Below are 144,179 nucleotides of genomic sequence, written 5' to 3'. Positions count from 1 at the left end.
GTCTCTGAAAATGATCACCACTGCTACAGTGGAGTGACGTGTGATGAAAATAAAAGGCAGAAACTACACCTGCTGGACTACAAATCCCACAAAGAAGAAAGAATGGATTTCTCAGTGTATCAGCAAAATCAAACAGGTGAGATTATAAAGTTAGCATTTACAGATAACACACTGCTTCATAAAGATGTGACAAAAATGAAATTAGTAATACAAAGTTATTATATCAAAGTTGTGATTTTGAACCTTTGAAAGAAGGTTTAGGTAATGGCTATTCAAAGACAGATCCAGGAAAAGTACAAAGGTACCGTAAGTAAAATGCTGTTTCCATGGACAATAAGAAAATTAATACATTTGTAACCCAGCAAAGTATTTTAATAGATATTTGAGCGTGAGAGTATAGTAGTAGTAACTGTTCTGAAACTTATAGATGTAAAAATCATGGCCAAATAATACAAACACTATTGGGTTATAATTTAAAAAAAAGTTGTAATGCACCATTCTGATTCTCCAGTTGTATAAATAAAAATCAATAATTTCTGGGAAACTTATTAGTTATTAATCCAGCTGAACAGCGTGATTTATAAGGTTTTCTTACAGGTTGTGAAAGATTGAGACATTACCTATTATGAAAAACAAGTGATCTTATTTTTAATAACCTAAATAGTTTGGGGTGTCTCTATACTACCGATTGGTGCCTGATTAACTCATTAATATGAGGACCCTACACAAATTATAGGCATTATCCTGCAACTGTCAAGTCTCTTAATAGCACAGTACAACCAACATAACATCACATAAGTTACACAACTAACCAAAAAATGTCCAGTTAGGTGTATATATATCATATAACCCAACATACAAAAACATAAATTCAAAAACAAAAATTCTAAGATTTTCTTTGAGGTATTAAAACTTAAATGAAAGGGGGGAGTTTGTGTCTATCCAACTCAGATAAATTCACCTGCAGAAATTAAATGGAATTTAACTCAGAATATTTGCGAATATAATAAATGTAAGATGGTTAGCTAAATCAGTGTTATTTTTAAAAACCTTAATCTTGTGCAATCTGCTTTTTTCTTACAATATGCAGCAGTAGAAGAGATGGATACGAGTGCAGCTGAAATCCAGGTGAAGGTAAGATCCTTAGTTATCATCATTATAGACATCATGTGTTCAGTAAAACTGCCTATAATTAGCTGAAGTTTGGAAATGGGCATATTGTTTTACATTTCTTATTTATTTGTATTATTTTAGTGGATTGGTGCACCACTTTGTTATTGATCCCACAGTTTGTTTATAGGTCTGTCCAGTATGTTAGTCTTAGTCTGCACACTGACTCGTCTCACTGTACCACTGGAATCTGGTAATGTCTTTATCACTCGACCCATACTCCAGGAGTTGCGAGGGGCAGATTCATCCATTATCAGTACAATATCTCCTGGTGCGAAGTTCCTCTGTGGTGTGAGACACTTTTGTCTCTCCTGAAGGAATGGCAAATATTCTCTTGTCCATCTAGTCCAAAAGAGATTAGCTATATATTGTATCTGTCTCCATCGACGCCGTGCATGCTGATCGTCTTTGTCAAAGACTCCTGGTGGGATATTGGGTCGTGTTCTCATAAGCAACAGGTGATTAGGTGTTAAGGCTTCGACATTATTAGCGTCATCTGATGAGTGGGTTATCGGCCTGCTATTGATGATGGCCTCAACTTCGCACATGACGGTTTGGAGTCCTTCATCATCTAGAGTCTGTTGCTGTAACACAGAGTTCAATACTTTCCTTACAGTGCGGATTTGCCTTTCCCATACGCCACCTTGATGTGAGGCTGCCGGGGTGTTGAAAATACACTTGATACCCTTTTCTGTCATGGTGTTCTGTATTTTTGTCTGATCCAGGTTTTCCAATGCTTTACGCAGTTCCTTTTCCGCTGCGACAAAGTTCGTTCCATTGTCTGAGCGTATCATTTTTACTTGTCCTCTTCTGCATATAAACCTGCGTATGGCGTTGATGCAGGAGTCTATATCCAGGCTGTGAGCAATCTCAATGTGCACAGCTCTTACAACAACAAGGCTCCTTCCACGTTTAATGTCAAATGGCCCGAAGAAGTCAACCCCCACGTTGGTAAAGGGTGGCTGATCAGGTAGTAGCCTGTCTTCAGGCAGGTCGGCCATCTTTTGTCTTCCAAACTTAGCATTGAGCCTTCTGCACACGATGCACTTTGAAATAATCCTCCTTACAGCTGAATTAGCTTGAGGGATCCAATATTTCTCTCGCAGTACTGCCAACATATAGTTGCGACCACAATGTCAAACTTCTTGGTGGATGTGTTGCAGTATGAGGTTGGCTATGGGCAGTGGTGTAGTGGTCCCTGGAGAAGTGGGTATACTCTCAGTTTTCACCTTTTAAAGTAGTCCAGAAAAAAGCCCTGTTTTAGAAACAGTGACATGTAAGACTATGATTTAGTTTACCCAAAAATCTGTCATTTCTACTTGCTCACTATTATAAAATGATCATGACTTGATTAGGAGCAGTTTGTAGTTACTACTGGTCACACAAGCAGCCTGGATGAATGTAAAATGTATTTATCATGAGGCAAACATGGTGTTATCTCTTCTCCTCTAAATGTGCAGTCAATTTGCCAGTAGTTTAAAATAATGACTCATTTGGAAACCACCTTAAAACTTACCTCAGAATTATGTCTTCCATCAACCGGGATCGGCACACCGCCGCTTGTGTTATTTCTTCAGCTGTTGTTTGGTCTGCTGCCGTTATCGTAGTCAAGTGGCACCGGCACCTGAGTTTTTTTTTGTTTTTTTTCACTGGCACCTGAGGTATTAGCGATATTTTCCTTGGCATGACCCGCCCTACTCTGCCTCTGATTGGCTCATCAGTCCTCATGCCTAAAGTTAACCAATCTAATCAGTAAAAGCAGCGAGTACCAGCCAATTAGAGGCAGAGGAGGGTGGGTCATGGCTTCACTATCCTTGAGGAAAAAATGGGCAATCTGGCTCACAGATATTACTGAATGGTGCGCATCAGGGGGGATTTAGAAGTGGGTATACGCAATGCTGACTAAAAAATAAGTAGGTATACGCCGTATACCAGCGTATACCCTGGACTACACCACTGGCTATGGGTGAACTTTTAGAGAGGATGGCTGGATGTTTAGCCTCTTGTGGCATTGCAGCTTTATTAAGGCGGCCTCCAACTCTCAGTTTACCATCTTGCAACATTGGGTTAAGTTTGTAGATCTGGATCTTTTTCTTGATTGGAGCATGTTTACTTAGAGCACAGATTTCTTCCGTGTAGTCTTGTTTCTGACTTATCCGTACTAACTCAAGTGACAACGGATGCTGCTGAAATGTTGATTTGAACTTCTTCATGTTCTGTGCAATGAGCTTGTTCTGGTTTTCAAGACTGTTATCAGACTGACTGACTGTTGTTTCAAGCTCCTTTCTCTTGTTTTTCAGTCGCATTAGTGTCCCTTTTAGTCTGAGAAACCATGCAACAGCCCTTTTTAGTCGTTGCCATGTCGAGTAGTAAGCAGAAAGCTTGTTGATTGTGTCATAGTTCTCTTGTGTGTCGGTCATGATCACTCGAGCACATGTTTTGATTTCTGGGTCTTCTCCTGTGGTCAAACATTTTTTATCCAGTTGTTTTGTCCACTCACTTTCAGGTTCCAGCAAGAAATCTGGACCATGTATCCAGACTTTGTTCTGCAGGAACTTCCTCACTTTGACTCCTCGAGAGCCCTGATCCGCTGGATTTAGCTCTGAGTTCACATAGCGCCACTGGGTAGGATGAGAATGATCCCTTATTGTAGTGACTCTGTTTGCTACAAAGGTTTTGAAGCCGGTGCTTTCATTTGAAAGATATCTGAGCACCGTATCAGTCCAGAAGACGGATTCCTGCAATGTCTTTATGGAAGTCTGGGTTTCTCTTTAGCTTCTTCTTGAGATTGTCAGCCCGCTGCTGAGCCATGCAGCGATTATTTGGCATCTTGGTGTTCTCATTTCTCATGGGTAACCTCAGACTATAATGTCCATCAACTAACTTCGTCGAACTTGAAACCAAGTGCATAAACTTGTGATCATCCTGGGACATTTCTTCCTTCTCTTCACAGCTTTGTTCTGGGAAATCTGTGTTGTACTGTTTCACTAACAGTTCTTCTGTTTCACTCACTTGAATGCGATTAGCTGTGTAGCTGTGCAGCTTACCACTGTCTGTGTTTGGGCCGTCGTCTCTTCTGAGAGGTCCATTGATCACCCGTCCCAGGGCGGTCTTAACTGCGTATGGCCCCTTTCCATCACTATTTATGACTTGCCATGGCTCAATGGCGTTTGGAACGTTGGCACCGATAAGCATTCCCACTTCTGCTTTAATGTGTGGCAGGCGTACTTCTTTCAGATACTGCCATTGTGCAATATCTTCCTGTTGCGGTATGTTGTCTTTTTTCACTGGGATGTGGCTGTGTGTAAACACCCTTGGGAGTTCAATGTACGTGTTTTCTTCAAGACCACACACCTCAAGATCTGAGAGGACAACACTCTTCATTAACTTGTGATTATCAGAGTTGTCTTGAGCCATTGTGTCAAGAAGGAACTGGGTGCTCTTTCCTTTGAGATTTAGTTTCCTCTGAATGTCTTCAGTGAAAAATGTTGCTGTACTACCAGGATCTATAAAAGCGTATGTTTCCACATATCTCTCACTCTTCCCAGACTTGAGCTTAACTGGTACAACAGCGAGCAAACATTCCACTTCTCCAGCCCCAGTGTTTCCACATGACTCTTGACCCAACGACACATAGGCACTAGAAACTATGTCGTTCTCAGTGTTGCTTTCTTCCGTCTTTTCTGAACCACTGTTATCCTCTGTCTTGACATGAAGTATGTCTGGATGAGACTGGGAACAATCTGACACTTGAGTCTCCTTTTGCAAGTTTTACTAAGGTGCCCAAAGGTAAGGCATCCAAAACACAGGCCTCTAGATTTCAGGAAGTCTATCCATTCCATGTTTGTCAGCTCTTTAATTTTATTGCAGACCGAAAGAGCATGATTCTTCTGGCAAAATAGGCAGGGTTTGTGAAAGGCTGTTACAACACCTTTTACAGGGCTGTTTTTCCTTGCTGTTGCCTCCATGGTTGTGTCCTGTACACCTGTAGTAAATGTGCTTTCTCTTCGTCCGGTCTTCCTTAGATTTTTCTCTTTTGTCTCCTTTTCTTTACCTTTGGTGGTTTGCGAACCTTCTATAACATCTCCAAAAAGAGGATCCAAAGCTACTTTGGCTTGCCGATCAATGAAGTCGACTAGGTGAGAAAACCTTGCTCGTCCTCTTCCTACCTCACGGACCTCAAATGCAGGTGTTCTCCACCTCTCTCTTCTCCTATAGGGAAGCTTTGAAATAACAACTTGTATATTAGTAGGGTTATCCATTTCTTCCATGAATTCAATGTCATTCATCGTATTCCTACAACCAATCAGGAAAAGAGCATATGTGCTCATTGCTTTACCATCTTCTGGTTTAATCTGAGGCCATTTCGAAGCTTTATCCATGTAAGCATTTGCTATCTTCAACTCATCACCATATTGCCTCTGGAGTAACTTTCTGGCCTCACGGTAGCCTCTGTCAGGTGACATATGCTCACAGCTACGAACAAGCTCCTGCGGCTCCCCACTGGTATACTGCTCCAAGTAGTACAACTTGTCCTGATAACTGTCAGTTTTAGTTTTAGTTCTGTGGGCCGCACGGACATGTTTTGTAGTGACACCACCTGTGTAACCGGACCGAGCAGAATGTACCGTACACGCCAAAGTTTATTAAAGTTTATAACCCAGTGGGGTGAAACAGTAAAAAGAGTGTACCCTTCTTGTGGTTAAGTAACCAACCTTAACACGAAGGAGACAGGATATGATTCCTTGCTTTTAAAAAGTATAGTGTTATGTTTGGCAATGATATTCAATACAGGAAACATGATGCACAACATTTTTATTTATTCTTCAGGTGTTCGTTTCTCTTTTGAGGTTTTAATGGCCACAAGTGAACGATTTATTTCTGCCATTGACCGAGTTATTTCGGCTTGTTTTTCCAGCCCCTCTGCTGTCAGGAGACAGGGTCGGGGTGGTGGTCCAGCACAGAGGGCGGAGGACACGCACTCTCCCTCACAGCTGTTGCCTGGCTCTGACTCATGAAAAAAACACGAGAAAAATAAAAGACACTGCATAAACTCCGCTACTCTGTGTTTACTTAAATATAGGTACACCATGTAGGCTTAAGAGATTGCAATATAAGCCTGTTTATTACTATTAGGACTATAGCATACATATGTCAAGGATGTACATTAAATAAACTTCAGCTGGAGTCCGATTTACTACAGCAACACTGTTGACCGCATCAGTGATCTCTTTCTATTCCGCATTCTTTCTCCAGCCTTTAATAACAGTTTTCAGGCTGCCAAATAGTACACACGTTAGTGCCAATAAACCTGAGATATCAGGGTTTCAATCTCCACCTCTGAAAAGTGCCGCTTCTCAGCCGGATTACGTCTCACCATGTCGTAAATTGTAGGGGCGAGGCCTCAAAACCCAGAATATATAGGGGCGTGATATTTAAATTACGATCGTTTCCAGCCGCTGCATTTATCAATGTACGACCATTCTTACGCTCTGATTGGTGTGATATGAACGTTTCATGAATCACACGTGAAGCCTGTCGTAAGATGATTTCTGCGCTCATATCTGCGCTGGTTTCAATGTTAGGTTGATAAATGAGGGCCATTGAGTGCAGCCACAATCTAAAGGTCAACTGGCAGCACTAGTGTCAGTGTTCAGGTTTTTAGCTGTGAAAAGTACAGTATACTGTATGTTACTTTATTCAGATGACAGATACCGTTACATAAATAATTACATCACATTCCCCACAATAGAATATTAATCTATTTGAAAATGATGTTACAATACTGAACAAATGGTAGCCCCATTTATATGAGCAGTTGATTGTTCCATGTGGATAACACTGAGAAATGTGAGAATGCAATGAATAATTTATTTATTTGATATTGTTTAGTGAATTGGTGTGTCACTGTGTCTTGTTGATCTTCATTTGTGTTTATCTTGATGCTTATTGGCCCGGTCACAACTAAAATAGACTAGAATTTTAATTGCAATTGGTGAACTAAAGATTATATGAAAATCACCTGTTTTCCTAGTATGATCCAGTGAAAGAACATAGTGAGGCTGAACACTCGAAGATTGATGAAAGTACAACAGTAGAAGAGTCTGAAATCAACTGTTCTGCGACCAATGAAAAAGGTTTACTTACAATGATAATGAAGTAAATTATTTTTTGTGATTAACAAATAAAGTAAATTCTGATTCTGATCGTGTTCTATTTTCTGAGGTTAGTCAGATCAGATTTGAAGTCTCACACCTGAAAAAACAGTTATTCACAGGTGAAGATTAAAACTGTGCATATAATTTTAACTTTTCATTTTTTTCACTGTGTGATATTGATTTAAGTGTTGTTGCTGTTTTCTTGTCTCACTTACTAATGAAGACATTCTTAATCTCAGATGCTCTAACCAGGTGAACTAAAGGTTAAATGAAATGATGTGTTTTCTTAGTGTGATCCAGTGAATGAACCTGGTGAAGGTGAAGACTCAGAGAAGAATGATGACAACACAGGAGGAGAGTCTGAAATCACATCTGTATCATCTGCAAACAATGAGAGAGGTACATTTAAAATAATAATAATAATAATAATAATTTTACAGTAACAGATTTTAACAGTACCACCCTATTTAAATTCGAACAGTGTCAATAAAATAGGGAACTAACTAATTAAGCTAATGTGATATTTGCTGGCTTTGACCCTTCAACAGGAGAGGCTGATGAAGTTAAAGATGTCAGCAATGAAAGCAGCAGTAAGATGACTGAGGGGTCGATGGAGGAGAGTGACGCAGTGAAGGACACAAGTCCAACCTCTCAGACTGTTGGGAAAAAAGGAATCTGGGATATTTGTTGCAGCAAAATTTGTTTAAAACTAACTCTATGTTGTAAGGTTAGTCAGATTATATTTGAAGTCCCACACCTGACTAAACAGTTCTTCACAGACGAAGATTGAAACGGTACATTTAATTTTACCTTTAATTTTATTCTTGGTTTTGTTGTAGTCTAAATTTGTATACCAGTGTGTATTTTTGATCTTCATGTTCTTAATCTAAATGGTTCTAAACTGGTTAACTAATGTTAAATGAAATTATTTATTTTCTTAGCAGGATCCAGTGAATAAACCTGGTGATGTTAAACAATCAAAGAATTTCAACACAACAGTAGGAGGAGAATCTGAAATCAAGGCTGTAATATATGCAACAACTGATGAAGGTAACATTTTAATAAATACTTTAATAGTACAATAACATGAGAAAGTAAAAAACAGAAGTAGTAAGGCTTATAAAATAAAAAAATTGTTCACAGTTAACATTATTATAAAAAATTTGCTCTGACCCCTTTATAATGCAGTTTATCATTTTTCTGCAGGTACCTCAGATATAGATACAAGTGGAAACAAGGAGGTAAGGATATGTAATTCACAAGATTTTAAGGACTTTTGACTTCATATCCAACTGTATTGTATATTAATGTTTTTGCATACAGTACATGTTGATGTACTTATTTTCAGCAGTGGGTGCACCACTTTGTTATTGATATTTTGCGTTATTATTATTGAAAACGTTGTTAATCTCAAATGATCTAACCAGATGAGCTACTATTTCCAAAATGCTCGTCACCCTACTCACTCAAGAAATTCGGGGGGTACAGTCCACAGTATGCCTTAAAGGCACAATTTTGACGGTTACGACATGTTTATTTGCTTATTTACAGAAGTCAGTGAAGATGTCTGAAGAGATCGACAGAAAGAAACAATATCAAACACTGCTTAGCAGACTTCACCTTCAAGACAAATATCAACAGAAGTTGACACCAGCAGATTTTCTTAAAATAGGTCCACCTGTAAAACAGGACCATGACACATCTGAGAAAGATCTAGCTCATACTTTTCTTCAGAGGTTGATGATGTTAGACTACAGAGCCAGATATATTCCTGTAAGACAAGACAGTCCTGAGGTGATCCATTTAAAGCCTGATCGAGAGTTTGAGACTGTTGAGACAGACGATGATGTCTTAGATGCTCTCTATAGCACAAATGTATACTCTAATCAATCAAAACAGACTAATGTACATCCAATGGATGTTCAAATGGCAGTATTTCACTGCTCAGACAGCTTTTTTAAGCAGAACATGATTACAAAGCTATCACAATGTCAGTATGCCTTACCGTTGCTTGTTCCTGACCCAGTCACAATGGATATTGACTGTCCTCTGTGGACATTCAGACAAATAAGAAAAAGCTGGAAGATAACTGAATTCAAAGATAATTCAAACATTGTCACCATGAAGAGTTTGCCCATCTGCAAAGCTGAGACAGCCATGGTGTCATTTCTCCGCCTGGGTTCACTATCTCTGTCTAAATCTCAGCTGATGAACACTTTGATCAACGACCGTCACAACACCTTCTTCAACAGAAACTGTCCAGGTAGCACCAAGTCTCGTCATCTGATGGATGGTGTGGCAGAGATTGCCTGGTACTGCCCTGCTGGAAAACCCAATGATACCTTCACTGACTGCATTGCCTTCTGTAATCTTCATGGTGATGCTCTGTCATTTGAAAAACAGCGTGACATACTGACGGAAAAATCTTCAGTCAATGTCGTTCTTGTACCAACTCTGGAAAAAGGTGACACAAGTTCTGCAGTTATCTCAGACCTTTACAGGTCTCCGAAGCCTCTCATTATTCTTATTGCTGATAATAATTGTGGTGCAGTTCAGATGAAAGGTGGAAACTACAAAATTGGACTAAAGGACAGAAGCCAGTCAGATGTTTCTGAAGAGCTGAAACAAGTCATTGGAAGAATCTTGTCTGGACCACATTCATCCTTCCAGCTTGAAACCATGACTGAGGTCTCTGGAATCAGAGTGGATGAAGATGACAAAGTCTGCCAAAAAGGGAAATCTGATGCAATGAAAATTGTGAAGTTGCTTCAGGTGATGGAATTTTCAAAGATCAAAGATGCATTTCTCCCTTGTCAAGGCCAACTGTGGCATAAGTGGAGCAGAACAAACAAAGAACGGTATCACCTCAAAGGACACATTGAGAAGGAGAAATGTCAAAAGCAACAGGAAATGATGCAAATACGACAGGATCAATGCACTGCTTCCTGCAGTGAACTGATAAAGTTGTTCATTGAAAGCCTCTCATCTTTGCCATCAACAGACAAGAAGTATTTTCTGAAGTGGACTCAGATCTTAATAGATGCCCTCCCCACAAATGATCTCACTTCAATTCTCCAAAGCTATGATGAAAAGTGGTCTGAGGTCTTGGCTTTGAAGAAGAAATATGACAAATCTGATCTGTTAAGAAGAAAGCAAACTGAGCTTGATCAAATATCAACAAAACTACAGTCAGCAACTTTTGGCTTGGAGCACATCTTTAGAGAAATGGGACAGATCTATGAAGCACATGCATCTCTGCAGAAACAAACAAAGAGGGGACAGCCTGACTGGTCTAAATACCCTGAGCTGGCTGCAGAGCTGATGATATCAGGACACCCAATGGAGCTGATGGATGGTGATGCAGGTCATGTGCCTTTGACTTGGATCTCTAGTCTTTTAGATGAAGTCATCAAGAAACTGGGCGACAAGAGAGTTTTTGTTTTGTCTGTTCTAGGCGTACAAAGCAGTGGAAAATCAACAATGATGAATGCCATGTTTGGGTTACAGTTTGCAGTGAGTGCTGGCAGGTGCACCAAGGGTGCCTTCATGCAGCTGGTCAAAGTGTCAGAGGAGATGAAGAAAGACTTTCAGTTTGACTATGTTCTAGTGGTGGACACTGAAGGACTGCGTGCTCTTGAGTTGGAAGGTAACGCCACTCTTCACCACGACAATGAACTGGCAACATTTGTTGTTGGTCTGGGAAACATGACACTGATCAACATCTTTGGAGAGAATCCAGCTGAGATGCAAGATGTTCTGCAGATTGTTGTTCAGGCGTTCATGAGGATGAAGAAAGTTAAACTTTCTCCAAGTTGTGTGTTTGTTCACCAGAATGTTACAGATATTGCAGCTGCAGAGAAAAACATGGATGGAAAGAGACGGCTGCAAGAAAAACTGGACCAGATGGCCAAACTAGCAGCCAAAGAAGAGGTCTGTGATGCTGAGTGCTTCAGTGACGTCATTGCTTTTGATGTGCAGAAAGATGTGAAATACTTTGCCCAGCTATGGGAGGGAAGTCCACCTATGGCTCCTCCAAATCCAGGTTACAGTGAGAGCATCCAAGAGCTGAAGACCTTCATCCTCTCTAAAGCTTCACAGTCTGATGGGATTACGCTTTCACAATTCAAAAGCAAAATTCATGACCTGTGGAACGCCCTGATGAACGAAAACTTTGTTTTCAGTTTCAAAAACACACTTGAAATTGCAGTGTACAGAAAACTTGAGGTCCAGTATGGGAACTGGACCTGGACCCTGAGGAGCAACATGTTGACCATTGAAAACCAGCTTCATACCACAATTGAAAATGGAAGACTTGACAAGGTGGAGCTCAATTTTCTTCATAATAAAATGAGCAAAAGCTATGGAGAAATCAAAAAAGCAATGACAACATACTTTGATGATGAGAGAGACAAAGAAATGTTGGTTCAGTGGCGAGGACGATTTGAAAACAAAATCAAGGAGTTTCATGATGAACAAGTGAGAGGAGTTAAAAGAATGCTCGTAAAAAGCTGGATGATAAGAAGACAGAGTTTGAGAACAAGCTGCTACAGAAGAGCAAAGAGCTCGCTCATCAGTTAAAGGACAAGGCAAAAGATGAAGAGGAACTTAAGAAGCACTTCAACTCTGTCTGGAGTGAATTGGTCAGTGAACTAATTGCAGATACAAAACCTAATGAGGACATCAACTATGAAGAAGATCAGTCAACTATTCTTCGGGAGCTTGGTTTTGAAGCCTCTCTGATAGATAAATCCAAAAGAAATGGCAAATACATAAAAATATCAGAGGTTGGTGATTATGAGCATTATGTAACCATCACAAAGCACAGAGAGCTCTGTGATACAAGCCACCAATCACAAGATGATAAGACGGAAAACAAGAACAAAAAAAGTCAAGGTTTTTTTTCTTTTTTTAAAAAAAGGGTTGAATTAGGGTCGACACAAAAAGTTGAAAAAAATACATCAAAGAGTTTATTATCATATGAGGAACAGGAACAGATCAGATTACTCATTGATGATGTTGAACAACAGACCATAGACATAATTAAGAGCAAACCTGTCGCTACAAGAGGCTACAGTCTAACTTACTTGCAAGAAGTGGCCAAAAATGTAAAAGAAAAAGTGACAGAATTTGAATCAAAGAGGAACTATGCTCTAAAGAAGGAGTTTACAGTTGATCTCTTACTGTATGTGTTTCACAGAGCAGAGAGTTGGCTTTCAGAGTCTCACAAGAAATTTAAAGGAAATAATGATGCACTCAGTTACATAGAAAGCAAGAAAATACAATATTACAACATTTTCAGAAGCTTTTGCAAAGGAAACTCATCTTCTGTTGTGCTTGGAGAACTGATGTGTGAAAAACTGAAGGTTTCCACTGTTGAGGCTGTCTGTAACAAGACTGCCATTGATCTCGCTGGAGAGATGAAGTGCACTTTCCCAGCATTCAGTGGGAACAGGCTGAACTTGGAGAAACATTTGTTGAAGTCACTGGCTGAGAAAGAAGACTTTGATGGTTTTATCACCTACATCAGACACCCAAGGAACCAAGCAGAGGCCTTTATAAAAGAGGAAGTACAGAAATACATCTTCACAGACAACAAAGATAAAGCACGGAATATACTCAAGAAAAATGTTGAAGACATCAAAAACCTTCTGAGTCGAGCTTTATTTACTGCTACAGAGAAAGTCAAAACACAAAGAGGAGACCCAGACATGTGGGTGAAGGAATTTTCCAGTTTGTTAAAAGATCAGCTAACATTCAACACCTTCTGTTGTCAAAACTTCAGTGACATAAACAATTTTGACTTTCTTAAAGAAGAGACAGAGAAAGGCCTTGTATCTGTCATAGAGGAAGTGAGCAGCCTCTCACTGGATAAGATGGAGGAATTCAGGATGAAGCCTGATCAAATCCTCATTGATCAGCTGTGTAACTGTTGCTGGGTAACGTGTCCATTCTGTGCAGCTGTTTGTACCAACACATTGGAAGATCACAGTCCTGACAAACTCAATGTCCCTTTCCATCGCCCCTCTGGGATTGAAGGATGGCACAAGACAGGCACGGTGGAACTGGTCACCGATTTCTGCACAACATTAGTTGCAAGTGATAAAAGTTTCCGTCCACATCATGATTCAGATGAGTATATTCCTTTTAAAGAGTATCAAAAGGCTGGGGAGAAGTATGCTACATGTCAGATTACTCCTGATGAGTCTAAGCTGACATACTGGAAATGGTTTGTCTGTCGATTTCAAAAACAACTGGAAGACCACTATAAATTAAAATTCCAGGGAAGAGGAGAAATTCCCAGTGAGTGGAGATACCACAGTAAACAAGAAGCTATTGAAAGTCTGGATGACATGTACAATCTGTGACTGAGCCAGAAACAACCACAGCCCTACTCAAAGTAACAGAAAGCCCTAAGTTTATTTAATCGAAATAGGAGTTTTTGATTTGATTGGAGTGCAACAATAGCAATAATGATAATGTGATTCAAAATGACTGAAAGAGAAACTGTATATCATTTAATCACTGTTTTTTTATTTTATTTTTCAAGTAGAGATGGAGTTGCAGTATAACATTCAGTAGTAAGGATTCCAGAAAATGTCCTTAATCAAAGGAGAACACCATGTGCATGTATAATTACAAATGGCAGAGTCATTAAAGTATCAGACAGATCAAATTTAGATCAGATGTTTATGTATTTTAATTAATTCAATGACAGTCATAATGGGTTGTCATTTTTATGCTTTTTATTTTTTTTCACAGAGCAATAGGAATCTCATTAAAGGCTTCTTGAGAAAAACAAAAAAAAGTTTTGATCAAAGTTGTATACAAATATTCTGTAATTGCATTTTTTTGGCAAACTGTTTTGAGGGGTTTTGTTGATTATAAACTTGTATTAAACTTGTATTTGAGAGTTGTTGAGTTCAACGTTAAAGGGAAAGAGTTGTGAGAAGTTGACGTAGATTGTAAAAATGAAATGAAATCCTTTTAATGTTTGTCACTTTTAGCTATCTGTTGTCCAACTTAAGAAATGTTTACACAATCATTTATATAATTTTTATTTTGTTACCTACCTACTTTGTTTTTCTCAAAGATTTCAATATGATGCTTAATAATTACTTGGTGTATTCAACAATTTTTTACTTTATCTAATTTTAAATGATCTTATTACTGTTACTTATTACAAATTATTACTACTAGCATATTGGAATTGGTTTGCTTAATTAGACTCCTGTTATTGCTATTTGATATCCATAATTACTAACAGAAATATCAATCTTTGTGAAAAAAGGGAGATTTTCTTTTCCAGTAATAAACAGACCCTTCATAAAGTCATTGCAGTTGAACTCTTTTCTGTTAGTATTGAGCATTATGAGAAGACCAGATCGCTTTTTACATTATTCTGTCAGTTTAGTTCATTTCATGTGTTATATTCAGAGCTGCATTTGTAAATCAGGGAGTCTGGAACACAGAGAGGGGTCTGAACACATAAACACTTCACGGAAGGCTTTCATCATGTGGACGCGCTGACAGTTTTGTCATTACTTAGAATTCCTCATGGGGGAGACAGAAACTACGTGCTACAGCTTTAAAGAGTGAAGAAAGGTGGAGGATGTTGAGCTGAGACAAGTTGAAAGATGTGTAATTAAATTCGTTCAAAACAGGATATCTCATTAAAAGGCATTATAACACACAACAAGTTGTGTATTGATACTAATTATATATATAAATGTCTCTTATCTCTCTTTATTTGTTGTAAACTGTTTTTGAGGGGTTTTAAAAGAATTTAACATAACTAATATAAAGAATGAGTTATAAGGTGGACTTTCTGAGATTGTTTTGATGAAGTGTTATTGATTATAAAAAATACATGAAACTTATAAGTGAGACTTAAGTGAGAAACAATATTATAACAAAAAATTCCAGGACTATGGGGAAATTCCCAGTGAGTGGAAAACACACTCTAAAGAAGAAGCTATTAAAAGTCTGGATGAAATGTTCAACCTGTGAGTGAGCTTAAACAACCAAGACCCTACTAAAAATCATGATAGTTATTTACAAATCAAAGAATAACAAATCAGAGTTTACAGATAAATGCTTATTTTAGTAAAGGAACAAAACAATATGTAAGTTTAGGATATGTGTTTCTAAGTAATAATAGGTTAACAGGGAAATTAGACAAGACAAAACCAAATGGGCCAAATGGGTCTCTGTTTGATTGAAAGTGACTCCTATTGCATTATTATTTTACAGGATGCACAAAAACTATATGTGACAGTTCAATTACATAAAACTTTATTCCAGGAAAACATTGTCAGATATTATATAAAAATTACTGTTTACATATTTTGACTGTTTTAGATGTAGTTTTATGTTTAATAATTGGGGTGGGGAACTGATTGGATATAAAAAAATGTTATTCTATTTTCATTAGATTTTTTTATGTTGAACTCACTAGAAAGTTATACTATAACAACATACGCATGTTATCACTTCTGTGTATCAATTTACAAGATATATATTTTAATTGTTTTTTAGAGAGGGAGAGAATATTAATCAAACTGTTATGTTAAATCAAAAAACATTAAATTTGAAGTTCTGAAGTTCAACAATATGGAAAGACGTGATTTTAGAAATGCTGAAATGTTTATCCAATAAGGAATGGATGCCATGTGTTTTCTAAAAATCTCATCTGAAACCATAGCAAACTAATATTGTTTTGTATTTTGTATGCTGGAACTTTCTACTTTTGAATTTGAATGTTCATGTTAAGGAATATATCAGCAATAATTGTTAAAGGATGCTTTATGTTTCTGAAGTATTTGAAGTGTTCATCTATGTCACACTAATCTCATTTTAACCAATCTCTTATTATATCTACATTAATATTAATTTTGTTATTTTGTTTAGTTACACTTCTGCTCTACCTAAACTCTTCTAATATCCAGAATTATAAATCATGTATTTGTGCAAAAAAAACTGTTGTTTAATTGTATGTTATCAATGTGCATGATGGGTCATAATGAAAATAAAATACTTTACTATACATATTTACAAAAATACTGGATTACTGATTAGGGTTTTAAACTGCATAAGATCCAATGCCATTTTGTTTTACAAATAGGTACTTTTTCATAGTTTCATTAGATCTACCTCAGCTCATATGAGGTATTCACTTTGACTGTCTGAATATAATATAATCAGTGGTCAAATATAGAAAATGTGACAGAATACCGTGGGCAGGTGTGTGAGATAGGAAGCCAGATTCTTCCTCTTCTCCTTTCTCTGTTTGACTCTCCAGACTAATCACCAGCATTGCTAAACTACAAATAAAACTGGAAAAGAAATACAACAACTTGTAATTGCAAAAATAGTAATTAGAAGTTACTATGACTACAGTAAGAAACATCAATTATTAGCTTGGAAAAATATGAGATTTTTCCACCAACATGTGATTCATTACAAATTAATAAAGTTATGTAACTCGTGCTCTTCAGAAAATGAAGGGAAACCAATCTGACCTTTACACTGTAGAGTCTGATACATACTGTATGTATGATGCATTTGTCTGCAAAAGCAGAAATGAAATAAAACATGCAAAGAAGAAAACAAGTAGTCTGTACCTGCTCTGAGTAGTATTTAGTAGTAGTAGTAGTATTTAGGAGTGGTTGGTATTTAACTGTCACAACGTGTACATTCCTTTGTAAGTATAATTTAAGAAGTCATTCTTTCAGTCATCTGTTCTGTGGTCTGATGCAAACAATGAGGAACTTATTTCTTTACCATTTATTTACCAATTTCTGTCTCCACCACTCATATCTAAATTAATGACTAACATTACAGTATCTTACTTTATTACATTGTTGTATTTGCTCAAAATGTCTTCAATACAAAAACAAAATATCATAGTTTAGGATAATGGGCTGGCCAATCAGATTTCAGGGGTGGCCCATGCCACAGCAGGCCACTCCCTAGACACAATTTTTAAGGAATTTGTCCAAACTGAGTGATGTGGAGCTGGTATAGAGTCAGTGAACTGAAGAATGATGGGAGCTATTTGTCATCAGTAGGTTTTACATCTTTATTTACATGAAGATAGTCCTGATGTCCACTATAATTGACATTCATAAAATGGCAAATTTTGCAAAAGATACATAATTTAATTGATATCAGAACTAAATATATGATTCCTAACACCTTCATGAACAAGAAAATATATGATTATCATAGTAACAAAACCATAGACAAACAATATTTGACTCACCTCATCTTTCCATAAAATGTGCTTGTTCCTATGCTGTCCATTTTGAAATGAAAGATAGAGGCGGTTCCCGGCCTCCCAGCCAATCAAATGACATATCACTGAAAAGCCCAGGATGTCCTCTGTACAGTACATCAGGAATTAAGAGACTTGCACAAAAGATTCCAAGAAGAGGGATGAAACTCAAATGTCCACTACAGTGGACATAAGTTAATGGGCTGGGTCTCAGGAGGAGGAAAACTATTTTTTTTTGATTTTGGGGTAAACTGTCCATTTAAGTTGATCTAAGTCAGTCCAGGAGACAGAAAACTCAGTCCTTGTCTGCAGGGAAGTTTCAGCAGTGAGTTACTTGATTGTTAGATACTGCCAGTGTTGTAGTCCAGGGTATACGCTGGTATACGGTGTATACTTATTTTTCAGTCAGCATTGCGTATACCCACTTCTAAATCCCCCCTGATGCGCACCATTCAGTAATATCTGTGAGCCAGATTGCCCATTTTTTCCTCAAGGATAGTGAAGCCATGACCCACCCTCCTCTGCCTCTAATTGGCTGGTACTCGCTGCTTTCACTGATTAGATTGGTTAACTTTAGGCATGAGGACTGATGAGCCAATCAGAGGCAGAGTAGGGCGGGTCATGCCAAGGAAAATATCGCTAATACCTCAGGTGCCAGTGAACCTCAGGTGCCGGTGCCACTTGACTACGATAACGGCAGCAGACCAAACAACAGATGAAGAAATAACACAAGCGGCGGTGTGCCACCCCAGTTGATGGAAGACATAATTCTGAGGTAAGTTTTAAGGTGGTTTCCAAATTAATCATTATTTTAAACTACTGGCAAATTGCCAGTGGCAATATGACTGCACATTTAGAGGAGAAGAGATAACACCATGTTTGCCTCATGATAAATACATTTTACATTAATCCAGGCTGCTTGTGTGACCAGTAGTAGAGCTTAGATCGGCCCAAATAATCAAGCCCGAACCTGCCCGAGCACGTTACGTCCGAGCCCGGCCCGGCCCGAAACATTAACTGTAATTATGAGCCCGAGCCCGATTTAAACCCGACAATTTTTTTAATACGTGGGCCGTTATAACTGACGTTCTCAACTACAATTCAGAGTTGTTTGAACTACAGAAATCTGTTTAGAATAATACAACAAGGACGAAGCTGTAAACTGCTGTTTGTTTAGAATGGAACGGATCGAAAGTGGATCTGAATGAAGAAACGTAAAAAAAAAAAGAAAAGAAACAATGATGAACAACATATTGTTGTCACTGCCCACGACTTGTTTAAACTTCTTCCATACCTCCGACTTTCCTCCACACGTGCTCAAAGTTAATTCTCCTGTTTTTCTTTTTTTCTTTACATCTTCAAGCTCCCGGTGTGATGCGTGCGAGAGGAGGAGACTCCGCGCATGAAGTGCTGCATTTTATAACTGCAGCCTAACTTTTGTAGGCTACACATTTGTTACTTTTATATAGCCTATATATATATTTATAATATTTCTGATTATGGCATAGCTTTCTCCCCACCCAAATAGGATAATAAGGTAATGGATAAAAAACAAAAAAAAATTGCTTGATCAAGGGTCCGGCCCGGGCCCGGCCCGGCCCGAGGATGTGGCGGAAAATAACGGCCTCGGCTCGGCCGAGAATCTAAACTCTAACCAGTAGTAACTACAAACTGCTCCTAATCAAGTCATGATCATTTTATAATAGTGAGCAAGTAGAAATGACAGATTTTTGGGTAAACTAAATCATAGTCTTACATGTCAGTGTTTCTAAAACAGGGCTTTTTTCTGGACTAGGCTACTTTAAAAAAAAAAAAAAAAAAAAGGTGAAAACTGAGAGTATACCCACTTCTCCAGGGACCACTACACCACTGAAGAAGGGGGTCAGTATGTCTAGTCACAGATATTAATGAAGTAATTATTATGTAATGATTCATTATCTCCCAGTTTGTTCTCATCATTATTAATTTGGCCACAATTTAGAACATTGACCTGCATAGGTTTTAACCTACCGGTAGTCTTTTTTAATAAGTTTTTCTTATGCCAAATATTAACAGTAGTGAAGGAATAATTTTGTTGTGTACTGGCTTTGGAAAACTATTGCTCCGCCTTGTGTACTCAATGACACAGATCACCACTTATTTGCATGATATTATATCCATTTGTTCACATTGTCATTAGTCATCTAGAGGGTGGCAGTTTTTCATGTCCTTAGTTGGGAAAAAAAGTGTAAAGGCACTCAAGTGAATGAAAAGGTGTATTGCTGTAAATTAAAGAAAATGTACAAGGTTATTGTGTAAATAACTAAAAGACAATAAGACAGAAAAAGAGAAAATGGCTACGATCCGACTACGTGGACAAGCAAGACACTACATGTGCAGGCGTGACTTCAACCAAGTGATGTAACAGAAATACAAACAATGGCGACAGTGGAGGAGTCTAACTTCTGGAGTGATGAAGAAACAGAGTTTAACGTTGTGAAGTAGGAGTAAATGTAAGGAGTTTAATATTCTGTCACTGTTTTGGTAAACAACACAGCGCCTGTATAATAAAATGCAGTTACCAGTAAACCAGGTTATTAGTATTTATCATGTAACCTAACGTTACAGGTATATGAATAAATGGATTTCTCTGTGCTCATGTAAACACCATATCACAAATATGATCATAACCGAGATAAACCTCATAATCGGGTTATACATGTCCATAAATTTACAAGGTTTTGGAGGAAAAGAGCTCTCTTACTTTTTCTTTGTCACTAATTTAAAACTAACATGCATGCAGAATATCACTAGATAGAGCTGTCTTCTGTAAATAAACATGCTTTAATAGAGTCTATTATGTTTGGTTACAAGTGTTCAGTGTTGACAGTGGTTTGTGCTGGACTGTTGTTGGATAAATCCAGAAACACCCTCAGCCCGCCTAAACCTATAAATAGTTTTCCTTGAAGTCACATGGTTTCAGGTAAATCATGAGTTACAGTAGTCCTACTTTCAGTTTTGACATTTGTTGTTAATGATTTACAAGTCATGTACATGCAGAGGTTCTCTGCTCCTTATACCTATCTCAGATTTGATCAGAGCAGGGGCCTGTTTCACAAAAGCAGAATATATAAATCCAGGATAACTGTGTGGTGTCTTAAATAGTAATGCTGTGATGCTGTATGAAGAGGAATCCGCCGACACTGATCTTGATTATAAAAAGGTTTATTACAAGCAAAGATTCAGCATCAATTTAACAAACTCCTGCAGAAAGCTTGGAGAACGACCAACTCAAATTCTTCCAAAAGTCGTTCTGCCTTTCCTTTGTGTGAGCAACGTATATATCCTATGCATTGTATGACCTAAAGTGGGAGGGTGTATGTGTGAGTATATGAACTGGCCAATCGAAGCCTGTTATCTGGCACAACTCCAAAAAAGGTATCTTCTGTCTTGGGGGAACCTCTGCTCATGTTAACAGTTTCCAGATGTTCTCAGTAAGTGTAAAGTAAAGTTCATAGGACTCCCTTATAACAAACCTTTAAGCAAAGTTTATAGAAAGTTATTGAATAGTCATATACTACAACTGATAAAGCGAGGCTTGACCTAGTCTAATCTGTGCATCCTGGCTTGGTGCGTTTCACGAAGGCCAAGCCAGGCTGAAGAGGAGCGACTAGGTTGAGCCAGGCTGAAGTAATTCAGATAGATGCGCGTCCACGGCTTTCCTCAAAAGACCGTGAGGTCGATCACAGATTTACTGATGCCAAAATGGAGAATACGCATTGTACATACTTTATACAGAGTGAGTAGCAGCTTCTTGTGGAAGTATGATAACGTGAAACACATTTTTTTCTATAAAAAGAAAAGAAACATGGCCGCTGTGATGAAACAGTGAGAGAAAGCGTAGCAGACGATCACGGACCGACTGAATGTGTAAGTAGCCTAAAAATATGCATTAACTGACCACTGCTCTGAACTGAAACCGTCATAATCATACCATTCAAGGATTAGGTTACTAATCATTTGCACAAATTAACAGTTGTACTCTTTGCCTTAAAAGTAAGCAGAAGATAATGTTACTCAGGAAATTTACCATGAAGATCAATTTTCTACAATGCTTTCTACAATGTTGACCCCTTACTCCTCTTTCCGCGCGCTTCGTTCCTCAGGTCAAAATCTCCTGATGGTCCCAAAAACCCGCCTTAAAACTCGGGGAGACCGCTCCTTTCAGGCAGTTGCTCCCAAATTGTGTAACGCCCTGCCCCTGTCGCTGCGTGTGACCGATTCTATCGTTTGTTTTACAAAACAGCTGAAGACACTCCTATTCAGACAAGCTTTCACTTGACTGAGCTATCATTGTTTTTATGTTTGTATGATGTTTTTTAAATTGTTAAACTTGCTGCATGTAAAGCACTTTGTGACTCTGTCTGTGATAGGTGCTATATAAATAAAGTTTACTTACTTACTTACTTAGAATATGATGCGTAAATATCTCTTTCACTCTGTTCCTCCCTCCCTCTCTCTCATGGGCTAAAATATAAATTTCCTAAGTCATACTAACTTCCACTGCTCGCTTTTAATGCAAAGTGTACAACTGTTTGCTTTTGCAAATGACAGTGACTCATTGAATGGTTTCAGTTAAGAGCAGTAGTTCATCAATGTATATTTTTAGACTATCATTCAGTCGGTGCGCTATTATCTGCCACGCTTTTTCTCGCATTTTTTTTTATTTTTTATAGAGGACGAGTTTCCTTCTCTACATATTATATGCTTTGCTCCCTTGTGGACATAGAAAATAAAGACACTGAAGAAATTGGACTCTAAAATCTAGAAACTATAAAGATAATTAAGTGATAAATCCCATGCACACTGTAAACATGAATGGAACAGAGTATATTCATCAGTTATCCACCCCCCCCCCCAGCAAAACATAAGGTCAAAAACCATTGGGGTGTCCTCTCCACTGTTGTTACATGAATGTACAGTAGCCTACATCACTAGATAGTTACTGGTCCAGTGAACTAAGACTATAATTTGGGAGGATTGTACAATTAGGATATGTTCTTTAAATTGTACAATCCTCCCAAATTATAGTCCCAGTTTACTGGACAACACAAATGTGTGCTAAGAATGCCAAATACCATGCACATGGAAGTGGAACAAAAAAAATGTATCAACTAAAATAATTCAAGGTGCATTGGTCAGCTATAGAAATGTACAGCATTGTATGTATTGCCCTTAGTAACAGACTTCATTTAAAACACATTTGAAATGTTATCAGCCTTTTTTAATTATCTCAACAACTGTCATAATATATTCATCAAACTTCTAACAACAATATGAACAGCAGTCTTCATACAGCAATATAACAGTAACAATGACTGTCACGTGAATAATTATTAAAAAAAATTATGGTCCCAACTTTAAATAATAAAAGTACTTAAATGAACATCAATATGCACCTGTTGTATTTTAATCCAGGCTGATAAGAATAGGGTAAAACCACTGCTGGGTGATCAGAAAAGGCTCCAGGATTAAATAAATCCTGGCTGTTAGCCTGGTCGGGAGCAGGCTAGCTGCACAGAATAAATCTCCATGGTGATTTATGTGCCTCCACTTTCGTGAAACCGAGTCAAGGCTTAAATCATCCAGGATAACTGATAAATCCCGGCTTAATCCCTTATCTTGGTTTTGTGAAACAGGCCCCAGGTGGGAGGGGTTTGTTTGACAGTGGATTCTTGTCAAGACAAAATAGTAATAATGACTTTTTAGGTTCATCAGTAACAAAAATGTAAAAGTGAATAAAATATGGGGTGAGGCTATTTGCACCCCTGGTACAATTAGATCTGAATGCTATTCGTACCACGGTGCACACAGCAATGTGTTCTAATACCTAGTCTGGTACAAATATCAATGTATGCTATTTGCACCCCTGTGCATTTACCCTGGCTTATTGATCACACAATGTAATTAAAAAAAAAAAAAAAAACTATTGGGAAAATGTGGAAATCTCTCAACATTTTTCCTTATTCAATTCAATTCAATTTTATTTATAGTATCAAATCATAACGAGTTATCTTGAGACACTTTACAGATAGAGTAGGTCCAGACTACACTCTATAGTTTACAAAGCCCCAACAATTCTAGTAATTCCCCCAAGAGCAAGCATTTAGTGCAACAGTGGCGAGGAAGAACTCCCTTTTAGGAAGAAACCTGGGACAGACCCAGGCTCTTGCTAGGCGGTGTCTGACGGTGCCGGTTGCTCATGTGATGAACAGTGGCAATAATAGTCCTAGTAAAGATAATAGAACAGTGATTACAAATGGTAGTCGTAGTAGTTAATGTCATAGCAGGGCACTGCAGGGCGTTACAGGATGTAGCGTGGCACAGCAGAGTATAGCTGGACCAGTGCTTAATTTGTAAAGTGGGAGGTCCCGGAGCGCAGAGGGGGGGTGGATCCGGCGACTCAAAACGGGGGTTGGAGGTAACGGAACCAAAACAAAAATTACACCTGCCTACGTAGCTTCTCTGACTCTGACTAAAAAAGCCTAAACAACGCTGTGTGTACATCAGGGCAACGTTTATTTTTATTTCAGAACGTGCACTGCATCGGTGCGAAATGTAAAAAAAATTAAAAATACACTGCAACGATCATTTTCAAAAGCAGCAACTATCCATCGGACAATTAAAACATAAAACCCACCGTGGTCTCCACATTCTTGATCGGCAGAAACGATTTTTGCTTGTTTGGGATCCGACTGGCCAGCGTATTTGAAAAAGTTAGGCAAGCTTTGTTGTCTTTTTGACATTTTTATCCTCAACCAGCACAAGCGCTTGTGTCACTTGGAGTGCAGCGCCGCGCTGTTTAAGTGCCTCCCCTCCCTCCGTCCCTCTCCCCCCTCTGTCTCCACTCCCTCCGTCCCTCTCCCCCCTCTGTCTTACCCTGAAAATTCACCTCAAAACGCATTGAAAATGAAAACACAAGACTTTTGTGGAACTCCAATGGGGAATCAAGACTAACAAGACAGATAACAACATTGAACACTACGCAAACAGTAGTTTATTTTTTTCATTTAGGCGACTAATTTTTCATAGTGACACAGGAGGTGCCGGATCCAATAAAAAAGGTTCCGGATCCAACGTCGGAGGTGCCGGAACATGTTCCGGCGTGTTCCGGCTCAAATTAAGCCCTGAGCTGGACGTAGCAGGACGCAGCAGGGTTCAGCAGGGTGTAGCAGGGAGTGCAGCAAGACCACAGCGACAGTTGCAACCAAGATCTTGGAAAAAAAACAAGGACTCCGGGAGGTAAACTCCTTATGACATCATAATACTGTGCTAATGTTCTAATAACATATTTGTGACTGTACTCCCAGGGGCCCAGCAGCAGCTGATTACATATTTGTGACTGTACTCCTCAACAGGTTAAAGAAGCATTGTAAAATGCGCAGACTGATGCAGACAGTTTCATCCAGACAGAAATGTCATAAGATCAGTCTTATTTTTATGATTGCTGTTTGTCACAGTCTCACAGACTGTAGCTATGTTTCCATCCACACGTTTTTATCCGAATTAAGTGATATCGAATGAAAAATGCCTTATGGAAACAGTCAAATTCGATTGAATTTCATGAATATCGACTCAAAGGAAATACTTGATCGATATACGTTATTTGCCGAATAAATAATGAATTGCGATAACGTTTTAGGTCATTTTATGGTTGCAACCTGCCACAAAACGAAGAAGAAGAAGTTTAAGTTAGTTTCCGCCCAGTATTTCTGCTCTGTTTGCACACATGACAGGTGTCAACAAAAACAGATACAAGAGACAAGAGACTTTTTGAATTTTTGAACGGCTATTTTAGATAGCAAAAATCTAAGAAATGACATAATTTATCAGGAACTCGCAAAGGAAATGACAAACAAAGGTTACGACAAGCCGTGGGACGTCCTCCGGAGTAAATGGAAGGCGCTCAAACAGCGATACATGTCTCAAAAAAGAGAGTTGTCTCGCAGCGGTGTCGGAGGGAAAATAAAAGGCAAGTTCCACCTTTTTGATGAGCTGGATCAGATCCTCGGCCCAAGGCCCACCATAGCTATCTTGGCTTCTAATATTAACAACAACTACTTTTGTCTAGCAAAACTTTGTTTGCAAATGTTTGCTTGAATGTTGTGCGATTCGGTGCGAAAATAAGTGGAAACACTTTAAAATGTCTCAAATCAATTCGATATACCAATTTAATCGCAAAACAGCATGTGACGTCATTACGCACAGGTTTTTATTCGCTTTAAAGCTGTTGGATGGAAACACACTTTCACCAGCTTTATTCGCATGAGTTTTTTTACCGAACTTCAGATAATTCGATTGACAAGCGGATGAAAACATAGCTTGTATCTTTAACCGTTGCTGTGTATTTTGTATTAACATTTTCATTAGTATTCACATCTATTCTTTACTTAAGTAATTATAATTTTACATAAATTGGTGTTTTTATATGTATGTCACTTTTGATAAAAGCATCTGTCTGCCAATTTTCTGGGCATGCACAACGCGTTTGTTGTTACAGGGTATGATTATCCATGTATGCTATCCGTACCAGTGTATAAATTAGAAGTAAATGATATTCGTACCCTGGCATAGGCTACCCTATATTTACACACAGTTATCCATACTACACATGTAATACACCTTTTCGGAATATTGCTCTGTGTCCTAAATAAAATCGTTGCAGTGTCCAATATTTCACACACTTCAGGGAGACGTTGATACATACACTTGCGTGGTTCTCGACCTTGGGGGCGGGTCCTGACTTGTGCAATGGTATGCAAATTATCCAATTCAAAATTAAAGAAACAAGATCTCTTCACTGGGGAATCAAACCCCAGACTCCTGAAACATAGATCACTGTTCTAAGCACTCATCTAGCAGTTCTTGTGGAATGTAGTACAACCGTTGACCACTTGGTGTCTTTAAGCCTCGTTTGCTAGGTAACCATACTGGGTTTTTTTGTATACGTCTATACAAAAAAGAGGTACTAACTAACAAACTAACAGTTGTATGCTTTCACTGAAGACAGAAAGCGCAACTGTAGTATCCATTTTCTGCTAGAAATTCAATTGTTATAAACTTTAGAGACAAAACTTTCTTAATATGCCAGTTTCTGCTGTCAAGGAAAATTAATGATGGCCATGATTTTGGTGCACGCAAGAAATCTGTGTTTGTTGTTATGTAACAGTGTGTGAATAGCTCAGCTGTGTGGCCTAGGCTATTCGTAACGGGAGTGCAAATAGACACTCTGTAAAATATGTCACACCTGCATTAATTATCCTCATAACAGTCGACTGAATATACAATACAATAACAATGTATTTTGAATGGACTTTGATTTATCTATTTTTTCACACTGTACATAATCGCTCACTTCATAATCATGATGTTCAACAGCAAAATGTGTTTTACATAAATAAAGATCTTCAGGTTCAAAGGTCTGAGGCGTCAAACTGAACCTGGAATTTGGGAAATAAAGTTTTATAACACAAGATAAAACCTCTGTAGATTGTAAAATAATTTACTGTAAGCAGGAATAATGGTGTTATAAACCTAACATCGTTGTACAAGTATAGCTTATATTGATCACTTCACCTGTTACATGTATATGGGATTGTTTATCAAGCTTTTATCAGTATTAGTTGATCTTTATCTAAAATGATAAAACTGATGTAATAAAGGCCTGAATTCAGATTTCTGCTTCTTATTTAACATTGTAAACTCAAATCAAAGTCCCTCAACAGCTGATAAGTTGTGTGAACAGACTTGGTTTTTGCATGAGACCATATACCACTTTATATGAGGCGGCACAGAAAAGTTAAGTAAGGGTCAAGTAGTTGTGAGGTAAGAAAGATTAATTATTTACTACTTAGTACAATGTATTACTTTACTTGGACGTGAATAAAAAGAGAGCTCATGATCAGGGTTGGGTATCGTTTGGGTTTTTTCTAATGTGTATGTAAATATGTATATATTTAAAAAAGAAAAAAGGAGCACAAAACGACAGAACGGCTTGTTTATTGCTAAGGCCATATGGTCAAAATTAAATGATTTATTAAAAATGTAATAACAATAACTTATAACAATAACTTATTTCACCAGTAAATTGCTAGTAAAAACACCACTAGATGATAAAAGGGTATTTTACAATAACTTTGAATGCACCACGAGGCTTGCAAGGCGAGTTTCAAGGGAACGCACCATCTGTGTTGTTTTTACGACAACGGTAGCTGCAGACTACGTCTATGTGTTGGAATCCTCTACAGTGAAATACAGTCGCACCGAGTTAACTCAGTCAGTCAGCATTTTAAGCGTTCTCTTAATACTTCCATGGTTTAATCCAGCTGCTAGCTAACGGTAGGCTAACGTTACCTGCTGCCAAGTGTATTATGCTAACTAGCGTCACATGCAGCGATGTTTCAGTTGCCTCTAACGTCCGTTTCCGAGCATCAGAGGGCAGCGCTGGCATTTCAGTGGCACCGAAATCCGCGTTACTATTCGGTCCGGTAGATACCGGTTGTTAAGGCACCGGTGCCGTATTAGCACCAGATGTCGGTACCCAACCCTACTCATGATTAAGTAATGAGTAATTACTAGTCAATAATTGTAATAAAGGAATGAGTTCTTAGTTACTAGTTTTGTGCTGCTCAATGACTCAGTTAGTTAATTATATTATTCATAAAGAAGGGGGTCAGTATGTCTAGTCACAGATATTAATGAACTAATTATTATGTAATGATTCATTATCTCCCAGTCTGTTCTCATCATTATTAATTTGGCCACAATTTAGCACATTGACCATACAATGTCCAGCATAGGTTTTAACCTAGTCTTTTTGAATAAGATAAGTTTTTCTTATGCCAAATATTAACAGTAGTGAAGGAATCATTTTGTTGTATACTGGCTTTGGAAAACTATTGCTCCGCCTTGTGTACTGAATGACACAGATCACCACTTATTTGCATGATATTATATCCATTTGTTCACATTGTCATTAGTCATCTAGAGGGTGGCAGTTTGTTTTCATGTCCTTAGTTGGGAAAAAAGTTTAAAGACACTCAAGTGAATGAAAAGGTGTATTGCTGTAAATTAAAGAAAATATGCAAGGTTATTGTGTAAATAACTAAAAGACAATAAGACAGAAAAAGAGAAAATGGCTACGATCCCGACTACGTGGACAAGCAAGACACTACATGTGCAGGCGTGGCTTCAACCAAGTGATGTAACAGAAATACAAACAATGGCGACAGTGGAAGAGTCTAACTTCTGGAGTGATGAAGAAACACAGTTGTGAAGTAGGAGTAAATGTAAGGAGTTTAATATTCTGTCACTGTTTTGGTAAACAACACAGCGCCTGTGCAATAAAATGCAGTTATCAGTAACCAGGTTATTAGTATTTATCATGTAACCTAACGTTACAGGAATATGAATAAGTGGATTTCTCTGTGCTCATGTAAACACCATATCACAAATATGATCATAACCGAGATAAACCTCATAAGCGGGTTATACATGTCCATGTAAACTCATTGTTTTCTTCTAAATTTACAAGGTTTTGGAGGAAAAGAGCTCTCTTACTTTTTCTTTTTTTGTTACTAATTTAAAATAACATGCATGCAGAATATCACTAGATAGAGCTGTCTTCTGTAAATAAACATGCTTTAATAGAGTCTATTATGTTTTGTTACAAGTGTTCAGTGTTGACAGTGGTTTGTGCTGGACTGTTGTTGGATAAATCCAGAAACACCCTCAGCCTGCCAAAATCTATAAATTGTTTTCCTTGAAGTCACATGGTTTAGAGTAAATCTTGAGTTACAGTAGTCTTACTTTCAATTTTGACATTTGTTGTTAATGATTTGCAAGTCATGTGCATGCAGAGGTTCTCTGCTCCTCATACCTATCATATCAGATTTGATCAGAGAGGTGGGAGGGGTTTGTGAAGGGCGGACCGAGAATTAAACAAGCCTCTGGTCTCTCTCTATATATCTAGGGATAGGACAGGAAAGATTTCTGACTAGGCAGCCACATCTACACAGACCAGGCAGAGCTAATGAGACATAATAAAAGGTGAGTTTAAACAACCAGTATGTACAGTATATGTTGATTGTATTGATTTTGTGTGTGGATCTTCTCAAGCAACTTAAGTTCAATCAGGAAAGACTTGGTATCAAACATTGTTTGACATTGCACAACAGGAAAGGTGAATAAATATGAGAGGAGTCTTTGGCAATTAGATCCCATAGTGACATCGTTGATTTAGGGGGGTATCCTGAGCTGTACAGGAATATCTCAGTTGGAGTCTAGACACTGGTGGTGTTAATAAAGGGGGTAAGAGCACCTCATGGGTGCTGGTTTTGATGAAACTAGAGGTGGACGGGTTAGAGGAGGCTTGCATCGATCTGCATCAGTCAACTGTTGGAGTTGGAAGCAGGATAAGGAAGAGAGAGATAACGTAAATAAATAGAGGAAGCTTCAAGATAGAATTTCCTGTAAGCTTCATTCAAAAAATTGCATTTGCTGTGATATTGTATTGTTGTATTGTCTCAATGGCTTCATCATACAGTACGACTCTGTAAAGATGAAGAGATGAGATGGAGGAAGACAACGATGACAACACAGCAGCTGGAGGAGGAGGAGAGTCTGAAACCAAATCTGTACCATCTGCAGCCAATGAGAAAGGTAATATTTAAACAATTGATTGTACATTTGATTAACATGAACATTGATTGTATAAGTTATATTTCAGTTGAGTTTTAAATGATGTGTGGAATTAAATCATATTTAACTAATCATGTGAATATGATAATAGGTTTAACCTTTTATTTCGTCATTCCATTTCTGCAAACTATAACTTTTGCAATGCTGTTTCAGTGATTACTGCAGTGTAACATAGTGATCTTATTCTGTTTATTTTGTTTCAGTGATACCTAAACTCACACTTGTGTTAATTGGTGACAAGAATTCCGTTGAGATTGGATCAAAAAACATCTTACTTGACCATGACGGACAAACTAACATGGAACAGTTTTCAACCAAACTGTATGATTTGAGTGGTCGGCACATCTCTGTCATTAACATGCTTGGTCTACAAAACATTGATAAATTCCCATTAAATCAGGAAATTCATGCATTTCTCTTACTGTTACCAAATGGTCTGCATAACAACCATTACAGTTCAGGAATGCAGTGGTTAGAAAAAACTTTTGGGAAAGGATCACTTGCTTATGTAATGACAGTTGTGACTCATAAGTCAGGTGAAAACTCTGAAAGTGCCCTGACAGACCTGAGAGCAAACAGCAGTTTTGTTGAAAAAAGATTCCACACATGTACAAGAAGTATGATGGATGAAATAGAGATAATAGCTCTGCTGGAAAAAATAGACATCATGGTCTCTGAAAATGATCACCACTGCTACAGTGGAGTGATGTGTGATGAAAAAGAAGAGCAGAAACTACACCTGCTGGACCACAAAGAAGAAACAATGGATTCCTCAGTGTTTCAGCAAAATCAAAGAGGTGAGGTTTTAGTCTAGTTTAACTGTTTAGGCAACGGTTTTAAGATAACAAGTTCTAAGAGCCCTGTACAGTACCTGCTCAGCACCAAACAGACAGACACAGTTAGAGACTAGCTGGTCAACATAGTGGAGCATTTAGCAGCTAAAGAGTCAGATATTTCTCTCTGGATTTTATAGTCTAACAACTAAATAAAGCTCAGTATCATTTGTTTGTTTAAGATCTCCACACAATTTACAAAAAGGCCCAACAGCGCATGTGTCTCCTCAGAAGGCTTAAAGGATTTGAAGTGAGACAGGACATTCTATCCAGAGTATACCAGTCAGTCTGTCATCGCTTTCAACATCACATCTTGGTACAGCTTCCTACCAAACAAATGCAAGAGAAAGCTGGCTAGGATAGCCAGGCAAGCTGTTAAGATCATAAGCATTCCACAAAAACAGCCATCTGATCTTTATATACATAGATACATATATACATGCAGTGGAAAGAAAATCCAACTTCCACATCCAGGATGCCTCCCACCCCCTCCACCACAGCTTTGAGCTATTACCATCAGGAAGAAGGTTCAGAGTGCCTCTGGCTAAAAAGTCATTATACAACAAATCCTTCATTCCCAATGCAATACATATACAAAACTCATGCTACTGACACATCACACACACTCTGCCTTCAATCAAAAAATGTTCTAACATGGCAACATATTAGACAATAAAGCTTTGAATCTTGAATCTTGAATTATCTTCTGTCTGTCTTAAACAGAAGCTATTCTTCCTGTGATCTATTATTTCATAAGAACATTACATAAACTGGAATACATGCATCCATAATCACAATACATCAAAAGAACAAAAACATACATCAAAGATACAACAAAACAAACTTAAGGATACAACAAAACCCTGTGGTGGAAATGTGTTTTGAAGTTGCACCCCCAAACTAAATTTGAGAATCACAATTTTCATTTGACATTTGTGCCAAAGCAACTAAGAAAAACTGTAAAAAATAATAAAATCACCTGCAGGCAAAAAGAACAAAAGAATTTAACAGAGAAGTTGCAAATATAGTGATGGTTAGCTGATCCACTGATATTAAAAACTAATCATGATCCTGTTTAATCTGTGTTTCTCATGTAACTCTGCAGTAGAGGAGTTGGAGGAGAATTCAGCTGAAATCAAGGTAAAGATGAGATTGTTTCACCTTCATTAGTGATCATCATTATAGAGCAGCATCTGATTTCTAAAACTAACTATTTTCTGAGGTTAGTCAGATCAGATTTGAAGTCTCACACCTGAATAAACACTTCTTCACAGACAGAGATTTAAACTGTACATATAATTTGACCTTGCTTTTATTTGTTGTAGTCTTTTACTGAATTGGTGCATCACTGTGTGATATTGATTTGAGTGTTGTACATTCATCTTGTTGCTGTTTTCTTGTCTCACTTACTAATGAAGACATTCTTAATCTCAGATGCTCTAACCAGGTGAACTAAAGGTTAAATGAAATGATGTGTTTTCTTAGTGTGATCCAGTGAATGAACCTGGTGAAGGTGAACACTCAGAGAAGAATGATGACAACACAGGAGGAGAGTCTGAAATCACATCTGTATCATCTGCAAACAATGAGAAAGGTAATATTTTAATGAAAATCTGTGGTATATCTGTTTTTGTGCAAAGGAGATAAATCTCGTGGATCAGTGAACTCTGTCAATATACAAGTATTGTTGCAGATGAATCTTATTAATCTGGAATAGTATATAGTATAATATAGTACAACTGATCAAAACAATGTAAAATGTATTTCATGCCTGATCCTGGTATCTGCTTGTTCTTCCATTATCCTGCAGTAGACAAGCTGGAGGAGAGTGCAGCTGAATCAGAGGTGAAGGTGAGATTGTTTGGTCCTCAGTAGTCATACAGCCATGTTTCTTTTTTAGTGCTATGTATTTTTCAGTTCAATTTTAGCTGAAGATTGGAGCTATTTGTCTTTTTAGTTTAGACGTGAACAGAGTTTGACTTCATGAACTATCTGGTTGGATATAAGTATAGTAATAATAATAATAATAATAATAACTTTACTCGGGACAAAATTGAAGGTCCACAGTACAGTAAAAAAAACTAGCTTTTATTTTTTGTTTGTTTGTTGTTCTCTGAATTGTTATAATCTCACTGGTTCTCACCTGGTTAACTAATGTTAAATGAAATGATTTGTTCACTTAGTGTGATCCAGGAGATGAATCTGGTGATGGTGAACAATCAAAGAATGAAGACAACACAACAGTAGGAGGAGAATCTGAAAACAAGCCTGAACTATCTGAAACAACTGATGAAGGTAACATTTTAATAAATACTTTAATAGTACAATAACATGAACAACTCATGAATAGAGCTAGTTACATAAACAAATTGCTTACAGTGAACATTACTATTAAAAACGCACAGCATTTCATTGTTATTTTAATAGGGAATTACTAAAATGCTCCTAGGCTTATGCACAGCGCGGCACACTATGCTTGACACACACAGGGAAGCGCAGCAGCACACAAAAATGCAAAAGATTACAAATAAAAATATTACGGTGCCAATCCGCCATCATAATAGCAATGCGCCAAGGTCCAAACGCGCCTGGCTTTTAAAGGGAATGGGAGATGATCTCTGATTGGTTAATTGCATGTTACGCCCAAAACACACCTATGAATTAATGAAGACACTAAGTACAATCCTTTTGAACCATGCGCCTGGCGCACGGGCCCTTTTTTCCGCCGTCAAACTAGCAAAAGTGGATTTGGACACGCCCTAAATGCACCTGCGCCAGGCGCTTCACGCACGTGCACTTAGATTGTTAAAATAGGGCCCACTATCTCTAATTGATGAAGAGGAGATGCATTTTGCTGAACAATTAACTTTCTCAATACACAATTCATTATTGCAAAATAAATCTCAACTAAATATGCTAAACCTGGAATAGTTAACTGACCAAATGATGTATTTTATGCTTTATTTGTTGATCCTTTAGAGGAGGTTAACCTTTAGGTTGGAAACCACTGGATTCTAACTGTGTATAAAGTAATGAAAACTAGCTCCACCTCAACCAGCTTCAACAAGAAAATGCCTCTTCTATATTGATATATCAGTATTAACAATCTAATACTGTCATTTATAATACTATATCAGTTATAGAGGGCATTTTTCTGCAGGACAAGTAGGCTACTTTTATTAAAAATGATTTTGAATGAGAACCTTTTCTTGAAATGAAGTATTTTCCTTCATCACTTGAAAGTAATGTAAAAGAAAACAAAGAGAGTACAGAATAATCAAATACCAGCTATCCAAACACTACTGTCCATCTGGTCACACCATCAAATATTTGCCTTTACAATACACACTGACATCTTCTTGCATGTTACAGCCCTCACCTACATGTCTCTGTCATTAGAATGTATCTGTCCTCACTTTGTCTGTTTATTTGTGTCCACCTCTCAGTCTGACCAAGTATATCACATACAGTATATTTGTACATCCCAGAGGCTAACGCAGAGCATCACTGGATCATTTGAGGATACAGTTGTACTTAAACATTTGACTTTTGTTCGAGAGCAAAAATAAATGCATTAACTGTTGTGTGAAAAACACCTATTGCTTTGAGTGCACACAGTGTTTTAAGAAATCAAGATTTTTATTTAATGTTTGTGCAAAAGCAACTGAGAAGAACTATAAAACTTCAATATTTCATTCTGGCCTAAATGTTATATTGTGGTGAGATTGTGTCCCTTCCAACCCTGGTAACATTGACTCCAGAATTATTTTATAATCCAACATTGAATTGTATTAAATATAATGAACATAGGATGGTTAGCTAATCCAATGTTTTTATTTTTATTTTGATCTTGTTCAATCTGTGTTTCTCATGTAACTCTGCAGTAGAGGAGTCGGAGGAGAATTCAGCTGAAATCAAGGTAAAGATAAGATTGTTTCACCTTCATTAGTGATCATCATTATAGAGCAGCATCTGTTTTCTAAAACTAACTCTATTTTCTGAGGTTAGTCAGATCAGATTTGAAGTCTTAGACCTGAATAAACACTTCTTCACAGACAATGATTTAAACTGTGCATATAATTTGATCTTGTTTTTATGTTTTGTAGTCTTTTACTGAATTGGTGCATCACTGTGTGATATTGATTTGAGTGTTGTACATTCATCTTGTTGCTGTTTTCTTGTCTCACTTACTAATGAAGACATTCTTAATCTCAAATTCTCTAACCTGGTTAACTAATGTTAAATGAAATGATTTGTTCACTTAGTGTGATCCAGGAGATGAATCTGGTGATGGTGAACAATCAAAGAATGAAGACAACACAACAGTAGGAGGAGAATCTGAAAACAAGCCTGAACTATCTGAAACAACTGATGAAGGTAACATTTTAATAAATACTTTAATAGTACAATAACATGAACAACTCAAGAATAGAGCTAGTTACAGAAACAAATTGCTCTGACCCTTTTCTAATGCAGTTCATCATTTTGCTGCAGGTAGCTCAGATAAAGATACAAGTGGAAACGAGGAGGTAAGAATACTTCATGTACTAAATCTTAAGACTATTTACTGTATATCCCGTTGTATTGTATGACAACCAGATATACAAACACACCCACAGGCATTCACACTTGCACCTGATTCATGTGTGAGCTGTGGGTTAGGGTTAAGACTCAGAATTCCCCGCAGAAGCAGAGAGTTTTTTAACATTCAGGCTGTGAAACAGGTTGTTGTGAGTCGGCTGGGTGGCAGCTGCTTTTAAAAATATAATGTTTGTTTTTCATGACTTGCTAAATTCTACGATGGCTAAGAAACTTTTTTGCTGACTTTTTTAGGGTTTTATGTCGACCAAACTGTATGTGAGAAAGCTGAATGAGACATGCAATAATACAAAGTTAATTGACTTTTTTTTGCTAAATATAAGCATGTCTATGAACTCAACATGTCTGGCCCTTATTGTGATCGTCATTTCCAGTGTGGCACTTAGTGAAAATGAGTTTGACATCCCAGATCTAGCTCATACTTTTCTTCAGAGGTTGTTGATGTTAGACTACAGAGCCAGATATATTCCTGTAAGACAAGACAGTCCTGAGGGGAGTCATTTACAACCTGATCCAGAGTCTGACACTGTTGAGACAGACAATGATGACTTAGATTAAGATGATCTTTTAAGAACAAATGTAGACTTTGATCAATCAAAACAGACTCATGTGCATCCAATGGATGTTCAAATGGCAGTATTTCACTGCTCAGACAGCTTTTTTAAGCAGAACATGATTTCAAAGCTATCACAATGTCAGTATGTCTTACCGTTGCTTGTTCCTGAGAAAATTGAAGTTCCATAGTACTGTAAAAAAACACTCGCTTTTATTTTTTGTTTGTTGTTCTCTGAATTGTTATAATCTCACTGGTTCTAACCTGGTTAACTAATGTTAAATGAAATGATTTGTTCACTTAGTGTGATCCAGGAGATGAATCTGGTGATGGTGAACAATCAAAGAATGAAGACAACACAACAGTAGGAGGAGAATCTGAAAACAAGCCTGAACTATCTGAAACAACTGATGAAGGTAACATTTTAATAAATACTTTAATAGTACAATAACATGAACAACTCAAGAATAGAGCTAGTTACAGAAACAAATTGCTCTGACCCTTTTCTAATGCAGTTCATCATTTTGCTGCAGGTAGCTCAGATAAAGATACAAGTGGAAACGAGGAGGTAAGAATACTTCATTTACTAAATCTTAAGACTATTCACTGTATATCCCGTTGTATTGTATGTTCATATTTATCATAGAGTACATGTTTATTTACTTATTTGCAGCAGTCAGTGGAGATTTCTGAAGAGATCAACAAGAAAAAAGAATATCAAAGAGAAACTGAAACACTGTTTGACAGACTTCACCTTCAAGACAAATATCAACAGAAGTTGACACCAGCAGATTTTCTTAAAATAGTTCCACCTGTGAAACAGGACCATGACACATCTGAGAAAGATCTAGCTCATACTTTTCTTCAGAGGTTGTTGATTTTAGACTACAGAGCCAGATATATTCCTGTAAGACAAGACAGTCCTGAGGTGAGTCATTCAAAGCCTGATCCAGAGTCTGACACTGTTGAGACAGACAATGATGACTTAGATTTAGATGATCTTTTAAGCAACACTGTAGACTGTGATCAATCAAAACAGACTCATGTACATCCAATGGATGTTCAAATGGCAGTATTTCACTGCTCAGACAGCTTTTTTAAGCAGAACATGATTACAAAGCTATCACAATGTCAGTACGCCTTACCGTTGCTTGTTCCTGACCCAGTCACAGTGGATATTGACTGTCCTCTGTGGACATTCAGACAAATAAGAAAAAGCTGGAAGATAACCAAATTCAAAGATAATTCAAACATTGTCACCATGAAGAGTTTGCCCATCTGCAAAGCTGAGACAGCCATGGTGTCATTTCTCCGCCTGGGTTCACTATCTCTGTCTAAATCTCAGCTGATGAACACTTTGATCAACGACCGTCACAACACCTTCTTCCACAGAAACTGTCCAGGTAGCACCAAGTCTCGTCATCTGATGGATGGTGTGGCAGAGATTGCCTGGTACTGCCCTGCTGGAAAACCCAATGATACCTTCACTGACTGCATTGCCTTCTGTAATCTTCATGGTGATGCTCTGTCATTTGAAAAACAGCGTGACATACTGATGGAAAAATCTTCAGTCAATGTAGTTCTTGTACCAACTCTGGAAAAAGGTGACAAAAGTTCTGCAATTCTCACTGGAATCTCAGCCTTTCTCAAGTCTCAGAAGCCTCTCATTATTCTTATTGCTGATAATGATCATGGTGTAGTTAAGATGAAAAAAGGAAAATACAAAATGGGTCTAAAGGACAGAAGCCTGTCAGATGTTTCTGAAGAACTTAAAAAAATCATTGGAGACATTTTATCTGGACCACATGCATCCTTCCAGCTTGAAACCATGACTGAGGTCTCTGGAATCAGAGTGGATGAAGATGACAATGACTGCAAAAATGGGAAATCTGCTGCAAAGCAAATAATGAATTTGCTTGAAAAGTTGGTAGTTTCAAAGATCAAAGATGAATTTCTCCCTTGTCAAGGCCAACTGTGGCATAAGTGGTGCAGAACAAACAAAGAACTGTATCACCTCAAAGGACACATTGAGAAGGAGAAATGTCAAAAGCAACAGGAACTGATGCAAATACGACGAGATCAATGCACTGCTTCCTGTAGTGAACTGATGAAGTTGTTCATTGAAAGCCTCTCATCATTGCCATCAACAGACAAGAAGTATTTTCTGAAGTGGACTCAGATCTTAATAGATGCCCTCTCCGCAGATGATCTTACTTCAATTCTCCAAAGCTATGATGAAAAGTGGTCTGAGGTCTTGGCTTTGAAGAAGGAGAAGAAGCATGACAAATCTGATCTGTTAAGAAGAAAGCAAACTGAGCTTGATCAAATATCAACAGAATTACAGTCAGCAACTTTTGGCTTGGAGCACATCTTTAGAGAAATGGGACAGATCTATGAAGCACATGCATCTCTGCAGAAACGAACAAAGAGGGGACAGACTGACTGGTCTAAATACCCTGAGCTGGCTGCAGAGCTGATGATATCAGGACACCCAATGGAGCTGATGGATGGTGATGCAGGTCATGTGCCTTTGACTTGGATCTCTAGTCTTTTAGATGAAGTCATAAAGAAACTGGGCGACAAGAGAGTTTTTGTTTTGTCTGTTCTAGGCGTACAAAGCAGTGGAAAATCAACAATGCTGAATGCCATGTTTGGGTTACAGTTTACAGTGAGTGCTGGCAGGTGCACCAAGGGTGCCTTCATGCAGCTGGTCAAAGTGTCAGAGGAGATGAAGAAAGACTTTCAGTTTGACTATGTTCTAGTGGTGGACACTGAAGGACTGCGTGCTCTTGAGTTGGAAGGTAACGCCACTCTTCAACACGACAATGAACTGGCAACATTTGTTGTTGGTCTGGGAAACATGACACTGATCAACATCATGGGAGAGAATCCAGCTGAGATGCAAGATGTTCTGCAGATTGTTGTCCAGGCGTTCATGAGGATGAAGAAAGTTGAACTTTCTCCAAGTTGTGTGTTTGTTCACCAGAATGTTACAGATATTGCAGCTGCAGAGAAAAACTTGGATGGAAAGAGACGGCTGCAAGAAAAACTGGACCAGATGGCCAAACTAGCAGCCAAAGAAGAGGTCTGTGATGCTGAGTGTTTCAGTGACGTCATTGCATTTGATGTGCAGAAAGATGTGAAATACTTTGCCCAACTATGGGAGGGGAGTCCACCTATGGCTCCTCCAAATCCAGGTTACAGTGAGAGCATCCAAGAGCTGAAGACCTTCATCCTCTCTAAAGCTTCACAGTCTGCTGGGACTACTCTTTCACAATTCAAAGGCAAAATTAATGACCTGTGGAACGCCCTGATGAACGAAAACTTTGTTTTCAGTTTCAAAAACACACTTGAAATTGCAGTGTACAGAAAACTTGAGGTCAAGTATGGGAACTGGACCTGGACCCTGAGGAGCAACATGTTGACCATTGAGAACAGGCTTTATACCAGAATTGAAAATGGAAACTTTGACAAGGTAGAGTCCGATTATCTTAATAAAGAAATGAACAAAACCTATGAAGAAATCAAACAAGCAATGACAACATACTTTGATGATGACAAAGACAAAGAAATGTTGGTTCAGTGGCGAGGACAATTTGAAAACAAAATCAAGGAGTTTCATGATGAACAAGTGAGAGGAGTTAAAAGAAAACTGGATGAAGTCATCCAGCAGAAGAATGCTTGTAAAAAGCTGGATGATAAGAAGACAGAGTTTGAGAACAAGCTGCTACAAAAGAGCAAAGAGCTCGCTCATCAGTTAAAGGACAAGGCAAAAGATGAAGAGGAACTCAAGAAGCACTTCAACTCTGTCTGGAGTGGCTGGGTTAGGGAACTAACTGCAGATACAAAACCTATTGAGGACATCAACTTGAAAGATGATCAGTCAACTATTCTTCAGGAGCTTGGTTTTGAATGGTCTCTAATTAATGCTTCTGAAAGAAGTGGCAAATACAAAAACATATCAGAGGTTGGTGATTACAGTCATTATGTATCACATTCAAACAAAATAGGAAAATTTTACTTTCAGTTGACAGGTCACTATGAACAGCAATTGATCAGATCCCTCATTAACGATGTTGAAAAACAGTCGCTTGATGCAATTAAGAGCAAACCTGTCACTATAAGAGGCTACAGTCTGACTTACTTGCAAGAACTGGCCAACAATGTGAAAAAAAAGGTCACAGCATTTAAATTAGAGATAAAATATGCTCTAAAGAAGGAGTTTACAGTTGATCTCTTACTGTATGTGTTTCACAGAGCAGAGAGTTGGCTTTCAGAGTCTCACAAGAAATTTAAAGAAAACAATGATGCACTCAGTTACGTAGAAAGCAAGAAAATGCAATATTACAACATTTTCAGAAGCTTCTGCAAAGGAAGCTCATCTGCTGTTGTGCTTGGAGAACTGATGTGTGAAAAACTGAAGGTTTCCACTGTTGAGGCTGTCTGTAACAAGACTGCCATTGATCTCGCTGGAGAGATGAAGTGCACTTTCCCAGCATTCAGTGGGAACAGGCTGAACTTGGAGAAACATGTGTTGAAGTCACTGGCTGAGAAAGAAGACTTTGATGGTTTTATCACCTACATCAGACACCCAAGGAACCAAGTAGAGGCCTTTATAAAAGAGGAAGTACAGAAATACATCTTCACAGACAACAAAGATAAAGCACGGAATATACTCAAGAAAAATGTTGAAGACATCAAAAACCTTCTGAGTCGAGCTTTATTTGATGCAACAGAGAAAGTCAAAACACAAAGAGGAGACCCAGACATGTGGGTGAAGGAATTTTCCAGTTTGTTAAAAGATCAGCTAACATTCAACACCTTCTGTTGTCAAAACTTCAGTGACATAAACAATTTTGACTTTCTTAAAGAAGAGACAGAGAAAGGCCTTGAATCTGTCATAGAGGAAGTGAGCAGCCTCTCACTGGATAAGATGAAGGAATTCAGGATGAAGCCTGATCAAATCCTCATTGATCAGCTGTGTAACTGTTGCTGGGTAACGTGTCCATTCTGTGCAGCTGTCTGTACCAACACATTGGAAGACCACAGTCCTGACAAACACAATGTCCCTTTCCATCGCCCCTCTGGTATTAAAGGATGGCACTTTAGAGGCACGGTGGAACTGGTCATCGATTTCTGCACAACATTAGTTGCAAGTGATAAAAGTTTCTACCCCCATTATGATTCAGATGAGAGTATTCCTTTTAAAGAGTATCAAAAGGCTGGGGAGAAGTATGCTACATGGCAGATTACTCCTGATGAGTCTAAGCTGACATACTGGAAATGGTTTGTCTGTCAATTTCAAAAACAACTGGAAGACCACTATAAATTAAAATTCCAGGGAAGAGGAGAAATTCCCAGTGAGTGGAGAAAACACAAGAAACAAGAAGCTATTGAAAGTCTACATGTACAATCTGGGAGTGAGCCAGAAACAACCACGACCCTACTCAAAGTAACAGAAAGCCCTAAGTTCCTTTAGCTGTTTAGAAGAAGAAAAAAAGTAATTATTTATTTGATTGAAGTGCAACAGTAGCAATAATGAAGACACAATGATTCCAAAATGAATTAAACAGCCACCGTCTATAATTTAATCACTATGTATTTTATTTGTTTTAAGTAGAGAGTGAGGTGCAGTATAACATTAAGTAGGAAGGATTCCTGAAAATGTCCTGAAGCAAAGAAAACAGCGTTTGTCATAACAATTAGCATGTTTGTTAGTCATTAAAGGATCAGACAAATCAGATTTAAGTTTTTGTTTAATTTGAAATGTTTTTTCTTTATTTTACAAGATGATGAAAATGCAATGTGTATGTGAATATTTAAAGAAAAAGTTATTCAAAGAAGGAATGGAGTTTCTAAGTTGTCATATTACATATAATGGATGTATTTTTCATTCCTCTATAAACAGGGATGTAAGCGAAGATTTTACTTCAGTTTTTACCTTTTTACTTTTATGTGAACATCTCATTAAACAGACATGAGATGAAACTTCTGAGTGGGCTTAGAAATAAGATCAGTGTATATAATTATTTCTGAGATATTTTAGTCATCCAAAGATGTGTATTTTTTAAATACAAGATGCATCACAATTTTCTTTAAACAGTTGTTTAAATCTGATGGCGATCACAGAAGGCTTTTATTATGTGGACACGCTGACAGTTTTGTCATTACTTAGAATTCTTCATGGGGGAGACACAAACTACGCGCTATAGCTTTAAAGGGGCACTATTTTGGCAGTTTCTTCTCTGGTTTCTCCCTTTTTGCTCGTATGTTTCTCTATAGAGCTCCCCCTACAGCTTCGGAATAGATATTTGGCAACACTGTGTAAAAACTTACTCAGTCAGTCTGCTGTTTCCTCTTTCTCTGTTCCTCCAACAATGCTTTCCTAGCTTTCTGCTTCTTTTTTGCCGGCTCAGCCATGACGATAGTGTGTACGCGGTACTTCCTGACGCTGAAGCCGGCGGCTTGCCGGCCCAAAGTTGCAAGGGTGGTTTTTCTGCTCACAGGCGCTAGGGGGGAAGCGAAACGACTACCATTCAACCCGAAAAAAAATCATATAACCATTCCAATGACTCCGAAGCTGTTCAGTTAAGGTAGATTAAGCTAAAAAAAAAAAAAAAAAAAAAAAAACTGCATAGTTCCCCTTTAAAGAGTGAAGAAAGGTGGAGGATGCTGAGCTGAGACAAGTTGAAAGATGTGTAATTAAATTCATTCAAACCAGGAGATCTCATTAAAAGGCATCATAACAAACAACAAGTTTAGTATTGATACTAATTTAGTTTTATATAAATGTCTCTGTAATTTCATTTTTTGTAAACTGTTTTTGAGGGATTTTAAAAGAATTTATGTAACATAACTAATATAAAGAATGAGTTATAAGGTGGACTTATGAGATTGTTTGATGAAGTGTTATTGACTATAAAAAATACATGAAACTTATAAGTGAGACTTCTACATAAAAGGTAAAGAGCTGTGAGAAGTTGATGGATAGTGTAAAAGAGAATGAAATCCTTTTCATTTGTTTTGTCCACCTTTTAGCTGTTGTCCAATTTCTGAAAATTGTTTTTACACAAATATTTATCTTCATATTTTGTTTTTTATTTAGTTATTTGTTTACTACTTTGTATGTTTTTCTCCAAGATGATGATGAATGATGCTTTATGTTTCTAAGTAGTTGGAATATTCAACTATTTTATACTTCATCTAATTTTAAATGATCTTTTTACTGCTACTTATCACTCCTACTACTACCATATTGGGATTGTTTTTGTTGTTTGCTTAATTAGACTCCTGTTATTGCTACAATATAATGATATCCATAATTACTAACAGAAATATCAGTCTGTGTAAAAAAAGGGTTATTTTCTTTTACTGTAATAAACAGAGCCTTCATAAAGTCATTGGTGTTTACACTCTTCTGTTATTAATGAGCATTATGAGGAGACCAGGTTTTCTATCCAGTTTGTTAAAAGATCAGCTAACATTCAACACCTTCTGTTGTCAAAACTTCAGTGACATAAACAATTTTGACTTTCTTAAAGAAGAGACACAGAAAGGCCTTGAATCTGTCATAGAGGAAGTGAGCAGCCTCTCACTGGATAAGATGAAGGAATTCAGGATGAAGCCTGATCAAATCCTCATTGATCAGCTGTGTAACTGTTGCTGGGTAACGTGTCCATTCTGTGCAGCTGTTTGTACCAACACATTGGAAGATCACAGTCCTGGTGACCACAGCGTGCCCTTTCATCGATCTGTTGCAGTCAATGGTGTTCACTACAGAAACACAGAGATACTGAGTGTTGATTTCTGCACAACAAATGTTGCGAGTGATGGAAGTTTTTACCCTGGTGGAGATTGGACATGGTTTGTGTGTTGATTTCAGAAGGAACTTTAACAATATTATAACAAAAAAATTCCAGGACGATGGGGAAATTCCCAGTGAGTGGAAAACACACTCTAAAGAAGAAGCTATTAAAAGTCTGGATGAAATGTTCAACCTGTGAGTGAGCTTAAACAACCAAGACCCTACTAAAAATCATGATAGTTATTTACAAATCAAAGAATAACAAATCAGAGTTTACAGATAAATGCTTATTTTAGTAAAGGAACAAAACAATATGTAAGTTTAGGATATGTGTTTCTAAGTAATAATAGGTTAACAGGGAAATTAGACAAGACAAAGACAAATGGACCAAATGGGTCTCTGTTTGATTGAAAGTGACTCCTATTGCATTATTATTTTACAGGATGCACAAAAACTGGATGTGACAGTTCAATTACATAAAACTTTATTCCAGGAAAACATTGTCAGATATTATGTAAAAATTTGAACTCTTTTTTTTGTTACATATTTTGACTGTTTTAGATGTAGTTTTTTGTTTAATAATTGGGGTGGGGAACTGATTGGATATAAAAAAAAAATGTTTTATGTTGAACTCACTAGAAAGTTATAATGTAACAACATACACATGTTATCACTTCTATGTATAAATTTCCAAGATATATATATATATATATTAATTGTTTTTTAGAGAGGGAGAGAATATTAATCAAACTGTTATGTTAAATCAAAAAACATTAAATTTGAAGTTCTGAAGTTCAACATTATGGAAAGACGTGATTTTAGAAATGCTGAAATGTTTATCCAATAAGGAATGGATGCCATGTGTTTTCTAAAAATCTCATCTGAAACCATAGCAAACTAATATTGTTTTGTATTTTGTATGCTGGAACTTTCTACTTTTGAATTTGAATGTTTATGTTAAGGAATATATCAGCAATAATTGTTAAAGGATGCTTTATATTTCTGAAGTATTTGAAGTGTTCATCTATGTCACACTAATCTCATTTTAACCAATCTCTTATTATATCTACATTAATATGAGTTTTGTTATTTTGTTTAATTACACTTCTGCTCTACCTAAACTCTTCTAATATCCAGAATTATAAATAATGTCTTTGTGCAAAATCTGTTGTTTAGTTTAACTTCTATGTTCTATGTTAACTTCTATGTTATCAATGTGCATTTTTTTTGCCCAAACTGAGTGATGTGGAGCTGGTATAGAGTCAGTGAACTGAAGAATGATGGGAGTTATTTGTCATCAGTAGGTTTTACATCTTTATTTACATGAAGATAGTCCTGATGTCCACTATAATTGACATTCATAAAATGGCAAATTTTTCAAAAGATACATAATTTAGTTGCTATCAGAACTAAATATATGATTCCTAACACCTTCATGAACAAGAAAATATATGATTATCATAGAACAAAACCATAGACAAACAATATTTGACTCACCTCATCTTTCCATAAAATGTGCTTGTGCCGTCCATTTTGAAATGAAAGATAGAGGCGGTGCCCGGCCTCCCAGCCAATCAAATGACATATCACTGAAAAGCCCAGGATGTCCTCTGTACAGTACATCAGGAATTAAGAGACTTGCACAAAAGATTCCAAGAAGAGGGATGAAACTCAAATGTCCACTACAGTGGACATAAGTTAATGGGCTGGGTCTCAGGAGGAGGAAAACTATTTTTTTTGATTTTGGGGTAAACTGTCCATTTAAGTCGATTCAAGTCAGTCCAGGAGACAGAAAACTCAGTCCTTCTCTAGGTCATTGTTTCCATTTCTCTTTTCATGTGCTCTCAGTTCTTTATATAAGTTTTCCACACATTTTAAAGGAGCATTTTAAACTAGGTATACTGGGCCAATTGGCTATTCATTAGGGCATTTTATAATAATTAGAATTTTTCACAATGTTCTATACAGGTATTATTCTTCACAATTTAACGATTCAAACGTTTTTTAACTGAACATCATTCAGTCTTTACCAGACTGTAGACGCAGAGTCGAGATTTCTGGCACAACTTCTCCCACTTCCAAGGAGCATGGAGAAAGGATAAAAGAGAAAACACCAGCAACACTTGTAGTATAAAGAACAACTTTATTAACACGTTCCAGCTTGAGGCCTTTTTGTAAGTTGCCCAGTGTCGGAAATATCTGCCAAGTTAGAGGTAAAATAATTGTTTGGATTTTGGAGTAAACTGTCCATTTAAGTTGATTTAAGTCAGTCCAGGAGACAGAAAACTCAGTCCTTCTCTGCAGGGAAGTTTCAGCAGTGGGTTACTTGATTGTTAGATACTGCCCCCCTGTGGTGAAGGGATTACATTTCCAGACTTAAATGACCTCTATTTAAAAGCTTGTACTTAAAGGCTCCACATTATTTCCTCTTCATCAGTTTCTTTTTAATATGAATCAGTAGTATGTTGTCAGAATCATTGTATTTTAGATTGTGAGTGGGATTTTTGGCAGTCGAAAGCTACAAAAATACATCTCCAAACATGACTGAAGATTGTCGATTTGCATTTTGAGGACTGTCAAGTCAATTCTATCAACATATTTGATTCCAATAATGCTGTCCTGGTCAAGGTTGATTGATTTTTTAAATTCCTTTAAACTGACCGAGAGAGACCGACTGTAGTGATGATGTCTTCTATCCTGGAGCTGCTCTATGAACAGTCAATGATGTGAGTAATAACAGTCACACTAACACAGTATTGTAGTGTATCGGGGTATGGGGACTTTTCAGATTTACTTTAAATTAAATAATTGTGATTGTAGCTAATATCTCAAAGAGTAACTTGATGAGCCCATACAGTCTTCATTAACTGATTTCCAGCTCAGAGGTGTTGATTGTAAAAAATGATTTTACTTTTTAAATCACTATAATAGTAGAATGTCAATTCTGTTTTAGGCTGGATGTCCTTCCAAGTGTAGTCTGAGGTTTATACTTTGCAAAGTGACTTAAAGTTGAAAATGTAGCAAAAACATAACTTTAAATTCAAAGACGTCACTCTAAAATCCACCTACTACACATGGCCATAAACATTCTTTGTAACATACATACATTGGGATTATTCTGGTTCAAAGTTAAAAGAGTCTCTAAGATGTTTTCATTATGTCGTGTCATTAGTTCAGATCATTTCAGTGACTTGAGTGGGTTTTCTTCTTCTGTCTGTTTGCAGGTCTGCAGTCTGGATTTGTCACTCTGCCCCGCCTCTCTCGCATTGACAGACAGTTTTATGATGGAGACGTCCGGAAAGGGTCTCTACCTGACAGTGGTGGCATCAAGCTGACTCGCTCAGACTCCCTCATGTCGTTCACTGTAGACCTTGGCCCTTCCCTTATGACTGAGGTACTGAGCTTGATTGACAACCTCAGCTGCCTTCAGACGTCCAATCACAGCCAGGCAGCAGGCGAGGAAGAGGAAGGAGAGGACCACAGCTCTCTAACAGAGACGCCTGTGCAGAGCCCTGAGTTGACTTCACCCAACCCTTCCATGAGTAGCAGGTCATTCAGCAGTAACCTTAACAACAGGGGGCGCTCTTGTAGCGTCGACTGGGCAGAGGAAGAGGAGGAGAGGGGGTCACTGAGGACTCCAGATGTGAGCACTGGGTCTCCTCAGAGAGCAGAGCCGGTGATGGAGGCAGAAAGGTTCCAGAGGGCGGCTGACGTGCTGTCTCGTCATTATGGTGGAGGCTCCTTCACAAAGGGAACGAGGATGAGCAACGACACCCCCTCTCCTGCTTTGTCCCAAAGCCGCAAAACACCATATGCCTTTTCTGAAGAGGAGGAAGAGGTCAAAGTCTAGATGTTGAAAGTCTTTCTGAACGAGAGCAGGAACTTCATTGATTCAATAAAACCATAGAAACCTTCCAGTGACTGGAATTCTTGGTTTATTTCAAGTCAGGGAGGCTGAACGTTGTGTGATATTCTGTTCTTCAATAGAAAGATGCTTCCTCTTCTCACATAAGGGACGTCAGTGATCAACTACCAGATCCTGGTCTGTCTTCAGTTTCTGCAGGATGGATGTTTGATGCTGATCTCAACCCTGGACCTTCCCCTCTCTCTGCACTACGTTGCTGCCAAGATTTTATAGATTGTTTAAACTATTCTAAAGATAAGTCACTGAATGAGTCGGACACCACACGATGGATTCTTGTCAAGACAAAATATTAATAATGACTTTTTAAGATTCATCAGTAACAAAAATGTAAAAGTGAATAAAATATGTCACACCTGCATTAATTATCCTCATAACAGTCGACTGAATATACCCGGGAACAATGAATTTTGAATGGACTTTGATTTTTCTATTTTTTCACACTGTACATAATCGATCACTTCATAATCATGATGTTCAACAGCAAAATGTGTTTTACATAAATAAAGATCTTCAGGTTCAAAGATCTGAGGCGTCAAACTGAACCTGGAATTTGGGAAATAAAAATTTATAACACTTGAGATAAAACCTCTGTAGATTGTAAAATAATTAACTGTAAGCAGGAATAATGGTGTTATAAACCTAACATCGTTGTACAAGTATAGCTTATATTGATCACTTCATCTGTCACGTGTATATGGGATTGTTTATCAAGCTTTTATCAGTATTAGTTTATCTTTTTCTAAAATGATAAAGCTGATGTAATAAAGGCCTGAATTCAGAATTCTGTTTCTTCTTTAACATTGTAAACTCAAATCAAAGTCCCTCAACAGCTGATAAGTTGTGTGAACAGACTTGGATTTTGCATGAGACCATATACCACTTTATATGAGGCGGCACAGAAAAGTTAAGTAAGGGTCAGGTAGTTGTGAGGTAAGAAAGATTAATTATTTACTACTTAGTACACTGGACTTACTTTAAACAATACTTTTAAAATGGTGCCGGTGCCTAAACGGTGCCTGAACTGATACTTTTGAAAAGATTTTTAAATTTTAAATTGCTGGTAAAAACACCACTAGATGATAAAAGGGTATTTTACAATAACTTTGAATGCACCACGAGGCTTTCAAGGCGAGTTTCAAGTGAACGCACCATCTGTGTTGTTTTTACGACAACGGTAGCTGCAGTGAAATACAGTCACACCGAGTTAACTCAGTCAGTCAGCATTTTAAGCGTTCTCTTAATACATCCATGGTTTAATCCAGCTGCTAGCTAACGGTAGGCTAACGTTACCTGCTGCCAAGTGTATTATGCTAACTAGCGTCACATGCAGCGATATTTCAGTTGCCTCTAACGTCCGTTTCCGAGCATCAGAGGGCAGCGCTGGCATTTCAGTGGCACCGAAATGAGGCACCGAAATCCGCGTTACTATTCGGTCCGGTAGATACCGGTTGTTAAGGCACCGGTGCCGTATTAGCACCGGATGTCGGTACCCAACCCTACTCATGATAAAGTAATGAGTAATTACTAGTCAATAATTGTAATAAAGGAATGAGTTATTAGAGTCGTTACTAGTTTTGTGCTGCTCAATGACTGATTCATAGTTAATTAGGAACTATTCATGAAGAAGGGGGTCAGTATGTCTAGTCACAGATATTAATGAACTAATTATTATGTAATGATTCATTATCTCCCAGTTTGTTCTCATTATTAATTTGGCCACAATTTAGCACATAGACCATACACTGTCCAGCATAGGTTTTAACCTAGTCTTTTTGAATAAGAGACTGTTTTTCTTGGGCCAAATATTAACAGTAGTGAAGGAATAATTTTGTTGTATACTGGCTTTGGAAAACTATTGCTCCGCCTTGTGTACTGAATGATACAGATCACCACTTATTTGCATGATATTATATCCATTTGTTCACATTGTCATTAGTCATCTAGAGGGTGGCAGTTTGTTTTCATGTCCTTAGTTGGGAAAAAAGTTTAAAGACACTCAAGTGAATGAAAAGGTGTATTGCTGTAAATTAAAGAAAATATGCAAGGTTATTGTGTAAATAACTAAAAGACAATAAGACAGAAAAAAAGAAAATGGCTACGATCCCGACTACGTGGACAAGCAAGACACTACATGTGCAGGCGTGGCTTCAACCAAGTGATGTAACAGAAATACAAACAATGGCGACAGTGGAAGAGTCTAACTTCTGGAGTGATGAAGAAACACAGTTGTGAAGTAGGAGTAAATGTAAGGAGTTTAATATTCTGTCACTGTTTTGGTAAACAACACAGCGCCTGTGCAATAAAATGCTGTTATCAGTAACCAGGTTATTAGTATTTATCATGTAACCTAACGTTACAGGAATATGAATAAGTGGATTTCTCTGTGCTCATGTAAACACCATATCACAAATATGATCATAACCGAGATAAACCTCATAAGCAGGTTATACATGTCCATGTAAACTCATTGTTTTCTTCTAAATTTACAAGGTTTTGGAGGAAAAGAGCTCTCTTACTTTTTCTTTTATTGTTATTAATTTAAAACTAACATGCATGCAGAATATCACTAGATAGAACTGTCTTCTGTAAATAAACATGCTTTAATAGAGTCTATTATGTTTGGTTACAAGTGTTCAGTGTTGACAGTGGTTTGTGCTGGACTGTTGTTGGATAAATCCAGAAACACCCTCAGCCCGCCTAAACCTATGAATAGTTTTCCTTGAAGTCACATGGTTTAGAGTAAATCATGAGTTACAGTAGTCCTACTTTCAGTTTTGACATTTGTTGTTAATGATTTACAAGTCATGTACATGCAGAGGTTCTCTGCTCCTTATACCTATCTCAGATTTGATCAGAGCAGGGGCCTGTTTCACAAAAGCAGAATATATAAATCCAGGATAACTGATAAAGCGAGGCTTGACCTAGTGGAGAAAACGCGTTGTTCATACTTTATACAGAGTGAGCAGCAGCTTCTTGTGGAAGTATGATGATGTGAAACACATTTTTCCTATAAAAAGAAAAGAAACACGGCCGCTGTAATGAAACAGTGAGAGAAAGCGTAGCAGACGATCACGGACCGACTGAATGTGTAAGTAGCCTAAAAATATACATTAACTGACCACTGCTCTGAACTGAAACTGTCATAATCATACCATTCAAGGATTAGGCTACTAATCATTTGCACAAATTAACAGTTGTACTCTTTGCCTTAAAAGTAAGCAGAAGATAATGTTACTCAGGAAATTTACCATGAAGATCAATTTTCTACAATGCTAGAATATGATGCGTAAATATCTCTTTCACTCTGTTCCTCTCTCCCTCTCTCTCATGGGCTAAAATATAAATTTCCTAAGTCATATTAACTTCCACTGCTCACTTTTAATGCAAAGTGTACAACTGTTTGCTTTTGCAAATGACAGTGACTCATTGAATGGTTTCAGTTAAGAGCAGTAGTTCATCAATGTATATTTTTAGACTATCATTCAGTCGGTGCGCTATTATCTGCCACGCTTTTTCTCGCGTTTTTTTTAATTTTTTATAGAGGACGAGTTTCCTTCTCTACATATTATATGCTTTGCTCCCTTGTGGACATAGAAAATAAAGACACTGAAGAAATTGTTCATTACTTAAACAACACAGCACCTGTGCAATAAAATGCAGTTATCAGTAAACCAGGTTATTAGTATTTATCATGTAACCTAACGTTACAGGAATATGAATAAGTGGATTTCTCTGTGCTCATGTAAACACCATATCACAAATATGATCATAACCGAGATAAACCTCATAAGCGGGTTATACATGTCCATGTAAACTCATTGTTTTCTTCTAAATTTACAAGGTTTTGGAGGAAAAGAGCTCTCTTACTTTTTCTTTTTTTGTTACTAATTTAAAACTAACATGCATGCAGAATATCACTAGATAGAGCTGTCTTCTGTAAATAAACATGCTTTAATAGAGTCTATTATGTTTTGTTAGTGTTCAGTGTTGACAGTGGTTTGTGCTGGACTGTTGTTGGATAAATCCAGAAACACCCTCAGCCTGCCAAAACCTATAAATTGTTTTCCTTGAAGTCACATGGTTTAGAGTAAATCATGAGTTACAGTAGTCTTACTTTCGGTTTTGACTTTGTTGTTAATGATTTACAAGGAATGTGCATGCAGAGGTTCTCTGCTCCTCATACCTATCATATCAGATTTGATCAGAGAGGTGGGAGGGGTTTGTGAGAGGCAGACCGAGAATTAAACAAGCCTCTAGTCTCTCTCTATATCTAGGGATAGGACAGGAAAGATTTCTGACTAGGCAGCCACATCTACACAGACCAGGCAGAGCTAATGAGACATAATAAAATGTGAGTTTAAACAACAAGTACAGTATATATTGATTGTATTGATTTTGTGTGTAGCTCTTCTCAAGCAACTTAAGTTCAATCAGGAACAGTGTTGGGCAAGTTACTTCCAAAATGTAATACATTATAGATTACTAGTTACTGTCATTTGAGAGTAATTAGTTATATTACAATATTACTGTCTCTGAATTGTAATGCGTTACACTACTTTTGCATTACTTTTGAGTTACTTTCACCAAAATAACAGGGGAAGTTTGATTTGGCAGCTAGCTTGTGAATTTCACCACCAGATCAATAAAGTCTCCTCTTTATCCACTTTAATACATCATAGATTATTCATATTTTGTATAATTAATATAAATATGCAAAGTAACTAAAGCTATACAAAATAGATAAGTAAAACGTATAATAGGCAAGTAGGAGAAAATTAAAATACTCAATTAAAAGTACGGCATTGTTGTAAAATGTTTGTTTATAGCACTTCAATAAGAAATTCATGTTTAGGTTAAAACACTCTAAAGGAAATGTTCAATTATAGTGTAATTAAAACTCACTATTAACATTTACAGTACTTGATTTACAGCTGATTTGTGAAAAGGTAGCCTACACAACCTTATTTAACAGTAATTTAGTTTTACTGCGAACCGTCACAGGAAGTGCTTTTATTTTGAAGTAGGCTACACGGAAGTTGTCTGTTGTGTAGCCAAAGCCCGTCTACGGAAAGCCGTTCCACTCCCTATTCAGCCCCATTGTACCTACTTTGGTTGCAGTTCCACCAGAGTTCCCCTGGGGGTGATCACGGTCCAGTGCAAAATGAATGGGACCCTATGGAGCTAGACGGCTAAATTTGTCTCTTTCGCCTGATTGTCGTTGAGAAATCTCAGATTTGATTGTAGTTTTTGCAAGTTCAACATGAATTATAGGTCAAAAGTTGAATGAACGAGTACTTATGCCCTTTCGATTTGTTACAGGTTGAGTCGTTGTTGCCCATAACACGCTAGCATTCTGCTAATGAATGCTGATTGGTCAGTGAAGGACTGATTACGATCGGAGATCCCGCTTGACGGCATCCGAAGCAGAACCAGAATGCCAGATTGAATATTTCAGCGTGGTCTTTAAAACATTAGCAAACCTCTTTCTAGCACGTGTATTAACAGGGAGAGTCTAACCTGTCAGCTGTGTTGTCGATGCCTCGAGAGAAAAAAGGAAGTGACTCAGAGCTTGCCGTAAAGCAGAATCTCTGGCCGTGTATGTGTATGACGTCATTGACATTTTAAAAGGCTTTTTAGAACAAAAAAGCCACTTTAAAAAAATCTAACACCCAGCAGTGTGTATTTTCTTAGCCACCCCTTTCAAATGCAACATTGAAATTACTAGACAAAAATTATATTCTGAGAAAAGTGGATTTTGAGGGGTATAGCTCCATAGAGTCCCATTCATTCTGCACTGGCCTGTGAGCGCCCCCTATATGGAACTCTGGTGGAACTGCAACCAGTTCAGAAGCCGGAAGTAACGAGTGAGTGGAACTTCTTCCCATATTAGAAATTCTTTGGTGTAGCCTACTCTTGCTAGCTTACTGAGATGCAACATGTCCGTCAGGCTCCAGTTGTTCACTTTCTTGTTTGTAAAACTGCAACATATTGAACAGTAAATGGTCACAGTAAAAGAGAAGCGCTTTTGGTCGTCATTCGAAGCCATTCCACTACAGGCAGAGTTACTCTCCACGGCTGATAAAATGCAATGATATTTACGTGTAGCAAGCCTCAACATTAATTCCCGACATGTTTATATCTGTCAGCCGCTGACGTACCGTCACCTGTTGGGACATACATGCTGTCCGTACCGTCTCTGGTTCTGGCTCTGACCACGGGAACAGAAACAGGACAGCTCACTTCAACGCAGCGTAATAACTCCTGATAATAATTTCCATCATGCAAATGTATCTGTCTCTGCAGTCATCTCAACCATCGAATACAGCGACAGGAAAATAATACGGCTTTTTTTTTCCTGTGAAGAAATGTGTCGCGGTGTTGGTGAATTCTTAAAAAAACAATGCACCACTAAATGTTGCATTAAAATATGTTGTAACTCGCGTTACTGAGATTGTTAAGAGTATAATATTACAGAAATTTAATTAGTAATGCGTTATATTACTGCGTTACAGCAAAAAGGAATACATTACTGTAATTGCGTTACTTTTGCAACGCGTTACTCCCAACGCTAATCAGGAAAGACTTAATATCAAACATTGTTTGACATTGACAGGTGAATAAATATGAGTGGAGTCTTTGGCAATTAGATCCCATAGTGGATGTCACTATGTCACTATATTGATTTAGGGGGGTATCCTGAGCTGTACAGGAATATCTCATTCAGAGTCCAGACACTGGTGGTGTTAATGAAGGGGGTAAGAGCACCTCATGGGTGCTGGTTTTGATGAAACTAGAGGGGGACGGGTTAGAGGAGGCTTGCATCGATCTGCATCAGTCAACTGTTGGAGTTGGAAGCAGGATAAGGAAGAGAGAGATCATGTAAATAAATAGAGGAAGCATCAAGATAGAATTTCCCGTAAGCTTCATTTTCACCCTTTAAATAAACATGAACTCTTGTAGCAGCTGTAGCTCTGAAGTAACCCATGTTTAGCGTTCAATGCACAAATATGCACCCATGGCTGCAGCGGTTTACTAAGCAAGCGAACAAGAGGGAGATAGATTGGTGTTTTTATGCACTATTGCCGATACACAACAGCACCATAAAACTCTGATTAGCCTACTGAACACATTTCAAATACCAGCCAACAAGCTGGGGTTTACAAAATCATTACTGCATCTTTCAAAATTCCACTGCAGCTTTCCAAATACACCACACACAGCGAACCACACGCATAAACACACACGCACGCATCTTCACATAGTATTTATATTTGCACACATGGTAAAAATAATGTAGTCATATCTGTAGTGACTTAATATAATCTAAATAAGCCACTGAGGGGGAATGGCTGAACCTGTTTCGAACACGTTTTCATGGCTAAAAATAAATCAATGTCCAGTGTGCTGTATAACTTTGGATTCTCTTCCTAACCTTAACCATCCCAGCTAAATGTTTAACCCCAACCTTTAACATAACCATATCCTAAACATAATTCTAACAGTAACTTTAAGCCAAGTCATAACCTTAAAAGTACTTCTTTAAAGTAGTGAGGACCGGCCAAAATGTCCTCACAATATGGTTAATGGTTATTATTTAGGACAAAATACAAAGAAAATTAACTGTATGATTTGTGTGGTCGGCACATCTCTGTCATTAACATGCTTGGTCTACAAAACATTGATAAATTCCCATTTAATCAGGAAATTCATGCATTTCTCTTACTGTTACCAAATGGTCGGCATACCAACCATTACAGTTCAGGACTGCAGTGGTTAGAAAAAACTTTTGGGAAAGGATCACTTGCTTATGTAATGACAGTTGTGACTCATAAGTCAGGTGAAAACTCTGAAAGTGCCCTGACAGACCTGAGAGCAAACAGCAGTTTTGTTGAAAAACGATTCCACACATGTACAAGAAGTATGATGGATGAAAGAGAGATAATAGCTCTGCTGGAAAAAATAGACATCATGGTCTCTGAAAATGATCACCACTGCTACAGTGGAGTGATGTGTGATGAAAAAGAAGAGCAGAAACTACACCTGCTGGACCATAAAGAAGAAACAATGGATTCCTCAGTGTTTCAGCAAAATCAAAGAGGTTTTAGTTTAGTCTACTTTAACTGTTTAGGCAACTGTTTTCAGATAACAAGTTCTAAGAGCCCTGTACAGTACCTGCTCAGCACCAAACAGACAGACACAGTTAGAGACTAGCTGGTCAACATAGTGGAGCATTTAGCAGCTAAAGAGTCAGATATTTCTCTCTGGATCTTATAATCTCTAACAACTGCCTGGTCCATGTCCAGTGACTGTGGTACCTACATAAAGCTCAGTATGTTTGTTGGTTTATTAAGATCCCCATTCGCTTCTGTCTGTCTTAAACAGAAGCTATTCTTCCTGTGATCTATTATTTCATAAGAACATTACATAAGCTGGAATACATGCATCCATAATCACAATACATCAAAAGAACAAAAACATATGTATTTTTCAGTTCAATTTTAGCTGAAGATTGGAGCTATTTGTCTTTTTAGTTTAGACGTGAACAGAGTTTGACTTCATGAACTATCTGGTTGGATATAAGTATAGTAATAATAATAATAACAATAATAATAATAACAATACTCATAACAACAATAACAACAACAATAATAATAATAACTTTACTCGGGACAAAATTGAAGGTCCACAGTACAGTAAAAAAAAACTAGCTTTTATTTTTTGTTTGTTGTTCTCTGAATTGGTATAATCTCACTGGTTCTAACCTGGTTAACTAATGTTAAATGAAATGATTTGTTCACTTAGTGTGATCCAGGAGATGAATCTGGTGATGGTGAACAATCAAAGAATGAAGACAACACAACAGTAGGAGGAGAATCTGAAAACAAGCCTGAACTATCTGAAACAACTGATGAAGGTAACATTTTAATAAATACTTTAATAGTACAATAACATGAACAACTCATGAATAGAGCTAGTTACAGAAACAAATAGCTTACAGTGAACATTACTATTAGAAATTGCTCTGACCCTTTTCTAATGCAGTTCATCATTTTGCTGCAGGTAGCTCAGATAAAGATACAAGTGGAAACAAGGAGGTAAGAATACTTCATTTACTAAATCTTAAGACTATTCACTGTATATCCCGTTGTATTGTATGTTCATATTTATCATAGAGTGCAAGTTTATTTACTTATTTGCAGCAGTCAGTGGAGATTTCTGAAGAGATCAACAAGAAAAAAGAATATCAAAGAGAAACTGAAACACTGTTTGACCGACTTCACCTTCAAGACAAATATCAACAGAAGTTGACACCAGCAGATTTTCTTAAAATAGGTCCACCTGTGAAACAGGACCATGACACATCTGAGAAAGATCTAGCTCATACTTTTCTTCAGAGGTTGATGATGTTAGACTACAGAGCCAGATATATTCCTGTAAGACAAGACAGTCCTGAGGTGAGTCATTTAAATCCTGATCCAGAGTCTGACACTGTTGAGACAGACAATGATGACTTGGATGCTCTCTCTCGCACAACTGTAGACTTCGATCAATTAAAACAGACTCATGTACATCCAATGGATGTTCAAATGGCAGTATTTCACTGCTCAGACAGCTTTTTTAAGCAGAACATGATTACAAAGCTATCACAATGTCAGTATGCCTTACCGTTGCTTGTTCCTGACCCAGTCACAATGGATATTGACTGTCCTCTGTGGACATTCAGACAAATAAGAAAAAGCTGGAAGATAACTGAAATCAAAGATAATTCAAACATTGTCACCATGAAGAGTTTGCCCATCTGCAAAGCTGAGACAGCCATGGTGTCATTTCTCCGCCTGGGTTCACTATCTCTGTCTAAATCTCAACTGATGAACACTTTGATCAACGACCGTCACAACACCTTCTTCCACAGAAACTGTCCAGGTAGCACCAAGTCTCGTCATCTGATGGATGGTGATGCAGGTCATGTGCCTTTGACTTGGATCTCTTGTCTTTTAGATGAAGTCATAAAGAAACTGGGCGACAAGAGAGTTTTTGTTTTGTCTGTTTTAGGCGTACAAAGCAGTGGAAAATCAACAATGCTGAATGCCATGTTTGGGTTACAGTTTGCAGTGAGTGCTGGCAGGTGCACCAAGGGTGCCTTCATGCAGCTGGTCAAAGTGTCAGAGGAGATGAAGAAAGACTTTCAGTTTGACTATGTTCTAGTGGTGGACACTGAAGGACTGCGTGCTCTTGAGTTGGAAGGTAACGCCACTCTTCACCACGACAATGAACTGGCAACATTTGTTGTTGGTCTGGGAAACATGACACTGATCAACATCTTTGGAGAGAATCCAGCTGAGATGCAAGATGTTCTGCAGATTGTTGTCCAGGTGTTCATGAGGATGAAGAAAGTCAAACTTTCTCCAAGTTGTGTGTTTGTTCACCAGAATGTTACAGATATTGCAGCTGCAGAGAAAAACTTGGATGGAAAGAGACGGCTGCAAGAAAAACTGGACCAGATGGCCAAACTAGCAGCCAAAGAAGAGGTCTGTGATGCTGAATGTTTCAGTGACGTCATTGCTTTTGATGTGCAGAAAGATGTGAAATACTTTGCCCAACTATGGGAGGGGAGTCCACCTATGGCTCCTCCAAATCCAGGTTACAGTGAGAGCATCCAAGAGCTGAAGACCTTCATCCTCTCTAAAGCTTCACAGTCTGCTGGGATTACTCTTTCACAATTCAAAAGCAAAATTCATGACATGTGGAACGCCCTGATGAACGAAAACTTTGTTTTCAGTTTCAAAAACACACTTGAAATTGCAGTGTACAGAAAACTTGAAGTCCAGTATGGGAACTGGACCTGGGCCCTGAGGAGCAACATGTTGACCATTGAGAACGGGCTTTATACCAGAATTGAAAATGGAAACCTTGACAAGGTGGAGTCCAATTATCTTAAGAAAGAAATGAACAAAACCTACGAAGAAATCAAAAAAGCAATGAGAACATACTTTGATGATGACAGAGACAAAGAAATGTTGGTTCAGTGGCGAGGACAATTTGAAAACAAAATCAAGGAGTTTCATGATGAACAAGTGAGAGGAGTTAAAAGAAAACTGAATGAAGTCATCCAGCAGAAGAATGCTTGTAAAAAGCTGGATGATAAGAAGACAGAGTTTGAGAACAAGCTGCTACAGAAGAGCAAAGAACTCGCTCATCAGTTAAAGGACAAGGCAAAAGATGAAGAGGAACTCAAGAAGCACTTCAACTCTGTCTGGAGTGGCTGGGTTAGGGAACTAACTGCAGATACAAAACCTATTGAGGACATCAACTATGAGGAAGATCAGTCAACTATTCTTCAGGAGCTTGGTTTTGAATGGTCTCTTATAGCTGAATCCAAAAGAAGTGAAAAATACAAAATATCAGAAGTTGGTGATTATTGTGATTATGTTACCTTCACAAAACACCAAGAGCTCTGTGATACAAGTCAACAATCCCAAGATGATAAGAAAGAAAAGAAGAACACAAACGGGACAGGATCTTTTTTGACAACTGCATGTGTGTTCTTAAAAAGAACATTTGGATTTGCACCAACTCGAAAAAATGAAAAACATACATCAGGGAGTTCTTTCTCATGTGTAGAACAGCAACAGATCAGATCCCTCATTGACAATGTTGAAAGACAGACCATAGACCAAATTAAGAACAACAAGGACCTCGCTAAGAGTGGCTACAGTTCAACTTACTTGGGAGAAGTGGCCTACAATGTGAAAAAAAAAGGTGACAGAATATGAATCAAAGAGGAACTATGCTCTAAAGAAGGAGTTTACAGTTGATCTCATACTGTATGTGTTTCACAGAGCAGAGAGTTGGCTTTCAGAGTCCCACAAGATATTCAAAGGAAACAATGATGCACTCAGTTACGTAGAAAGCAAGAAAATACAATATTACAACATTTTCAGAAGCTTCTGCAAAGGAAACTCATCTGCTGTTGTACTTGGAGAACTGATGTGTGAAAAACTGAAGGTTTCCACTGTTGAGGCTGTCTGTAACAAGACTGCCATTGATCTCGCTGGAGAGATGAGGTGTACTTTCCCAGCATTCAGTGGGAACAGGCTGAACTTGGAGAAACATGTGTTGAAGTCACTGGCTGAGAAAGAAGACTTTGATGGTTTTATCACCTACATCAGACACCCAAGGAAACAAGCAGAGGCCTTTATAAAAGAGGAAGTACAGAAATACATCTTCACAGACAACAAAGATAAAGCACGGAATATACTCAAGAAACATGTTGAAGACATCAAAAACCTTCTGAGTCAAGCTTTATTTACTGCTACAGAGAAAGTCAAAAAACAAAGAGGAGACCCAGACATGTGGGTGAAGGAACTTTCCAGTTTGTTAAAAGATCAGCTAACATTCAACACCATCTGTTGTCAAAACTTCAGTGACATAAACAATTTTGACTTTCTTAAAGAAGAGACAGAGAAAGGCCTTGTATCTGTCATAGAGGAAGTGAGCAGCCTCTCACTGGATAAGATGAAGGAATTCAGGATGAAGCCTGATCAAATCCTCATTGATCAGCTGTGTAACTGTTGCTGGGTAACGTGTCCATTCTGTGCAGCTGTTTGTACCAACACATTGAAAGATCACAGTCCTGACAAACACAATGTCCCTTTCCCTCGCCCCTCTGGGATTAAAGGATGGCACAAGACAGGCACGGTGGAACTGGTCATCGATTTCTGCACAACATCAGTTGCAAGTGATAAAAGTTTCCGTCCCCATCATGATTCAGATGAGTATATTCCTTATAAAGAGTATCAAAAGGCTGGGGAGGAGTATGCTACATGGCAGATTACTCCTGATGAGTCTAAGCTGACATACTGGAAATGGTTTGTCTGTCGATTTCAAAAACAACTGGAAGATCACTATAAATTAAAATTCCAGGGAAGAGGAGAAATTCCCAGTGAGTGGAGAAAACACAGTAAAGAAGAAGCTATTGAAAGTCTGGATGACATGTACAATCTGGGAGTGAGCCAGAAACAACCACGACCCTACTCAAAGTAACAGAAAGCCCTAAGTGCCTTTAGCTGTTTAAAAGAAATAGCAATTATTTATTTGATTGAAGTGCAACATAACAATAATAAAGATAAAGTGATTCCAAAATGAATGAAACAGCCACCGTCTATAATTTATGTATTTAAAAAGAATTAAGTAGAGAGTGAGGTGCAGTATAACATTAAGAGAAAGGATTCATGAAAATGTCCTGAAGCAAGGAAAACAGCGTTTGATTTAAGTTTTTTTTTTTTTAAATTGAAATGTTTTTTTATTTTACAAGATGATGAAAATGCAATGTGTATGTGAATATTTAAAGAAAAAGTTATTCAAAGAAGGAATGGAGTTTCTAAGTTGTCATATTACATATAATGGATGTATTTTTCATTCCTCTATAAACAGGGATGTAAGCGAAGATTTTACTTTAGTTTTTACCTTTTTACTTTTATGTGAACATCTCATTAAACAGAGATGAAACTTCTGAGTGGGCTTAGAAAAAAGATCAGTGTATATAATTATTTCTGAGATATTTTTAGTCATCCAAAGATGTCTATTTTTTAAATACAAGATGCATGACAATTTTCTTTGAACAGTTTTTTAAAGCTTTAGTGCGTAACTTTTTGATATTAATGAACGTCTGTTACATTCAAGCCATTGCCAAATGAGTTATGAGGTAATTAAGGTAATTAAGACTATCAGAAAGTCACTTGTGGCGTCCGGTGACTTTCCCGTGCAGAAACTCGAGTGAAGATAATTACCTCTTCTGAAGAGTCCATCATGTTTTTTTAATCCTCCGTGTCCTCCTTGGCTACTAGCAGCTGTGTGTGTGGGGGGAGTGATCACGGAAGGCTTGTATCATGTGGACGCGCTGACAGTTTTGTCATTACTTAATTCCTTATGGGGGAGACAGAAACTACGCGCTATAGCTTTAAAGAGTGAAGAAAGGTGGAGGATGTTGAGCTGAGACAAGTTGAAAGATGTGTAATTAAATTCATTCAAAACAGGAGATCTCATTAAAAGACATCATAACACACAACAAGTTTAGTATTCATACTAATTTAGTTTTATATAAATGTCTCTGTAATTTTATGTTTTGTAAACTGTTTTTGAGGTGTTTTAAAGCAGCCATATTATGCTCATTTTCAGGTTCATAGTTGTATTTTAAGGTTGTACCAGAATAGGTTTACATGGTTTCATTTTCAAAAAACACCATATTTTTGTTGTACTGCACCGCTCTCTCTCACTGCTGCAGATCCTATTTTCAGCTGGTCTCTGTTTTAGCTACAGAGTGAGACCTCTTTTCTTCTTCTTCTTCTTCTGTACTATCTTTGATTGCACTGCACATGCCCAGTAGCTCAGATGTAGATCATGTCAGCTAGCTAGCTCCATAGACAGTAAAAGAAAGGCTGTTTCTACAACTTCGGTCAGTTACAAGACAGGATTAGCTGGGAGACTTCTAAATGAGGGCGCACATGTAAGTAGTTCTTTTGTAGATTATGATTAACTTGTGTGTGTTGTAGCAGTGCATTGCTATTGAGAACGAGGTAGCATGCTAGCGTTAGCATGCTAGCGTTAGCCATAGCGTTAGCATGCTAACGCTACGAGCTAATGGTTGCGGTTAGCCTGCTCGTTTCGGCTTGTGACGTCACAAGCCGTGCCGATTTTGAACAGCTCACCCAGAGACTGAAGGCAGGACACATTCAGAAACCGTATCTCACTCTAAACAGCATGGATGGATTTTTTTCAAAGTTTGTATGTGTGTGGAAGCACCAGAGACACAAATGAACACCCCAAATCCCATCATAATATGGGCACTTTAAAATAATTTATGTAACATAACTAATATAAAGAATGAGTTATAAGGTGGACTTATGAGATTGTTTAATGAAGTGTTATTGATTATAAAAAATACATGAAACTTATAAGTGAGACTTCTACATAAAAGGTAAAGAGCTGTGAGAAGTTGATGGATAGTGTAAAAGAGAATGAAATCCTTTTCATTTGTTTTGTCCACCTTTTTAGCTGTTGTCCAACTTCTGAAAATTGTATTTACACAAACATTTATCTTCATATTTAGTTTTTTATTTTGTTATTTGTTTACCTCTTTGTATGTTTTTCTCCAAGATGTTGATGAATGATGCTTTATGTTTCCTAAGAACTTGGAATATTCAACTATTTTATACTTCATCTCATTTTAAATGATCTTTCTACTGCTACTTATCACTGCTACTACTACCATATTGGGATTGTTTTTGTTGTTTGCTTAATTAGACTCCTGTTATTGCTACAATATATTGATATCTATAACTACTAACAGAAATATCAGTCTGTGTAAAAAAAGGGATATTTTCTTTTACTGTAATAAACAGAGCTTTCATAAAGTCATTGGTGTTTACACTCTTCTGTTATTAATGAGCATTATGAGGAGACCAGGTTTTCTTGACAGTCTCAAAATATGTGTAAGATCTGCCACATACTAAATCAAGTACATTGTATCTATATAACCCCAAATCATAAATAGTGTTAATTTTGGAAGTATTTTCGGATTTAGTCTAATGGTGGGTTCACACTGCCTGTGATGCTAACGATTTGCACGGCACAATTACAAAGTTGATGTGAAGAGTCTTGCAGCGCACTGTTGATGGAAATCAAATGTTTAAACAGAGAAGAAAATGCTGCCCTTCAGACCACAGCAGCTTGAGTGACTGAATTTATAATACTTGCATTGACAAGTCTACTGCTGAGTCAGGATCTTCAAATGTGTTCATTGATCTGATTGCCAGGATTTTTTTGTTGATTCCACAGTGGGGACAAATGTGACTGTCTTATACCTTTTTGCTGAGTCCACTCATTCTGTGGACAGAGACAGCTCTTTCAGCAGGTCTTTTTAAAGTCCTTGCCACTTATCCTTGAAGCCAAAATACAGAACCTTGTATGCAGGAAGCAGTCTGCCACAACAAATACTGAGAGCCAGCGGTGAAATCTCTGTGGGTTTGAGGCAGGAAAGTCCACATATTTTGTGTGGTACAAAACCTGACAATAAAATGACAACAGGAAAAGTAAACATTTGCACCCATAAAAACAGGATGACAAGATATCATACAATACATATTCATTATTTTTGAAGCAGAAATTCACAAAAGAATATAGTGTGCATTGTGCATGTTGTATTTTGAAAATGTCAACTTTTACCTGGTCTGGAGGCCACTGATGGTCAGTTTTAAGATACCTAAAGACCCCCTCAAGGTGGTTTGCAAGGGGCTCCAAAAACACTTAGGCTGCATTGTGAATATGATGACAGGGATCTCGATCAACATCAAGGAGAGCTGGGCAGTATAACTGACAGATTCTGGTTCCACGGCCGGCCTTACTTCGTCTCATTACATTACATGAGTCCATCATCATACTCATCATCTGACCAACTACACTTACCTCTGCATCTGTCACACGGTCAATGAATTTTTATTTTCTCCCTTATCTTTTCAGGTGCTGGTATCTTTATTGCTCCTGCTATTGGTGACTGGTATCAAGTAAAAATGAATGTTTTCTGCTCTTTGGTGTTGCTGTTTGGTCAATTAAAGACAGGGCTTAGACATTTATGAACTTATTTCAGAACCACTACAATTAAAAGAAAACTAATTTCAATTTCTTTCTGTTTCCAGTTAGTTTTGCATTTGCCCCCGTCTCAGGAGACATAATTACAGTAACAAGTTTTCCGTTTAACTACATCAAAAGTAACGTAGGTTCATTTTAGATAAATGTCTATACCGTTGTCTCATGACTTACTCTCATGTTCCAAAACAAATCCGAAAGCAAACTGTTTGCTTACATAATGTTTATGACAGTATTAGCCTTGCTAATAATATCTTAGCATAAAGAAAATGGTGCCATCAGGGGCTAACAGTAACATCAAGCACTTTGGCTAAGAAGCTCAACTTATTTTGTAGTCGTCTGCAAACTGCTAACATCAGAAACGTTATACAAGTGGAATTTGGAATGACAAGTAAGCTGGTTACGTGGAAATAACGTTACTAATGTACATCCAAATTGTAGCGTTCGGCAAATCAAAACAATTCTTACCAGGCTAATTAACAGTCCCAAACTTGACATAATGTCAAATAAACTAATTAAGGTTATTCTTACCTTAAGTCATGCGGGCAGCGTCCTCTTCAGTCTTCGCGCTTCTCAGGGGTGTTACATGAGCCAAACACAGAAGCCAGGACCTTATAAGGTCTGGACAGGTCTTATAAACTCAGTAGGGCTGGGCAATATATCGATATTATATTGATATCGATATATGAGGCTAGATATCGTCTTCAATTTTGGATTTCGTAATATCCTGATATGACACAAGTGTTGTCTTTTCCTGGTTTTAAAGGCTGCATTAACGTAGAGTGATGTAATTTTCTGAACACACCAGACTGTTCTAGCTGTTCTATTATTTGCCTTTACCCACAGTTATTATATCAACATAACTGATGATTATTTATCAAAAATCTCATTGTGTGCATATTTTGTGAAAGCACCAATTGTCAACCCTACAATATCGCCACAATATCGATATTGAGGTATTTGGTGAAAAATATTGGGATATTTGATTTTCTCCAGCTCTAAAACTCAGACAGTGTGGTCCTCATTTTATTCTCCGTGACACTGTCCTTGCATACCCAGCCCCCCAGCAAATTTCAAAAACTCACCGGACATACATGAATCACACAAGGTACTTTGTATTCAAAACAGCGGTGTTCAACGAAAAGGGTAGAGTTTGCATCCCTGTACCATCATTAGATCCTATACATCTAAAAAATCATCCAACATGGGGTATCACCTTTGACTGAATATAATATTTAATAACTATATTGTAAAATATAGGAATTTTGATAAACATTTTTTTTCAAATCTTTCCACAACTATGACCTGAAATTTGCAAGCAAGACAGCTAAAGGAGTGGTTCTTTCCTTTCTCCTTACTCTTGACTGGTCAGACTAATCAGACAATGGACAATGATTATATGGTAAACACAATATTTCCTATGAGGAAAGCAGCTACGCCTTTCACATCCGGGGGTGACTATTTATATAGTGAACAGATTTAAAAAGTAGTTTTTAAAGAACTGAAACCTTACCTCTCAACATCAGAGATAATTCTTTCTTTCCCTTTCTGCTGTTCTTCAATTCAAGCTCCTAAGAAAGACAATAATGCAGTTTCAAGTGGGAACAAGTTACAGCAGTCAGTATAAAATGAGGACAACTGAGGAGCCAGATGATTAATACACTGCAAACTCAGTAAAAAGACCTTGTATGCTGCTATCCTGTCTTATGCTCAGATTGGGCTAACATCCTTCTAAAAACAAAATTGCAGCCAAAAGTATTTCAGTAAATTACACATTATAAAACTGTCACAAAATTAAATGAACTACCAAGACACATTGTGAAATGTGCAGCCTACTACTACAAAAGACTGCTTATATCAGCCACTGAACCCAGCATTTGTCTGTAATGTTACATGTTATGAGAAAACAATCTGCCATGTCACAACCATAAAGCCATACAGCTAATGATAGCGTGCACAACGTGCTAGGTAGCTATTTAAGATAGCATTAGTTAGGTAGTTTTTTTTAGCCTGCCTCTCTTAGTTATGCTATTATAACTCTAGACTGCTGTGGGAAGCTCCTTCCAAGGACACAATGAGCCGCTCCCTCTTCTCTCTTTTCACTTGTCTCCTTTTGTGTGCATCTTAGTCCCAGAAATGCCTGTTACTAACCTAGCTCTGGGGAGTTTTCTCCCCGGAGTCCCTTTGCTTCTTCTTCACCCAGAACATCACCTTGGAATTGGGTGGCACCTACACCGGGGTCCTGGGTGCAGCTGACGCTATGGACTTACTACACCCTGCTACGCTCTGCGATTCCCCGCAGTGTCCAACCGCGTCCACCCAGGCTGCTGTGCCACACCACACCCCGTAACGCCCTGCTGTGCCCTACTATGACATGAACTACTACGACTACCATTGTGATCACTGTTTCACTATCTTTATTATGACTATTATTGCCACCATTCACCACTCCCCCAACTGGTGCCGTCAGACACCGCCAACCAAGAGTCTGGGTCTGTCCGAGGTTTCTTCCTAACAAAAAAGGGAGTTTTTCCTCGCCACTGTCGCAATAGCTACTGCTAATGCTTGCTCTTGAGGCAACCACTGTAATAGTTGGGGCTTCGTAAACTACAGAGTGTGGTCTAGACCTACTCTATCTGTAAAGTGTCTCGAGATAACTCTTGTTATGATTTGATACTATAAATAAAATTGAATTGAATTAGTTAGCTGCCTATTTTCTAACAAATGACTCTCTACACATAAAAATGTGGCATTTGTGCAGTTTTCTCACCTGCAAACACAGTATACAGTGGTGTGCATACGTTTACACACCCATGCTAAAGTTGACTAAAAAGAGGAATAAAAAAATCATCTTTTGGAAATTGATCTTAATGCCTTAATTAAAACAATGAGGGAAAATCCAATCTTTAAGGACACCAGTTTTCTTTGTGAATGAATAATGTATCATAAATAAATAAATGTTCTTCCTTAAAATACAGGGGGCATAAGTAAGTACACTCCTATGTTAAATTCCCATAGAGGCAGGCAGATGTTTATTTTTAAAGGCCAGTTATTTCATGGATCCAGGATACTATGCATCCTGATAAAGTTCCCTTGGCCTTTGGAATTAAAATAGCCCCACATCATCACATACCCTTCACCATACCCCTTCACCATACCCCCACATCATCACATCCCCTTCACCATACCCCCTCATCATCACATACCCTTCACCATACCTAGAGATTGGCATGGGGTACTTTCCATTAAATCATCTCTCAATGCAAATCAAACCAACTATTAGGCTAACTGAAATAAAACCATGCCAGTCTCTTTGTTGCCAAGTTATTTTTACACACTGTGACTATGCAAATCACAACATGTAAATAGGAATATGTTGTCACTTATTCGGAGCAGTAGGCTAGTTGGAACCGATTACCTCCAGGCAGGGCTGGACTGGGACAAAAAATTGGCCCTGGCATTTTTGGCCCAGGCGGCCCACACCCACCGTGATTGGTCAGACACATTCCCTGCAGACAGTCCTCTTAAAATATGCGTGCATTCTATGATATGAGTTGCCTAGTGTTTTGCGTATATGTGATCGTTTTGGATCCTTCAAGAGGGGTCCCAAGACTTATCTGTTGATCTTAATCTTAAATAATAAATTCATTCTTAGAGTTATGATTTGTATATTTATGGTATTTTTATTATTTTTTATTATTGATATTTGATATGTATTGCCATAATTGTTATTATTACTATTTTGCTTAATATTGGCTTAGCAACTTTAAAAACTGTTAACTGTTAATTTTAATTATTGTAAAAAGTGTCTAGTGCTAAATACAATAACCATAACCATAACCCTTCCCAAAAGCTACAATAAAGCTGAGAGTAGTATATGCCCTGGAAAAGAGCACCAATACAAGAGAAGCTAATTAAGCAATTCAAGGAACACTGATGCTTGGTTACCTGACAGCCACTAACTTTAACTGCTTGTTGTCGTTATGACGTGAGGCGCACATATAACGCACACACTCACTCACTCACTCACTCACACACACACACACACACACACACACACACACACACACACACACACACACACACACACACACACACACACACACACACACACACACACACACACACACACACACCCTTCCTGAGAGTCCCTGTTAATGTGTCTACTCCTTACCATATAGTCATCTACTCTCTCTTCCATCTTTTCCTCACTCGCTCCCCTGGCCCTGTCATGGTCATTCTCCTCCTCCTCGGCTTCTTCCCTGTCATGATGTTGTTTCTGCTTCTCTGTATAGCCAACCACCTCTCCTCCTCGGCTTCAGGTAATGCTGATGTTGAAGCAGCTACTACAGCCCCAAACATGTCCGAAATTTTGGCACATTTTGAGGAATCCGCCTGTAGATTCTTAATCTTTTTCTCCCATAATTTCTCTGCATCTCCCTTACGCTTTGGTGGTCGTTTGTCCATTTTAACGTAGATGCTAAACTTCCCGCATAACTATTAGCCTACAGCTCGTGTCTCAGGGCCAGGAGGCGTGGCCATATTGGGATTCGTAAATTTGCGGCCCGGAGTGGGAAGGGGATTCGTGGATTTGATTGGATCAGGCCAGTGCCAATAAAGAAAATTAACCAATGGGCCGCTGTGCGTTCTTTATATAAAAATAAAAAAGGCCTATTTATATCGGCGATTCGGCCCAAAAGTGCGCCCACCGGGAAAATGCCCGGTATGTCAGATGGCCAGTCCAGCCCTGCCTCCAGGATCTGTGCTAGGCTACTGATCACTAACCAATCACTGCTTTAGTATAGGCCTATGAATAGGTCAAAGGTCAGATTACCTGTTTTGAACAATGGATACCAACAATGGACAGAGAGCAAGGGGAGGAGGAGGGAGAGACAGGGGACGACAATGAGGACAAGTTCAAGGACGAAGAGTTGGAGGATGAGGAGGATGAAGAAGAAGAAGAGGACAAGTTAGAAAGGACAAGGGCAAAGAAGAGAAGGAAGGAGAGCAATCTCTGATGAGATCAGGGCCACACTGGTTGATCATGTGATCAGTCTTGGGCTGGACTCATCAGTCAGATGAGTCCAGCCCAACTTGAGTTACTTTACAGTGGTGTCCATAAATCACACCTGGTTTAATAGGCGTTTTTTTCTTGCTACTGTTACAACAGTACTAGTTTGCCAAATAAATATTTTCTGTTTCATTGATGTTTACAGTGCACATTTCAACCACTCCGAGCAGATTACTTTCGCTTTAGAATATTGTATGGAAATGTCGATATAAGCAGACGAAGGATTTAGATTTAAAACAACAGTGTGGACATGATATATCTAAAAATGTACTATTATGAAAAAAGGGTTTGCCATTTGATGCAAAGGCTTCATTTTTGTGCCATGCCATGTGTTTATGGCATTTTTAATGCAGCGTTTCATTTTGAAGGAGATATGAGACACACACACACACACACACACACACACACACACGTTAAGGTATAACCCTTCAAATAAAACAAAACAAGATCATTTGGATTTAAACATTGTATATTCTTGTTAACAACAGCATTTTTAAATAAAGATACATTTCCAATTCACTGAAGATCTACATCTGATTTATATGTCTAACAATAACCGACCAAGTCTTAAAGTCTCGTCTTTAACCAAACTGATACACGCAGTATTCATGTGTTACAGCAGTTTCATCTCTTAGCATATCTTGAAGGAAGTCAGGTTGAAGTCCCCAACGATTTTAATGTAGCTGATGACGTCCATGTTGTGACGGTTAGGGAACTGGACTTCCTGTCCATTAGGAAGCTCCACTTCAAACATGTCTCCAACCAGCTTCAACACAAGCTGAAATAGAAAAAAGATACTTCAGCGAGGCAAGGCAATTTATTTATATAGTACAATTCAGACACAAAAGGCAATTCAAAGTGCTTTACATAAGCATACAAAGGTAATAAAACAGCATAAAACTGTAGATTTAAAAGAATTCAAAAGCATAGAAGTGTAGGATTGACCATCTAATGACCTAAGGGAAAACAGTGGCAAAAAAGGAAAAGTTGTAAGCCTTAATTTAAAAGAACAAAGGGTTTGGGGCAGATCTCAAGAGATCTGGAAGTTGATTCCAGATCTACGGTGCATAGAAACTGAAAGCAAGTCCTGCGTGTTTGGTTCTGACCCTGGGGACGGTGGGTCTGACCCTGGGGACGGTGGGTCTGACCCTGGGGACGGTGGGTCTGACCCTGGGGACGGTGGGTCTGACCCTGGGGACGGTGAGTGAGCCTGTCTTATGATCTGATTAGAGCTCTGGATGGCTCGTAGCAGAGCAGCATATCAGACATGTATATAGTAACAGCAGGCGGCGCTAATCTGTATCGTTGCCCAAAAAATAAAAACCAGCAGCTGATTGGACGAACGCGTCACATGGATCTGGCTGCTGCTTCCGGATTTGGGATTTTTCGAACGGCCATTACTGGCAACTCATTGAGATTACGATCTCATATTGTACTAAAATAGTTCACCGAAAAGTGTTTCTGAAAACATTTTAAGCGAGAAATAGGCCGTGCAGTTGCTGAATCTGTCTTCATTTCAGGTCAACAAAGGTCAGTTTGAAAGGTTTGTCAGATTTTGAGAGGCACGCTCATCCCACTCGCCATTTCCGGGTGAGTACCGATTGCCCTGTCTCCGAAAATGAAGGCCGACAGCTCCGCCAACGGACGACGGCACGGAACACACCGAAAACACTCGAGTCACTGACCTTGCCAGACTGTCTAACGGCCGATTATCAGCTCGGTGATACTGCTTTAAGTCAAGAACAATATTTTTTAAATAATTTCTTTGATTCATAGTAAGCCAGTGCAAAGCTCTGAGAATAATTAATTAATTTCTTGGTTTTAGTGAGGACTCGGGCAGCAGCGTTTTGAATACGCTGCAGTTGTCTGACTTTTTACAGAGACCTGTCAAGACACTGTTTAAAACAAAAGGCATGAATAAGTTTCTCTAAGCCTTTTTGTCTAAGTCCTTTTAGTCTAGCTAGATTTTTGAGGTGGTATAGGCTGATTTTGTAATTCTATTGATGTGGGTTTTGAGTCCTAGCCTCGTGAGACCATCCTGATCTCGCAAGCTCCAGTTTTCCACTCGCAGATCAGTCTGGCATCTTGAGACAGAAAATTTGGAGCTGTTCGTCAAATGACCGACCAATCAGCGTTGGTTTTGAGGCGGGTTTAGGTGTGATGCAACGAGAAGCGACTGTTCAGTCTAAACAACGTGGCAGCTTCCACGGATAAGATGAGCGTAGCTATCGCGCAAGTTTTATCCGAATTAGAAAGTATTCCTTCATTGAAAGAAGAGCAAAAAACGGCACTGGAGGCTTTTCTCAGAGGAAAAGATTTTTTTTTTTTCTCTTCTCCCAACTGGTTTCGGCAAGAGTTTGATATATCGTTGATCTGATTGGTTGATTTGGCCCGTCTATCACCAACAGGTGGTGATAGACAGATGGTTTATCCAATCAGCTAACCAGTATTTTCGCCCCTTCCCAAAAGTTCTCCAACGGAAAGTTCCCAGATGGATATGCCGAGCAAATGCGTAGCAATCCATCTGGTGGAGTCAGGTTATTTGAGTCCAGAACTAAACCAAGATTCCTGAAAATGGTTTAAAGTACTCATATTATGCTCATTTTCAGGTTCATAATTGTATTTAGAGGTTATATCAGAATAGGTTTACATGGTTTAATTTTCAAAAAACACCATATTTTTGTTGTTCTGCACATTGCTGTAGCTCCTCTTTTCACCCTGTGTGTTGAGCTCTCTGTTTTAGCTACAGAGTGAGACATCTCACTTCTATTACATCTTTGTTCGGAGTCGCACATGCGCAGTAGCTAGGTAAGGACTACTAGCCAGTCAGAAGCAGAGTATGAGGGCGTGCCACACTAGCATCTAGGCGAGCATTATAACGTGTGTTACAAAGTGACCACGTTTGTCTCTGAAGTAAAGGCTGGACTACAATAGAGCTGTTTGTTTTCTGTTGGAGATGGTAAGTCCCTTTGAGGTGGACTTTGGGCTTTTTCACTTTGTAAACCTATAACGTGCACAAAAAGATATATAACACAATTAAGGAAAGGGAAAAAGCCAAAAAGCAGAATATGAGCACTTTAAAGTCTTAAACATTAGGGCTTCAAGATGAGCACTGACATGGAAACATTCATTTTGGCACCAAATATAATTCAAGTTTTATCCTTAGATTAGACAGCAATCTAATTGTTTTTAGTAGAACATCTAAAAACCTCTCTAAATAAAACCCAAACTAGTCTGTGTGACAATCCCAAATACACACATCTTCCCTTCCTTCAGTCAGTCAGATTCCCTCACCTTGACATCTGTGCCCCTCTGTAGTGGGTTATGTATTTCACGTTTCTCATCGCCCCAGGAACCGTCAGTCTTTGAGTTGCACACGAGAACAGCTCCATCGTCGTCATCGTGGAAACGAGGGTTAAAGTGCAGTCCCAGGTCGTCTGCACCACTGCCGAGGTCGATCTGGAATCTGAGGGGATCAGAGATTATACATTGAGGTGTTTGCAGAGTTTAAAACGCCACACAGAATCAATATTCAACATATCACATCACCAGGCTACTACTAAATGTAAAAAGTCACATTTTTTTTCTGGAATGCATCTGTATAAATATCACCATATTATTTTATAAAGTAAAGAATCTAACTTAAAATAAATGTATGAGTTTGGTTCACTTACCTCTCAGCATCATGCATAATTTCCCCCTTCACTTTCAGCCGATCTCCAACTCTCAGATGTACATTCTTCATTTCAAGTTCCTGAGAAACACAGATGTGCAGTTTAGTTTGAAGAGCGAGTGAATTAGAAAATAAGGAGATTACTGGTCTTCACAAACGTGTTGATATTTTTAGTCAACAAATTACAGGGTGCTAATCCATAATCTGTATATATGGAGTGGAATAAAATCATTAATTTACCATGCTTATTTTGGCTGCTGGTGTTGGTGAACAACAGTCCTGGAGCTAAAGGAAGATGTAGGAAGATCTTCTGCCCTGGAAGACAAAAAGTAAGTACTACTGCGACTGTGAAATGTCACCTAATTTATAACGTGAAGCACAAAAGATTCAGTGAAAGGACTTTTAACAGTTTGTCGGCCATTAATCATCAAGACAATCAAGAAGCCTGTTGAATGCAGAGGCACGGCTCTTTTTAATCATTACTGATCAACTCCGTTTGCATAATGAGATTAATTGCCTCTTCGATCACAGAACAGATTGTGAGTAACAGCTGCACTAATTATTACCGGGAGTGGCAGTATGGTATCACTGACGCCAGTTAGAAATGTAAATGTTGCAGTTCCTGACTGTGACCACCGGAGGGCGGTGAAACCAGATGAGTGAAACCGGTAAAACCTCATAATTATATATTCTTGTAGGACTTTACAGGTTTTTATTTTCGTTGATAACAAATTATACATCGATACAGATAGTCAGTATAAATATATGTTGTATTTCCACTAAATAATGTGGAGTTGGAGTTTCCAAATGTGACCACTTTTCCCTAAAACAACTTCCGCTATGTTGCCGGAAGTGACAAAAGAAAGTAAACACGGGAGCTGTCAGTGGATTCAGAAATTAAGATTTCATTGCGAGTAAACGGAGCGATTTCAAAAAGATATTGTGCTTTTTATATACACTAAGAGACTTTTGTATGGGAAACTGGTGCAAAGTCTAATAAAGGTAAATTGTTTACGGCCTGTTAACGTTTCTGGATGTGCTCTTCCACCTGCTAATAGCATACTGTCTATGGCTAATAGCCTACCGTTGCTAACGTTAGCAGCTAATAAGCCAGCGTTAGCAAGCACATTTCTTGCTGCTTGCTTCCGTGACTACACATATTACAGTCGTTGTTTTTAACCACATAGGACGTTGTATTGAGTTTAACTGTTAGACGCATTTAGAGAAATGTAACTGGCCAACATCGGGTAGTTAGCATGCATTGGAAGTTACCAGCTGTTTGTCCATCTGCTGCTGCAGCTTCTTCTCCTCACTGACTGCACAGGGGGCTTTCTAAAAAAAACGCTTAATGTGGTTTAATGTACCTAAACAACGATCAGTGATCACCAAATTTATCTCTCATATTGCTCGTCATAACCACTGAAAACTGTCAAAAAATTGAACCCAAAGTCCAATTATTAGGGACGTTAGTAGGTACATTAAACCACGTTAAGCTTTTTCCTTACAATAGGCTCTAATGAAGCAGAAACGCTTAATGTCAGATAACGTCAATAATAATTAGACTTTGGGTTCGATTTTTTGACAGTTTTCAGTGGTTATGAGGAGCAATATGAGAGAGAAATTTGGTAATCATTGATCGTTGTTTTCCGACCTTAAGCCACGTTAAACGTTTTAGAATGTAACCATTTGATAGTTGCAGTATTTCCCACCAGAATGAGCTCACTTTAAATCACTTTTTATTTCATTCATTGCCGAGAGAACTGCTCAAAATAGTCAGAAAACGGGCTTGGTGTTACTTGTCTTCATCATATCAATCTTCAGGTACAGTCACACGATATTTAACATACCGTTACTGAGTTTTGTCATAATCACTCGCATGCTTTACAGGGATCAGGAGTGACACCGTCCTGCAATGTTCACAGACATGGACTATGAGTTAGAGGAGGATAAACTGTAAGTCACAATTATGTTTTTCCTTTTTATTGTCTGCATATTTCAGTTTTGGGTTTCAGTGTGTGTAACAGTATGGCCATTTTTAAATCTTTAGTTTATACATACTAGAGCTGGACAATATATCGATATTATATCGGTATCGTGAGATGAGACTAGATATCGTCTTAGATTTTGGATATTGTAATATGGCATAAGTGGTGTCTTTTCCTGGTTTTAAAGGCTGCATTACAGTAAAGTGATGTACTTTTCTGAACTTACCAGACTGTTGTAACTGTTTTATTATTTGCCTTTACCCGCGTATCCACATTACTGATGATTATTGATCAAAAATCTCATTGTGTAAATATTTTGTGAAAGCACCAATAGTCAACACTACAATATAGTTGCGGTATCGATATCGAGGTATTTGGTCAAAAATATCGTGATATTTGATTTTCTCCGTATCGCCCAGCTCTACCACATACACTGACAAATCAAACCATGAGATATGACTTAATGATTAAAACAATAGCTTATATGAGGGCTTCCTGATAAACTTTGCACTAATTATTCAACTGATTGATTTTTTATGAACTTGAAGAGCTTCATACTATAATGCCGTAATAATAAAAAAAGCTATTGAATTCTCAAAATATGTTTTTTTCTCCACAGTGGTATACCAACAGTACCTGGTACTGTGTGTCTGAAGAAAGATGCTAATAACCTTATAGGGATCAGCATTGGTGGTGGGGCACAGTACTGTCCGTGTCTCTACATTGTTCAGGTATGCACAGAACAATTGATTATAACTAGGGATGCACCGACTCCAGGATTCAGGTTCGGATTTGGCCGAATATTGGGCTTTTTGACGGGGTTCTGTTTCTGCCGAACCTTAGAATTTTTTTCCACCGAACCCTACGCTTGCACTGCGCGTGCCACGCTGGTCGACGTAATGTAGGTGGACCGTTCAATGCAGTAGGCAGTGAGAAAGTGAAAATGGAACTCACAAGCAGAAAAAGCGCCGCCCGGCAGCACCCCCAGCCAAAAGAAGGCGACCCAAGCCGAGCCACATGCCCAACCCGCAATGCCGACCTGTCCCGCGACAACAAGGACCCCAAACAACACACAACATCGCCGCTGGCAAAACACCTGCACATGAAACATCCAAAAGAATACGAGTTGTGCATTAAGGAATCTACAGACAGCAGCCAAAACACAGCAACCCCAGGTACGGCAAAGGGAGGACAGTCACAGCTAAAAACCTGTGTTAACCAGACAGTGCCTGTCCCGGGCTGTCAGTTGTTCTCTCGGCAAATGAGTCTCCCTACAGTGGGAGCGACCGAACGTCCGGCTGCTTCTTGTTAGCTAACGTTAGCTTTCCACCTAACATGCCTTCATCATAAACTGGTTAGCGAAAATTTGCCAAACAAAATTGTCCCTCAGCCGGCGATAGCGATGTGCTTTCCTACGATATGAAAAGAGCGTGTGAATTCAACATTAAGTTGTTACATTTAACTATTTTAGAGGCTGTGGATCTTGTTTACTTCATTAATGTGTTTACTGTGTTAATGGACTGAGGATGGGGGTAGGATTCGGTATTCGTTTTCGGATTCGGCAAAATCTTAACCACTGGATTTGGTATTCGGCCGAACCCCAAAAATCTGGATTCGGTGCCTCCTTAATTATAACTGTTTATGAATGTATTACAGAACATTTCTGTGAAGTAAAAAATGTAAGAACATACGTGTATATGTCATCTTTACCTTTTAAATGTGGTTTCTGTCGTCTCACAGGTCTTTGATAATACCCCGGCCGCTCTGGATGGGACACTGGCAGCAGGTGATGAGCTCACGGGCGTGAATGGGAAACCAGTGAAGGGAAAGACCAAAGTGGAGGTCGCCAAGATGATTCAAGCTGTACAGGTACACAAATACTGGGAATGGAATCACAGTCCAGAGTCATTACAGTCCTGAACAACACAAGGATATGTTCATATGGCTTATTATTTACTTTTTCTACAGTTCTGTGAATACACAGTCTAGATTTTGACCAATTCCATGTTGTCTTCTCTGTTAGAGATTAAAGTATTGATGACTTAGATAGACAATTAAAACCAGCCACCAGGTCATTTTGTTTTATGGCTGGAAAATCAGTGTTTGTTTGAATATTGTCTTATATTCAGAAAACTTCTCAGTATGTCCTATTGGTCTGACAATTGAAAGTTGAACAAACTAAACTCCACACCACCAGTGTCTTATAATGCATTAAAAAAAGAAATCAAGCACATATGGCATTAATAGAAACAGGCAAAAGGAATAAAACATTACTCACATTTCTGTGTCCCGCCGAGGCTGCAGATTTATCAGTAAATAGTCAGACAGTTTACTATTTACGGGTGCAAACCCACCGTAGGTCTGTGGAGAAGAGGGACTTTACCGGCTTGCCGAGCTGTGCTAAAGAGGTCAGGACAATAGCCTTTAGCTTTCGGCATAACGTCACCAGTGCACAGTGGCTGTGTTGTTTTTGGCATCCATTGTTCGCACCCAGAAAATTCCATGACTTCCTGTGTGACGGATTAAAGATGGGGTGCAACGTTGGATTTAAAGGATTAGATTGTGTTGTTGCTGTTAGCCATTCAGTGCAAATGAATGTGGATTTCACCCTCGACACAATGAAGCTGGAACTGTTTTCACATTATCAATTTTACCACATTTAAAAGGGTAACACGTATTTTTAATTGTTCATTTTGGATTTTTATTGAAATTAAAGTAATGGAAGATATAGTTTGTATTCTAGAGATGGTCTTCTTTTAAACATACACAGTTTCTTTTTTTTGTTGAGTCATCTGTGTGTCTCTCTTGATTGTGTTTTCACAGGGAGACGCAGTAATCCACTACAACAAACTGCAGGCAGACCCCAAACAGGGGAAGTCTCTGGATATAGGTATCTCCCCCACTAGAGACACACACATACTCACTATTAGTCTTGACCATTGTTTGTTCATATTTCTACATGTGGATTATTTAATGTGATGCTATGTATATTCCCCTTATCACTGTAACTTGTATCCAGTGCTGTGTGTGTGTGTGTGTGTGTGTGTGTGTGTGTGTGTGTGTGTGTGTGTGTGTGTGTGTGTGTGTGTGTGTGTGTGTGTGTGTGTGTGTGTGTGTGTGTGTTTGGGCTTGTTTGACTATATTCGTGGGGTCCATAAACCAGGAGTCCAGTATACTTGTGGGGTCCCAACAGCTTTGTGGGCCCAAAATGCTGGACCCCACAAGGTTAAAGGTCTGTTTGAAGGGTTAAGACTTGGTTTTAGGATTAGGGTTAGAATTAGGTTATGGTTAGGGTGAGGGTAAGGGTTAAGGTTAGGCATTTAGTTGTGATGGTTAAGGTTAGGGTAAGGGGCTAGGGAATGCATTATGTCAATGACGGGTCCCCACAAAGATAGTGCCACAAATGTGTGTGTGTGTGTGTGTGTGTGTGTGTGTGTGCACGCGCGCATTTAACACGTGTGTGTGTGTGTGTGTGTGTGTGTGTGTGTGTGTGTGTGTGTGTGTGTGCGTGCGTGTGTGCACGCGCGCATTTAACACGTGTGTGTGTGTGTGTGTGTTTCAGTGCTGAAGAAAGTCAAACACCGCCTGGTCGAGAATATGAGCTCAGGCACAGCAGATGCTCTTGGACTCAGTAGAGCTATTCTATGCAACGGTGAGATGATTATTATGAACATTGTGATTTTATTAGTGGATTTATAAAGGTAGATATGAAGCGTAACTCACGTGAATTCTTTTGACTTTCCAGATGGACTGGTCAAACGACTGGAAGAGCTGGAGAAAACAGCAGAGCTCTACAAAGGTAAATACTAATCACATTACAAAACTGGCCTTCAGTAAACTAAAGTGTTGCTGTTGAGTGTGATAAATGAGGTCCCTGTTAATCTGATGTTTTCCTCAGATACACTGTGCTAAGGTGCTTTACCTTAAAGATGCACATGTTGCTGTTTGTTCGAACCAACGTCTCACTGTTGTGTTTGCTTGTAGGGCTGATGGAGCACACGAAGAGACTGCTCAGAGCTTTCTTTGAGCTTTCTCAAACTCACAGAGGTGAGTTACTGGGATCAAAATCAGGAATTATAAACAAAGTGTTACTAAATTGTTTAGTGTTTAACATATCTAATTTGGATTTGAAAATCTACCCCTCCAGCGTTTGGAGATGTTTTTTCAGTCATCGGCGTACGAGAGCCCCAGGCTGCCGCCAGCGAGGCTTTTGTGAAGTTTGCCGATGCTCACCGAAACATTGAGAAATACGGTATTAAGCTGCTGAAGACCATCAAACCTGTGAGTACAGATTCAAGTTTGGCTTTGAAGTAGTGCTGGGCAATATATTGATATTATATCGATATCGCGATATGAGACTAGATATCGTCTTGGATTTTGGATATCGTCATATCGTGATATGACATACGTGTTGTCTTTTCCTAGTTTTAAAGGCTGCATTACAGTAAAGTGATGTCATTTTCTGAACTTACCAGACTGTTCTAGCTGTTCTATTATTTGCCTTTTCCTCACTCACTCATTTTGTCCACATTACTGATGATTATTTATCTAAAATCTAAGTGTGAAGATATTTTGTTAGAGCATCAATTGTCAACCCTAGAATATCGCTGCAATATCAATATTGAGGTATTTGGTCAAGAATATCGTGATATCTGATTTTCTCCCTATCGCCCAGCCCTACTTTGAAGCATTTACTGCACTTGGGAACACTCAGGCCTCTTAAAAACAAAAATTAGCCTGGAAATCCAGACCCAAATCCGAAAGATTAAGGGTCTGGCAATGAGTAATGAAAATGGCCAAACTCGAGGGGCGGCACCAAGCATGCATGAAAATCTCACTGCACGCAAATGGATAACACTACGACCAATCACAACAATACACAGGGTGACGTATCCAGAGCATACCCATACACTTAGCTACCAGCAGAGCTAACTGGTAGATTAAACTCTTAGCTACCAGAGGAGCTAACTGGTAGATTAAACTGTTAGCTACCAGAGGAGCTAACTGGTAGATTAAACTGTTAGCTACCAGAGGAGCTAACTGGTAGATTAAACTGTTAGCTACCAGAGGAGCTAACTGGTAGATTAAACTGTTAGCTACCAGAGGAGCTAACTGGTAGATTAAACTCTTAGCTACCAGAGGAGCTAACTGGTAGATTAAACTCTTGCCGTATCCGGTCGGCAAAACAGCAAAAACGTCCTTCTTGCAAAGGAACGATTCGAGTGCCGTCTTCTGTTCCTCCTTTAGATAAAAAGCCAAGTCTAACTGGTTCATTGTAGCGGCCAAAATGTTTCAAACAACTGGTGTTCATCCGTAGCCATCTAGCAATGTTTACTAATGACTAGACCCCGACCGATATATCAGCGGGCCGATATAATCGGCCGATATTAGGCATTTTCTGAACTATCGGTATCTGCATTAATAATGGCCTATATATATATATATATATATTTTTTTTTTTTAAATATTCATTCATCAGAATCATTTATAATGACAAATAAATGATTCTGATAAATGAATATTTAAAAAATAAAATATAAAACAGAGGAAACCCCCTTCAACCATGTTCAGGTGTTGGCGTTGCGTAGTCTGTCCACCAGAGGACGCTCTACAACACTCTTTGATTTTTTTTTTTTTTTTGTTGTTATTGTGTTTTTGTTCAAAGGACTTTAAGTTTCATAGCTTAAGTTTGTATTTTTATTTATCAGAACTTTAATATATTTTGATGTTCCTCTGTTCTGTTCCATAAAACAAACAAGTTTATTTTTAAACTGCATTATCATATTATTTTAGTGAGGACTCATAAATAACTACAAATAACTAATGTTAGGGAAATCTTTTTTTTTGTTATGCGTTTCTGGATTTTTTTTTTTTTTTAATATATATCAGCCGATATATCGGAATGTCGGATTTTTAAATCACAAACTATTTGTATCAGTATCTGCCTTAAATCGCCTTTATCGGTCGGGCTCTAGTAATGACTTCGATGTCACAGTGCTGTCGTCATCTGTTTAGCTGGCCCGCCTATATCAGATACACCGATGTGATTGGTGCAGCTCGGCTACCAGGGCGTAGTTAATGAGCATCATTACTGAATGCCAGAGTGACTCGCTGAGCAAATTCTAATTGTGCTCTCGCGAGAACTCTGAATTTCCAGGGTAAAGAAAAACATTTTTTTTATAAAACATCATGAATATAAAGTAAAAAACACACTTGTTTTTGAAGATGTCTGGAGTTCTGTTTTCCGTCATGTGTGGATCTCATTACGTGACTGTATGGGCTGTCTGATTTTATATCAAATCATTAACCAATCATATCTTGTCGCAGATGCTCCACGATCTGAACACGTACCTTCACAAGGCCATACCAGACACCAAGCTCACCATCCGCAAGTACCTGGATGTGAAGTTTGAATATCTGGTAAGACAGCAGCACTTTTGTTTTAGTGTGACGTGCAGCGCAGTGCCATCACTTATCATCTGTTCAACAAGTTCACCATCAGTCACCACAGAAACTGCATGAAATCCTGTGTGTCTTTCAGTCATACTGCCTGAAGGTGAAGGAAATGGACGATGAAGAATACAGCAGTATTGTGAGTTCTCATTCTTATGATGTACACGAGATCTACAGGTTTCCAACTGAAAAATGGGCTGCTTTTTACTTCGGTCAGAGGATTCTTGCACTCAAAATATTATCTGAAGCATTTGATTAATGTGCTTTTTTATTACAGGCCATGGGAGAGCCCCTGTACCGCGTCAGCACTGGTAACTATGAGTACCGGTTGGTGCTGCGGTGTCGGCAGGAGGCTCGCGCTCGCTTCGCCAAAATGAGGAAGGATGTTCTGGAGAAGATAGAGCTGCTGGATCAGAAACATGGTCTGTTGTTGTTGGGATTATTTTCAGCTATTTCTTCCAGTTACTCACTCTCATCAGGTGTAAACTGACGCTGGTGATACTCTGTCATCACATCCGTCTGATCAGTTTCTCTCAATCCATCACAAATGGAACAACGTCCGTTACTCGCTGCCCACATGTTGTTTAATCAACCACACAGCCATGCCAGGATGTACGAGGTCACAGGTTTAAGCACACACGTTAGCGTGTGATATTTAAAACAGGATGTGAGAGGATGAAGGGGTGAGACAGTATACATGCCACACTAAAGCTTAGATTGGGCCCAAAAAATCAAGCCCGAACCTACCCGAGCCCGTGCACCTTGCATCCGAGCCCGGCCCGATACATTAACTGTAATTATGAGCCCGATCCCGATTTAACCCTGACAATTTTTTAATACGTGGACCGTTATAACTGACGTTCTCAACTACAATTCCGAGTTGTTTGAACTTCAGATATCTGTTTACAAGGACGAAACATGTAAACTGCGTTGTTTGTTTATTCAGAATGGACTGGATCGCAAATGGATCCGAATGAAGAAACATAAAAAAAAAAAAAACAACCTCAACCCGAGCTCTCTCAGCCGAATAGTGAGGGTAACAGATCAAGGCAGCAACATAATCAAAGCCCTGGAACCATATAGGAGACTTTCTGGTCTCCATCACCTAATTAATACCGTCCTTCGCCACGGTCTGCATGCCGACGCATTGGCCGACAACGCGCCGGGTATAGGAGAGACCATATCTGCTGCTAAAGGACTCGTGGGATATCTGAAACAATCTGGCCTGGTTGCTCAATTATTGAAGACAGTGCTACAGATGGGGGAGACACGATTTAGCAGTTTACCTCACACTCAAGTCAGTGCAGGACATACACCCAGAGCTACGGGAGAAGCTGGAGAGGCAGAGCTTTCTCCCCACCCAATTAGGCTAATAAAGTAATGATTAAAAAAACACAAATGCTTGATGAAGGGCCCAGCCCGGCCCGAGGATAGTGGCGGGACATATCAGCTCGACTCGGCCCGCGGGTCAAGTTCGGGCTCGGGCAGAGAATCTAAACTCTATGCCACACATGAAACACAAGCGAGAGAGAGAGAGAGAGGTTACCAAGTTGCATATTTATTGTTCATGTTATTGTCCACTGTTTAAAGTGTAAATGTTTCAAAACTATGTTTATTTTAACAGTGTTAGATTTACACTTTATACTTGTGATTATCAAGATAATATCATATAATAACCTAATTTTGGCATAGATTATCTTGGACATTGTAATGGGGATTCACTCTGCAAAAATGCCCAAACAAGCACTGCAAAAAATTCAGAGAAATGTAAATATATGGAGCAGAAAAACCAACAAAGCAATACAAAAATAAATTCTGCCTATGGAGAGCCATAGCATTCACATTCAGCAGTTTGATCTCCTATAATCTGGCCCTCAGTACCAGACCAGAAAACCATGCAGTAACCTGTGACCCTCTGTTTCTCTTTTCTGTTCTCGTTCTCTTCACATTTTTTTTTTTTTTTAGTGTGCAACTTATGTTATCCATCACTGAGTTTATTAACACAGAGACCCGACTCTTCCCCCTCCCCTCTTCACCTACAGTCCAGGACATCGTGTTCCAGCTGCAGCGCTTCGTCTCAGGCATGTCACATTACTATGACGAGTGCTACGCCATCCTGAAGGAGGCAGACGTCTTCCCCATCGAAGTGGACCTCTCTCGCACCACGATCAACTACGGCAGCCAGTCGCTCTCCTACGCTGGAGACGAGGATGAGGAGGAGGAAGAGGAGAGCGGGGGCGGAGAGGAAGGAGGGAGCAGCACAGGGAGACAAGCAGAGAACGGCGCTGAGAAACTGATCGATGACGAATGAGTGTGTGTGTGTGTGTGTGTGTGTGTGTGTGTGTGTGTGTGTGTGTGTGTGTGTGTGTGTGTGTGTGTGTGTGTGTGTGTGTGTGTGTGTGTTTGTGCAGATGAAGTTCACCCCTCTAACATAACTGTTCTTCACTTGCATTTAATGTCGATGCACTCCCCAAGTAGTGGATTATACTGTAGCAGTTGAAATGGATAACACTATCATATAGGTGAATACTACTGAAAACTGCTGCTATAACGCTGTATGTGGGTGTGTCGGTGGTGTTTTCTTCCCCAAAAACTCTCAAATCAACGGCTTTGTGATTATTTTACCACAGTAACTTTTGACTGTCAACATTTCCTTTTAAAAGACTTCCTGCTTGTGATGGGTCGGCCACATGTAAGGTCATTGCTTAATGACTGTGAGAGAGACACAACTCACAGAAGGCCATTTAGTTTTATTCTGAATGCTGTGGAGGGGATTTTAATGTGCAGAGTAGGATTTATATGCCTATGAGGTGTGCCTTCTTAGCTCTCTATTGTGCGGAATGGGTCTGGGCCGCCTGTCAATGTGCATATTGTGGATTGTTAAAGTTATAGATATTTACATTTTTATTTTGTTATTTTCTTTGCTACAAACTTTTTGGACTTGGGATTTATTTAGCTAAAATGATATTTTGTGGTCAATGTTAAGTGATATTTTGTCCACAGCTTAACAAACAAATGACACGACTATAAATATAGAAACATGTGAAGGAGTTGTTGAAGATGACTGACAGACATAATTCTGTTCCTACGTGTAGTTTGTTACATGCAGCTGTTACATTCCTTTGTCTTCTGCTTTTTTCTTGTTCTTAACACTTAAAAAAAAAATAGTTTCTATCATGGGAGAGCTTGCATTTGCCAGCTGTGAAAAGCTTCACAACCAAAGTCTTTTTTTAAGTGAATCTGTTTCACCTACTCGTACCACATGCTTTAAGTTCAAGTTTACACACCTGCATTTCTCACTTTCCTTCAACAGCAGACTTTTTTCCATACCAGCAGCGCCCCAGACTCTGGTAGTATTTCTTTTTAGGAGGAGAAGGGTAATGGACACACACACAGCTTCAAATAGCTTTACCACTGTGTGGAAACGGATTGAAAATGCTTTATGTTTAAGTATGTACAAAGGGAGTGAGTGTAAAAACTCTGATGTTTTAACTTTTCCTTGTCATTCCCACCTTATTTATTTGTTTGTCAAAGTATATTTAAAAGTTTTAATGAGACAAATTGATTCTATATTGAATATTATCCACTTTCTGTTGCTCTTTGTTTTCTGTCAAATTCGTTTTGCCTTCAGAGGGGATAAGATGATTTTGTGCATTTTCATGATTTACTGTTGGGAACACTTGGAGGCAGCATCGCACCAATTAGTGCATTATTAGTTCATGTGTGAAATTCCAAAAAACATTTTGTTCGTGTATTGTTTTCCTTGAATGTAATCAATCAGAAGGACCAGCTGCATGTTATTTTGTCTTGCACAGATCGGGCTATGAGTATAATGATGATGTAGTGTTTGGCCTACTTTAAAGGGATATTGTTTTTTTTCAATTAACGATGGATTAAATAAAAAATGTAAGTTAAGGTTCAGCATTGTTTTAATTATTGCGCTGACGCAGTCTCTGTGAAACTTTAAAAAGAAAACGGATTAACATACTATGGTTGTGCGACCATAATTTCCCCGAAAAATAATATTTTTGTAATAGTATTTTTGCTTAATCCTCTATAAATCGGTACGTTGTGATGTATTTGAGCCGCGTAGCCCCAGTGGCCTAATGGATAAGGCACTGGCCTCCTAAGCCAGGGATTGTGGGTTCGAGTCCCATCTGGGGTGAATAATTTTGCTTCCCATTGTGAGTCTGAAACCGAAAAAAAAACGCAAAATTAGCAGGCCTTATATGACATTTAGCAGTGAATATCTGTTACCACTGAAAGGGAACATGCAGTCTCTTGTTCCTCCCTTTTCGTCCTGCAGCCAATCGGGAAACGTTCCGCTCCCTGGAGCTCAGGTTGACTCGGACTTTCCCTTCGCCACCAACTGATTTCCTCTTCGCACGAATCACTGTTGAACGATTCACGTCTCTTTTCTGCAGTTCGTTTGGCTTTCGCTGTTTTTTACACAGCCATGCTTTTAGTAAAGAGGCTATATGTCTTTCTTTTATTTATTATGGCTACGACCTTCGCCTCTGATGACAGTAAGTGAGCCGAGTTTATGGGAAATCACGGGTGGCTGTTTAAGGATCTAATGGCTAATGGGCTGGCTGTAAGCATGCATGTATTCTGTATTGTTTTTACTCAAACTCTGTATTAACTCTTGTGATTTAAAAAGAAGATGACCGCTTGAGTGGATTCTGTTTTCTGTGCTGATATAAGATACGGGGTAATCCTCACTGAAATTATTTACTTTTAACTTTTGTTTTCGTTTATATCCATACATCAAAATAACATAGCCTAGAAACAAGTAAGAAATTCAGACATGCAGTGGTGGGATATTTTTAGTGAATGGGACATAGCCTAGTCTTGTGACCTCTTAGTAGATGTCATCTGTCACTCAAGCTAAAAAAAAATGCAATGCACAGTATAGGTGCAACAACAATAGGCTATCCTACCATACAATCAGTATAGACCAGCATTTAAGCTTATTAAAGAAACATCAATATTAGTTGATTCATTGTTAGATTTACTGCACATGGGACTGGACTTGTATTCTCGGAGTCAACTCTCCCCAACTGTATTGTTTTTCACAGCCTCAGTCTCCATAACTGTTGTGTAGCAAACCTCCATTTTGTTTTGTTTATGTCCTGTAACTGCCATGGATTTCTCAGCCATGACAGCAGCCACGGTGTACTGGGACCCCCAACAGAAGATGGTCCTGCTGAAGGAGGGGGTGCTAGAGACGGAGGGGGATGCATACGGGTATCTGAATGATACCCTGTCTAGTACAGGCTGGAGCATCCTAGAGATACGTGCCGGGTACGGAAAGACACCTGAAACTGATGAGGTGACCTTCTTCCTGGCCGGCTACCTCGAGGGCTTCCTCACTGCCAAGTAAGTGTTCTGAATGTGCTGCTGTGCTCGCTGTTCCTATAAAGCTGTTCCAGTATGTTGATCAGTGTGAGTCTGATGAGAAACTCTATGAAGATGAGAAACAGATAGCTGGTAACAATTAAGAAATGTTTGACAGCACCCACCAGCATACCAAACATGATCAAACACATACTGTATTTTTTATTATTCTGATTTCATACAGTTAGTACTCTTCCTCCCCAGGCAGATGATGGACCACTACGCCAACATGTATCCACAGCTGATCAACGACCCAAAGATTCTCAGCCCCGTTCAGAATTTCATGGCGTGAGTCTGTTCTCTTTTCCTTTTAAAAAATTAAAACCACAGCAGCAGCACCACAGTCACAGACAGTAAACTATCTGAGTCACATGTTATGATCTCTCATATCCTCTTCTCAGAGTTGATCAGTTTAGCTCACACCCAGCTCAGACTATGATGTGGCCAGATATACTGTAGATACAGGTACAGGTACAGGGCTTTACATTCACTTTTTTAATCACCAGCCAACATGGCTAGTACATTTTTTAAAATTACCAACCAATCATATTTTTCCCGGGAAAATAAAAACAGATTATAAGTGCCGCTGAATACATTTAAGCATCCATGTTTCTTTAAAAATATGTGTTTGGGTTGATGGCTGGCAGATATACAAAATATAAACATTAACATTTACTTTACTCTTGAAAAATATCTCCATGTGTTAGTTTTTTTCCTAACTAACTTTACTACTTTATTTCTGCTCCTCTGGTTTGTTTCGCTTCATTCCATTCACCCAAAAGTCTTGCCGGAAAACAGACCAATCCGTTAACAGTGACTTGTCAGATCATTTCTGCAGCCAGCCGAATTAAACTGAGGCATTACGTTACATGTCATTTTAGCTGACGCTTTTATCCAAAGCGACTTACAGTTGCTACATATGTCAGAGGATGCACGGTACACTGCATCCTCTGACATATGTAGGGACACTTTGGTTGGTGTATCACAGTGGGAATTGAACCCAGATCTCCCACACCAAAGGGATGTGTCACATCCACTGCCCCATCACCACCTTGAGGCCATCCCCGGCCAAATTGGCTCGTAACTTTACAATGTTATACCAGACAAAGTTCATTTTTACCGGCATTTGGCGGGTTGGCGGGTTGGCAGGTTGGCGGATGTCAATTTAAAGCCCTGATCATGTCACTCCTGGGCTTGTAGGAAGCAGGATGAATGGACCAGAGAGCAAGTGAAACTGAACAAGAGCTCTGATCCTCTGTGGAAACATGCAGGCTTTATCGTGGCTCAGATGGACGGACTGCAAGCCGGAGTCGCAGACTGGGCCAAGAAACAAGGGAAAAAGGTATAAAGGCCACATATAATATGAACGTGAGGCTCTTTTTCATGCATAGAAGCCCCGTGGGATGTCTTTTCTCTACAATGCAAAAACAAATAAAAATACAGAATAAAAAGCAACTGTTGACATTCAGGTTTCAAGTGTACACTGTAGAAGAAAATGAACTACCTAATAGTTTTAGTCACATATTATCCTCATATTCTCTTTCCAGTTGACTGATAAAGTCCTGCTGCTCTGTGTGACATTATGACTGTGCTGAAACAGTTTTACCTAATCAACCAACCCTTAGCGTATCCTGATTTAGTTAAGTACGTCGGCCTTATCTCTAGCTTAGTGTTAGGGGGAAGCATTTCACGGTGGTGAGACCTTTTGGTTAGACAGATTAACTTATTAAAGCACTTTTGATTAGTTGGAGCAGACGGTATAGAGTCAGTTCAAATCTACTCAGACAGACTTGAGATGAATGTCTTCTCAGCATTTGTTTTCTTCTGTTGGCTCGTGGCTAGAAACTCATTTTGGTCTGAGAGAATTTACTGTACATCATTCATGAACTTCTGTCCGTCGGACCGAAGAGAACTTTTTCTTGCACAATACATTTATGTTAAGATAAAACATAGATGGGCCCTAATTAAATAAGAAAATCCTCATAAAATGTACAAATTTGAATCTTATCTTTACAAACGAAACTAGAAGTTCATAACATCTGTGTGGTACATGGCTTTAAATACTGCTCTGCCCACTTCTTATTTAAAATGAGGAACCTCCAATTCAAACCAGACTTGTGATCATAGATCACATTTAGTCACTCTGACATGGTATGGCTTATTTATGGCTTGTAGATCTAAAGCAGGTTAGTTTATGATCTACAAGACAACACTTATGGTGCCAATATGACTACAGTATATTATTATCAATGAAACTTCCATTATAAGAGACTCTCAATTGTTTACAATTTCTAAATTGCGTCTATGATAGCTTGGATAGTGAAGATTATATAAAGTCTCCTAATAGCTCATGATTTCAGTGATTTTTGTAATAGAGATTTATTTTTTGGATTGAATGGCTGTCTTCCTATTAAAGCCAACACTACTATTCACCATTCATATTTATTTTTATTTGCTGACCAACAGCTGTTTATCTGCTGTCCTTCCCATAGCCGCTGTCCCTGTTTGCCATCCAGTTCCTGAACGCAGTGGGAGACCTGCTGGATCTGATCCCAGCCTTGGTCCCCACCTCCAACCGTCTGCTCAGAAACTTCAAACTCCCCGGGATGGGTCACTGCTCTGCTCTCATCAAGGTCAGAGGCCAGTAAAGCTTATTACATACTCTACATAAGGAATGTACACAGCAACACAAGAGACCGTGTTACATGAGGGATGTTCCTCAATGCTCCCGTGTACAAAATCAGTAAGTGTGTATCACACCAAAAACAGCGATCCGGCGATTTTCTGCAGGGTTGTGCGGCGGGGGGAGTGTCTGAAAGTTGCCCATTTGTGTGACGTCCTGTTGTGTTCTTTAACCCCCCCAATGTAGCACAATTAGAGCTTATATTTGACAATTATTGTTTTCCGTTTTTTATAGATCTCTACATTTCCGACCGCACTTGAAGGCAGGTTTATTTCACAGGAGAGAGAGAAAGAAAAGAGAGGAGCGAGACAGAGCGAGTGCTTTGTTGTTGCAGGAAACATTCAGCGTGACTCCCGGGCAGTTCAGTGCTTGTGTTTGTGTTTTAAAACTTTCTTGTGGCAGCGATAGAGGTGAGAGATGATGTTTCCTGTTTACTGTACGGGATCCTCGCACCGCCTCAAACCATAACTCAGAACACACCGACAAGTCTGATCCCCAGTTACGTGATTGGCCTCCGCAGCGTGACGTGGTGTTGCGTTTCTCCAAAAGTTGAGTCGGTCTGTTCCACTGCAGGCCCTCTGCGTTTTTTTTGCGTGTCTCCTGTTGTTGTAAATTATAGATCCCACGCCAAGGCCAGATTATTGGTTCAGACCCAAACGCCAACTGCCCTTTTTCAAATACTTTTCCTGTTTCTCTTCAAAGTATGACCGAATCCCAAAAAGTCTTAGAAAAATCCACAAGAGTCAGAATCAGTAAAATGTAAAAAAGAGAGTTTTAATGTGCTCAAAAAGAGTTCAACACACTCAAAACCCGAGTAAGTTCCGGGCAGCTTACTGAAGATTTCTTTGTCTAGTGTTGCCTTATATCTGCCAAAAGAGACTTTCCCCCAAAAGAAATCCCCCAATAACAATGTTCAGGACATGCTGCTTAAGAATCCAGTTGAATACTGTTGAGTCTTGCTGACTCCGATCTTTTTTGGCTGACTTTGCATCTCCCAGGCCAAACCCTCAGCCAGTTGGCCTGGTGCCAGTCTCTGACTCTGTAGCTTGCATCATGTGCAGTGATGTGACTTATGGGGAGGAGAACCTGGGGTTTCTCTCTGGCAGGCACAAGACGTCACCCACCGGGTCTATACCTCAAAGGCACACATCATATACTTGCCCCTAAATTAATTATAAAGCTGATTTTATCACATTTTGACACAATACTCCCCTGCGGCAAAACACATGCTGCAGTCTTAACACACCACCCCCATTCAAAATGAATGGAAAGACCTGCGATTTTACCAGACCTTGGGGGGGGGGGGGGGGTTTATCATGTGGACGCCATTATTACTTAGAATTCCTCATGGGAGCGACAGAAACTACGCACTATAGCTTTAATACTGTTTGTGTGGTTGCTGCTACAATCGCTGCAGCCCGTTGTTTATCAGAATCTGTTTTGGTACAAAACCAAAAAAAAAAAAAAAAAGATTTTTTGGTACGTGTGGACGTGGCCTGAATCAGAATCAGCTTTATTGACCAGGTTTGTGTAAACAAATAAGGAATTTGACTCCGGTTAAACTTTACTCTCAAAGTATAACACTCACTTAACATATAAAAGGACAGTAAGAAATAGAAAGAAATACTGTTACGTATACAGTATAACAATACAATAGAATTTACAAATTTACAAAAATCATACAATAACAATTGAAGAGAGGGAAGGAATAGTGCAATATAAGTATACAAGTAAGATCTGAGATTTAATATTTAAATATAAATATAGTGCAAAGCAGATCAGTGCAATGGTAATATATTAATAACAATATTGTAATTGTAGGATTGAAATAGACATGAGGTAGATGAGCAGAACAGTGGTGGTTGACTTTGTTCAGTGTGAGGGTGAGGGCTATTTCTGGGCGTTCAGCAGAGTGACTGCTTGGGGAAAGAAGCTGTCTTTGTGTCGGCTGGTTTTGGCGAACAGTGCCCTGTATCACCTACCAGAGGGAAGGAGGGTGAACAGTTTGTGACCAGGATGTGAGGGGTCTGCAGAGATTTTTGCTGCCCTTTTCCTGACCCTGGACAGGTCCTGGATGGAGGGAAGGTCAGCTCCAATGATCCTCTCTGCAGCCCTAATTGTCCTATGCAGTTTTGTGTTTCATGTCTGGCAACCCCAGTGTCAAAATGGGCATTTGACAACAACAAACAGGCCAGAGGAGTACAGATACCTGGGTGTTAACATTGACTGGAAAATCAAGAATACAAGAAGGGGATGAGCAGGCTCTATTTCCCGAGGAAGCTGAGATCTTTCAACGTGTGCAGCAAAATGTTGGAGATTTTCTCTCAGTCTGTTGCGGCCAGCGCTCTGTTCTTCTCTGTCGTCTGCTGGGGCAGCAGCATCGGAGCCAGTGACACAAACAGACCGAACAAACTGATCAGGAAGTATGTCCGTTATTGTCTGCAAACATCTAATCTAATCTAATATTGGACCTTTAGGGATGACGCCCTGCCCCTTTACCTCTGACCTGAAATCAGGTCATTGCATGAAGTGTGGTGCTGAAGTGCTGTGTCAAACTGTGATTCACACTGGCAGTAACTCCAGTCATTTCTCCTGCTCAGGAACACCGTTTTGACTGTTGAGTCTAACCCCATTTCACTGTTTTCTGTCCTCCCCGTCAGATGCTGCCCGGCTTTGAGAACCTCTTGTTTGCCCACTCCAGCTGGTACACGTACGCTGCCACAATGCGGATCTACAAACACTGGGATTTCCGCATCACCGAGCCCAACACCGCCACTGGGAAACTGTCCTTCAGCAGCTACCCTGGTGTGTAGGCCCCAGATTTTCTCCATAGCAAGAATTCTTCAAGGATAACAAGGACGGCACACAGTAAAATTGTATTCCACAAAAACAAAGATTTACCACAGTCAGGATTTTTCAATATGGCAAGAACCCATGATGTCCAACAGGACACCATATGTTATACATTTTCTATCATAATTACTGCCCCCTTCCCTCCGTGCTTTCGATAAAACACCGCTTCTTTCCTGTTCACATATAGTCATATTCCACATGATTTTCTGCTTGTCTGTGCAAAGGTTTGACACTTGCAGGTATAAGAATCTTCGTTTATCACTACTAATCTCCTACACACACACACACACACACACACTTCTTTCTGATATGTAATCAATGAATCGACGTTTGGTAATGTGGCTTGTTTGCGAAGATTGTCAGAAATGGTCTCCGCTTATCTCTCTCTTCAGGTTTCCTGGTGTCTCTGGATGACTTCTACCTCTTGGGCAGTGGTCTGATGATGACCCAGACCACCAACAATGTCTTCAACTCCTCCCTTTTTGACAAAATCACTCCCAACAGCCTGCTGTCGTGGCAGAGGGTCAGGCTGGCTCACAGTTTGGCACGTACCGGAGAAGAGTGGGCCAAAACCTTCTCCATGCACAACTCTGGTGAGCGATTCTATATTTGTATAGCACTAAGCACTGTAACTCTTTTAAAAGAGAGCAGTAACACAAATCTATAATAGTTAATTAAAGACCATTTTATTTTGAATAAAATCAATAAAGCTTAATGAAATGAATGTGTACGTGTACACTACTGCCAACCTTTTTGCTTTTGATCTTTATTGCATTGCTTTAATCTTCAAGGCAGCCATTAAAATACATTTATTTTAGCGCACAATAACAGTAAGATCAACCTGCATAGACCTGATACTTAGAGAGTTTACACATCAAAGTCTGTTTACAAGTATCAGGGTTAAAAAAAGTTGTATAAATCCTTTTGTGTCTTCAGAGCGAGCTGTGTGAAATCTGATAAATTGCCTCATGTGATGTCACATGAGTCAGCATCAGTTGGGGCTGAAGACTCACCAGCTCACCACACCTCTGCAGCCAGCAACATTAGCCGCTGCTAGCATGCGTGCAATAAAAAAGGGCGATATCTCTGGCTCTGCTTGTGTAGGTACCTACAACAACCAGTACATGGTGTTGGACAGGAGCAAAGTGAATCTGGGCCACAGCGTTGATGACGGCGCTCTGACTGTGGTGGAGCAGATCCCCGGGCTGGTGGAGTACTCTGACCAGACACAGGCTCTGCGCAGAGGTAACAACACTTTTGGTCTGGTTTCTACAGTTTTAGTAGTAGAGTTTGTAGAGTTTATTTATTCCCGCTGCCTCTGATAACCACAGGTTACTGGCCGTCCTACAACATTCCCTTCCACCAGAAGATCTACACGCTGAGTGGTTACGGAGACATGTGGAAGGAGTATGGGGAGGACTTCTCCTACGATCTCTGTCCCAGAGCCAAGATCTTCCGCCGTGACCAGGCTGATGTCAAGGACCTAGACTCCTTGAAGTACATCATGAGATTTAATGGTGTGTGGCTCTGTCTCATTTTATCAGTTTCCAGTGGTGTGCATAAGTTTATGAACCCATGCTAAAGTTGACTTAAAAGAGGAATAAAAATCATCTTTTGGAAATTGATCTTAATGCCTTAATTAAAAAAATGAGGAAAAATCCAACCTTTAAGGACACCACTTTTCGTTGTGAATGAATAATGTATCGTAAATAAATAAATGTTCTTCCTTAAAATACAGGGGGCATAAGTAAGTACACCCCTATGTTAAATTCCCATAGAGGCAGGCAGATTTTTATTTTTAAAGGCCAGTTATTTCATGGATCCAGGCAACCCGGTCTCACGCCAGTTTGTGAAATGGTCACGTTATTTTGATTTATTGATTCGTGTACAGGTCACGATTTTCTCGTTGATTTCGTGTACAGGTCCCGATTTTCAAACGTGACCATTTCACGAACTGCCATGACACTGGGCTGCTCTGGGGGACGCAACAACGGGGAAATGAAACGCCACACGCTGGCGACAACAACGGAATGAAAGTAGCACTGATCTGCATTTTGTGTCACAATGATCAAACAAACACAGTGACGTGCAGACGAAGGAGTGGAAGCGCTGCTGGGTCTTTCTTGTGTTCAGCCACAGCTGCTCTTTGGAGATTGCGGGTGCACTGTGTTTATCTCTCATGTGAAGGGCTCATTGCATGAGTGGAAACGGATCTCAATTCCAAAATGCATGTCTCCTTCAAAAACAATCCCAGGCACTCCGTAGGTTTTGTGCAAAAATATAAATGCATGGCAATATATTTAAAATGACCAACGCGTTTCGACTCACATCTTCATCAGGGTCATTGTCTGCATTGAAAAACACGGTGACATGTCTGGTAAATGTCTGAGCTTCGCCAGGTTATGATGAATCTTTGCTTCGCATATGACTAAGCAGTAGATCTGACATAAGTCATAATAATGTTGGCATTTCATGGTAGTCATTTTTGTAGTTACTTATGTCTCTTTGTAGTCCTTTCATGTTTCTTTGTGATCATTTTGCATCTCTTCATGGTCTGTATGCGTCTCTTTGAGTGACATTTTCATAGGTGAAGGCCAAGGGCCCCCTAACACTAGGCCCGTTCAGTAATGTTATCCCACATTTTTAATGAAGATCTACTTATTAGCCCAGAAGAGGACTTGTGAATCTGCCAGTGGCCACATGTTTAATGTTACCGTTGTTGTTTGTTTCTTTTCAGACTACAAGAAGGATCCATACTCCAAGGGTGACCCCTGCAAGACCATCTGCTGCCGTGGCGACCTGAGGGCAGAGAATCCTACACCTGGAGGTTGCTATGACACTAAGGTAGTGCCCTGTTACCACGTTGATCTTGCATTACCGTAATAGTAGTCTATATCCACGACATTCCACTTCCAGGATTGTTCAGTTGCCGCCGGAAAATCCGCCGGATTTCACTCTTTTCGGCCAGATGTCCGTTACCTTCCTCTTCCTTTGTGTTGGCGTTCTAAACTCTGGTGGATTTCTGAGGACTATGGTTGACTGCTCCTCAGATCTCTGCAGGGTAAATCCAGACAGCTAGCTAGACTATCTGTCCAATCTGAGTTTTCTGTTGCACGACTAAAACTACTTTTGAACGTACACGTTCCACCAAAACAAGTTCCTTCCCGAGGCTATTTTGCAGAGGCACCGTGGCAACCGCCCAAGACGATTGTGATTGGTTTAAAGAAATGCCAATAAACCAGAGCATGTTTTTCTCTCATCCCAGAATGCTGTGTGGTCTAGCCAGACCTTCCTCCGCAGCGCTGTGGAGGAAGGTCTGGCAAAGCGAGACTACCGTAATAAAGGTCATGTAGGTTTTATAAAATCTGACGCCTTTTTAGCTGATTTTCTCTGGTTCCTGTGTTGTTCTTCGTCCAGGTGACAGATTTCTATATGGCTAGGGACTTCGGTGCGGAGGCGGTGAACGGGCCAACGACGCAGGACGGACTCCCACCGTTCATCTGGGATAAATTCAGCAGCATCAGCCACCAGGGTCTGCCACAGTACTACAACTTCACCTTCGTCAGGATGCAGCCTCTTCTCTTCGAGCCATGAGAGGTGTGTGTGTGTGTGTGTGTGTGTGTGTGTGTGTGTGTGTGTGTGTGTGAGATTGAGAGAATCTGTCATTCTGATGCTTTCAGATGCTTTTCTGTGGTTCACACATCTATTTACACACTGATGATTTCTACTTTATTCATTGCTGTCTTTTAAGTTTAGAATTGCGTCCAATCAACAAATGCTTTCTTTTCAAGAGTTTACATTCTGTAAAAGTAAAAGTGTAAAAGTACCTCCTTCCACCTGATAAAATGCAACATGTCAAACTGCCAATCAGATTTTGAATCCATATTTGAATGTGTATATGTCTCATGTCGATTATTTTACTTTGGAATACAGTAAAAAAAAAAGTTCTTTTTTTATACCTGCAGCCATTTGTGCCTTGAACACTGAGAGTAACCTAATGATTTCATATAATGTAGAATCAATGCACTAAATCAGTGGTCATGCCGTCTTGAATCTTTTTTTTTTATTTTTTAAATGATTGAATTTCTTCATGCATGCAAACACTATCTCTTCAGTGGTAAATCAAACAATCAGTGCAATGTTATACTCAGGGCTGTTTTTCTAGTGCTGTGATTTATGTGACTCAAAATCTCAGGTTGGTATTTTTGTTTTAGCTTGTGTTTCTTTTGTAATATGATGTGTAACATCTGCATCATGCCAACATTTGAAATTAAAGTTCTACAGTTGTACCAGCACAGTTCTGTCTTGAATCTTGTTCCTGTTTAAGAGTGACTGAATTTCACCGGTACTAGCTGCTGTGTGTTCAGTTCTGGGTTGGGAGAGATTCAAGTCTCTACACTGACCGGCTTGTTGTGCATTCAAGCAATATTGTAACCTGACACGCCACATGGGTTTTGGTCGGGTTTGGTACACAGAAGAAAATCGGATTTCCATATAATATGTTAGGCTATCCTGCGATTCTCGGGATAGGCCTACAGTGATATCATGAGAATCCAGCTACCGTGCAAAGTAAGCAATATTATTCCCACTTTAAAAACGTCAACCCTTACTGAAGAGTTCTGTTGAAAGCTCGCTGCTGTCAATAACAAGAAGTTAGGAGAAATTCTTCTCAGAACATGTTTCATAATCAGAATCAGAATCAGAATCAGCTTTATTTGCCAGGTATGAGGACACATACTTTGGATTATACATTGCTCACAATGTGCTTACTCATACAAAACAAACAACAAAAACAACAATATATACACTATAAACAGAAACAATATAAACAGGTTGAGGCAGTAGTGCAATGAAGAGTGCAAAGTGTGCAGGAGTAAATCATTTTTATGATAAATTATTATTATTATAATTATGGAGCATAGTGCAAAGGATGCTGGTATAAATAAGTTAAAGCAGCCATATTATGCTCATTTTCAGGTTCATAATTGTATTTTAAGGTTGTACCAGAATAGGTTTACATGGTTTAATTTTCTAAAAACACCATATTTTAGTTGTCCTGCACCGCTCTCTCTCACTGCTGCAGATCCTCTTTTCACCTGGTCTCTGTTTTAGCTACAGAGTGAGACCTCTTTTCTTCTTCTTCTTCTGTACTATCTTTGATTGCACTGCACATGCCCAGTAGCTCAGATGTAGATCATGTCAGCTAGCTAGCTCCATAGACAGTAAAAGAAAGGCTGCTTCTACAACTTCGGTCAGTTACAAGGCAGGATTAGCTGGGAGACTTCTAAATGAGGGCGCACATGGAAGTAGTTCTTTTGTAGATTATGGTGAACTTGTGTGTGTTGTAGCAGTGCTTTGCTATTGAGAACGAGGTAGCATGCTAGCGTTAGCGTTAACATTAGCGTTAGCATTAGCATTAGCATGCTAACACTAAAGCTACGAGCTAATGGTTGCGGTTAGCCTGCTTGTTTCGGCTTGTGACGTCACAAGCCGTGCAGATTTTGACCAGCTCACCCAGAGACTGAAGGCAGGACACATTCAGAAACCGTATCTCACTCTAAACAGCATGGATGGATTTTTTTCAAAGTTTGTATGTGTGTGGAAGCACCAGAGACACAACATAACACCCCAAATCCCAGAAAAAGTGATTTTTTCATAATATGGGCACTTTAATAAATAACTTTTGAACCTGACACTGTGAGTCAGAAGTCAGCTGTTCATCAGAGTGATGGCTTGTGGAAAGAAACTGTTCCTGAGTCTGTTGGTTTTGGCGTACAGTGCTCTGTAGCGCCTACCAGAGGGGAGAAGCTGGAACAGGTTGTGTCCGGGGTGAGATGGGTCTGCAGTAGGGTTGGGCGGTAATACGGTAATACGGTAATACGGTATACCACGGGGTCTTAAAAATAGCAACGGTATCAGTTTCAATACCGTCATTAAAAAAAATGCAATACACTTATATAGGAGACAAGGATTAAATATTAAATATAATTTATGTGTGGTTGTCATCACGTGACAGTGTGGAGGAGAAAGTAGTTTTTTTGTAAGTTGTTGTTATGTTATTATTGTTTCAGTATTAGTGTTTGGTATTCAGTTTCTGAACGGTGCACAAGCCAACAGTTTGGTGATGCCATCTGAGCCTTACGTCATCATTTTTAATTAGTCACAGTAATACCGTATACCGCGGTAAAATAGGGAGGAGGTTTGACGTTATCAAAATTTGAATAGGCCTACCGCCCAACCGTAGTCTGCAGTGATGTTTCCTGCCCGTTTCCTGACCCTGGAAATGTATAAGTCATGAATGGAGGGTAGGTTGGCACCGATGATCTTTTCAGCAGTCCTAACTGTCCATTGTAGTCTGCTCCTGTCCTTTTTGGTGGCAGATCCAAACCAGACAGTGATGGACGTGCAGAGGACAGACTGGATGATGGCTGTGTAGAAGTGGATCAGCAGCTCCTTAGGTAGGTTGAGCTTCCTGAGCTGGCGCAGGAAGTACTTCCTCTGCTGGGCCTTCTTAATGATGGTGTCAGTGTTGGGCTCCCACTTTAGGTCCTGGGATATAAGTGGATCCCAGAAACTAATAAGCTGTTGTGGAGCCGTCAGTCAAATGAACTGAATGAACAGTCATAACGGTAATCTATAAAATAACAAACAGTTGTAATCAATCATTATCCTCAACAATTAACCCGTAAAATGATCATACATTAACAGTCATAGAGCCAGAAAGATCAGAAACTCTTTGTTTTTTAAACATAAATGCATCTCTCTCTCTCTCTCTCTCTCTCTCTCTCTCTCTCTCTCTCTCTCGCGCGCGCTCTGCCCCCGGGGGACACATGTAGTGATTCACTCTTTCCTATGAAATAAAGGAAGTGAAACGTCTGTTAGGCACTCTGCATTTATTTCATATATCCTGCCGTCACTACCCTCCTCTGTGTATCACTGCCACATCTTTTGTTTTTTCAGTTTGTGTCATAAACACAAGTTTAGCGGAGGGAAACACAGCAGCAGCAGGTCTCCACATTGCTGCAGCCATGGGCAAAGGGGCCTGTCCTACTGGCAGTAAGTGGGACAACCTCATCGGTACATGTTTTAGCCATACCGAACCCATACCCGAACCTAAACCTGAACCTGAACCTAAACCACCAACGGGTGAGTTTCTCTGAACCTTTTTTTTCTCTCTAAAGAATACTTGTAGAATTGTTTTCATCTACCTCCTGAGCTGAGTTGGTCTGTCAATGTCTAGTCTCAAAACCTCTTTGCGCTCTTCTTGGTTTAGCACCCAGTTGACTTGGCATCTCTTGGCCACTTTGTGACGTTGACTTGCATTCCTTTTTGCCATCAAAAAACTTCAGAGATGTGTTGCTTTCAACCCTACTTGCATGTACATATTTTCTCATCTGTAGCAAAGCATTCATGTGAATGCACAGGTGTACAATACAGCTGCTAAATCTATTTAGCATTATTTACGTATCTGTATTTATGTTTATGTCCTGGGAGGCATAGAGCTCCCGCATTAAGACAAATACCTCTGTTGATCTTAAATAAATATTTTAGGTATAATTTTTTTTAAATTGTCAACTGACTCAGATTTGACCGACTTTGACATGACTGCAGCCCTGCTCTTTTAGGAACTAAACAATTGATCAATGCTAATAAATCCCAGTTTGTACTCACATCCGATATAATAACTTGGGTTTTTACAGCTGTTGAGAATGTAAACTATTTTTCAGTTGAGGTCATTAATCAATCTGTTGCCCTCAGAGCCGCCGCTGAGAACCACGGCCCCCGCTGCCCAGGCCAGCTCACTGATGCTGCTGAGTCCGGCTCTGTGGGTCTTTGTGGTGCTGGCCATTCTGGGGTCCATCTTGGCTCTGGTTCTCTGGTTAGTCATATACAAACGACAGACCAGGCACAGCCACACCTCGGGTAAGGACAGCTGGCATTGATGATTCATATGATTTATTAATTCTTTATGAATTATTCTTCACAGAAAGCCCAACATATCCCAGGATCCTCAGAGGCTGAACAGAGTGTTTCGTTAGTCTTCACTTTTCTGAAGAGTTTGAGTGTCACATAAAATGCAGTTTTAATGGCTTCAGAGTGACATTTTTGATAAAACACAGAAAAGTTAAAAATGTTTCTGCATTAGTACACATTTCAAAATATTGCCACCAAGAATTTGCTATCTGTGACTTTCTTTTGAAAATATCAGTGTCAGCATTGACATTTTAACACAAAAAATGATTTACTCAGAAGCAGCTGCTTCTGATAGTATAATGTATCAGGTAAAGAGGTGTATCATGTAAGCCCCAAAGATAATAATTGCAGAGATAATAATTGATCGTTCATGTCTTGAATGAAATCTTCCTTGAGTGACGTATTTTAAAGTTCAGGGCAACATGTCGTTTTTCAAGTCTTCATAGCTTTTACTGTAAGCTGGAGATCTAACATGCAGAGCGCGGGGGGAATGGGGTTGCAGGCGGGCAGGTGATGAAGTGTGACGTTCATCACAGTAGAAACAGTTTCTGTTCTCTTCTTCTCAGGCGTCCCATGGGTCAGCCCCGCTCTCTTACCAGCTATTCTGGTTTCAACACACATCCTTTGGTTAGGCAGGACAAATTAGGTCTCACACAACCTTGAAAACACATAAACTGACAAAGAAACATGCAGAGAAGCACTAACAGCAGAATAGCTTTCACTCCGTTAAAAAATGGCTTTACAGTGTGTAGTAGTGTGGTCTAGTGGACAGAGAGACATCATCTTGTGTCCATAAAGCCAGATCTTTCAAAGCTGCTGATATCTGTGTGTAATTACTTTGTGAAACATGCTGATATGTCATATGTGATACCTATGCTAACATGACCATCATGTTAATCATCTGGAATGCAGCTCCTCTGCCGTCTTAACCCAGTTATATAGAAAAACAAAAAGTAGATTCACTTTATCAACAGCATGCCTTTGTCCTCATTGAATAAATTGTCTGTCAATAGACCTTTATCCACAGGACAACCAGGAATGTAAAAAACTAGAGAAGCAGAGTGGAGCTATTTAGCTTTGCCCACTCAGATGTTGTGAAAGAAAGCTCATTGTTTCACATGTGATGTAATGCAGGAGTCTGTCTATGTTTAAAAGTTTTTTTACCCTTGTCGGCTAAATATGGGAATATAGTGTTTTATGGATGTATGAATTACATTAAAAAACCCTCTTCTGCATATTGCTGTCCTGAGGCAACAGGAGGTCTTTTTGACCCTCACACTCTCCTCAATTTATAGCTGCCTTTAAATTAAGAAAACTACAATAAATAGGAGCATGTACGTGAATATCTTAAGACTTAATCGATGGTCTAATTTTGTTACCACAAGGCAACGTTGTGCAGTACACTGTAAAATTACCTTAGTTGCTTGATTTTTCCTTTTTTATTCAGTGTAACAAAGATAATATTGTCAAATGTTCTCCACTGTTACTGATTTTTGGGTGGGATGGGCAATTCTTTGATTTTATCCAATATCAGTAGAGAGTTGATATGTTGGTATTCTGGATGTGTGTGGTTGCATGGCATTTGATGGTAATTTTCTGTATTATGGAACCATAATGCTTCCTTTTCTCTCTTGTCCACCGTGTATTTAATGATTTTCTTGACTAAAAATAGTGAGCTGTGACGAGTCTTCCACACGTGTTCAAGGAGATCCTATTACACAATATACACAACACATTTACATGTAAATCAATCCGGATATTCAGTGACACACTCATGTTTTTGTTGTTTGTGTAGCAGAGGATGCAGAACAGTGTCAGAGGCCTCTTCAGAAAGCAGAGCCACCTGCCAAAATCCACCCAGCGCCTCCAGAGACAAACGGTCAGGCAGAGATGTTGCAGGGAACAGCATGGGCCCCTTCTCCCTGTCCTCACCAGCACCTGGGGGCCCAGACAGGCTTAAAGTGGGAGGATGGCTTCACCGCATGCAGTGACCTTGCAAAGCATGTTGTGACAGAATGGGGCGGAGGGCAAATGAGGGAACACAGGATTCCACTTCCTGCCACAGAGCTGGGTGGCACCGCGTTGGTTACAACTAAAACTGTGTAGTGGGGTGTGTGTGTGTGTGTGTGTGTGTGTGTGTGTGTGTGTGTGTGTGTGTGTGTGTGTGTGTGTGTGTCCGTGTCCTTTCTTCACTGCATGCACTCTGTGAACTGTGTGGTGAGTTTTCCCCCAATGTCAAATCCAGTTTTTTTGGATATATTTCTTTTCTACTTCTTCTCTTTTTTTATGGTTTAACAAAATATTTTTTGTACTGCTGTTTTATTTCACTGCACCCCTTTAAGAAATACAAGTGCCATGGTGTAGGTTGGTGTCCAATAATACCATGTAAGACTGTTTATGATGTTGTGTACATGATAAAAAAAAAAACTGCTCTGAATCTTATGCCATATTTTAATAAAACACAAAACCAAAATCATCACTGCAATATTTCTTATCTTAAGAAAACAAGGTAGCAGTGTTGTGCTGTGAAAGAGAAATATTTTCACATCTCCGCTATATTTTAACAAGTACTGTTGGATATAGTTTCACTGTCTTTGCAGCAGAAAAGGCTATTTACATGGTAAATATTTTGATTTCTCAATCAATGAGATTCCTGGAGGCAACATCTAAACATAAAAGAAGAAGTGTTTATTCAATATAATTTTTTGGATTCCTTCTGGAGAGAACTGACCTTTTTTGAGATTTTTAATGGATCTTAAAGCAGGACTCTTACTAAAATCCATGTAGTTGTGACAATGTGTGAGTTTTCATTGCCTTATGTTACAAATTACAAAAGGCAAACATTGTATAAGAAAAAGCCACCCAAAACAGTTCCAGGAACAAATTATTGCCATTATTTGTGTAAAAATGGCAAAAATGACTTTGGTGCCCCCAAGTGATAGTATCACTGTTTGCTACTCTTCAGGCCAGTTTTACCATTGGTTCCTCTCTTATTCCCATGAATAACAGGGCAAATGTAATGAGTACAACACGGCTACAGTGGTGTTTTCTAAAAATGGTGCAAGCCCCACACAATACAAGAGGAGGGGGCTTATTTATAGCACTTCTTCCATCACAACAAAACTCAACAAACATCTTCAGTGATATATAATAAGTATCTGAGGGTGGATTTTCCCTTTAACAAACATTTTGACTTATGACGGATGAGTATTGAGGGGGGGAAAGCATCAAAAGGGGAAAAGGGAGAACTGAGACCCTGTGGCAGGCACATTTATCATTGCTGGTTCCACCGCTGCTCTGCTCCACTATCACTTGAGCCCAGCAGTGCTGATCAGACAGGTACACAGACTATGACGCACTGCTGCGACGTCTACCTTTATGGCCAGTATTGTATGGAAAGTTTCTCTCATCACAGGTAGGTACTGGGGTCATCAGTGACAGCCAGGTGGAAGTACTCTGGCGGGCTGTCCCCCTGCAGGCTGCTGCTGTTCTCCCTCTGGCGGACTTTGGTGGACAGGGTCTTCCTCTTTTTGAAGCTCTCGCTCCCATCTTCCCGGTTCTTCAGACTGGACACGATCATCTCCGCCAGGTCCTGCTGTAGCAGCTTGAAGTTCTCCCTTAGACAGTAACATGAGATGTTATTTTAGATTATGGATGCAAATGTGAGAAGTAAATCTGTCTGAGGCTGTGTTTTACTCACGCTGTTGGTGGTGTTGGCAGGTTGTATTTTCCCCCAGTCACTCCTGTTAACCAGTATGTCATCTCTTTGCCTTTACCCTGTTAGTCAGACACACACACACACACACACACACAGGAAATCAGAGCAGTTAAATCTGTATGGTTTACATGTGATGTCAATGAAAAAGAAAAAAGCCAAACCAAACCCAGCTAACCTTCAGGTAGGTCTCTCCTCTTTTTTCATACTCAAACTTGCAGTCTGTCCTCTGCAGGATGTTGATGGTGGACTGGCTGACATGAATTCTCAGAGCTGGAAGGACGACATGAGAATCAATCATGAGTCCACCCCTCAGATTTCTTAGCACCTAAACCGCCAATACTGTGACTGTATTTAAATGTGTGTGTGTGTGTGTGTGTGTGCGTGCGTTTTGTCTCTTACGCAGGCCCGTGGACTCCATGCGTGATGCAGTGTTGACTGTATCTCCGAAAAGACAGTAGCGAGGCATCTTGTTCCCCACCACTCCTGCTGCACATGGTCCTACACACAAATACACACAAACAAGCATTAATATATTTTTATTTTTCATCCAGTTAGTTGATAAAAAAAATGAATTGAAATCATTTAATTCTCCCATATATGTATCTGTGGCTCCTTCACTTTTTATTTTTCTCAGTTCACACACGTATTATTATGTATTTTAAATTAGCCGTATGTGTATTTTTTTTCAAAAAATGTAGGGGAAAGATAGAGGATTACATTAAATAGGACAAAATCTTGACTTTCTGTTACCTGAATGCACACCGATACGGATCCACAGAGGAATGCCAGGCATGTGTAGCAACTCAAAAGTCCCGACAAATGCCAGCATGTCAAGAGCCATGTGGGCGATGTCCACTGCATGTCTGTCGCCGTTACGTTTGGGCAAACCTGATGCAACCATGTACGCATCTCCTATTGTCTCAACCTGAGAGATGGAAAATAGATTAGTCATATGCAGTTTAGATCCATGCCTGTCCAGACTTATTCAATATATGTAGTGAAGATGTTAAGGAATTTAATAAAAGGTATTATGTTTTTTGGGATACACATATCTTTAACACAGCAGCACAGAAGTATCACCAGTTCAGTATTTAAAGGTGCAGTAGGTAAGCCTTATAAAACTAACTTTCTGTCATATTTGCTGAAACTGACCCTATGTTCCAGTAGAACTACATGAAACTGGTATTTTAAAAAAAATCCAGCTCCTCTGGCTCCACCTACAGCCTGTAGTGTGATTTGCAAAAATCCACCGCTCCCTGTTCAGATGCACCAATCAGGGCCAGGGGGGGTGTCTAACTGCGTGTCAATCACTGCTCATGCGCACGCATTCATTCTCCCTTGTGGGAGGAGGGGCTTAGGAGACAGTTTTGGGCTTTAGCAGAAAGAGGGGAGGGACTGAGAAGTTGTTGATGTTCAAATTTTTTGGCTAAAGCCTGGATCTTCGCAATCCTACCTACAGCACCTTTAACCAAAGCTCTCCTCTTAGTTATGGCGTTGAATAATGGTCATAAAAGTGTTCTTGCAGAACATTATGATTTCACAGTGAATTAGACTTTTGACCTATTTATAAAATATCATCACTTTATCATTTTATCCTATTAGAAATGTATGTGAAACATTGTCACAATTAGCGCAGCAACTCTTGAGTTATGGCCAGAAATGGGTCATGTGAGGTCACAGTGACCTTTGGCCTTTGACAACCAAAATCGTGAAGACATTTGTGCCAAATTTGAAGAGATTTCCTCCAGGCGTTTCTGAGATATCACGTTCACGAGAATGGGACAGACGTGTGTACGGACGGACAACCCGAAAACATGATGTCAGCCGGAGGCATGAAAAAATGGTATTGTATTCAGTAAACATGAAAAAAGCAACAAAATATTGAGCCATATATACCAATCTAACTCTAACTTCAACTGCTCAAAGGCTTTAGATTAATGTTTCCTGTTAAAGGTGAAGTAGGTAAGACTTCTAAAACTGAACTGCTGAAACTGACTCTATGTTCCAGTAGAACTACATGAAGCAGGTAATCCAGCTCCCTGTTCAGATGCACCAATCAGGGTCAGGGGGGGTGTCTAACTGAGTGTCAATTACTGCTCATGCATTTATTCTCCCTTGTGGGGGGAGGGGCTTAGGAGACCGTTTTGGGCTTTAGCAGAAAGGGGGGAGGGACTGAGAAGTTGTTGATGTTCAAATCTTTTGGCTAAAGCCTCGATCTTCACAATCCTACCTACTTTAAGCCCAAATCTAAGTTCTATCTCACAAGACAAGCGTTAGAAAACCAACCAGATAAACAGCAGTGACATCCTGTCTGAGACCCTCTGAGCTGAACATTCATACTGACTTGTTAAATGGTAGAATATAAAGAAGTCATACTGAAGTACCTTGTAGACATCATGGTGGTCAAGAATGCTGTCAAAGTTCTTGTAGATGTCGTTGAGCATGTCGACCACCTCCATGGGGGTGCTGTAGTGGCAGAGGGTGGTGAATCCCACAATGTCGCTGAAATAGATGGTCACCTCCTCAAACAGCTCTGGTTCCACTCTGCCCGTCTCCTTCAGTGACTTCACCACCGGGCTGAGGAGACACAGGGAGAGTGGAAAATACTCATGTTAATTGATGGCTTCTACTTAAATTAAAAATTGCTGTCAGTTTGTTTTTCGCTACATGTACATGCAAATCCATCGACATGTTGCAGTTTACATCCATGTCTGTCCAGACTCATATTCTATATGTGGTGAAGACTTTAAAGCAATTTAATAAAAGGTAAATTGATTTATTGGCAAAACATGGATGCTTCACACACATTTTTAACCCGGCAATACAGATGATCTAAACAGCATGTGTCAAACTCAAGGCCCCGAAGGGCAAAATCCGGCCCCTCGCAGATTTTGATCCGGTCCACATATTCATTTAGGTTTACAATAGAATAGCGACCTAGTTTTTGTCACTTGTTGCTGCTTTTACTGACAGTTTTTGTATTTTTTTAAACATTTTTTGGTGCTTTTTTCAACGTTTTTGTCACTTTTTTCTATGATGGCTGAGGAACTTTTTGGTGACTTTATTCAGGGCTTTATGTCGACCAAACTATAAGGGAGAAGACTATATGAGATGCATGTCTCATATAGTCTTCTCCCTTATAGGAAACTAATATAATATAGGAAACTAAAACACAACATTTTGCATGTATTATTGCATAATAATACATGCAAAATGTTGTGTTTTTTGACTTTTTCGATTAAATAAAAGCACGTCAATACATATCTGGCCCTTGATGGGATTCTCATTTTCCAGTGTGGCCCTTGATGAAATTGAGTTTGACACTCCTGATCTAAGCAGTCACCACAGTTTTAAGATCAGTGTTTCCAATTCAGTATCCAACCAAATGTCTCCCCTTCTGTTTCCGAGTTATGGCGTTGAATAACGGCCGGAAACGTGTGTTTGCAGAGCATTATGATGTCACTGTGAAGTTGACCTTTAACCCTTTGGATATAAAAAAAATTCTGTTATATTTAATACAAAAATATATCAGTGCAGCTTTAAACATCTTTTCAGTCGCCCTCTGTAATATGTCAGGTCTGTTGGGTATAAACCTACCCAGGAAGTAGCATAAAGTTGAGGCGATCAGCTCTGTCCCTCTCAGCTTTGTACAAAGAGGTTCTCTCCTCCACCAGACGCTCCAGAGTCCTGGAGTACATCTGCAGGCGACGGATCAGGTTGTCCATGTAAGTCTCACTGGCTTGGTTATGCAGGTTACTGTGTCAAAGTGAAAAATATGTCATATTAAAATCACTGTTTCTATCATTTTATCAGAAAAGAATCATCAAGTACTAGAATAGTGCAGCAGGAATGATCTCATGCAATAAACAGAATTGCATACACTATAGAGCTAAAAGTATGTGGACATCCCTGTTTTTTTCATAGTTTTGGCACCTTAGGTTCAATTAATGGAAAGGTTAGTCTGTTTAGTCAAGTGCATTTGATTTATATTGCCAGAAATCACAAAATATTATGCTTTTCTCAATTTGGTGTGGAAGAACTTGAATGGCCTGTATTACGCGTATAGGTGTAATGTTCTGGTGTCCTCATGTTTGTTCTGGTGTCCACTTATATTTGGCCATGAAGTGTGAAGTGAAAGAATTGAAAGTGAATGTGTGGCGTTGACGTACCTGAAAATCTTACCCAAAGATAACTCTATTCTCTTAAAATCTGGCCTTCGCTCTGGGTCTTCATCCCAGCAGTTTTTTATCAGCATGAACAGCTGTATACACAAAAAAGCAAACATACATACACATGGGCAAAGAGAAAGAGGTTTTTTTAACTTGATGTGTCCAAGCAGCTTTACTTTGTAAACGGTCATTCTCTACAATGTTTAACAGCTCGCTTACCTCGATCTCCCTCTCTGATGCACCGTCAAAGTTAAGGTCAGGTCTGAAGAAGCTCATCCCACTGGGATACTGCACTCTGTAGATCTTCTCTGAAGGATTAAATGACATTATAATATAATCAATGCGGGCAGGACTTAGAGCTGAGGACGATCACTGAGTCTGTGGTCGCTGTGTGGTCAAATATGTTCTGCATCAACATCCCAACAATCTCAACAAACCTGTCTTGTTTACATTAATTGTCACAATGTATGTAATAGTGTACCAAATTATCCAGGCCTACCTGCAGGATCAGAGCAGCACTGTGTGTGGAATGGGGTCCACCTCATAATGATCTCATGAGCAATGATGGCATAGCTGTAGACATCGCCTTTTTGAGACACCCCACCTTTACGAAGATGCTCTGGGGCCGTCCACAAGTCTGAGGGGAGGACAGAGGAGAGGACAGAGGAGAGGAGAGGAGAGGAGAGGAGAGGAGAGGAGCAGCTGAGTCTATTTTCAGATTTTAGATTTTTTTTTTGTTAATGGACCTCACTGAAAAACTCATTCTCACCTCTGCCTGGGCTCAGGATGGTGTGACAGCCAAAGTCAGTGATCTTGACCACCATGCGGTTGTCGACCACACAGTTGGTCGACTTGAGGCGACCGTGGACCTCGATGTTACTGGAGTGGAGGTATGACATGCCCTGTAGAAGATATAAAGCAGCAGGACAGCAGTGACCTGGTTGTTTTTGGTTGTATCACCCTACTCTCCTTGAAATGCAGTGCAAGTGAGGTAAAAATACCTAAATAATTAGTTTTGTCACTCAATTATTTATTTTCCTTTTGTGGAATTTGTATTGCTTTCCTATTTGGTTAAGTATAGGAATATGTGACATGCCCACAAAAACTTTGGTAACAAAAGCAAACAATACCTTTGCTATGTCATACATGACTGATATCTTAAACTCCATGTCCATGAAGGTTTCATCTGGGTAGGAGATCCTGTCGTTCAGAATGTACTGGGTGAAAAACAAAAGTTCATATTTTATCACTTTTACTACTCTGCTCTGTACTCAGTGATAATGCAACTGTGCAACACTTAATTACTTCACAAGCAAGGGTGTGTGTGTGTGTGTGTGTGTGTGTGTGTGTGTGTGTGTGTGTGTGTGTGTGTGTGTGTGTGTGTGTGTGTGTGTGTGATTACATGCACAAATATATATGTGAGCAGTAAACATCATTGGACATTAAAAAAGGAGGCCACTGAGGAGGCCACTGAGCTTGAAAATGCATTTAAAAGGTAATAAAAGCATATGTTAAAGAAAATACAGATGAAGATAAGAGCAAGAAGAGTAAAAAAAATTTAGACTAATGAGAAAATAACCGTTACTATGACAAAAAGCAAGGTCTCTATAGATGCATTTCAGTCAGCCAGGTTGTAAAATACAAGACCAAAACAAATATATAACTAGTAGAGTTCACTTAGTCCTTATATCTTAACTAAATATTGTTAGTTAAATAAAATTAATAAATTGCAAGACTATATCTTGAGATACATGTTCCAAGTATTTAATTCAAGTAACCTAGTAGTTCTGATGAAATAGCAAAAGTTCTAAAAGGTCCTATGTCACGATGTTGATCAATTTTGTGGATCCGCAGGAAAAAAATGAATCACATTATTCTAGCAGGATCTGATTTATGCATGCAGGGATATGCAAAACAAAGTGTGAGTGATGGTCTGCTCTTACCCTGAGGGAGCCCCTCTGACAGAGCTCAAACACCCCAAACACTCCGTACTCAAACTTCACCGTGCCGTAGAACTTGGTCAGGTTGTAGTAATCTATGCGCAGCAGCTGAAACATGAAGAGGAGGCGAGGATGAAGCGACAGAGAAGGGGTCAGGAGGGATAAGGAGGTTGGACAGAAAGGGTTTTTAAAAGATTTGGGAAACATACTTGTCCTGCTATGACATCACAAATATCTCAAATCTCATACAGACATTAATGTGGAGCTGAAAGAGGAGAGAAAGGCAGAGGTAGGGCCAAAGAATTGGCATAACACAGTGGTGTCTTACAGTGTTAAGCTCAATCCTCTGGTCCTCGGTGAAGTCTCCGTCCGTGTGCTTCAGCTCTTTCAAGATGACAGGCTGAAGAATACAAAGAAATAAGACACACTTGCTGAGTGAAAATACAAGATCATGTCTTTTGTTTCCTTTTTATCATAACTATATTGCTAAATTGATTTTTAGAAGTTGGACTGTTGGTACCTTCTTGTCATAGCGGCCTCGGTGATTGAAGAAGGTGCTGTCCTTCCTCTTATCTTCATCAATCTGTTACATATACACACACACACACACACACACACACACACACACACATACATACACACACTAATCTGACTTAATGTCCTTATCTGTGATCTCATCAAATTTCAAGAACACAATACTCTTTAGCAGCTGCAACAGCGATGCTGGTAATGTTTTCTCCTTGCCCAATAACTGTGAACAATGCAGTCACAAAACTTTACAGGTGTGTAGTTGAGATAAAAATGAAGGCCAAAATCAAAGATGGGTGTGGTCCGAGCAAGGGCGCTGTAAGTAGGGGATAGTAAGTAGGGATGGGGGCATTAACCCCCCAACTTTTCGCCCCTGGCCCGATTTGGCATCGCGACTGGTTTGATCCCATCCCGAGATGGTGTCTAGTTTTTACAAGATTTCATTTGCCTTCAGGGGAGCATAACACTAAGTTTGTGTACCTCCAAAAAATCAGGCTACAGACGGCAGCTTGGTGTATTCCTAAACGTTGGAATTATATAATTATATATATGGAGAATTATTATGAACAGGGTCAAACATTACATCGCTCATCACAGAAAAGGTTGCCGACCCCTGTATCTAAAATGCAGGACACGGCTGATTGATGAGGCTGTTTACCTTTAGAGAGACTTCCTTCTCATCCAGCGGACCAATCAGATGAGGGTTGATGTGGGACCACCTCTTCTGCAAAAGACGCTGTTTCCTGTTCTGCCTAACATTAATCACACACACACACACACACACACACACACACACACACACAGAGTAAATACACACATAATGAGCACAGGGAATATTTGTGGGGTAACTTTTTTGCTTTCAGAGTGCATCCCAGCACTACATTTATACAACAGCATTATGACCTAATGTAAACATGGAGGAAATCACTAATTCTTCCTATGTTTCAGTTTACTGAGCTGCACTTAAAACCGCCTGTTGTGAAAAAAAAACACCTTTGTTACTGACAATTTACACTCTTGTCAGAACTGTTGTATCTTCCTGTTCTCTGAATGTAGCTGATGCTAAAATTCTACATTCTAGCACGCGTGATACATCGGTGATACGTGTATGCTGTTTACCTGTAGAAGATGAGAGCGATGGCTGTCACCACGACAACACTGACACTCAGAACGATCACAATCACATCCTGCAAATTTAAGTCTGGAAGCACATAAACACACAATCACACACAAACAGCGGCATTAACAAAAAAGCTTTTACATCCATACCGAGAATAGAGACAATGAAATCACACTATATTACTAAATCGTAATATTACCATGTGGATTTTTTGGCACATCAGGAGGCAGATGACCATTCCAGCGCAGGGCGGGGTTTGTGTCTGTCATTATGGTTTTATTTTGTGATGTGTCAAACACTAACAGGGTTTTGTACTGGAGAGAGAAAAAGAGACAAAGTATAAAAACAAACGTGTGCATTGACCGTGTGAACTGCTAAATTGACAGTAGTCTCACCTTGCCAGTGACAGTTGATGTGTAAATCATAGAGAAGTTAACATCTCTGTCACCATACTCATCAATCACATAGTGTCCCCCCATACCTACTTGAAGAAAACACACACACACACACACACACACACACACACACACACACACACACACACACACACACACATACAACAACATAGATAGCATTGTTAATTTCTCAGCTACAATTTTTTTATTGCAGAATGCATCCAAAAATCTGCAAACATAATGAGTAGTTTTTATGTCTTTGTTTTAGATTTGAAAATTATTAAAAAGCTCAAATTTATAAACATTATTTAATCAGAAAAATTTAACACAAAATTACAAATAGACCTGCAAATAATGAGTTTTTGCATACTCAATTATCAAAAACAGTTGCCAATCCGATCAATTATCAAACTCATTTAACTACAAGCATTACAACATTTTTTATAGTATTGCAATTGCAATCTAGGAGAATTTTTGCAACTCAGATGGCGCCTTCAAGGACACCAGAGATTGGAGACTTTTAAAAAAGCAAACCTGGAGAACAAACAATATGTGATCCAGGATACTGTGAAAAGGACCCAGTCAATTTGGTAGTGTCTTGCATTATTAAGTTAGCTTTTTATCTAATCTCACATTGCCAAACCTGCGTCCTGTCACTCTCATGAAGACACATTTCAGGAGTTGAGGCATCCTGGTACTTAGCTAAAGAAGACTTTTCTAATAATCTCATGACTGCAATGGGTAACAATAAAACTAACCATAAAACATAGCAGTTTGTTCAATTTCTTTTGAGTTGTAATTCTGCCTCCCATTGTTTTGCTAACCTTGAGTCGTCACTCATCATACGCACCGTAAAAGGAGGCGTTTCCAAAAGGGTTGTCACTCAGAGGCACATTACGGGATCCCGTGTTATTTCGTTGACTGAGCATTTTCTCTCTGAGCACTTTGCCCAACAGCAGCGCCCCATCATGATACCCAGCCACGTAGTCATTTATCTTAAATAGAAAGATAGACAAAAAAAAGTCAAAGATTCATGCAATAACCTGTTTCCTTTCACAGTCTTGGTAAAGTTGCTGCTCACCGTGTTGTTGAATGATGATTGTGCTCCAAAGCTGTAGTTCCTCTGTGGCAGAGTGATCACCAGTACATCTTCCATACCCTTACTGGATGTTTTGTTGATATAATACTCTGGGCTGGAGGAAGGTGAAGGGTGTCAAGTGAACAGTGTTACTTCTATACATTCAAAATGTCACATCTCTAGAGGTTTTAGAGTATAATATTCTGATTCTGAACAGAAAAATACTTTGCACATCTATTACATGAGACAGGTGCGTAAGAGAGGGACGAGTAGGTCAAAAGTTGGAATGAAACTGTGTAACACTAAACAGTGTATGGGAAAAATGGTGAAATCATAGACTTACTTGTAAATATCGAGGAGAATAAACATGATGTCCTTATCAATCGGGCCCACCTTCTCCTTTATTGTAACAATGTCGTCAAGGCCCCCACATAAGATGAAAACTGAAATAAATAAATCAGTTTCACTTAAACAGGAATGGAAATGTTTGAGCTGTAACACAACTCTTTTTAAGCACTGGTTACAGTATTTCAATATTGCTATCTAGGGCTAGAAAGACACCGCTGACTATCCCTGCAACAATTTGGCCACAATACATTAGGTTTTGGCCCAGTATTGTTCCCTTTCCACTCCATGCATGCTAATGTTGTGACTGCTCTGATTAGATATATTAGATTATGTTTTTAGAAGTCAACATAGTCATTTGGTTTTTAAGCTTTGATGAAGGAATGACAGCTCAGGAAGAAATGGTTAATGGATTGAGATGCATTAAGGGGTGACTGTGGCTTTGCTGTTGCGGCCCATAGACTGTGAAACTGTCCCAATCAGATCTTCCCCCTCCATTGACTCTTTTAAGTTCAGGCTCAAAACACACTTTTAATCACGACTGTTTCTATCCTCCTGATGTGTCTGATTTCTGTTTTGGTATGAATTTGCATTGTAGTTTATTTTGTTTTTTCTTTATTGTGACTTTACCTCCGTCTGTACAGGACTTTGGTCAACGTGGCTTGTTATTAAATGTGCTTTATAAAGACATTATGTAAGTCAAACAAACAAAATACGCACTGTTGCTGTGTCTTTTTTCATCTGTAAGTTCCTTCTCTAGCTCAAGTTCCCCACGCAGCATCTTTCTCTCCGTCTTTTGGGCAAATTTGGCAGAGGGTGCGTCCAATGCATTAATGTACCTGTGGCAAAAGCAAGGCGATACAACAAAAAAGTGACACATGCTGTAGCGCTGAATGAAGCTCAATCAGGTGAATTGCAGCCTGTGTTGGCTCACCAGAAGCAGTCCTCAGTTGCGTTAATGGTCTTTTTGTAGACATAGACATACTTCCAAGGAGCTTCCTTAAATGGCAAGATTTCCTTCATAAAGTTCAATAATAAGTCTGAGATCTTGCGTGCCGGAGGCAGAATTCGGGTCAGTTTGGGCTTATAGTCACATGAGAGGCCGAAGCTTCCAGCAGAGATGATGGGAATGCTCAGGGTTAGGCCGACTTCCTCACTGAGGCAGATAACAGGGTGAAAAGTTTAAAGTCAGTCAGCTGTTTGGTGGTGTATAATTAAAGAGAAACAGAGTCATACTCACTCCACTAACTGGAAGGTGGCATAAGTGCAGGAAGGCCCCAGCATAACGCATCCAACTTCACCTTTACTCTGCAGAAAGATACAGTACATGCAGTTATTCTGTCATCAAAGAAGTGTTGTAAGTATGTCACTTACTGTGTGAAACCACAGTACCACCACTGCCAAGGGTCAGACACTATACTTAAAGGAAACTAAAGAAAAAACTAGAAGCTCAACATACAGCATCCTGTGGCTGACCCTATTTAGGGTGCTATTGATGGAGATATTTGCATCTCTTCTCTCTACTACTGAAATGGCAAACCCTGTAATGGTGAGGTCGTTGGGGCAAACTGGTGAGTCTGCAGAGAAGCGGTTGATCGTTGACTGTGAGGCACTGACAGCAAATTTTACAACTGAAGTTTTTGATGATTTCCTACCTGAAAGCCTTTGTAACTGTCCTGGAACAGCTTGACAAAATTAGTCATTTATAATTTTACATTTAGGTGAGCCATGACATCTAGGGATGATAAACTATCAAACCTCAAAATGGAAAGTTATTATTACTGCATAAAACATCAGCACAACACAGAAAAGTGCAATCCCTTGAATCTTGCAGTAGCTCAGTTTTGTTTGTTGAGAAATGACAAAGGAGGGCACAGATAAGAGAGAAGCACTTAAATGTAAACACTCTTTAGGCATCTCATTTTTTGACCACACTCACATGCAGCATCTTGAGTATTGCCACTCCCTCACAGGTGCTGCTCCCACAGCCCTGTCGTTTGTACATGGTGGTGTCAAACCCGCTGTAGTTAGCCGTCAACTTAAAGTCTAAATCTTGGGTCATGGAAAGAAAATAAGAGTTATTACTGGTGTTAATTTAGCATTTGATTTAAAGAATTACAAAAATGCAGAATATTACAGAGTTTAATTTGGTAGTAAGATGACTAGCCTCTGACAAAATGATGGCAGTTAGAGTAGAGCTCATCATGGGTTATGACTGTAAATAATAACTCATATTAACTATTTATTCCCGTCACATGCATGTTTGGTTGACAAGTAACAATTTCATTTCCAAAAATGGATTTAAAGCATTTGAGAGAAAAGCAGTTTATGCTAGTGTTTCCCAACTGAAGGTCAGGATCCCTCGAGCCCTCTCGAGATTTATAGAGCGGGTATAAAGGAGGTTTGGAACCACTGCCTAGTGCTGTGTTTAGCTGTGTTTATCTTTCAGTTACTTCTGAATAGTCCACATTTGAACCGATCAATACCTTGGTCTCATGTAAGCAGCTTTGGTACTGCCAATATCAAACCAAACATTTGAAAGGAATACTTTGCTGGCTTACTGGAACATAGATGACAAGTTTGAACACAGTTTCACCGTTGTTAATGATGATTTTCTGAAAATTCCACATTGTAGTCTACCTTTAAACTCTCACGAATGAAATAAATAAATGTTTTTCTTTAGAGGTTTGCTGAAATTTCCAATGTAATCCTCTTTAGGGTAACCTTGACTATGACCATGTTCAATTTGAAGTTATGTTTTTTGTTTTGGAGAAAATTAAAGGGAAAGGGAAAGCTCAATTTACATTATAACACTCATATTTGAATTGTCATAAGAAAAATCTTTTATGTACTTTTCAATGGGGTCCTCTTCAGAATGACATTGACTCTGACTGTGTCGAATTTAAAGTAATTTTACCTTCCTACTCTAAACTTAAAGTAAATGAAAAATTAGCAATCCAGCCGCAGCCATGTTGGAGGTGCCGAGAAAGAAGGACAATTACACCGAATGGTGCACAAAAATGTTGGTGCAGGTAAAAAAAACCTTTGGTGAATGTTATTTAAAAGTTAAATGCACCAGTGCATGTACACAGAAAAAAGTATGTTAAACCCTGCAACCCCAATGTCTCTGCATAGCCCCCATATTCAAAATATTCTAGAAACTCCCCAGTACACTTAAATGATAAAAGCTTTATCAGTTATTTATCTGTAAAAAGCTTTCTGCAGCAGTCTAAAATAACCCCTGAATCCAAAAGAGATCCCATCATCTATATGAACAAGTAAAAAATAATCTTGATTTATTAATTATTATTATTAATTATCACCCTCTGCATTCTTTTACTATATACACAACAGTGGTGAAGTAAAACCTCTTCTTACTCATCAGCAAAGAAACTAGTTCAGACATTCATACCCAGCCATCTTGACTTTGTAGTTCTCTGTTTTATGGTTTTCTAGGAGCTACTACTTGACTGCCAGCTATTTAAAACTGATATCCTGCCATCACGTGCCTCATAAAATTTACAACGCCTCCTTCTGAAAGCCAGGATTGATTCTTAAGTTCTAGTTTGTTACTTTTACTTTTAAATTATCTTATTTTTAAGTTAAATCATTTGTTTTTTTCATTGGCTACTCTAAATCAGTTTGTTTGCAGATTGTATCGCATTATTATTATTATTATTATTATTATTATTATTATTATTATTATTATTATTATTATTATTATTATCTGTAATGTCCATTCAGCCTTATTTAGTTCATACCATGCTTAATGTTCTCCCGCCAGTCCTCTTCTATGGCTTCTTCCACAGCCGCCTGCACAAACGGTCGACTCCACTTATAATTGTTGTCCTCCAGCACCACAACATTCATGGTGTATTTACGGTTCAAACAGTCTTCCAGCGTCTGGTTGGCGACAACTGCCATTATCAACACTCCCAGGTAAGGTAAACTGTGTGAGCTGTACATCTTGTTCCTTGAGATGTTCCTGTTTCCCTCAGAATTCTGTCTTTTCCACCGTTTCTACATGTCAAAAGAATTTATAACCCTGTTCAGATAAACAGAAGGTCTGAAAGCAGGTTTTTACATTCTTCCGCCTGAACAGATTCTCTCCGTGATGGCATAAGTCCAAAAACAGAAGTGAGCAGGGCTCTTCAGTGACTAAGCAGAAGTCTCACTGTCTCTTGATACGCTGTCCAGCATCCAGATAAGAGAAGAAAATAATCTAGAAATCTGGCACCCAACCACTTTCAGTAAATACAAAAGAAAATGTGGATTGAAGAGAAGAAACACAGTTGTTCGTCTAGTGAAAGCCTGAGATCAATAATCCTCCACCTTGATACGGACTGGTCTATCTATCCTCCATACGTTAATGAACAACAGTCAAGTGACAGTCGGTGCACCAGTCAGAAGGAGGGTGGGGCAGGTGAGACTCTCACACTCCATTTAGACGGACTCAGTTGGAAACTTATTGAGATCATAATTCATCCTGTTTGTAAACATAACGTTTAATCTCCTGTCACTTTAACATCAAAGATTATTCCTAAATCTCCATTTCGACAGTGATCAGTCTGTCCTTAACAACCTGAAGTAAGTGTAAGACCAAATCACCAGTATATTTGCCCGCTGTTCATTTGACAAGAGCAGATTGGTTGTAGTCATAACTTGTAGATCATGTATTTAGAGAGTGGAAACAGTTAACTAGTATTTTGACACAATCTGATGCGTTATGAAGACTCATTGTTCAAAGCAGAGGCGGCGGAAAGCTTGCATAGTGAGAGGGGCAAAGGTCACAGAAGGCCATATAAGTGAAGGCTTTGTGTGGAGCTGATAAATATTGTGTGCTATAAAAGCAGGGTGGATTAAGCCTATAAAAGTCTTGGCCCAACTGCTCATAAACCAGTGTCACCTCATTTTGAGAGAAGCAGCTTTAATCCTTAAAATACAACATGAACCAAAAAATAAAAGGGTAAGGGTAAAAACAAGACTGTTCATTTACATTCGTTTGTATACAAGAGAGCCACTAAATCTGCAGTTAAATGCATCGGAATATTTCTGATATCTTCACAATTTCACCTGCTGGTGAAAATACATAAATAAAGGTAAAACAGTCTGTACTCCAAAACCAAGACTTAAACACATCACTTGTGTTTACTGTATCTATACATGCTAGTAATGTCATTGCAACCTGATAAAGTCGGCATTCCGATTATCACAATCATCACACCCAGTTTATCATAGCAGCATTAAGGTCATAGTTAAAGTGATAAGATTCTGATTACCACTTAAATGATAAGGTGATCTTCTGTTTTTCTTATTCAACATTGGTTTCTGAAAAGACCAAAACCAATAATGAATGTATCCTGAAATAGCGTATTCCACTGCGCCGTAGAGTTTATTGTCATCCAAGAACTATTAAAAACTAATAAGTGAGTCACACCATTGCACTGTGTGAGATGTTCCTTATAAAGTGACGGGAGAGAGGTCGCCACCTAACAAGAAACGCAATTATGGGTAGTTATGAGCTGCTTGCATAACGGTCATATATTTCATATTTAGAGTTTTGACACTCAACCTATTCTGTCGTTAAGGTATGAGAACGGTTGGACATACAGTCAGTGGGTCCACCACTTTGGTCCAGACTGAAATATCTCAACAACTACTCTATAGATTGCCATGAAATTATGCACAGACGTTCCATGGTCCCCAGAGGGTAAGACCCTATGCCCTAAGCTGTAGCACTACCAGCACGTCAACGTTTTCACTTATCCTGAGAAATATCTCATAACCTACTTGATGGATTGGCACAATATTTATGGTTCCCAATATGTATGGTTCCCAGAAGATGAATCCTACTGGTCACCTCTGCCGCCACTAGCAGGTCCAAGTTTTCAATTACCCTAAAAAGTATCTTAACGTCCACAAAATGGGTTGGCACACAAGTTTGTACAGACATTCATGGTTGTCAGGCGATGAATCCTACTAACTTTGGTGATCCTGTGACCTTTCCTCTGGCAACACCAAGAGGTTGACATTTGTGGTTTTAAGTGTCTCCACATGTCTTTTGGATGGATTGCCATAAATTGAACACATCTTCTACAAACACACGGTAGTGCTATTGTCAGTCCTAAATCTTGCTGGTGTCCTCTTTTATCATTACATGATTGAATTGTCTCTCTCACACTGGTTTATGCTCTTTGCTTCTCTGCTGATAAGAAGAGTTTCAAGAATTATCATTCAGATAAAAGCTATATTTGTGTAAATTTATTTAAATGAGTTTTCTATAGGATGTCACATGTGGAAGATCACAAACTTGCTAAATGATCATGCTGTGTGATTCTACCACACAAAACAAACAACATGTATATACATTTGGACTCATGCTTAACATTTACAATCAAAACTTCTGTTTTTCCAGTTCAGTGCATCATTACTAAGCTTCCTGCCCGGCCACTACCTTACAGGGTCGTAAACGTCCTAAACAAACACACATATATGACGTCATAATAGCACAGTTGGGGCACACAACCATTAAGTCCCATTACGGTTTCATGTGAAGAGGTTTTCTGTCCAAACACACCCTGGCATTTTATCAGGCAGAGGAAATGGTAACATGTTAAAGAGGAACAAGACTCCTTGTTTTATTGTCTCATTGTGGCTGTTTAATAGCAAATGAATGCTGTTAACCATGTCTGTTATTGTGAAATGCGTCCAACTGAGCACTTTCCTCTCTGCATGAAGGTAGATAAGAGAGGTGTTTTAATGGAGGCCTTTAACTTAACTGAAATCAGGATTGAGGTAAAAAGAATGCATTTGTTAGGCATAACGCTTAAATTATCATTTAAAGGACAAATCCGGTGCAAAATGAACCTAGGGGTTAATAACACAGGTGTACCGGGTCGACCGTTCTCTGGGATATGTTTTCATGTTTCGAACGACGGACGCCGTGTAACCAGTAACCAGTAACACAGCTCAAGCACGGCATTCGTCGTTCGACTGGTCGTGACTGTTTTCCCAAGATGTCACCCGTCTGTATACGTGAACGGTACTGTCTTTCTAAACTATCTTTTTAATAAACTGTCTGTACGCTTACAAAGTTCTCAATGCTTCGGTTTACATGTAGAGATCCTCATTATGCTACCGTGGAAGCGTGGTGCTATTTTGAGCCTTGTTAGTGGTATAGAAATAGCGATTTCTTTTTACTTTACCCTCTGCCCCGACGACTAGCGTAGTCACATTCAATTAGCATGAAAACATATCCCAGATGGGCACCCGGATATATATAGAGGTTTACTCCTCGACGCAGCGGGCCCGGGTTCGACTCCGACCTGCGGCCCTTTACTGCATGTCATTCCCCCTCTCTCTCACCCTGTCTTCAGCTGTCCTGTCAATAAAGACCTAAAAATGCCCCAAAAAAAAACATGTCCCAGAGAACGGTTGACTCGGTACACATGTGTTATTAACCCCAAAGTTCATTTTGCGCCGGGTTTGTCCTTTAAACAATATCTGACCTGATGTTTATTTTTTTATTACTTGATTACTGTGCATTGCACCTCCTCAACCCCAATACAAATTCAGATAACTGTATTTCAAAGTTCAGCAAGTTTCCACGGACTCAAATTCCGCCAGGCTGAATTACAGAGATATCTAAAATGATGCATGTGACATAATGACTTTTTAATTTGAGTGCATCACTCAATGCACATTTGATACATCTGGAACAAGCAGATACTATACATGCCATATTTTGGAAAAAAATTTTTGAGTGTTTCCAATTGCTACACTTACAGGCTTTCAGTATATTGATGCTGTTTACATTTACAGTCAATGAATACATTAGGAAGTAACAGGTTTGTTGTTTGAACTACTGTGGTATCTTGACTGTGGGACATTCCACGTGGACACATTTCTCCAAAAATGTCTTATTGGTCGTTCAATTTTGAATTTGGAACATGTAGAGGCTCATTCCCAGAGAAATATGCAAACTGATGAAAATGGACACTGATGTGTATTACAGTAATCTGCATCCAAAAATAGTCCCCAGAAAGCACATTATTTATTCTTGTTTGAGTAACTTTTGCTAAAAATTACAGTGCCCAGCTGTTTCAGGAAATTGATGAGCCTTTTCTAAGAATGAAATGAAATGTTTATGAACTGTATTTTAGAGATTTACATATTCAGTAGGAACAAAAGAGCCTGGGGCAAAGGGACAGGTTTGAAAAGTAAAGTTGAGAGACAGATCAGCACATGTTGGTTTCGGTCTTTTCATGGAATTTGTTTACACTAAGACTTTTTTTTAAACAGCCAGCCTTATCCACATGAATAAATGTTAAAGATGTCAGACCCCATCTGATGGGATTGGAAGAAATGTGGGGATTTAGTTTCAAAATGAGATACAGAGGCTTGTTTATTATTTCCAAAACTAATGATTAGTCTGTTTATGATTAATGAATAATTGCCCTCTGCTGCCTCCTTTGTCATACAATTTACCATATTGATTTAGTTTTATTTAAACAATGCCAGGGAGGACATCACATACAACTACAAAAACAGTGTGGATAAAGCAATCATTTTAGACATTATTATGATGAAATGCAAATATGCAAGAGTACAGGTTACTTAAGGAAACCCACACACAATAAATACCTTTTGTCAATCCGAATCAAACTCTTTACTTTAATCTGTGGTACTTTGGGATTGATTTTAACCTTTGCAAAGTACTCTACATATACATGTATTATTGTTGTAGTTATTATTATTATTATTATTATTATTATTATTATTATTATTATTATTATTATTATTAACTTCCCAATGATAAATTCTAAGAATATTAAATACAAATTGTATCTAGGATGTAAGCTTACAGTTCCATGTTCCCTATAATCCATAATTTTACATTCTTTTTAAAACTATGGTGATTTCAGAATCAGAATACTGTATTGTTTTAGTTTTCATATAAATCTAAAATAAGGATGGATTTTTAGACATAATTCTAACTTATTCTGAGGCATTTTTCCAGTTTTTCAGACAATCATTTTGACACGTGTGCCATATACATATAATGGAAAGGGCCCAGGGTCTATTTGTTGTAGAGTGCTCTGCCCTCCTCTGGCAAACACGACCAGTTCTTCACTTAGGTCAACACAGTTTAACTGCCGCTGGACTTCATGTGCATTTGTATACAGTTGGTGAGAATTGTCAGTATTTAACTGGGAGTTCTGGTTGTTCTGGTTTCTGTACCATCCCTATCTTTCGTCAGTTCTGCCCTCTTGTGGATGTGTTGGCTCAATGGAGATGAGATGCTGCACTTGTGCCTTTTTGGACATTTTAGAATCTGATTTTTGATCTCCAGACTTCTACTTGTAATTGCTTTACATTGTTGCATTTATTTTGCATCCTGGTTGTCCTGATCTGTTTATCACATTGTTTTTCCTTTCGGAAAAGTTTTAGTGTCTTTCTATGTTCTTATGATGGTGTTGATTCTCTCTGTGTTGTTGTTTTGTCTTTGTGACTTGATGTCATTGTGAATGAGGGCTGCTCCTCAATGATCTCTCAAGTATAAATAAAGGTTGAATGAAGAATAATGTCACTATATATATATATATATATATTACGAGTTATGGAAGAAAAGCTCTGCCAACAGATCACTGGCAGATGTTTTTGAAGTAATGACATTTTTTTAAATGGTAGTAAATATATACTACCGGTCAAAAGTTTGGGGTCACTTAGAAATTTCCATTCCATCCATTCCAGACAGAATACCAGCTGAGATCACTTGCATTGTTTTTTTAATCAGGGCAGCAGTTTTCAGATTACATTATGTGACTACATAATTGCAAAAGGGTTCTCGACTGTTGTAGAAAGAAGTGGCTGAAGAAGCGCTTGAAATCCATGCTTTTTGGTCTAAACGTCATACCCAAATTAAAAGTGGTACAGCTCCCGTATACTCTGACACTCTGGGGTGGGCTTGATATATAACAATATGAAACACATTTCACAAATTACACAATCTCTGTAAGATAAGATAAACCTTTATTGATCCCTAGAGGATTTTTTTCCTCCTCATAAGAGGTATATAAAAAAAGCTAAACTAAGATAGGAATAGAATTTTAAAAAATGTATACAAGAACATATAGAATACACTGCTGTAAACACATCTGACAGGTGACAGACAACACAAGGCCATAGCCACATGTTTCAGCTCACTACAGAAAAAAACAGAAGCCAAAAGACTCAAAAATGGATTTTAAATGAATTTATTTCTACAGATATGTGTGTGCATTTTTTTATTTCCATTTGAAAAGTGCAAAGAAAAAAGCCAAAAAACTACAAAATACAACACTTCTCAAATACACAAACACACACACATCAATCACCTTTCCAGTGATATAAGGCTCACCCCAGAGTGTCAGAGTATACGGGAGCTGTACCACTTTTAATTTGGGTATGACGTTTAGACCAAAAAGCATGAATTTCAAGCGTTTCTTCAGCCACTTCTTTCTACAACAGTCGAGAACCATTTTGCAATAATGTTAGCGCATAATGTAATCTGAAAAGTGCTGCCCTGATTAAAAAAAACAATGCTACTGATCTCAGCTGGTATTCTGTCTGTAATGGAGTGGAATGGAAATTTCTAAGTGACCCCAAACTTTTGACCGGTAGTGTATATAGTAGGTGCTATTGAAGGCATTAAGACCACAAGGTTGGTTTTGGTTTTCTAGATTAAAGTAATTAATGCCAAACCAAACCAAAAAAACCAAAAGCACTGTCTCAGTTGAAGACTATCCTACATACACCAGAAATACAACTTTAAGAGTTCTGTCTGTAAGCTGCAAGCCTGTGACCGTAGCAAAGTAGGCGTGGGTAGAAGACAGTAATCAAATCAAGAGGAGGGATCATGTGATGTGATCCTGGAGAGGTCTTAACTGACTGTTAAATACCCTTTCGAAATAAAACCATAAAAACTCATTTGAGCTTTGATGATGTGTAACTACCATTTGTTGCATAGCACAGCATTTTCTTTGAAAAGTAACAACATGCTGTAAGCAATTCGAACAATCAGTCATAAAATCATAGATAACATTTGTGTTTCTCATAATTTCAAAAATGTTCAAACATAGGTGAGACAGTCTGTCACACAGGATCTCTTTAGTGAAGCAACAGAACAATCTGAAACATATTTCACAAATTACACAATCTCTGTAAGATAAGATAAACCTTTATTGATCCCTAGAGGGAATTTTTGGTTGTTACAGCAGCACAAAGACAGCAATAGTACAGATAAATAAGATAAGAATAGATTAAATCATAAGAGGTATATAAAAAAAGCTAAACTAAGATAGGAATAGGAATAGAATTTTAAAAAATGTATACAAGAATATATGGAGACAAAAATTGCAAGGTAAACTGACGTAACAACTGTTAGGTTAATCTTAATTCATAGACACTGAAGAGAAGTCTCAGCTGATTACAAGACTGTAAACTTTGAGAAAGTTATATTTCTAAAGCCTCTTTCACACAGTTTGTGGTAAATTATTGGGATAACCTTTCAGGAATCGCTAGTAAACGTTACTATTCACACAAGCAGCCACATGCAGGAACATTTCTGCCTTGCAACTTTTTACACTTGCCATGGCAATGCCAGAATAGATGGGGGAAGGATCAGCCCACCAGTTCTAATTACAACGTTACTGCTTGCATTCACACCACAGCCGTACCAGCATTTTCCCTGGAACTTTATTATGTTCTGAAGTGGGGAAATTGGTGGGACAAATGGCCCTGCATACGATCCCTGGTCCCATTCACACATGACCCCATGCCGGAAATGTCCCTGCACATTTCAGTGAAAGACTGCATGTGTGAAAGAATGGAGAAACGCAAGAAATAGTGTGACTGGTTTAATTAATTGGGTTTGTAAATTAGTAATTATTACAAATAAATGCAATTTCAAGGCATATTTTGCTAAATGTTTTTCAAAAAGTCATATAACCTTAACCCTGTTGGAACTCATGTTTGTACTTTTTACTTTTACTTTTTATTTCCATTAAGATGTCGATGCATGTTTATTATAGATAGATAGATAGATAGATAGATAGATAGATAGATAGATAGATAGATAGATACTTTATTCATCCCAAGGGAAATGTTAGGCATCCAGTAGCTTAGATAACCATAACACAACAAACACACATACAGTATATCTCACATACATAAAAATCACTCACAGAAAATTAAAGAGTTATAAAAATCACTCACAGAAAATTAAAGAGTTATAAAAATCACTCACAGAAATTTAAAGAGTTATAAAAATCACTCACAGAAATTTAAAGAGTTATAAAAATCACTCACAGAAATTTAAAGAGTTATAAAAATCACTCACAGAAATTTAAAGAGTTATAAAAATCACTCACAGAAAATTAAAGAGTTATAAAAATCACTCACAGAAATTTAAAGAGTTATAAAAATCACTCACAGAAATTTAAAGAGTTAAAGGTGCTAAGGTAGACTGTGTGCAATAGTGGTAGTGCAAAAGAGAACAGTGTAAGGATTGATCAGTGCAATAGCTTTATTATTAAATATTAACTATGACTATGAAAAGACAAGAATGTAAACCTAATAGAATTAGAATGGCTTGACAGAAAAGAAATAATATATGTTAAGAACAATATATAACAGGGAATAAGTTATAAGATGTAGATGTTATGACCAGAGTCCAGATTGTAGGAGGGCTAATACAGCCTATAAGACAGCCAGGTGTACAGCAGACAGAGATATAATGGTGGTAGGGGCTGAGAGAGACAGGCTCCTGCTGAAAAGTCCATTTCTCCCCTCCCCCTTTGTGTGGTATTGAAGAGTTGGACGGCCCTGGGGACACAGGACCTCCTCAACCTGTTTGTTGAGCCTGACAGTGACAGAAGTCTGCCACTGAACATGCTCCTCTGTTTAAAGAACGTGCTGTGTACGTTGCTGTGAGTGACTCCAGCTCAATGCCAACAACAGCGCCAGCTTTCCTTACCTTATTCATTAGTATTCAGTCATCTGCTGTAATATAGTTTCTCCTCATTGTTAAATATTGTATTACTCTAACTCTACTCTAATATAAACTGTTTATATCGCACATCCTCTGTTGTTTCCTGGTCTGTTTCTGCGCTCCATCCATCACTTTCACTTGTAGGTAAAAGGTCAGCTGGCTCTTGACTGGCATGTAAATCCAACTGCCCCGCCCACCTGTTGACGTCACGGCCGTCTGGCTTTGATTGGCTGCCGGGTGAGTTACAGTGTTGCGAAAGAACACGTACAACACGTCGTGTTTGTTGGTGCGAGCTGAACGGTTTCACTGAACCAAGCTGAACCGAGCCGAGACAGCAGAATTGTAGACTGAAAGGTGAAGAAAAACAAGAGGAAGGAGCGGCTGTCAGCGTCTAACTAACTCAGTCTATTTTATTTATTTTGATATTTCAACTGACTGCTGACCACTCTGATTCATTTCTGCCTGGCGTGAATGTGTATTATTAGCTTACGTGTTTGTTTGCACGTGCGTGGAGCTGTGACGCTTGCAATCAAAAGTCCAATTTGTAAACAATACAAACTCTAAGAGAAAAGGAAATGGAGAAATCAAGCGGCTTCTCGTCGGACCGAAACATCCTCTGCCTGTTTGACGTGGACGGTACTTTGACACCACCTAGAGAGGTGAGCTCACGTTCTTCTAAAATCGATATTATAGGTTATTACAAGCTTTCATATCTGCTTCTCTGCCGCTCCTCTGCCTTTCTAATTTGCCTCTGAATAATTTTCAGTGTGGGAGACAGTATGAGAGAGCACACTCTGTCCTCATATCCTTCTCCTTCATACACTGTTTTTACATTTTTAAACTCTTTCCTTCCTCACCCTGCACACACACCAGTGTTACCCCATTACTATTAACCCCACACATTGCTGCTGTGACACATGGAGGGACTGTGTGGTTATGTATAGGTCTGGTGATATCTGTGTGACCTATTTAAGTTCTGCCTAAATACACATGGAAAATGCTCTGATACTGTCACCTCACATGGGCTTTAACTAGTTTTTTTTTAATTAATATAATGTAAATTATCTGGAGGAAAATTTAAATACATTGTGTTCTTAAACATGAGTTATTTATGTGAGGTTTAGGGGAGAAATCATCTCTTTTATTATTCAGTCCAAGTTATTTTGTAATGATGTGTGCTTCTTTTTTTCTTCCTTTTGTCATTGGGTTTGAGTGCTTGGGTTCATATAGGGTAGTGTGTGTGTGTGTGTGTGTGTGTGTGTGTGTGTGTGTGTGTGTGTGTGTGTGTCAGCGCTGAGCTATTACGTAATGCGTTCTCCCTTGTGTGCAGCTCAGAGCTTTTCTTCCATATGTTGAAATAATCTGTGCCAAATTAAAGGCAAAGTCTGCAGTCTTGTCCATTGTTCTCTGTTCTCTCTATGTAATTATGCTTTAATAACACAGTGCAATACACATATTTAGCTTTTTATGACGGTATGTACGTGTGCGTGTTCAGGCATGTGTGTGTGTGTGTGTGTGTGTGTGTGTGTGTGTGTGTGTGTGTGTGTGTGTGTGTGTGTGTGTTTGAAAGGGAGTTTTATCAGAAAACCCCAAAGCAGTAACTTTTTCCTGTAATCTGCAGAAAATCAACCCACATTTGGATGAGTTTTTCCAGACTCTGCGGAGGAAAGTGAAAATCGGCATCGTGGGAGGGTCAGACTACTCCAAGATAGCTGAGCAGCTCGGGGAGGGGGATGATGGTGAGCAGACCTCTTTCTGTCTTAACCACAGACGGTTTATACACTGTATGCTGTATCATTCCATCAGCTCCATGACACTGCATGACCTTAAACTTTTTTATTGTAACTTCTGCTAATTGGAAACCAGCCCATAGAGAGTAGAGCAGAGAGGGCGGTCCTTGGGAATAATGTGGGATTTAGGCCGATACGCAGCTTAATAGAGAGACACAAGACACAACATCCTTCTAACAGACCCACGGTAAAAGGATTACACAAGACTATTAGTGTCACAAACCAGGAGGCTAGGCTAACAATTGTCTCATGATGACTGTTGCATTTCAACTCCTCATGATTGTCTTACAGTAATATGTTTTCACAACAGCACGTTGGCAGCCACAGTTCAAGAAATTAGCATATTAAACTTAGTTGCCTGCACCATTTCTGACATCTGAGGCAGTTGCAACTCCAGTGGTTCGTTTTAGTTTACTTAATAAATGAATCTGGCCTGAACATACTGGCACACTGGCCCTCACACTGCAGGGCCAGCAACCTCGCAGATGAGTTAACAAACAGCTGCATGGACAGGATGAAAACCTGTCTATCCAATATTACGAGCCATGTGGTTTCAGAACCTTGCCAAGTGTGCTAAAAGTGAATCTTTTCATACTTTATGATGCACACATTTGGATGTTGTTGTAGCTGGATAATGTGGTGACCTGTACCAAATGGGTTGAAACCGTAATGATAAGCTGTTCATGTTGTTTTTGAAGTTATTGATGGTAAACATGTTACACCCTGTTTAAACTCATTAATCACTTAACAGTTAATTCCAAAAACATGTTTTATTACATGTTTAACCCAGTTAGAAAAAAACATTTATGTTTATTTGTCACACACAATCCATCAGTAATTATATTATAAGCTTCTACAATCCTTGATACATTATTTTGCAGGTGACTGCTAGAGCTGTCAATATTTTTCTATAATGCCATTTGAATATTATTTGTTTTGTTTTTTAATATTCGAATAATATTTGAATATTTAATGCTCAAATGCAGCCTGTTATTAATATGTACTACACTACTCAGGCTTATGCATTGTCAATGCCGCTGTAAGCATGTGGTTGTTGTTACAGGTGCTGTTCACTGGAGGGACTTTACATTCATTTTCCACCACGAGCATGCAGCGACAAACACAAATCAACAAAGAACTCTGTAATGAAACATGATTTACCTTGTTGCTCGGTTAGCACAATGACATCATGTTAGAAAGCACAGCCGAAACGATGTGTCATAAACTAGCTAAGTAACAATAGTGTTAGCTACGATGCTAACGGCATTGATAACTAAGCCAAACGATGCGGTCACTACTATTTTAGTGATTAATAAGCAACCTGTTTCTTGCAGATTGTCATGTTACTTAGAATTCAGCAGTAGAAGGTAATATATGAAGTCAAAGCTAACTCTGACAGCTGGGAGATTAGCTAACGTTAACCAACATATTTATTAAAAAAAAGTCACATTTGAATAGTGATTTCAGCATTCGAATAGTATGTAGTAGTAGTAGTAGTATGTTATAGGTAAAGTGATCAAAGCAAGTTTTTAATCAGGCAGAGTTGCAGACCTTTCCTGCACAGTGTTGTTTGTAGAGCACCCAAAGGCCAAAGTTAATGGGAAGGTCAAACAGATTAAACGTGGCTTTTCTGTTTACATACACTGTAATCTGCTACAAGGTAAATATAGCAGGCTGTCCTATTCGTCTGTATTCAGACCTTAATGGAAGAGTCACTGTTAATTTGGTTGAGTGTGTAGGCTTTGCACATTGAGCCACATTCCACCTGTCTCCTCTCTTGCAGTGATACACAAGTTTGACTACGTGTTTGCTGAGAACGGGACAGTGCAATATAAAGATGGGAAACTCCTCTCAAAGCATGTAAGTGAACATTGAGAGTCCCACTTTTCATGTCGGATGATATGCAACACATGATGTTTTGAGAAAAATACATAGTATTACTAAATACATGCTTCACGTGTTTACATTTTATGTGATGAAAAGTGTGTTTACCTCCAAAGAAATAAGACAAATTAAATAATTTATTAGCCCAAAATTGGTTATGTTTAGTAGAACAAGACTGGAGAGTCAAAAGTGAAAAAAAGCATTTTATTTTAGACCACATTAAGGAAACCTTTCTCTACAAATCAGGTCAAAAGGAGGTCTTGAAAAGGTAGTTAAATACCGACCTCTTTCCTTCTGTCTTGACAAACTGTATTGATGCACAGGGGGAAAATGTATATAATAAATTGAGTCACAACAATCAGTCACAACAATGGGACAAAGCACAGTCCGTCATGTGTTTTTATTTTTATGAAGTGCATTTTCATCCCGTCAGGCCATTCAGAACCAGATCGGGGAGGAGCTGCTGCAGGACCTGATCAACTTCTGCCTCAGCTACATGGGGCTCATCAAGCTGCCAAAGAAAAGGTGAGACAAGAAAGTCAGGCCACTAGTTAATTTATACCCCCAAAGTGGACACACACACACACACCTCTGACATGCCTTCCCGGTATACCTGGTATCTCTTTATTCATCAGCACTGACCTGTTGAAACAGGAAAACACATCCCATTGGGATCTCTGTGTAGGAATTAAGATAAAACACAATTGTTAACACTGTCTTTTTCTTCATATTCTTTTACAACTACTACTACAACTACTACTGCTGTAACATGTCTGTTAATGGTGCGTCCATTTCTGCCTTCAGGGGAACATTCATTGAGTTCAGGAATGGAATGCTCAACATTTCCCCCGTTGGTCGGAGCTGCACGCTGGAGGAGCGACTCGAATTCTCTGAAATCGACAAGGTAAAATACTTTAGTCAGTAGTACATTAAAAGTGACCAAAGTACATAGGTAAAATATTGCACTCACTCACCATTGGCTATATGTAACGTTCAAGCTTATTCTGCTGTTGTACATGTAGCACGTCGGTCACTCGCCGTTTTTTGCCCAAATTGCAATTAAATTAAAACCTTCTAAAACGTTATTAAAATGCACTGTAGCCAAATTCAGCAACTAAGCGAAACAAACTATTGTAACACATCAGGCACTGAGAGTCACAGCCTGCCTCTCTGTTTCATGAAATGTGCTCAATTAAGCAGACAGAGGGAGGTCAAACAATGTTGAGCTTTCAGGACAGCTTAACAGGCCGTCCATTGATGGTTAATAGAGCCGGGCGATATGGAGAAAGCAGATAGCAGCAGATGAGGAGAGGTTAGCTACCCGCTAACATTTATGCAGCTGGATCCTCTGCTAAGTTCATACATTAAATAATGTATACTAAGATTATATGAAACAACATGATCTGAACATTACAAATTGTACACATTTAACTTCATGGGGAGCAGAGAAGATAATAGTTACAGATAACGAGGGTTAAATGAATGTACGTGTCTTGTGTGCAGTAACAAGGTTGGCGAAGTCTGACTGCCTTGTCACTTTCTCCACAGAGAGAGAAGATCAGGGAGAAATTTGTTGCTGCCCTGAAAGAGAAGTTTGCTGGAAAGGGACTACGGTTCACTAAAGGTGAGAGTGTCAAAAGCTGAAAGTCCACTTGGAGAAAAACTTGCTCAAGCTTACAAGCATGTGCACAAAAAAATGTGTAATATTTTACAGCTCACTCCAGCTCCCAATAGCTTCCCCCAGAGCAGTGGTGATTGAATTGTATTGAAAGCACTGGAGAAATCAAAAAACATGACCCACACAGTGCTCCCAGTGTTCTCCAGATGTGACAGTGATCTGTGTGATAGATAGATAATGGCATCCTCTACCCCTGTGCCTGGTTGGTAAGCGAACTGTAGGGGGTCCAGTTCTGAGCTCACCAGGGTTCTCAGGTGTTGCAATACAAGCCTCTCCAAGGTCTTCATCAGGTGAGAAGTTAAGGCCACCGGTCTGAAGTGGTTGGGCTCCCTGGGATGCGCAGTTTTAGGAACTGGGACCACACACAAAGTCTTCCACAGGACTGGAACTCGCTCCAGACTCAGGCTCAGGTTGAAGACGTGCAGGATGACCTCACCGTGCTGATCTGCACACTCTTTAAGCAGTCAGGAGCAGATTCCATCCAGGCCTGGGGCCTTCCTTGCCTTGATCTATCTTTAGCTCCTTCTTCACCTGATTGACTGTCAGAGAGAGACTGCTCGAGGGAGGTGTAGGTGTTCCCTGGAGAGAAGGATGGGGGGAGGGGTGTGAAACACCCATGAATGAAGAATCAGAAGCAGTGGACAGGTGTGAAGTGGGGGATGCTGATGTCTCAGAAGCCCTGGAGGATGACGTGGTCCGCAGTGGCCAGAGAGGAAAAGATTGAGTCACTGACAGGTCTGAAGTCTGGTTGGAGGTGGGAGGAGAGGGGGTAGAATCAAATCTATTGAAAAAAAAATGTAATTAATTTGCCCTGTCACAGTCACCAGAAACAAAGCGTCTAGCACTGTCTTCGTTTTGACCAGAGGTGGTTTTCAGTCCCCTCCAGACCTCCCTTGTGTTGTTTTGTTGATGGCGAATCTCCAACTTCTTCCTGTAGCTGTCTTTTCCTTTCCTTATCTCCCATCTGAGCTGTTTTTGAACCCTCGTCAGCTCTTCTTTGTCCCCAGATTTAAAAAAAAGTATTTTCTTATCATTCAGCAGGGCTTTGAGCTCAGGAGTCACCCAAGGTTTGTTGTTGGAGAAACACCGAACCTTCTTCTTAAGTATGGTGTTCTCCACACAGAAATTAATCTAGTCCGTAACACAGTGAGTGAGACTGTCAATGTCCTCCCCATGTGACCTACAGAGCATTTCCCAGTCCGTGGTCTCAAAACCATCTCTCAGTGCTTCACTGGCGGGGGGTTGTTTACTCACCAAAGGTGTGTAAGCAGGAAGGAGATGAACCAGGTTGTGATCTGAGCGGCCCAGCGGGGGGTAGGGGTGAAGAGATGCATGCATCTTTAATGTTTGCATACAGCAGATCCAGTGTTTTATTGTCCCTTGTGTGGCATTTAACAAACTGGATGATAGTGTGGAGCATGATTAAAGTCTCCGGAGATGAGGAAGAAAGACTGTGGGTGTGATGTCTGCAGCTGTGACACAACTGTGTGAAGGAGCTCACATGCAGCTGAAGCATCGGCCGAAGGGGGGTTGTAGACAGTTATCGCAATGATGTGCGAAAGCTCCCTCGGGATGTAATATGGCCGCATGCTAACCGCTAGCAACTCAATGGCTTTAGTGCAGCACTGCTCCTTAACACTGATGTGCCCAGGGTTACACCATCTGTTGTTCACAAACATCGCTTTTCCCCCACCCTTCCTGTTATCGCACTCCTTTGCTCTCCTGTCCGCTCTCACAAGTTGAAAGCCATCCAGTGTGACCAGTGAGTCCGTACTGAGTTCATTCAGCCACGTCTCCATAAAGCACATGATGCTAGACTCTTTGCAACCTGGTTAGCGCTGTTAGCTCTTCCATCTTATTGGGGAGAGATCTTACGTTCCCCATAATAATAGACGGAATGCACGGTTTGTACCGTCTTTTCCTCTCTCTGCGTTTAAGTCCAGCTCTGCATCCCCTTCTTCTTCTCCTAATTAGTGCTTCAGGGATCTCCGGTCTTTCACTAGGAAGAACCCTAGTGTTCCTCAGTGCTAACAGCTGTTCCCGAGTGTAAACAATGGAGCCGCGGTCAAACGGGTCTCCCATTGCGAAGTTGTAAAGTCCAGAAAAAAGGAATAGAAACACAGCTAATCTCCACAGTTGTACATCCGTATATGCACATCCGTTGAAGAACAGTGTGGAAGAAGAAAAAAACGCAAAAAAAAAAGAAATACAAATATGAGAAATACAAATACAAAAAGGCTAAGAGCTGCTGCAACAGGCTACCACTCATCTTGCAATCTTGAAGTTTAGGAATTGGAATCGAAAAAGTCGTATGCCCCACTCCCTTTCACTCATAAAAGTCTGAATGCCTCTTAAGAAACCCAGACCCCTGCAAACCTCATATTTTATTTAACCATTTAAATCACCCTCACATGTCTCCTGAAGTGGAGTAAAGGGGGTCAAAACAGGCTTTCATGAGCATTTGACTTGTCTTGTAAGTCATTTCAATCATATTATATTATATACTGTATATTCAAAGTAGCCTTGAAAACTGTGACAGCCACTAGAATTTAAAATACAGGATTTTAAACAAAGCTCAGATCTGTTTAGTATCATGAACGTTGCATTCATGGGTCTTGCAGGCTTTTTGTTTGGACATTATCAAATCTAGTATGGTTTTAACACTCATGCTTCCTGAATAAGAAACAGCGTCTTTGTTTGTATTCTTGCAGCGTGTTCTTTTAGGATCCTTCTGATTACACCAGTGTAGTTTAATGACAAACCAGTTTTGCAGCATATCTGTCTTTTGTCTCTTATCCATGTTTTTAAAAAAAAAAAGTCCCTGTTCTGGACATTGGAACCACCCTTGGTTAACTATTTACACTCACGTACACTGTTCCTTCTCTCTCTGTGGCAACACTGCAGCAGTTAGGTGAATTGGGTAATTGATGTTTGCCTACGTGCTCTGCGAGGTGTGTGAGCTTCTGCTGATGACGCCTTAAGGGCTGTTCACAGTTCAGACAAACAAAGGAGACAGACAGGCTTGTTTTTCCTCCAGTACTTTTCCCGGTTAAGGTCCCTTGCATTTTATATCGTGCCTACTGTCTGAGTTCATTGAGTTCAACGTACGTTATGTTACCCAGCGTTTATTACCACAGTGTTGTCAAATATTTCTTTCAGCACCTGTTATTTTTCTTACAGACTTCTGATATCGCACACACACAAACTCAGGTTGTTGAGGTGGAAAACAATTGTGTGTTTGTGCGACATCAGTGCCATTTGCAGATGTTTACTCTGTTGACTCTGACATTGAGGAAGCAGGCCGATGGGTCCGGAGGATGTTCAGAGTTTGAGATTTATTTGTTTGCCTTCCTCAGTGCTTCTGCACAACTGGCCTGATACTGCTCTGCACTAGGTGTTCTATAAACCTGATCCTATCTCATCTGCACTGAGAGTACAGAATGTAAGGGACACTCAGTCGAAAGGATCAATCAATCAATCTGATTTGTTACATGTCCACATGCCACATGTATGTTAGCAATCAAAGAGGAAGAGATGTATTTAAAGAGAAGCAATCCCTCTGTGTTTATTTACATGTCCTTTCCTGTATCTGTATCAGGAGTGTTGAATATTAATATTCTCTAAATTACTCATTCCCACATAGTGGTAATTAAAGTTGTATAAGAGTCCTGACTATATATTCTCTGGAGCTTTTTGTGCATTTTTGTGTAAGACTATCCAAAATGCTGAGCAGACCTTATTTATTAAGGCAGCTTGTGTAATTAATTAAGGTTGATTTACGGCGATCAGGGTCTAGCGGAAGAGTGGAAAAGGATCTATGCACTGTCAGCAACTTAGCAGCCGTGCTTTGTCTTTGCTCAGGGATGGAAGAAGCAGGCTGGGGGATGGGTTGTTAAAGAGTCGGTTGAAGCACTGAATTGTTTACAGTCAGGGGTTGAAGGTGTTTGGGATGGAGGCGTGTGGAGGGTGTGTGAGTGAAACAGCCCTCTGATTGGCCGGATGCTCCTTAGCTGTTGCCTTTGTCACTGACTCGTTAACCTCTTTAGCTGTGACAAGGCAGTGAAAAGAATTGAAGGAGGGGAAGGGGCGAGAGAGCAGATTAAAAAGGAAGTGCTGCAGGGAACTTTGGAGGAGACTTTTTGGCTAAATTTCACAGTTTGAAGGTCACTTAGATCAGTTGACACAGCTGAGCAACAATAAAGTTTTTTTTCTGTTACTTTTAAAATGAAAAAATAGCCTGGGATGAAAAGTAAACTAAGAGTTGGACTGTGCGAAGAACATTTTCTAAAACACACATTGCAATCATGATCGTTTCTGTGAGATGCCGGCGTAAACACACGTCCCAGCTGTCTCTGGATTCCTTGAACATAGACAATGCTGGACACTGAACACACATTGGCTGTGTGTTCATTTGTGAAACATCCTTGTTCCTGAATGCAGTGTGTCTCTCTGCCAACAAGTTCTCCAAAAAACAAGTCTGTCCCTGCTGAATGAAGGGCTCCAAAAGCCTCCATAAGTCACAGCCTCTGCTGAGTGTAAACAACGTTTGGTATGCAGAGCTGGAGGTGTTGAGTGTAAATACAGGTGGAAGAATACGAAAGGGAAAGTATTCACTAGCATATTGAATGTATATTTAATTTAATTTCCCTGAGGGGATCAACAAGGACCAAAGTATGGTGGTAGACCGGTAGCTGGAGAGGTGCCAGTTCACCTCCTGGGCACTGCCAAGGTGCTCTTGAGCAAGGCACCAAACCCCCAACTGCTCGGGGCGCCTTTCCATCTAAAGCCCCCTCACTCTGACATCTCTCCATTAGTGCATGTATAGGTACTGAGCATGTGTGTGTAATTCAGGCCTGTTTTAATGTGTATAATAACAACAGAGTGAAAACATTATTATTTACTTTATTATTATAAAGTATTCTGATGATGATGATGATGATTGATTAAGCCCATGATGATAACAATGTCCTGTTTGTTATCATCTTTGCTTAGGTGGTCTCATCAGCTTTGACGTTTTTCCAGAGGGCTGGGACAAGAGACTGTGTTTAGACCTGCTGGACAGTGAAGGCCTGGACGCCATCTACTTCTTTGGCAACGAGACCTCAGATGTAAGTTCATCTTGGGAAATGTTTACCGGAGCCATGTTTACAAGAGCATTATTTGGGCCAGCCACTCATGTTTGGTGACAAGATCTGGCTTGCAGTCTGCGTTCCAGTTCAACCTAGTTTTAAGTCATGGCTCTGTGCTGGACGGTCAAGTTCTACCACACCAAACTCAAAAAACGTGGGCATCATCGTGTTGACACAAAAAAAAAGGCATTAAGGCGCTGACACACCAAGCCGATAATCGGCCGTTGGACAGTCTGGCGAGGTCAGTGACTCGAGTCTGTTCGGTGTGTTCCGTGCCACCGTCCGTCCGAGGGGCCGTCGTTCTATAATGTATGTCGTGTATAATCGACGGGGCGGGCACTGCCGGCAGTCGGACTCAAATGACCCATCTGATTGGTGGAGAGCTAACCCGGAAACGGGGAGCAGAATGAGCGTGACTAAAGTCTCTCAAAATCTGACGAAAACCTTTTAAACTGACCTTTGTTGATCTGAAATGAAGACCGATTCAGCAACTGCACGGCCTATTTCTCTCTTAAAATGTTTTCAGAAACACGTTTCAGTGAACTATTTTAGTACAATACGAGATCGTATTCTGAACAAGCCGCCATGACAGTCTGTCTTTGAATTTCCAGAGAAACCAGACCCACGTGACGCATTCGTCCAATCAGCTGCCGGTTTTCCGTTTTGGGCGACAATACAGATTAGTGCTGCCTGCTGTTATGGAGACGTATTACGTCTCGTCGCTTTGGTGTGTTCCGAGGCATTTTTTGACCAACTCGGTGAGACTAATCAGTCCAACTGCCTTTTCTGCCAAGGGTCGGCCGTCTGGTCGGTGTGTCTGCAGCTTTACCCCAACGTGTTGCCACAATGTTGGAAGCACACTGCTGTTTACAATGTCAGCAGCATTCAGATTTCTCTTGATTTTAATTAAGGGATCTTGCAATTTCAAGATTCCATTGTTTTCTGATTATTACAAAGCCCACCAGAAAACATCCATAAGATTAGCTGAGTCAGTGCTACGTGGTATAAAGTAAACTACATGATAGCTTTAATGTTCAGTTCAGATAAAACTGTGTCCAGGCTCAGACGTTAAAGTTCAAATGTCATGATTGTGAAAATTAGGAGAGCTTCGGCTGAAAAAATTCAGCTGTGTTTTATAATTTCGATAATTCTCTTTGTAGGGAGGAAACGACTATGAAATTTTCAACGACCCACGGACCATCGGTTTCACGGTCTACTCTCCAGAGGACACGGCCAGGTTCTGTCGGGAGCTTTTCTTCAACGCTCCGCCACACGAGCCCTGACGTCCTGGAATGCCCCTGCCCCCGATCCCTTTACAGAGAAAGGCCTCTGACGTCCCGCCTGTGGGTCTCTGCTGGTACGATAACAAGCAACTCGAACCCAGGCTATTTATGAACTGCCGAAAGATACCACTACTGATTTTCTCCATAATATTAATATGATTACTCTGAATACACAGAAGAAGTAGCAGGGTGATTTGGCTAAATGTGTACAATAAATCCTGCTGGGTTTTTTTATTTGTTTTTTTAAAGGGACAGAAACTGAGGAAGTGTTACACGTTGATGTATGTGAAATTTCTAAGTACTGTGCCAAAATGTGCTTGACTGCAGTGTCACAGCACTGCGATGTGTAGCATGTAACATTAACCAAAAAGTTAAAGAGATTCTGAGTAGTGTTGGAAGTTATCACTTCAGATTATTACAGTATAGAATGATGTTTTGCACTAATGTTGGCATAATTTCATACCAATCGTTGGTATATTATTGTTGAACAAAAAAGAGAGTGGTCCCATTTTGAAAAGGAGATATGAATGAAGCAGTAAAGAAGATGTGGGTCTTTCATCCTCTACAGTTGAGGAGATATGAATCATTCCAGTTTTTTTATTGTCTCTGCAGCTGGATGTGGTTTGTTGTTTATTCATTGTGTGATCCCTTGAATATCAAATGTGTGTTTTAACCTCACAAAGCTGGTGGGAATGGAATAAGCTTGCTTGCTTTGCTTGTTTAGCATATCTAGGTTCTTTAAATGCATTCAAGTAAAAATAATATATCAGTTTTGTACTATCAGTACTGACTCAATGAATTCATCTTAACCACGGAATTAAGCTACTGTGGCAAAGTCAACTCTGCGAAGTTTTGTCAGTCAATATGAAAGCTTTTTATGTAAAATATTTTTACAAGCTAGATCATGGCCTGCACGCTGGGTGACTATATGTATTGAAGCTTATTGATTGGTTCCTTGTTGCTATCTCTCTTTAGATTCTTGCCGTTTTCAAAAGCTGCTTAAGGGGTTAAATATCATTTTAAAATGTAAACACTGACACTTTTTTGCCCATGACGCCCATTAACCTCCTTCTGTTATGGTTCAGAAAAATAATGCCTCCTTCTTGGATCATTATTGTAAATATGAGGCATTTGATAAATCGGATTCATCAGCTGCAGTTCTGTGTCCGACTGTAAACACTCCTTCAACCTCAAAGACTAAAAGGATCATGTAGACCAGACTTCTATGCACAGCAGAAAATTAGCTTTTAATGTGTCACTGATGCTAACAGGTTAAGAGATTCATCTTGTTCTTTTTCAGTCATATATGGATTCAATTCATTGTAATAAAACCTTTTTGATATCATGTCACTGACCTCAGCTCTCCAGTGTCGTTCTTTATCCTGTTGGGACAAACTGGGTTTTGACCTCAGATGCTCCTTTTACATTATCACTCCCTCACTAAATCTCAAACTCAGCGCTTTCTCATCCAAAAGGCTACAGATGCTACAGCTTCAGTTTTCTGCCTCAGTGTCTTTTTCAGTTTTACCACTGGGAGTCACCAAAAACCTTGAAATATTTACTTCGAAGGTGCTTTCATTAAGTTTTTTTCAACACGCTACACTTTTGTCAGTGGCTTTTTCCAACATATTATTCCGACCATAAGACTTTTTTATCACTTTTTTCGACATACTATGACTTTTTGACATACTACAGTGTGTTCCAAATTATTATGCAAATTGTATTTTACACTGATTTTCTTAAATAGTCGATGCAAATGACAAGTCAGTATAATTTTCAAGTCACCAACCGTTAGGGTGTCAGTCGAATTTCATTGAACAAACCACTCAATGAAAACTGTATTTTTTTCAAAAATAAAAACTCAAAATGCACTGTTCCAAATTATTATGCACAACAGAGTTTCAAAACATTTTATAGGTTGTAAAGAACTCAAAATGGTCATTTGCTGAATTTGCAGCATTAGGAGATTGTGAACTTTTTTTTCACTTTTTTCGACATACTATACTATGACTTTTTTATCACTTTTTTTGAAATACTATACTATGACTTTTTTGGACATACTATACTATGACTACTATACTGTGATTTTTTCGACATACTATACTATCACTTTTTTAATCACTTTTTTCAACATACGAATACTATGACTAACAGGTTAAGAGATTCATATTGTTCTTTTTCAGTCATATATGGATACAATTCATTGTAATAAAACCTTTTTGATATTTATATGATCTATATCTTTATGTTGGGACAAACTGGGTTTTGACCTCAGATGCTCCTTTTACATTATCACTCCCTCACTAAATCTCAAACTCAGCGCTTTCTCATCCAAAAGGCTGCAGATGCTACAGCTTCAGTTTTCTGCCTCGGTGTCTTTTTCAGTTTTACCACTGGGAGTCACCAGAAACGTTCAAATAGTTCCCTCGAAGGTGCTTTAAAAATAAAATACTATTTAACTTGTAGCTTTAAACACCAAATGTTAGCTTTTGTATATCATTTATAAACAAATTGATCATGTATTCCACTTTACAATCATCAATTGCTTTATTATTCTTGGTCTCTTTTGGTATTGTTGATTTTCTTTTGACCCCACAGTAAAAAGCTTCCCAACTACAACGGGGAGCCGCCAAATGCAGGAAAGTTAGAAAATGTAAAATGTTAAATATGTTATCAATACAAGCACTCAAATTGCATGGACAACACAAAAAGGTGTGTTTGCTCTGGATTGCAGCGTGTTTTAAGATTTATGTTCTTCCTCAGGCACCATCAAGACGTTTATGCAATGTGTCTCTAGAAATAAAGGAAAGGCAGGAAATACGTCATAACAAATGACGTGTTTATCACATCTTTTATTTTTGTTTTTGTCTTCATATCAATTTTTTTGCCTCTCCTCCCTTATAATAATCCAGACTGAAGTTGACATGTCTGCCCAGACCAGCCAAAGCCACATATATAAATGGTATGCAATGCAATGAATTAAAATAGTAATTGCAGAATGATGTGAAACAAAATGGCAATTCATTCTGATCATCAGGCTGCTGGAGCACTTTGACAGGACGTGTTGGCTGTTGTCCAACTAGGGCAGAAAGTAATGATTATTTTCATTGTCGATTGATCTGTAGATTATTTTCTCAAATAATGAATTAGTTGTTTGGTCTGTAAAATGTGGATCAGTGTTTCCCGAAGCCCAAGATGACATCCTCAAATGTCATGTTTTGTCCACAACTCAAAGATATTCAGTTCACTGTCACAGAGGAGAGAAGGAACTAGAAAATATTCCCATTTAAGAAGCTGCAATCAGAGAATTTTTTTACTTTTTTTCACAAAAAAGGACTCAAACTGAGTAATCGATTATCATGATGGTCGGCGATTAACTAAAAATAGTTGGCAACGAATCGATTAATCTTTGCAGCTCTATGTGAAACTTTTCATGATAGACAGTCTCTCTCACCACGTTGACCACAGATCACTCTCTTCCTCTTCCTCTCGCAGTCTGAGTCTCACTCACATGTGTAACTAAAGAAACACAGCTTCCGTCTGACGTGTAATTCATAAAATGCTTTAATGTTCTTTCAAGGCTCAGTAGAAGAAATCATGGGGATCACCACCACAGTGGCTCGTCCACAAAAGAAAGTGCCCTTTGATATGACAGAAATAAACAAAATGTAATGCTGAACAAGTCCAGGCAGTGACACTGACATATAGACAAGATGCATAGAGACTCTCTGGAACAGATATAATAGAAAATGACATCCAGTACAGTACTGAGCAAAACCTGAATAACTACAAACGTTTATGTGATGTCGTTTGGCACCAACTGTGAAGTCATGTAGTTCACCATCACACTGACTATGCTTAATAAATCACACACGGATACATGATTTGAAAAAACAGATTTACAAATAGTTTTGTTCATGAGAAATTGGTGGCTCCAGACACATTCAAAACAGACATGTTTAAACAGAACAACACATTGAGAAAAACCTGACAGTGATATCTGGAGCCGATGTTCTGGCAGTTTTCATAGTGGAAGTTCAAATTGTTTGAGTGGAACTTTTGACTGTATTACCCAAAGTATAGAGCTTGCAATCTGAGGACACACACATCTGAACACACCATCAAATAAATAATTCAAATAAATAACCACAAACAAGACAATACAACTGAGAATATGTATTTTTCAGCATTATACTTGCAATCGCTTTCCTTTTAACAGAAAAATGTGTAATTTTTTATATTTTTTGAAATATCCATGCTTGGTTTAATGTCATCTGCCCGCTTAAGTCCTGGTCTCTCTTCATGCTTTTCCTCTCTGAGACAAACTGAATTCCTAACTCTGAACTTACTCTCCAGCACATTCCTATCTCCATTTAAAAATAAATCTTCCACTTTTTTGTCCTCTAAGGTCATGAAACTGGGGACCTGAAATAAGATCATAAGCAATCCTGTCAAGGATGGTCAACCTGCCATTTCTACTTTCTCTCCCTCAACTATACAATCGTTCCAATCTCTTCACTTAAATTCCCTAAACTACTTGCTTTTACGTCCATAAGTTTCTTCTCATCTTTCCAATGTCTGCACTGTGTAGGTTGTGAAAACAAGTCATCTGACCCACACTTGCATCCAACATGTGATCCTGAAAACTCTGGTGAAGTAAACAAGTGCATAACAGCCTGAGAAACTGAATTCAGACTTTTGTCCTACGTCGCTTTCTTCCTTGCACATACACTCAGCTGTCATGCCTCAGTTTGCAGATCTGCACCACAGTTATGTTTACAGTTTTCTCAGCGTTTCATACTTTACACAACTGATCGCCGTGAAGAATGTGGCCCCACAAGCTCTTTCCGATTTACAACTTTACAACTGACCTGTCACTTTACCTTCCCATCTCAAATCTGACTTTTATTACTGCTGTCATGAGAAAAAATATTAATAAATTAAACTAATGTGTCTTCTTCCTAACAGGGAATAAATGGTCAGTTTTACATACACAGCAAATCCACCAGTGTAGACAGTTTTGAAGAAAGCGTATCAGCTCTGTGAGTGGACACCTGAATTATTAACTCTGGGCACTTTGCTGTGTAGGTGAAACATGTTTATGAGCTCAGAATGTAAGTCATCAGTCCCACAACAGGTCCACCCTCCCCCCACCCAGCCCTGCCCAGCATGACCCACCCACCAGGCCGGGAGTTCAGGCCTACGAGCTGATGATCTGGCCGGACCAGGTCTCGTGTTTCGTCCCCGGATTGAGATGAATGATCTTCACCTCCACGGCCTGCACCTTGAGGTTCTTGGGCGGGACC

General features: G+C 39.2%; 7 protein-coding genes, 1 non-coding gene and 1 pseudogene across 14 annotated transcripts in view; 6 read left to right on the top strand and 3 right to left on the bottom strand.

Moving 5' to 3' along the window:
• Positions 1–13,999, top strand: part of LOC118494071 — a 14,025-nt pseudogene extending 26 nt beyond the window's left edge.
• A 15,612-nt stretch (positions 14,000–29,611) lies between these two features.
• LOC116065207 (interferon-induced very large GTPase 1-like) lies at positions 29,612–62,188 on the top strand. The gene is made up of 15 exons (XM_035997050.1): positions 29,612–29,688; positions 30,185–30,300; positions 30,543–31,136; positions 32,278–32,312; positions 32,658–32,766; positions 32,983–33,023; positions 33,356–33,496; positions 35,005–35,091; positions 35,438–35,549; positions 35,667–35,701; positions 36,629–36,740; positions 36,858–36,892; positions 36,998–40,501; positions 59,814–61,151; positions 62,065–62,188. The coding sequence occupies exons 2-14, from the start codon at positions 30,213–30,215 to the stop codon at positions 61,095–61,097; spliced, it is 6,177 nt and encodes a 2,058-aa protein (XP_035852943.1). The 5' UTR covers positions 29,612–29,688; positions 30,185–30,212; the 3' UTR covers positions 61,098–61,151; positions 62,065–62,188.
• An 8,027-nt stretch (positions 62,189–70,215) lies between these two features.
• Positions 70,216–77,287, bottom strand: LOC116065353 (galectin-1-like). Of its 3 annotated transcripts, none has more exons than XM_031320828.2 (5): positions 77,137–77,287; positions 73,682–73,756; positions 73,443–73,522; positions 73,063–73,234; positions 70,216–70,546 (listed from the first exon to the last, which is right to left on the bottom strand). In XM_031320828.2, exons 2-5 carry the CDS (start codon positions 73,682–73,684, stop codon positions 70,400–70,402), a joined length of 402 nt encoding a protein of 133 aa, XP_031176688.1. In that variant the 5' UTR covers positions 73,685–73,756; positions 77,137–77,287; the 3' UTR covers positions 70,216–70,399. The 3 variants fall into 3 exon arrangements, with proteins under 3 accessions (XP_031176688.1, XP_035852487.1, XP_031176689.1); XM_035996594.1 differs by having other exon boundaries at positions 73,443–73,507; XM_031320829.2 differs by lacking the exon at positions 77,137–77,287 and having other exon boundaries at positions 73,443–73,507; positions 73,682–73,949.
• Positions 74,198–85,794, top strand: pick1 (protein interacting with prkca 1). Its single transcript, XM_031320820.2, has 13 exons — positions 74,198–74,443; positions 75,329–75,394; positions 76,046–76,157; positions 77,167–77,295; positions 78,250–78,316; positions 78,989–79,078; positions 79,172–79,225; positions 79,411–79,473; positions 79,574–79,707; positions 81,754–81,846; positions 81,968–82,018; positions 82,157–82,301; positions 83,922–85,794. The coding sequence occupies exons 2-13, from the start codon at positions 75,354–75,356 to the stop codon at positions 84,188–84,190; spliced, it is 1,248 nt and encodes a 415-aa protein (XP_031176680.1). The 5' UTR covers positions 74,198–74,443; positions 75,329–75,353; the 3' UTR covers positions 84,191–85,794.
• A 177-nt stretch (positions 85,795–85,971) lies between these two features.
• Positions 85,972–86,044, top strand: trnar-ccu. Its single transcript has one exon. It is a non-coding gene; the product is annotated as a tRNA-Arg (tRNA).
• Positions 86,045–86,149: 105 nt separating this feature from the next.
• On the top strand, positions 86,150–97,109 carry plbd1 (phospholipase B domain containing 1). Its single transcript, XM_031320813.2, has 11 exons — positions 86,150–86,405; positions 87,036–87,258; positions 87,481–87,564; positions 88,477–88,618; positions 89,769–89,909; positions 92,620–92,764; positions 93,205–93,405; positions 93,917–94,057; positions 94,144–94,329; positions 95,550–95,656; positions 96,230–97,109. Exons 1-11 carry the CDS (start codon positions 86,336–86,338, stop codon positions 96,404–96,406), a joined length of 1,617 nt encoding a protein of 538 aa, XP_031176673.2. The 5' UTR covers positions 86,150–86,335; the 3' UTR covers positions 96,407–97,109.
• Positions 97,110–103,219: 6,110 nt separating this feature from the next.
• gucy2c (guanylate cyclase 2C) lies at positions 103,220–118,453 on the bottom strand. Of its 2 annotated transcripts, none has more exons than XM_031320831.2 (27): positions 117,841–118,453; positions 116,019–116,131; positions 115,320–115,387; positions 115,014–115,235; positions 114,800–114,918; positions 114,078–114,177; positions 113,738–113,849; positions 113,507–113,651; positions 112,657–112,742; positions 112,461–112,575; positions 112,261–112,342; positions 111,800–111,893; positions 111,134–111,196; positions 110,942–111,013; positions 110,617–110,721; positions 109,804–109,890; positions 109,443–109,575; positions 109,173–109,310; positions 108,893–108,981; positions 108,674–108,765; positions 108,102–108,260; positions 106,889–107,081; positions 105,255–105,429; positions 104,904–105,002; positions 104,680–104,774; positions 104,487–104,563; positions 103,220–104,403 (listed from the first exon to the last, which is right to left on the bottom strand). In XM_031320831.2, the coding sequence occupies exons 1-27, from the start codon at positions 118,043–118,045 to the stop codon at positions 104,196–104,198; spliced, it is 3,246 nt and encodes a 1,081-aa protein (XP_031176691.2). In that variant the 5' UTR covers positions 118,046–118,453; the 3' UTR covers positions 103,220–104,195. The 2 variants fall into 2 exon arrangements, with proteins under 2 accessions (XP_031176691.2, XP_035852486.1); XM_035996593.1 differs by having other exon boundaries at positions 115,320–115,385; positions 116,015–116,131; positions 117,841–118,452.
• An 8,910-nt stretch (positions 118,454–127,363) lies between these two features.
• Positions 127,364–140,228, top strand: LOC116065399 (phosphomannomutase 1). The gene is made up of 8 exons (XM_031320883.2): positions 127,364–127,768; positions 128,731–128,848; positions 130,683–130,759; positions 131,217–131,308; positions 131,588–131,687; positions 132,332–132,407; positions 137,454–137,569; positions 138,751–140,228. Exons 1-8 carry the CDS (start codon positions 127,685–127,687, stop codon positions 138,871–138,873), a joined length of 786 nt encoding a protein of 261 aa, XP_031176743.1. The 5' UTR covers positions 127,364–127,684; the 3' UTR covers positions 138,874–140,228.
• Positions 140,229–142,419: 2,191 nt separating this feature from the next.
• The window catches only part of csdc2b (cold shock domain containing C2, RNA binding b), a 7,330-nt gene continuing 5,570 nt past the window's right edge, over positions 142,420–144,179 (bottom strand). For all 4 annotated transcript variants that reach the window (XM_035996944.1, XM_031320933.2, XM_031320931.2 and 1 more), the window contains one exon: positions 142,420–144,179. This exon is cut by the window's right edge and continues 57 nt beyond it. In XM_035996944.1, the coding sequence (XP_035852837.1) occupies positions 144,074–144,179 (106 nt within the window). In that variant the 3' untranslated portion in view covers positions 142,420–144,073.

This window comes from Sander lucioperca, chromosome 21 (genome assembly GCF_008315115.2).
Source record: "Sander lucioperca isolate FBNREF2018 chromosome 21, SLUC_FBN_1.2, whole genome shotgun sequence".
NCBI classification, from domain to species: domain Eukaryota; kingdom Metazoa; phylum Chordata; class Actinopteri; order Perciformes; family Percidae; genus Sander; species Sander lucioperca.
The sequence above is the reverse complement of the archived record's forward strand: the minus strand, read 5'-3'. Positions and strand labels throughout refer to the sequence as shown.

Bases quoted from the DNA above. Each gene is read 5' to 3' on its own strand.
- pick1 (XM_031320820.2), top strand. From the start codon at position 75,354: ATGTTCACAGACATGGACTATGAGTTAGAGGAGGATAAACT. The intron at 77,296-78,249 runs GTACACAAATAC...GTGTTTTCACAG, and splicing joins AGATGATTCAAGCTGTACAG to GGAGACGCAGTAATCCACTA. The intron at 81,847-81,967 runs GTAAGACAGCAG...TGTGTCTTTCAG, and splicing joins ATGTGAAGTTTGAATATCTG to TCATACTGCCTGAAGGTGAA.
- gucy2c (XM_031320831.2), bottom strand. From the start codon at position 118,045: ATGTACAGCTCACACAGTTTACCTTACCTGGGAGTGTTGATAATGGCA. The intron at 115,236-115,319 runs GTGAGTATGACT...TATCTGCCTCAG, and splicing joins GCCACCTTCCAGTTAGTGGA to TGAGGAAGTCGGCCTAACCC. The intron at 105,003-105,254 runs GTAACAGAAAGT...ATTTGTGTGTAG, and splicing joins CCGTATCGGTGTGCATTCAG to GACCATGTGCAGCAGGAGTG.
- plbd1 (XM_031320813.2), top strand. From the start codon at position 86,336: ATGCTTTTAGTAAAGAGGCTATATGTCTTTCTTTTATTTATTATGGCT. The intron at 94,058-94,143 runs GTAACAACACTT...TGATAACCACAG, and splicing joins GACACAGGCTCTGCGCAGAG to GTTACTGGCCGTCCTACAAC. The intron at 94,330-95,549 runs GTGTGTGGCTCT...GTTTCTTTTCAG, and splicing joins GTACATCATGAGATTTAATG to ACTACAAGAAGGATCCATAC.
- LOC116065207 (XM_035997050.1), top strand. From the start codon at position 30,213: ATGGAGGAAGACAACGATGACAACACAGCAGCTGGAGGAGGAGGAGAG. The intron at 32,767-32,982 runs GTAATATTTTAA...ATTATCCTGCAG, and splicing joins ATCTGCAAACAATGAGAAAG to TAGACAAGCTGGAGGAGAGT. The intron at 35,092-35,437 runs GTAAAGATAAGA...TTGTTCACTTAG, and splicing joins AGAATTCAGCTGAAATCAAG to TGTGATCCAGGAGATGAATC.
- LOC116065353 (XM_031320828.2), bottom strand. The intron at 73,235-73,442 runs GTAAGTGAACCA...TGATCCCCTCAG, and splicing joins ATTATGCATGATGCTGAGAG to ATTCCAGATCGACCTCGGCA. The intron at 70,547-73,062 runs GTGAGGGAATCT...TTTCTATTTCAG, and splicing joins AGAGGGGCACAGATGTCAAG to CTTGTGTTGAAGCTGGTTGG.
- LOC116065399 (XM_031320883.2), top strand. From the start codon at position 127,685: ATGGAGAAATCAAGCGGCTTCTCGTCGGACCGAAACATCCTCTGCCTG. The intron at 131,688-132,331 runs GTAAAATACTTT...CTTTCTCCACAG, and splicing joins AATTCTCTGAAATCGACAAG to AGAGAGAAGATCAGGGAGAA. The intron at 132,408-137,453 runs GTGAGAGTGTCA...ATCTTTGCTTAG, and splicing joins GGGACTACGGTTCACTAAAG to GTGGTCTCATCAGCTTTGAC.